The 144,179-nt window shown below is 34.1% G+C and overlaps 11 protein-coding genes, 1 non-coding gene and 2 pseudogenes across 15 annotated transcripts; 7 read left to right on the top strand and 7 right to left on the bottom strand.

The window, feature by feature from the left end:
- Positions 1-9,856: 9,856 nt before the first annotated feature.
- LOC107617767 (pleiotropic drug resistance protein 2) lies at positions 9,857-19,313 on the top strand. The gene is made up of 20 exons (XM_016319623.3): positions 9,857-10,509; positions 10,821-10,941; positions 12,361-12,449; positions 12,697-12,781; positions 13,173-13,463; positions 13,554-13,644; positions 13,736-14,636; positions 14,923-15,083; positions 15,236-15,339; positions 15,417-15,582; positions 15,662-15,727; positions 16,070-16,191; positions 16,323-16,655; positions 16,738-17,028; positions 17,119-17,202; positions 17,283-17,416; positions 17,505-17,732; positions 18,034-18,205; positions 18,299-18,553; positions 18,856-19,313. The coding sequence occupies exons 1-20, from the start codon at positions 10,133-10,135 to the stop codon at positions 19,123-19,125; spliced, it is 4,341 nt and encodes a 1,446-aa protein (XP_016175109.1). The 5' UTR covers positions 9,857-10,132; the 3' UTR covers positions 19,126-19,313.
- Positions 19,314-28,220: 8,907 nt separating this feature from the next.
- Positions 28,221-34,031, bottom strand: LOC107617791 (uncharacterized). 2 transcript variants are annotated; one of them, XM_021110424.2, is made up of 4 exons: positions 33,829-33,986; positions 31,295-33,745; positions 29,225-29,535; positions 28,221-28,949 (listed from the first exon to the last, which is right to left on the bottom strand). In XM_021110424.2, the coding sequence occupies exons 2-4, from the start codon at positions 33,634-33,636 to the stop codon at positions 28,582-28,584; spliced, it is 3,021 nt and encodes a 1,006-aa protein (XP_020966083.1). In that variant the 5' UTR covers positions 33,637-33,745; positions 33,829-33,986; the 3' UTR covers positions 28,221-28,581. The 2 variants fall into 2 exon arrangements, with proteins under 2 accessions (XP_020966083.1, XP_016175146.1); XM_016319660.3 differs by having other exon boundaries at positions 31,295-34,031.
- Positions 34,032-45,459: 11,428 nt separating this feature from the next.
- Positions 45,460-46,907, top strand: LOC107616617 (uncharacterized). The gene is made up of 4 exons (XM_016318570.3): positions 45,460-45,852; positions 46,245-46,355; positions 46,493-46,573; positions 46,693-46,907. The coding sequence occupies exons 1-4, from the start codon at positions 45,595-45,597 to the stop codon at positions 46,774-46,776; spliced, it is 534 nt and encodes a 177-aa protein (XP_016174056.1). The 5' UTR covers positions 45,460-45,594; the 3' UTR covers positions 46,777-46,907.
- Positions 46,908-49,039: 2,132 nt separating this feature from the next.
- On the bottom strand, positions 49,040-49,816 carry LOC107615958 (uncharacterized). Its single transcript, XM_016317968.1, has one exon. It carries the CDS (start codon positions 49,814-49,816, stop codon positions 49,040-49,042), a length of 777 nt encoding a protein of 258 aa, XP_016173454.1.
- Positions 49,817-63,804: 13,988 nt separating this feature from the next.
- Positions 63,805-68,437, bottom strand: LOC107617898 (Galactose oxidase/kelch repeat superfamily protein). 3 transcript variants are annotated; one of them, XM_016319775.3, is made up of 15 exons: positions 68,296-68,437; positions 68,116-68,213; positions 67,878-68,019; positions 67,761-67,789; positions 67,540-67,636; positions 67,402-67,457; positions 67,173-67,280; positions 66,949-67,005; positions 66,463-66,554; positions 66,112-66,196; positions 65,655-65,807; positions 65,014-65,114; positions 64,474-64,751; positions 64,269-64,350; positions 63,805-64,020 (listed from the first exon to the last, which is right to left on the bottom strand). In XM_016319775.3, exons 1-15 carry the CDS (start codon positions 68,355-68,357, stop codon positions 63,949-63,951), a joined length of 1,512 nt encoding a protein of 503 aa, XP_016175261.1. In that variant the 5' UTR covers positions 68,358-68,437; the 3' UTR covers positions 63,805-63,948. The 3 variants fall into 3 exon arrangements, with proteins under 3 accessions (XP_016175261.1, XP_088354563.1, XP_020966082.1); XM_088498437.1 differs by having other exon boundaries at positions 64,474-64,742; XM_021110423.2 differs by lacking the exon at positions 67,761-67,789.
- A 138-nt stretch (positions 68,438-68,575) lies between these two features.
- LOC107617897 (uncharacterized) lies at positions 68,576-73,770 on the top strand. Its single transcript, XM_016319773.3, has 7 exons — positions 68,576-68,838; positions 68,932-68,999; positions 69,130-69,250; positions 69,428-69,858; positions 70,429-70,520; positions 70,607-70,740; positions 71,754-73,770. Exons 2-7 carry the CDS (start codon positions 68,959-68,961, stop codon positions 73,455-73,457), a joined length of 2,523 nt encoding a protein of 840 aa, XP_016175259.1. The 5' UTR covers positions 68,576-68,838; positions 68,932-68,958; the 3' UTR covers positions 73,458-73,770.
- A 380-nt stretch (positions 73,771-74,150) lies between these two features.
- LOC148546624 (uncharacterized) lies at positions 74,151-74,765 on the top strand. The gene is made up of 2 exons (XM_088498451.1): positions 74,151-74,387; positions 74,466-74,765. Exons 1-2 carry the CDS (start codon positions 74,151-74,153, stop codon positions 74,763-74,765), a joined length of 537 nt encoding a protein of 178 aa, XP_088354577.1.
- A 372-nt stretch (positions 74,766-75,137) lies between these two features.
- LOC107615959 (uncharacterized) lies at positions 75,138-77,039 on the bottom strand. Its single transcript, XM_088499271.1, has 5 exons — positions 76,566-77,039; positions 76,151-76,469; positions 75,876-76,034; positions 75,368-75,795; positions 75,138-75,326 (listed from the first exon to the last, which is right to left on the bottom strand). Exons 1-5 carry the CDS (start codon positions 77,037-77,039, stop codon positions 75,138-75,140), a joined length of 1,569 nt encoding a protein of 522 aa, XP_088355397.1.
- A 711-nt stretch (positions 77,040-77,750) lies between these two features.
- On the bottom strand, positions 77,751-78,398 carry LOC148546623 (uncharacterized). The gene has a single exon (XM_088499270.1). The coding sequence runs from the start codon at positions 78,396-78,398 to the stop codon at positions 77,751-77,753; it is 648 nt and encodes a 215-aa protein (XP_088355396.1).
- A 10,524-nt stretch (positions 78,399-88,922) lies between these two features.
- Positions 88,923-89,652, top strand: LOC107617038 (uncharacterized). The gene has a single exon (XM_016318871.3). It carries the CDS (start codon positions 89,014-89,016, stop codon positions 89,473-89,475), a length of 462 nt encoding a protein of 153 aa, XP_016174357.1. The 5' UTR covers positions 88,923-89,013; the 3' UTR covers positions 89,476-89,652.
- A 9,401-nt stretch (positions 89,653-99,053) lies between these two features.
- LOC107615960 (uncharacterized) lies at positions 99,054-108,435 on the bottom strand (annotated as a pseudogene).
- Positions 108,436-109,812: 1,377 nt separating this feature from the next.
- LOC107618132 (heat stress transcription factor A-5) lies at positions 109,813-114,279 on the top strand. The gene is made up of 3 exons (XM_016320088.3): positions 109,813-110,286; positions 111,197-111,500; positions 112,746-114,279. The coding sequence occupies exons 2-3, from the start codon at positions 111,264-111,266 to the stop codon at positions 113,946-113,948; spliced, it is 1,440 nt and encodes a 479-aa protein (XP_016175574.1). The 5' UTR covers positions 109,813-110,286; positions 111,197-111,263; the 3' UTR covers positions 113,949-114,279.
- Positions 114,280-119,472: 5,193 nt separating this feature from the next.
- Positions 119,473-121,814, bottom strand: LOC148546622 (uncharacterized; annotated as a pseudogene).
- A 17,175-nt stretch (positions 121,815-138,989) lies between these two features.
- LOC148546621 (small nucleolar RNA R71) lies at positions 138,990-139,095 on the top strand. The gene has a single exon (XR_015901576.1). It is a non-coding gene; the product is annotated as a small nucleolar RNA R71 (small nucleolar RNA).
- Positions 139,096-144,179: the final 5,084 nt, after the last annotated feature.

Here is a 144,179-nt window from a genome sequence, read left to right as displayed (position 1 = left end):
ACAACATTAATCAATAGACATTCATGTATTTAAAACTCAAACTCTTGTCATTAAGACAAGTACTTTTGCATGATAGACACTCAGAGTATATAGTGAAGTATAGTCAGTCCATTTCTAAGGCTCTAACAGGAACAAACTGCTCTGATACCATAATGTAACACCCTAACTTTTAGCACATTATGATCGTACTAAAAGCTCAGGTGTTACTTACTCCTAAACCTTTAATTTCATACTATGCTTTTTTAATATTGAACCTTTGCGAATACGAACCGTAACTTTTAATTAAGAAATTGTACTTTAAACCATTTATTCGCAATATATATATAGACTTACTCAAATATTCTCAAAAACAAATCATACTCCTCTAAAAACCAAAAGAATAAACAACGAGGAGAAAGTAAATTCTAACAACTCAACTTGTGAACATAATCTTTTATGCTCCTATAACTCCGCATTAAACCTTTGCACCTATAGTTGAAAGAGGTGAAAATAGGGGGTAAGAATTGGGGAGTTCTTAGTAGGGTCGGGATTAGGTTCATTATCCAAATTTAAAACTCATATTTTTCTTATATAAAATTTTGCACATAACAACACTCCATACATTTCATCTTGATCCTACCAATCACGGCCTCTGACTCATCTCAAATCAACTCGGTCTCTGGCCTAAAATAAATCAACTAGGCCTCTGGTCCAAATTAAATCAACATCAAAACTCAATCACAAACAAAATCAATCACAAGCACAAACAATGCAAGACAAACACAATCAGAGAGCAATTATAGCAAATATAACAAATAACAATTAAATAGAAATCATCAGATAGGCAAACTAAAATACTTAAGCATACACAGACAAAGCAAACAAATGTAGTATGATGCATGCCTATCCTACTTGTCGTGAGTTCACGTGTCAGTTACTTTACCAGAACACGACACACATGGTATGTAACTAACCCGGATATCGTCCTCTTGAAAATTGGTGGGCGGTACACCACCACAAACCCCACCATTGCGAGCGGTACACCACCACGAATTAACCTTGCAAGATCTTCAATTGGAAAAACAACACACACATGGGCGGTAAATAACCACAATCCCCACAAACACATTCACAACCCGTAGGCGGTAAACAACCACGATCCCCACGTCCATCGCGACACTGAACAAGCAGTACACCACCACGATCTTCGCCAGGTCAAAACTCATTCAAAACCACAATCTTTTAAAATTTTGACACGGAGCAAGTGGGACTAAGCCACAACCCTTGCATACTGCCAAGGTCTTTCCAAATATCAAAATCTCTCTTTAAAAAACAATTCAAATCCATTTCTCTTTCATCAAACTCCTTTTCTTGATAAATCGAATTCAAACATAGTACTTTTCTCGATAAAACTCAAAACATAGTCATTTCTTTAATAATTCAAAATTAGCTAATATATTTTTTAAAGCTTTTGAAAATCCAGTTGGATTCCCAAAATAATCAAAATACTTTAGACGGCTGTTCATACATAACCGAATCAAAATCTCAAGCAAACAATAATAATTCAACATAAACTCATTCGAACTCAAATAATAATTAATCAAACTAACATTCACTTATCAATTCACATTTAATTATTATAAAATTACCAAATTCTACATTCGTGTAGAAATCACAACAACAGAAATTCCAGAGAAACTTTTTGATCGAACTGCTGAGGAAAAAAATGTCAGAAATCGTCTGTGCCTCTTAAAACTCTAATTAGCTAAACTCAAGGAAAGTTATATCACCGTCAATTTTTACTGAACAAAAGTGATGTCAACATGTAGAGAAAAAGAATATAAATACTTTTATCGAATTAGATTTTTAATTGAAATTACAGATCTCAAGAAATCGAAGTTTGAAGGTCACGGTTCCATGGAGGCATTCCTTTTCTCTTTCACGGCTTTCTCTCTTATTTTATTTATGGTTTGTGGTTCATGAGAAAAGATAAGATGTTAATGATGATGATTAATGAATAAAGAAGGTTAGGTGTCATTGGTTATATATATATATAAAAGCATGCAAGCCACCTTATTTTATTTCCTTTCTTTGTTCCCTTGAGGCTTCGGCCAAAAGGAAAGAAAAATAAATAATAATAATAATAATAATAATAATAATAATAATAATAATAAAATTATTATTATTATTATTATTATTATTATTATTATTATTATTATATATATATATATATATTGGAATATTTTATTGTAATAAAAATGATTTAAAAATTTTAATAAATTTTAAATTCAAAGTATTATAAAATTTAATTTAATTACTTTTAAGATAATATTTTTTTTTAAATAAAATAATAAATCATGAATAATTCATTATTTAATTTTCAAAAATTCAGGTTGTTATATTAAGTGTTTAATTGAGCTTTTTTGCATACAGAAATATTTATTTTATTGATTGAATTTTTATCACGTTTTATTCAAATATGAATGGAGTTCGGTTCATTGAAGTTAATGATTTATATTTACTTGATTGTTAAGTGTTCAGTTGAGTTCTTTTACATGTAGAAATATTTTTCTTACTGATTGAATGTTTATCACATTTTATTCAATAACTCCTTATGCCTTATTTTATTTTTTATATCCTTTTCAAGGATTAATAATATCCCAGATGAGGGTTTATGTTGGGTAGAATCCTTGATGGAGGATGGAGAGGGAGATGAAGCAGAATATATCAGGCTCAATGGTCAACAAACAAAATAAATAAGAGACCAAGTGATTCAAGCATCTGAAGTTATAAGACTCCCCAAGCTATCTGCTGTCCTTTCAAGCCCTTTTTGTAAATTCACATCTGGCGATATAGATAGTAAATAGGTTGTAGTTTCTTTGACTCCTTGTAATTAACACTAATTTGTTTAACTTGTTTAAAAAGGCAAACACTTCTTCTTTAATGTATATATGTGAATGTTAATGGAAAATCTAATGTTAATGTATATTTCTGTTGGAATTTTCTGGGTTGCTATTTTATTCTAGGTTTATAGTGAATGGATTCAGGGTATTTATCAAACATCAAGAGTCTTAAAAACACAAATAAACCGAAATTAATACACTACATGAACCGAAAAAAAAGTGTATATAGCACTATTGCAGAAAGCTAATTTGAAAAAAATATTTATATCAGTATTCAGTTTTAGAAACACCTAAACATCAAGAGCCCCTCTCTACTGTATACGATTAGTTGATTCTTAATCTCATCTCCCTTCCGAGTTGTGTTTCTTATTTTGGTGGAAAAACCGACAAGTTTGGAATAATCTTTGTAGAACTTTTCAACTTCTTCTAGTGTCTTGACCAACCTTTGAGACAAATTGTTCATCCACAATACACCTGGTTTGCAAAATGAACTGAACACATTATTAAAACAAAACTCATATAGTACTAAATGAACGAAACATTGTCCATTACATAAATTCAAATTCAAACAACTGTCTGTATAATGAACCGAACGCATTATTAAAGTGAAACAATTGTATAGTACTAAATGAACGGAACATTATCCATTATATAAATTCAAATTCGAACAACTGTCTGCATAATGAACCGAACATATTATTAAAGTGAAACCATTATATAGTACTAAATGAACAGAACATTATCCATTATATAAATTTAAATTCGAACATTGTATATATATAATCAAATTCGAAAGACCTGCATCTAGAATTCAAAGATTGCATTCCATTCAATTCAATTCAGTTCAATCCAAATCAGAACACCTGCGTCTACTAGAATTTAGCAATTGCATTAAATTTGATTCAACAATAAAAACCTTGTCTGCTTGATTCGATTCAGAAGAATAATCCAAATCGCTCTCATTCAACTGATTTGAAGTTGAATCATTCATTGTTTTGATAGCTTATTGAAATTTGAAAACGAAGAAGATAAATCTACAAATCGAAGAAGAAAATGAAGAAGAATAGGAAGAAGAACGACGAGCAACAAAGAAGAAAAAAAAGAAGAACGACGAGCAGCAGAACAAATTTGAAAATTGCAATCAGATCGTTAACGTTGAAGAAAGTGTACGTAATTCTATTACGTTAATAAGAAAGGAAGAGAGACGCACGTGTATTTCACATAATTTGAAAAAAGGAAGAGGCACGTTAACAAAAAAGTTTTTAAATGACTTAGTTAAATTTTTTACATAGATATGGAGTATTATTAATAATTTTTTCATACTTAAAAATTGTTATCTTTAAAATATTAATATACTTAGAGACAAATCAAGTAAGAATCATACATAAATATTAATCAATAATGCTCTGAACAATAAAAAATTTGCTGTTAGGTATAAGTAATTTTTTAAACTGATTAATTAATATGCATAGATATGACTCACATGAAAATTTTTTATTCCTTTTTTATTATATGAGTTGTCCTCTTAATAATTTTTTAGAAAAAATTTTAAATATATTGATATGCCGATATTTTAATAAATTTTAATTATTAATTTTAATTATATATATTATATATTTTTTATAATTAAGATTAACAATTAAAAATTATTGAAATATCATATTAATACACTAAGAGATTTTTCAATCTTTGAATCATCTAAATAACATTTTATATAAGAAAAATTATAGGTAATTAACAACATTTTTGAACAATGTATAAATAATGTGAATTAATAGGATTAAAAGAGTAAATTAATCTTAAATTTAATTAATAGCATTAAATTAAAATTTAGTGTATTTTTATTTAATTAATAATTATTTATATTATTTAAGATGATTATTATTTATCTAATAAACTAATACTCTCCTATTAAAATCTAATATATTTTTATTTAATTGATGATTATTCATATTGTTCAAAATAATTATTATTTACCTAACCCTCTCCTTTATATAATTTTTTTGAGAAAAATTGGTCTTGACTCTACAGTCTGATCTTCACGTACATCAGTACATATGACACCCCACATTGATATCGCTTTATGTTGGGTACTGACCGCCAAATTAATGCAAATAGGAAAAATTCACACACAAAATATATACAATTAAATATAAAACTGATACCAGAAAATATTTTTGTGCGGAACGTGAGAAAAGAAAATTGATTAAATATAGTATTCATTTCTCTCACCATTTTAAAAATAATTTCCAAAATTAAAAAATCATTAAAAGTAATATATAACTTAAATCTCGATAATATTCAAATTGTCTAGATAAAAAACTATATCTAAATGAAAAATACAAGTAATTAACGCTTATTCAATTATGAAAACAAAATTAAGAGTATTATTAAAAGAAATTAATTAATATAAAAAATTCTAAAAAATTAAATTTTTATTTTTATTTTTACGTACAGTAGCTACTAGCTACAGCGTAAAATATATGATAAGATCTTCTGTTGCAGATGTTGTGCCGAGGCCAGGTTTTTCGGAAGGTCGTGCTCTTTGAAAACGATGGAATTATTATTAGAAGGTAGTAGCTGCCTACGACTTTTTAGATAGACTAGATATAAATTTTGTAATTTATTTTATTAATTTTTATTTATTTATTTTTTTAATGGAAAAGACCAGAAATGATTACTTTCACAGTTTTGCTGACATAATAATACATTGTGGATATACTCAAAAGAGAAACATTAGATTATTAATATTTTTGTAACTATTTTATATTTCAAATAATAGTAGTTAATTTTCATTTTTTTAATTAAAAGTATTGACTCTTAATATTTTCCTATTCAAAATAACCGCAATAATTTATATAATATATAAAATAATAAATATCTAATTTATTTAATTTTAATTTAGTAAAAAATTCCTAATCTATCTTAACGATTACTCATAGAAGACTCCCTATTAATTAATCGGCAAAAGCCATTTTCATCAAGAGGTTCAGCACGGCATAACGCAAGAACCAATCAGAATCTGATGAGAGATTTAAACACATCTACATCCAAATAAATTTTCAACTGCATACAATTAATAGCACTAGGGCTACAGTAGTTAGGTGTTGCTATCATTTTAGCTTATCCTTGAGAGGCGACAGTTAAGGCTTTTGACTATATGTATATTTTCACTTTCATCCCCGTCGTCTTCTCAGATTGTACGTTCACACTTTAATTAATAAACTAAGATATTACTACCAAGCATCATCATTAATGGAATATTTTGGTATTTTTCGATCTAATAAAATAAAGGCTAATATTCTTTACAAATTAGAATTAAAATTTTATTTAAAAGTTTGTTATTCATCAATGAATTACTGTATCCATATAAAATAGGATTTGAATTTTTACTAATTTTTTTTAAACTTGTATTACTTATTTAAATAAATTAATAAATTAATTATTAAACTAATCCAACTCAGTTATTATTAGTGACCTACTAGGTAGGCTACTACTATTCCATAACTGTTTCCAACCGTGAACTAATCCTTTAGTGCCTTTAATTTTCCAACTAAACAAATTTAAGAGACAGTCATGACTCGAATTTAATTAATCTTCAGTAATTATTATGGGACAGAAAATAATATTTAATTTATCAAAAAATAAAATAAAAATTAATATTTAATTTAAAAATATAAAATAAATAATTTTTAATATTTAAAATTTAGTATAAAAATAAATTAAATAAAAATTAGATCTCAAATAATAAACACTACAAAATTAGCCTAAATCTTATTAGACATAGTTATTAAAATTGAATCAAATCGATTAGTTCGATCAAAAAATCGGTAAAATTAGATTTTCAATCGGTCCAATTTAATCCTAAAACCGCTTCAGTTTGAGAACTGACAGGAATCGATCAAACTTAGCAAAAATTGATCAAATTCGGTGAAAATCAATTCAATCAAATTGCTCGAATAAAAATTCTAAAATTAACAATACGTAGTTCAAACTCAAATCCTTCTTATTTCTGGACGCTCTCTTTGTCGTTAACATGTACTATTCCTTGCTATTTTATATGTCAATTATTAATTATATACTTACATATGTTTAAATTAATTATATTTTTTGTTACACATAATTATTAATATAAATATAAATATTATTAAACATACATAAACAAAATATATCAAATATTTTTATTATTTACAATATAATTATTTTTTTATAATTATATGATATTTATTAATATTATATTTTAATAAATATATATAGTATATAATAATAATAATAATATAATAAATATAAAATAATTAGTTAGTTATTAAAATTTAAAATAATTATTTTAATATAAAAATAAAATTAAAAATTTTTTATTATAAAAAATATTAAAATTTTATATAATTATTTAATAATAATTAAATTATATCTTATTAATTATAATTTATTAAAATTTAATTATTTTTAAAATATTAATAAAAATTATATTTTAAATTTTAATTTTAAATTTTTAACTATTTTATATATTTATTTACGTAAAATTAAGTCAACCAATTTAACGAATAAACTAATATATTAATAATATGATCGGTTGGATCACGAATTTAATTTTGACCATTAGATTATTATGACTCAGCTTAAAAAGAAATATCTTAAGTAGTAGTCAACTAGTCACTATTTAGCAATAAATGAGACTTCCATATGGTTCACAACATATTATTTTATTTGCATAATAATTAAAAAATTTAAAATAAAAAATTATAACATTATTTATCATAATATTTTCATTTAATAATAACTAAATTATAGGGTAAATATTTTATTGTTTATTGTGTCTAATATGGAATGGATAAAAAATAAAAATAATTAATAAACATTATAACGAATGTGAAAATAACATCTAATATATATTGATAAAAAGAAAAAAAAAATCTAAGTGCCAGTTATTGTGAACTTAATTACTATATATTGGTATTTAGATCTAGCTCTTAGCTATATATATATAGACAAGAATTTGAAAATGAATTTTTTGTAATGGATGTGATTATTATTTGAACTGTAGCATGCAACTGTGTATGCATCGATAGCACCACTGTCATTTCGTGATGCATGAAGTCACAAAGTCGTGCCAGAGACGAAGATAGATTATTAATAAGTTGATGGAAAGTTTTAATCATCCATTCTCCTGTATATTGAAATTATATGCTATCATAAGACATCAATTTGTCCACGCATGTTTTGCATTGGACTGCAATTGGAAGAAAAACATCTTATTTATTTATTTATTTTTGGTAGTTATCATCTTCTTGAAAGTTGAAACATAGTCGAGAATATCCCAACATTGACTTAAATACAACTGCCTATTAATATACTACATGCTTAATAAAATTCAATTATAATAATTATTAGATAAAATAAATTAAAGCAATACGACTCACAAGATCAATAATTATATCACATGATTCTAACGAATCTTTTCTCTAAAAGTTTCTGTATTATTGAAGCATGTACGTAATTAATTTCCAATTAAAAAAAAAAAAACAAACAAACAATGAGATCAACTCAATTATAGTTTTGACTTTTCAGACTCAGACCAATCGGCCAATTTGACCAAATTAAATCAGGTCGATGTAATTAAAGATGAAAATAATTGATAATAAATTAGTAAAAAATTGAAAAAATTGAACTAATTGGTCTGATTTTTAGTGATGAACTAATTTCAAATAAGAAAATATAAAAAATTATTGTTTAAAATATTTTTATATATAAATTTATTATTTTATTATATTTTAATTAATTTTAATTTAATTTTAGTTAAACTTTTAAACTATTAAATCTTTGACTTTACAATTTATAACCGGTTAAATTTTCATAACGGTTACTCCAATCGCTGTAAGACTATAAAATTTAGAGAAAATTTTACTTTTTTTTTCTAAAAGATGCTAAAATGATACTCTTCTCTTCTCTATTTGTAAAATATACATTCTCTTTCTTTATTACTTTTAAAAAACTTTCACTTTAATCTAGTTTAAATTTTTTGTATTAACTAATATTAACTTTATCTATTTTTCAAAAAAAAAATAAATTATTTTTATAAAAATATTCTTTAACAAAAATTTTATTATTTTTGTCATTAAATTTTACTTACTAAAATACCTTTCAATAATTTTTTAATTATTAAATTGTGATTTTACCAAAATTTTTATTAACAATTATTTTTATATTTTACTATTAATTTTTCGATATCAATATATGTTATTTTAACATTAAATAAAAAAATCTTAACACTCTTAATATATATTGATATCGAAAAATAATTTTATCAAAATTTTTTATTTAATGTTAAAATAATATATATTGATATAAAAAAATTAATAGTAAAATATAAAAATAATTCTTAACGAAAATTTTCGTAAAATTATAATTTAATAATTAAAAAATTATTAATCTTAGAAAAAATAATTTAATTATTAATTTTTAAAAAAAATATTTTATAAAAAATATAATTTAATTAATAAAAAATTTATTAAAAAGTATTTTAGTAAATAAAATTTAATGACAAAAAAATAAAACTTTTACCAAAAAGTATTTTTGTAAAAAAATAATTTATTTATTTTTTTAAATAGACATTAGTTAACACAAAAAAATTTAAAATAGATTAAAGAAGAAGTTTTTTAAAAGTTATAAGAGAGAAATATATATTTTATAAATAAAAGGAAAAAGAATGTCATTTTAGCATCTCTCAATAATAAAGGAAGAGAGTTAAATTTTCTCAAAAATTTATTATAAAAAAAGGAAGCGGTATCAATGTATGCATTTGTATGAAACAGTTTTCAGATTATTACTCATTTAATTTGCAAGCTGGATTATTAATTTACCAAAATAGACTCAATAATTTCTTAATATGCATGATAACTTTCCATCCGTGGCAAAGGCAAAGTTAGTTAAACAAGTCACAGAGATTAAGATTAATTTCTGTACAGACAGTCGTTGTTGTTTAATTTTAATTTGATTCATGAATTTTGCTTTGGACAAAGAAAGGTAGCTTCCCTGATAATTACTAAACAACACACTTGTACCCACCATTTTCCATTTATGTCCTTCTCATAACACCTTCTCTTAATCTAGTTAGTTTCACATGTTCACATTCTTCTTCTTCTTCTTCAACCACACACTCTCTATAACTACTTTAATTTAGACTCTAGAGCAAATTAGTAATAAACACTCATCTTCACATAACAAATTAAACCGTTGTTCTTGATTAGCACATGGAAATGGAGGAATCATTGGAATCAGGTGAGATTATGAGTAGTATAAGGAGGAGCATAGGGATAGGATCATCAAGCAGGAGGAGCTGGGCATCGGCGAGTGGGCGCGGGGGAAGCGAGGTGTGGAGCAAAGAAAGAGAAGGAGAAGATGATGAGGAAGAGCTCAAGTGGGCAGCCATAGAGAGGCTACCAACGTTTGAGAGGATGAGAAAGAGCATAGTCAAGCAAGTTCTTGAGAATGGAAGCTCTAACTATGAAGAAATTGATATATTCAAGCTTGGTATCAATGAAAAGAAGAGGTTCTTGGAAGCTATGCTCAGAACTGTTGAACAAGATAATGAGAAGTTCCTCTCCAGAATGAGGGACAGGATTGACAGGTCACAAAATATTTTCTATAATACTATATTACTAGCAAATATTATCATTTTTTATCTGTACTTAACCAGCAATAATTTACACATATATTTAATTTTGCACATATAAATTATGGGATTATTTTGTGAGCATGTCATATGATTTTAGATTTTATACGAAAAGTATTCTGGTTGCATTTTTTTTTCATATAGTTAATTATATTTGTATCTATACATTGTTTCTGTTCTGGAAATTCCATTCTTCAAATTGTCTAATTTACAAGACTTGTTGATTATTATTAAGCTTCACTTTGTGTTTGTGTTTTAATTATTAGGGTGGGTATAGAGATTGCTAAGGTTGAAGTTCGATTTGAGCATTTGTTTGTAGAAGGTGATGCATATAAAGGAACCAGAGCATTGCCAACACTATTCAACTCCACACTCAATGCTCTTGAGGTATTTCTAAAATTAAGTAGCACCTTACCTTCTTATACCATTCTGTAGGTTCAATATGAACCTTGCCACATTTAGAAACAACTATTACTGTGGTAGTTAATCTTTTATATATTATTACTACTCAAATAATAAATAGAGAATTAACTTTTGGCATATTGGTGAGGTCTTAAAAGAACACTTTAATTTTAATGTACTGTCATTGAAGCAGTTCTACATATGCATTTAATTATGTAATAATTCATTAATAAAAATAATTAAAATAATTATCTTTTATATTAATAATATAAATAATTATTTAAAAAAATAGATATAATTGAACGATTGTATAAATACATTACCAGTACATTGAAATTAAATTTTTGAAAAGAATACATCAAACTTAACTAATAATTATTGGTTGTTACTTGTTAGCTAGACTTCAATTCTTTGTCGGGTAGAGATTCTTATGTATGTTTCAAAAGGCTGCCATAGAAAATTAGAAAAACTTGAAATTGATTTTATTCCCACATGGGATGATGTTTTCTCCTTTTTCTTATTAATAATTTTACAATTGTGTTATTTGAATTTCTAAAACGTTAATGTTCTATTAGCACGAATAAGACGAAGAGTAGAAACTAAAAGTTTAAGTGTTAAATTAATAATCACATTAAATTTCAAGTGTAGTATGCTACGAAATATGAATATTAGAATGTTGAAAAAATATTTTTCATAATAAATTAATAATATTATTCTTGCATAACATATATTTCTACAATTCTCGATAAATAAAAAAGAGAAAGAAGAATGGAAATATCAAATAATCATCATAGCTGTTATTTATGTAGAATGTGGAGGTTTGAAAGTGATTTCCCAATCATGGAACCCTTCTATGTTCTTCTATCTTATTGCTCTTCACTTCTCACTCCCTTGGGACCATGGTAGATCTCATGCCATGTAGGACTTCGCTTGACCAATCAGAAATTTTATCTATGGTCAGGTTATTAATTAAAATAATTTTATTTATAAAACATAATTGTAAACAATCTTATATAATATTCTTCTAAAATTAATTTCTGAAAGTTTTGTTTTCTTTTTCCAAAAAATGAGACTCAATTTTAAAATTACTAAATCAATTTTTAACAAAGATGGCCATTTACATAAAGTTATCTTTATGTGAAAATAATAATTAAATGACAATTTAATCAAATATGTTAAACTATTTAATAATTTTTGTCGATCATCTATACATAAAGACAATTTCGTGTGAGTGGTCACTTTTGTGCTGGTGACATATTACTCATCATTTAGTTTTAGTTTGGTTAGTTTAGTTTACTCCAAGAAGTTGATTTGCAACATCTAAGATTCAAGTTATGTTAGATGTATACTCATTTTAAGAAGCATTGTGTAAGGCATTTCCTTTTTATTTTTTTGTGATAACAGACAGTTCTTAGATCAATTAAAATTTTCCCCTCAAATAAAAGTGTTGTGAAGATACTACAAGATGTTAGTGGAATCATCAAGCCAGCAAGGTATATATATATATGATGGAGTCATTTATTATTTCCTAATTCACAAAATTCTTCAAATTAAAGTTGTGCCCTTAAGATGTTTGAAGATAATCCCAACTCAATTGTGTTAGCTTACACAAAAATAGTCTTAACTTATAACAAAATATAATCTCCCCTACCCCAACAAATGCATCAATGGATTATTTCAGGTATACTGCTAACTTTTTTATTTTATTCTCCATTCTATGTTTACTCAAACACTCTCCAGAATGACCTTGCTTTTGGGGCCTCCAGGATCAGGAAAAACTACACTGCTGAAGGCACTTGCTGGGAAATTGGACAGGGATTTAAGGGTTGTTCATCCTCTTGCTCCATTTCAACAAACAAAGCCATTATTACTATGATCATTATTGAATTTAAATGATATTTTAGCATGACTTAGGATTTGATGCTTCACTTGTTAATGGATTTTTGTAACTGTTTCATAAATTTATCATGTCATACAATATATCATGTTAACCTGTCAAGTACTTATTCATGCTTTATTCATTCTCAACAGATTAATTATTATAATTATGTTAAGGAATATAGTGAAACACTGAATATGATTGGCCTCAAAATACTAATAATGGTGGATTGTGCCTTTCACCTGTGAATCATGGACGATAAATCCAGTAAAATAACTACATTGGAGTGTAATTCAATTCTTGGTTTTAATTGTGCACCATCAAAACTTATCAATAGGCATCAGGAAGAGTCACCTACAATGGTCATGAGTTATCAGAGTTTGTTCCTCAAAGAACATGTGCTTATATCAGTGAGCAAAATCTTCATCATGGAGAAATGACAGTGAGAGAGACATTAGACTTTTCGGGACGCTGCTTGGGAGTTGGAACGAGGTTTGAACTATTGGTGGAGTTGACAAGAAGAGAAAAGCAATCAGGAATCAAGCCGGATCCCGAGATAGATGCTTTCATGAAAGCTACAGCAGTTGAAGGTCAAGAAACAAGTCTCATTACAGATTATGTTCTTAAGGTTTGATGCCTCAATTCTTATTTTAATGACAACTCCTTAAGAGATTATATTGAGTTTCACTATGCCTAACATCCTAAAAAATGAACTCAGCTTCTTGGATTGGAAATATGTGCTGATACTTTGGTAGGAGATCAGATGAGAAGGGGAATATCCGGAGGAGAAAAAAGGCGGTTAACTACCGGTATGTGGGAATAACTAAAACAATGTAAGTATGCTTCAATTGTTTTCCATTCTAGAAATATCAAGCCATGGCTTTTATGCTGTCTATGCAGGTGAGATGTTGGTAGGACCTGCAAAAGTTTTCTTAATGGATGGGATCTCGACCGGTTTGGATAGCTCCACAACATTCCAAATAGTCAAATTCTTGAGGCAACTAGTTCATATCATGGATGTTACAATGATAATCTCGCTTCTGCAACCTGCACCAGAAGCTTATGATCTCTTTGATGACATAATCTTGCTTTCAGAAGGCCAGATTGTCTACCAAGGACCACGCGAAAATGTTCTTGATTTTTTCGAAAGCGTAGGCTTCAAATGCCCGGAAAGGAAAGGAGTTGCTGACTTTTTACAGGAGGTTACTTCCAGAAAGGATCAAGAGCAGTACTGGTTCAAAAGGGACACACCTTATCATTATATCAGTGTTTCTGAGTTTGTAGCTCACTTCTATAATTACAGAATTGGCCAAAAGCTTTGTGAAGATCTTCAGGTTCCTTTCGACCGCAGTAAATCTCATCCTGCTGCTTTGGTTCAAGAAAAATATGGGATACCAAAGTTAGAACTCTTCAAGGCTTGCTTTGCTAGAGAATGGCTACTGATAAAGCGCAGCTCTTTTATATACATATTCAAGACAACTCAGATCATGATCATGTCTTTGATTGCTATGACAGTGTTCTTTAGAACAACAATGAAACATGGCCAACTTCAGGATGGGGGAAAATTTTATGGTGCATTGTTCTTCAGTCTCATCAATATAATGTTCAATGGAATGGCTGAGCTTGCTTTGACTATTTTTAGGCTTCCTGTTTTCTTCAAGCAGAGAGATTTGTTGTTTTTTCCGGCTTGGGCTTTCGCACTTCCAGTATGGATATTTCGGATCCCTCTATCTTTCATTGAGTCAGGGTTATGGGTTTGCCTTACTTATTACACTATAGGGTTTGCTCCACCTGCAAGTAGGTATGACAGTTCACTAATTAGTTTATTTCAAAGAATATGTCATTAGTTGATAAATTTGTGCTGCTAATTATATATCTATAAATTGTTTCTTATAAATTGTTCCACATTCTCTAGTTGTACTATAGGTGCATGTGCATGCTTAAAAATAGTTTGTTGAAGAGCTAATATTGTCAAACACATAGGGCTTAAAGTAACTCATATGCTTCTCTAGTTAACTTTTATTTTTAATATTTTAACTGTATTTCTTTTGCCTTATTGAATAATGATCCCAGAATAATTGTTGCAGGTTTTTTCGTCAGTTCTTAGCATTCTTCTGTGTTCATCAGATGGCTTTATCACTTTTCCGATTCATTGCGGCTCTAGGAAGAACACAAATTGTGGCAAATACACTTGGTACCTTTACACTGCTACTTGTTTTTGTGCTTGGTGGATTCATTATAGCCAGAGGTGAGCCTCAGTTGTTTTCTTTTTCTTCTCTACTTCATAGTCAAATGAAATGAAATGAAATAATGCATGGCAGAAAACTTTCATCATTTCAAGAAATTGCACAAAAAAGGAAGTGGAATAATTCATGAAAATCAAGTAGTCTACTTTTGCAGATGATATTGAACCTTGGATGATATGGGGCTATTATGCTTCTCCAATGATGTATGGTCAAAATGCCATTGCCATCAATGAATTCCTTGACAAGAGATGGAGTGCTGTAAGATCTTGAAAATGTGGCCAAGTTTTCTTTATTTGATTTCATTGTATAACTGCATTCACTTATCTTCTTTGCAGCCTAATACGGACCCCAGAATTCCTGAGCCTACAGTTGGGAAGGCTCTTCTCAGGGCTAGAGGCATGTTTACAGAAGACTATTGGTACTGGATTTCTGTTGGTGCTCTCCTAGGCTTTTCGCTACTCTTCAACATTTGTTTCATCGCTGCTCTGACATTTCTGAATCGTAAGTTTCGAGACTACTTGTTTCTGTTGTGATATAATATAAGACTCTTCCTAACAAGATGTTGAAAGTTAAATTGCAGCATTTGGTGAGTCCAAATCAATTATTGTGGATGATGAAGACAAGACGGAGGGAACTACAAAACAGAGTAATGCTTCAACTGTTAAATAATTTGAGCCTACTAGATCTTACCATTTTCTTTCTTGCTGATATCCTGTAAAAATACTTTTCTTCTGGGAAAATGCACTCTCTTGTTGGAAAGAGTCAACTTAATGCTATATGTCACGGCAAGTTTTTAGAAAAGTACCTGCTTCATTCTTTCAAAACTAGTCAAGTTCCATTATAATGTGTACTTTGTCATTATTCTGAACTCAGATAACTTTCTAGTTGATGCAGAAAGATTTTCATCTTGTATTTGAAAATTACACCATCTGTTAGAAATAGAAATAGTATATTTCCTTTTGAATAACAAGCTAATGGCTAAATGCAGGCACTGAGTTAGCAGAAAGAAGCAACCCAGAGGATTCAAAAGCCAAGAGGGGAATGGTGTTACCCTTTCGGCCCCTATCGCTTGCATTCAATCACGTGAACTACTACATCAATATGCCATCTGTAAATTGCAGAACACTCTAGTCCTACATCAATTTCCTACCTATGACAAATACTTTGTAGTTTTACTATATTTGTAACTATGTTAATCCTCTGGAGTATTTATAATGTGGTAACATTTTTGTTGGTATCAGGAAGTTAAAAAACAAGGAGTTGAAGAGAATCGGTTACAATTACTAAGGAATGTTAGTGGAGCTTTCAGGCCTGGATTACTAACAGCATTAGTAGGTGTAACTGGTGCTGGAAAAACTACATTGATGGATGTTCTTGCAGGAAGAAAAACTGGTGGTTACATAGAAGGAAGCATCTACATATCTGGTTATCCAAAGAACCAAGAAACATTTGCAAGGGTTAGCGGTTATTGTGAACAAAATGATATCCATTCTCCAAATCTAACAGTCTATGAATCCGTCGTGTTTTCTGCTTGGCTGCGTCTTGGTAAAGAGATCAACAAAGAAACAAAGATGGTGTGTTTCTTCCTAAATCTTAAACCACCCTAAGTTGATGTAAATAGAACCATTATTCTAAAACAATTTCCATGTATTGCAGATGTTTGTTGAGGAAGTTATGAAGCTTGTTGAGTTAAATCTGGTGAGGAATTTTCTAGTAGGCCTTCCTGCCATTAATGGTTTATCAACTGAACAAAGAAAGAGACTCACCATTGCTGTGGAATTGGTTGCAAATCCTTCTATCATATTTATGGATGAGCCAACTTCTGGACTTGATGCTAGAGCTGCAGCAGTCGTTATGCGTACCGTCAGAAATACAGTGGATACTGGTAGAACTGTAGTCTGCACCATTCATCAACCAAGCATTGACATATTTGAAGCTTTTGATGAGGTATGAATTCCCAGTATTTCAAGATAAACATTATTTTTCTCTAGCAGTTATGAAGACACAGTGCTCTCTTAATTTTCATGTTTCCTTCAGCTTCTTTTGATGAAGAGAGGAGGACAAATCATATACGGTGGTCCCCTTGGTCTACATTCTCAAAAACTTATAGAATACTTTGAGGTGAGTATGATTTCTGAAGTTCTGTACTGCAAATGCCAAAATGTATTAGTAATCAATGTAAACTATGTAATGTTTTTCAGGCTATTCCAGGAGTACCGAAAATCAGAGACGGATATAACCCCGCGACATGGATGTTAGAGATCAGTTCCCCTGCAGTTGAGTCTCAGCTTGGTGTAGACTTTGCAGAATTGTACAATAAGTCAGAATTATATCAGTTAAGCATAGCTTGGAACTTCATTGCCAAACACTGCCAAATCCGAAATTATACATCATCTTACATTTTTTATATTAATTCTTTTCAGGAGGAATCAAGAGCTTATTGAAGAGCTAAGCACACCATTACCGGGAACAAAGGACCTTTATTTCCCTACTAGATACTCTCAGTCCTTCATAACTCAGTGCAAAGCTTGCTTTTGGAAACAGCAAATGTCATACTGGAGGAATCCAACTTATAATGTCATCCGGTTCTTCATGACAATAGCTGTAGGGATAATTTTTGGATTCATTTTTTGGAAAAAAGGAGATAAAACGTAAGTTTGCAAGATGTTTTAACTTCTACATTTTATACGAAAGAGAGTTGAACTTTACATAAAACCAAGAGTATCATGAATTCCTTGTTTGATGGCAATGAAACATCTCAAAGCTTTGTTCATGTTGGATGATACTTCCTGCTAAAATTTTGGATTGAATAGAAGTTAAGTGTAGTTGAAATATTTTTAGGAATCATCAAAATCTTGTCAAGCAAGACCTTCTTAATAATGCTTGCTTACATTTGCTCTTTTCCCCCTAAAACTAGTTTCATGTGAGCAAAATTACTTTTCTTTCTTGCAGTGAAACAGAGCAGGACCTTATAAATCTAGTGGGAGCTATGTATACTACAATTTTCTTTCTTGGATCCACCAACACAAATGCTGTCCAACCTGTTGTTGCAATAGAAAGAACTGTGTTCTACCGAGAAAGAGCGGCTGGAATGTACTCAGCTCTCCCTTATGCAATTGCTCAGGTGAACAAAATATGACCCTTTTCACAGATACAAAGCAAAAACAATTGATAATTTATTCCCAATTACTGAGAAGATTCATGAAATCTAATGCAGGTAGCAATAGAATGTATATATGTTGCAATCCAGACAATGATCTACACTCTTATCATTCACTCAATGATGGGGTTCCTGTGGCATGCTGACAAGTTCTTCTGGTTATACTATTTCATATTCATTTCTTTTGTCTACTTCACACTTTATGGAATGATGACTGTGGCTCTCACACCAAACCACCAAATCGCTGCGATTGTCATGTCCTTCTTCCTGATGTTCTGGAACATGTTCGCAGGTTTCCTTATCCGAAAATCGGTATGTATAGAAAACCAATGATCAAATCTGTTTGTAGCCATGAGTAAGAAAGCAAATTGCACATTATCCTTCTTGTTTAAGGAATATAGATCACACATTAAATGCACATATGGAAATCTTTTTTGGCTCTAAGTTAATAGGTAATCAAGAATCTTCATGAAGAAGCTAGTATTACATATATATTTTGTTATATTATTGTCTATCCATTCTTTCTATTAGATATTGAATCATGTAAGTAAAGTTTTAACCTGAAATATCATTGTCCACAAACTAAACCACTAGTTGCTTCTCAATTTTTGCAGCAAATTCCAATATGGTGGAGGTGGTTCTACTGGGCTAGCCCACCAGCTTGGACCATATATGGTCTACTAACCTCACAGATAGGTGACAAAGATTCTCCAGTTGCAGTTCCTGGATCTGGCACATTATCAGTGAGACACTACCTTGAGAAACAAATGGGTTATCACTACAACTTTCTTGGAGAAGTTGCTGTGGCTCATGTTGCTTTTGTTTTAATATTTCTCTTTGTATTTGCATATAGCATCAGGTACCTCAATTTCCAGACAAGATAAACGTTTCGTAGGATTAGAGATGAAAAGAATTTGTATACAGAAGCAACAGGAAATAAAGAAAGAAATGTGTCTATTATTTACAGGGTTCTGTACCAAGTATGTCAAGAAAAGATTAAGCAGCATTTTTGCTTTAATTTGTATTATATGCACTAACTGGAAATTATCAATTGTATCTAGTTTTAAATCTGATATTGCTCCACATCTTCAGTTTGATCTTTATTATCCTTCCAAATTAGATCCAACTAGATTCAGACCTGCAAAATATACAGAAAACTTATGCTATACCCTTTTTGTACAAAATTTTTTAGACAACTAAAATGATAATAGAGTAGTTTTGGGTTCTATAATTAGTTATAAAAGAATCTATATAACTCTTCAAACAAAAAAAATGTATCATAATAAATTTTACAATATAATACAATGATAATAATATCATGAATATTAATTCGGCTAATTCATATATATATATATATATTGAAGTATTTATTTAAGCAGAATCCTTCGTATAACAGAATTGTATCATAATAAATTCTATAGTATGATAAAATCTAATTATTCAATGTATTTACTATTTAGTATATATATTGAAGTATTTGTTTAAGTAGATCTTTTTGATAGAGTATAACAAAAAGTCGTTATTTTTTTTTTTTTCTATTTGGTTTTCATAAGTCCAAACATTTTCGCAATAGTTATTCTTAATATCATTGAATATTAAATGATTTCACAACTTTTAATTCCATCCTAAAAATTAAAAAATGCATAGGTTCTTTGATCTATACAAATTACGACTTGCAAAAAAGCGGATGATAATAGAGTAATATAGATGAAATTGTTATAAAATAACTAAATAAATAAATAAATAAGGAAGAAGTAACAAACATAAAGTAAAGAAATATGATTAGATAACAATATTAACCACAATTACTATCTCAATATAAAAGATATGATACTTATATATTTATATATATGTATTAATGTATGAAAGAAAGAAAGAGAGGAAGAATTTTGTATATAGATAATATAAAGAGAGAGAGAGAATTCTTATTGCTTGTGTGTGTAATCAACGGAGGCTTAACCTCCTATTTATACATGTACAAGAGTCCTCTTTTTCCTCTTTCATTAAATGTACTTTTCTTGGTAATAGGAAAGTTAAGTCATCCAAGTCATAGGTGGTCAATGGTCATCCACTTCACACTTATCACAATACTCCCCCTTGGATGACCATTTAGGATAATGTCTCGTTAAAACCTTACTAAAGAAAAACCCTGTGGGAAAAAACCTTAGTGAAGGAAAAAGAGTACAATATCCTTTGTGATGGGGACTGCCTCATTAAAAACCTTGTCAAGAAAAACCCAATGGAAAAAAATCTGACAAAGGGAAAAAGAATACAGTCTCCCCCTCTTGCCGACATCATTTTATATCTCGAAATCGGCGCATCCCAATCTGATGTACCAATCTTTCAAAAGAAGATTTTAGGAGTGACTTTGTGAATAAATCTGCCAGATTATCACTTGAGCGGATCTGTTGGACATCAATTGTCCCTTGATTTTGAAGATCATGAGTAAAGAAGAATTTGGGAGAAATACGCTTTGTTCTATCACCTTTGATATATCTGCCTTTAAGTTGAGCAATACATGCTGTATTATCTTCAAACAGGACAGTTGGAGCTATCTTCTGATCAATTAGTCCACATGATGACAGAATATATTGGATTACACTCCTCAACCAAAAACACTCACGACTAGCTTCATGTATCGCTAGTATTTCAACATGATTAGAGGATGTTGCTGCAATCGTCTGTTTCGTGGACCTCCATGATATAGCTGTTCCACCATATGTAAATAGGTATCCTGTTTGAGATCTCCCTTTATGTGGATCAGACAAGTATCCGGCATCTGCATAGCCAACTAGTTGTGACTTGGATCCATAGGGATAAAACAATCCCATATTAACCGTTCCATGAAGATATCAAAAAATTTGTTTGATTCCACTCCAATATCTTCTGGTTGGAGAGGAACTATATCTTGCTAGTAAATTCACCGGGAATGATATATCAGGTCGCGTATTATTAGCAAGATACATTAGCGCTCCAATGGCACTAAGATATGGTACTTCAGGACCAAGGATATCTTCATTCTCTTCTTTAGGACGGAATTGATCATTTTCCACATCCAAAGATCTTACGATCATTGGGGTACTTAATGGATGTGACTTATCCATATAAAATCTTTTCAAGATTTTCTCTGTGTATGTTGTTTGATGAATAAAGATCCCATTTTTTATATGCTCGATCTACAGGTCGAGACAAAATTTAGTTCTTCCAAGATCTTTCATCTCAAACTCTTCTTTTAGAGTTTTTATAATTGTTGGAATCTCTTCAGGAGTCCCAACGATATTTAAATCATCAACGTACACAGCAATTATAATGAATCCAGATGCGGATTTCTTTATGAAAACACATGGACAAATATCATCATTTTTTAATCCATTTTTGGCCAGATACTCAGTAAGACGATTATACCACATTCGTCCAGATTGCTTTAGACCGTATAAAGATCTTTGCAATTTAACTGAGTATAACTCCTGTGAATATTCATTGGACGGTTTAGATATCTTTAGTCCTTCAGGGACTTTCATATAGATATCCCGATCTAATGAGCCGTATAAATAGGCTGTTACCACATCCATTAAATGCATATGCAGTTTATGATATGCACTGACCAAATAACGCAATGTTATCGCATCCACTACAGGAGAATACGTTTCTTCATAATCTATACCGGGCCTTTGTGAAAAACCTTGTGCCACAAGTCGGGCTTTATAGCGCACAACTTCATTTTTTTCATTTTGTTTTCTCACAAATACCCACTGGTATCCAACAGGTTTTACATCTTCTGGTGTACGGACTACAGGTCCAAAGACTTCACGTTTTACAAGTGAGTCTAACTCAGCCTTCATGGCTTCTTTCCATTTTAGCCAATCATTCCTTTGTCGACATTCTTTGACTGATCTTGGCTCAAGATCCTTACTTTCATGCATGATATTTAATGCCACATTATATGCAAATATTTCATTGACAATTGTCTTATTTCGGTCCCATTTCTCTCCTGTAAAGACATAATTTATCGAGATCTCGTTATTTTCACAATTTTCAGGTACCTGAACGTCTTCTAGCGTTATATTAGAATTTTGGACAACTGCAGGTGTCTTTACAATGTCTTTTTCAACAGGAATATTTACCTCTTTTCTCTTTCGAGGATTTTTATCTTTGGAACCGACAGGCCTGCCACGCTTCTGGCGTGAATTTGCTTCAGTGGCTATTTGTCCTACTGGGACACCAATTCGAATTGGGGCATTTTCCACCCTGCCACGCTTCTGGCGTAAATTTGCTTCAGTGGCTACTTGTCCTACTGGGACATCAATTCGAATTGGGGCATTTTCCGCTCGTATATAAGATTTAGTTATCCTCTTTGTATCGAAAAATGCATCAGGCAATTCATTTGCTATTCTTTGCAAATGTATAATCTTTTGAACTTCTAATTCACATTACCCTGATCGAGGATCTAAATGCATCAACGATGATGCATTCCAATTAAGTTCCTTTTCAGGAAGCTTATTCTCTCCCCCTAATGTTGAAAATTTTGATTCATCAAAATGACAATCTGCAAACCGGGCTTTAAATACATCTCCCGTTTGTATCTCAAGATACCTCACTATAGAGGGAGAATCATATCCAACATATATCCCCAATTTTCTTTGGGGTCCCATTTTGGTGCGATTAGGTGGTGCAATGGGAACATATATCGTACACCCAAATATTCTTAAATGGGAGACATTTGGCTGCTGGCCAAAAGCTAATTGCATAGGAGAGAACCGATGGTAACTCGTTGGCCTCAAACGAATAAGTGCTACGACATGTAAAATAGCATGCCCCAAACCAAGGTTGGGAGATTTGTTCTCATAAGTAAGGGTCTAGCAATCAATTGGAGGCGTTTAATAAGTGATTCTGCTAACCCATTTTGTGTGTGAACATAAGCTACTGGATGTTCAACACTTATCCCATTAGCCATACAATAAGCATCAAATGCTTGGGAAGTAAATTCACCAGCATTATCAAGACGAATTGCTTTGATTGGATTTTCTGGAAATTGTGCTTTTAATCGAATAATTTGAGCCAGTAATCTCACATACGCCAGGTTGCGAGAAAATAATAAGCACATATGTGACCATCTCGAAGATGCGTCTATTATGACCATAAAATATCTAAAAGATCCACATGGTGGATGAATAGGTCCACATATATCACCTTGAATCCTTTCTAGGAATTCAGGGGACTCAAATCCAATCTTTACTGGTGATGGCCTTAAAATTAACTTCCCTTGAGAACATGCAGCACAACAAAATTCACTAGATTTAAGAATCTTCTGGTTCTTTAGTGAATGTCCATGAGAGTTTTCAATAATTCTCCTCATCATGGTTGTTCCCGGATGACCCAATCTATCATGCCAAGTTATGAATTCATTTGGGTTAGTAAACTTCTGGTTTATAATGGCATGTGATTCAATTGCACTAATCTTGGTATAATACAATCCAGATGAAAATGAGAGTAATTTTTCTAATATAACCTTTTTATTTAAATCATGAGTTGTGATACAAAAATACTCATGATTTCCCTCATTCATCGTTTCAATATGATATCCATTTCGGCGAATATCTTTGAAACTCAACAAGTTCCTCAAAGACTTAGTAGATAATAGTGTATTATTTATTATAAATTTTGTTCCTCCAGGAAACAAAATTATAGCTCTTCTGGAGCTTTCTATCACATTGCCAGGGCCAATAATAATATTAACATATTCCTCTTTTAGCACAAGATGGGTAAAATATATATTACTTTTAAGAATAGTGTGCGAACTTACACTATCCGCAAGGCAAATATTTTCAGGATATGTCCTTGCCATTTTTCTTAAAAAAACAAATGATAATAATAATAAAATGAGTAGCAGTACATGCACAGTAAAATTATTCACATGAAATACTTAACAAATACATACACATATCAAATTATTCCATCATTGATCAAATAGCCAATATTTCCTTCAAAATCCTCAAAGAAATTAAATACATCATAATGAGTGGTGGAATTTTCATAGTTTGAAACAAAATTTGTTTCCTTTTCTTTGTCATCCTTTTTCAAGGATGTTTGATAAAGATCAACTAGGTGCCTTGGGGTACGACAGGTACGTGACCAATGGCCCTTTCCACCACAACGGAAGCATTTATCCTCAATTGATATACTTTGCCCATTGTTTCTTTCTTTATCCCACTTTTGGTGAGATCTTTTCTTGTGAACATAATTTCTTTTCCTTCCATAATTTTTCTTGTCATCAAAATCTTGCCATTTACCTCTTCTGGGGTTATAATTTGCCGCATTTGCTTCAGAAAATGGGGCGGTGCCAGCTGAACGCGCTTCATGATTTCTCAAAAGTAACTCATTGTTGCATTCAGCAACAAAAAAAGTAAGAAATTAATTCAAAATACTTTTTAATTTCTTTTTCTCGATACTGCTGCTGCAGGAGCACATTCGAGACATGGAAGGTCGAGAAAATTTTCTCTAACATATCGGGCGTGAGGAAGTATCACCGTTTTTTTATGATTGTACATTTTTTCAAGGTCTTTCCACAGATCTACAGGATCTTTTAATGTAGGATATTCATTTTTCAATCATACTTCAAGATGACGACGAAAGAAAATTATGGCTTTGGCTATATCCTTCTGGGATGTGTTATTTTCAGCTTTAATGGTATCTCCAAGATCCATTGAATCAAGATGGATTTTAACATCTAGTACCCATGATAAATAATTGTTTTCAGATATATCAAAAGCATTATATTCAAGATGAAAGAGATTCGCATAATAAAAAATTGTTACCTGAAGTCTTCCTAAAATTTCGTTAGAGCTTCGTGCTGATAACATGTTATAAAATAACTAAATAAATAAATAAATAAGGAAGAAGTAACAAACATAAAGTAAAGAAATATGATTAGATAACAATATTAACCATAATTACTATCTCAATATAAAAGATATGATACTTATATATTTATATATATGTATTAATGTATGAAAGAAAAAAAGAGAGGAAGAATTTTGTATATAGATAATATAAAGAGAGAGAGAGAATTCTTATTGCTTGTGTGTATAATCAACGGAGGCTTAATCTCCTATTTATACATGTACAAGAGTCCTCTTTTTTCTCTTTCATTAAATGTACTTTTCTTGGTAATAGGAAAGTTAAGCCATCCAAATCATAGGTGGTCAATGATCATCCACTTCACACTTATCACAATAGAAATGTCATTCTTTAGTTATTAAAAAACATGGGTATCGACTATTGAAAAGATGGGATGTTAACATGTTGTGATTGTACATAATAGTGTTGGAATATGAACCATCTTATGAAAGTGTTATAAGAGTATTTGGCAAAGGATTCAAAGGTCTCATAATATTTGGACTATTATGGTCCTAGCAATAAAATATATGTTTTAATAATTATTAAATAATTTTTATTTAATTTTAATTATAAATTAATTTTTATATATTATTAATTATAAAATTTATCTTTTATTTTATAAATTATTATTTTATTATTTATTTATCATATTTATTAATAATTAAAAACAAAAATAACAACGAAATAGATGTTTCGTTAATCGTTACCTCCATAAATATTTTGGCAATGCAAATCAATAAATTTTTTATCTCTTGATCCATTATATCCTTAAAAGTTAGGGAAATTGTGTTTGTTGGTAATTTAATTGAAAGTACAACACAATCGATTGAATTTCGTACAATAATATGAATTTTTTTCAAAATTCAATGAAAGTATTATGCAATCGATAATCGTCCTATAGAATATGAGTGTTTTCTTATTCAATCGATTGGTAGTGTAACACAATCGATTGAATTTCGCACGGCAATATAAATTTTTTTAAAAGAGGAGTGTTAGGGGGTTAGCAACTTTTGTGATTTATAGTTATCAAGTAACCATCAATGATATTTTTAATAGTGTGAGATTTTATCCAATGCTGTGGGATTACTCATTTTTCTTTTGCTGATTACATGCTGGCCAGAATTTAATAAAGTTGCTGGCCTTCTAGACCTTTCCTTTTTAAAATTCAATCGATTGAAAGTCACAAAAAAAAAAAGAGTGATGATAGTTCTGATGAAATTGTTAACGAAAAAGATGAAGATTTCCCTCACCACAATTAATAGCATAAAAAATATAGGAATTAAACATGAAGAGCATGAAAGCTAATAGCATGAAAACAACTCTATTGATATTGTATAATATGAATGGACTGGAACGAGGAGAGACTCTAAGAATTTCGATCATATTGCCAAAAAAAAAAAAAAAGACTTCCAATCGATTGAATTTTGAAAAAATCTATATTGTCGTGCGAAATTCAATCGATTGTGTTGTACTTTCAATCGGGAAACTACGAACAAACATGATTTTCCTAATTTTTATGGATGTAACAGATTAAGGGATCAAAATCTCATTGATTTACATTGCCAAAATATTTATGGAAATCACGATCAATGAGAAATCTATTTTATTTTTATTTTTGTTTCTAATTGTTAATAAACTTGATAGATGAATAATAAAATAATAATTTATAAAATAGATGGTAGATTTTATAATTAAATAATATATAAAAGATTAATTTGTAATTAAAATTAAATAAAGACAATTTGGTAATTATTAAAAGAGTTAAAAAATATGTTATTACTGGCACCATTTAGTAGTCCAAACATTATAGGACCATCGAATCCTTTGTCAGATTATTTGATGTTACTAGCTTATAATTAAGGGTGGCAAACGGACCCGAAACCCGCCGGGTTGAAACTGCCATAATTAAAAAGTCTGTCTAACCCGTACCGCTTAATCCGCGAACTTTGACGGGGCGGGGTGGACTTTCCCGGCGAGCTCGTCTTTTTTTTTCTTTTTGTAATTGAAAATGTTTTATTTTATAATTTGGATTATGTTCTATATTTGATTGATTAGAGATTTGAAGATATTTAATTATATGTTTTAGACAATGTTTGTTTTATTTTTTACAATGTTGATCTTATTATTTTGTTTTAAAAATTTTGGTTGCTGATTATTTATTATATATTTAGAATTATAAACACTTTAATATTTGTGAATTTAAAAATATTTTTTTATATTTTTAGAAATTATAAATTTATTGAAATAGTTGTAAAATTATATATTGTTTAATATTTAAAAATTTATTAATAAAAAAAAAAGAAGAGAATTGACGGACTTAACCCACCAATCCACCGTTAGATAGGGCGGAAAAGAAATTCGAGATCACCTCACCAACTGAGACAGAATAGCTAGCCCGCCCACCATAGGTGGTCGATCTCTTCCAAAAGTTTGCGAATTCATTCACTAAGGCAAAGCTAAAGCAAGATAATACCTAAGAAGATCATCCAATCAATTCCCCCAGTAGGAAAGATAGATTATGGATTATGAGGATACTCATTGCCTCAGCCCTTCAAGGTGCACTGCCACGGTCAATGAAGATGGAAAGGTTGTTTTGTAACCCGGTTCGGTGTAGAGATAAAGGACAGTAGGGCTTTTGGCGGAGCGAGCCAGGCTAACCCCGTTTGCTGGTACTACATGGAAAATTGTCAAGACATGTAAAACGAGTTATATCTTAACATTTGTTTTCTTATATCAAGATATATCAAATTATTTGGCAATCAATGTGAAAATTTATATTCAAATAAGAAATAATAATAGCATGAAATTACTACAAAATATTTTGTTAAAATTAGTATATAATGTAAAACCATCTATCAATAGGTAGTAACAAATGTTACAAATATAATTTACATTCTTCATTTAATTTTTTTTTTTTTTTTTGGGTGTCTTTCTTCATTTAATATATTATAACGGAGACATGAGATGATAGGAAAAATATATAAAATAAGTATATTAGAGAAGAAAAGAAAGCTTTTTTTCTCCCTATTTTACTCAAAAATACTAGCCTAAACAGATTCCTAAAATTTATCCACTTCATATAGCAAATAAATGGATACATTTTATTGACCTTATAATGTACTATTTTCTTAACATCAAACATTCATTTAACAAATAGCTTGATTCAAAGTTAAGCCCATAACTTAATGATTAAATCTCCTGCATCTCATTTGAATATAGCATCCTATGTTCAACTCTCCTACATCAGCTTTCAGTCAGATACAGTCTAAATACTCAAACAAGAAACAGATATCTTAGGACTATTCATTGGAATTCCAGTTATACCCATATATGAACTATTAACATGCACAGCTAAAATACAAATATGCACTTAAAATTGAATTCATTCATAGCACCAGGGGGTCCCTGAAATTCCTGAAAGGTTCTTCAATCGTATGCTGTGACTATCGCCTCTCGTCAGGTTTAACAGGAGCATTGTCCAGGTCCTCTATCTCCTTCCTGCTCTTTACCATACTCCATTTCTTACTATTGAAATCTAGTTTGTCCAAATCCTCTGCAATTCCAACATAACCATAAAGAATCTTCTCCACTCTGTCTCCTTCACTTGTTTCTTTGATGTTGCAGCTTTTGATGCCTTCAGATTTTACTCTCTCAAATTCAGTCCTGCCATGATTATTGTCAGAAAGATATCTGTGAAGCCTCTCTGCATCTCCCAGACCACCAAAGGTACCGAGGAATTTCACCAAGATAACGCTTTGATCCGCAGGCTTCCCTAGGCATAATTTGATTCTTCCCCTTACAAAGCCTTTACCTGCAAATTTTGAAATTAAAAGAAAAGAAAAAGGGCAGTTTTCCCAAGACAACATACAATGATTAGATGCCAATTAGGAATACAAGTTTCAAGTGGAATAAATTTACATTTATCATGCTAAACCTGCATATTCAAATGGATGATTCTTGTAAATACACACTAAAACACAAATCAAGTTATATTGAGTTTTAAACCAGCGTGTGCAGTTTACTAACAGTTTTCTACATATTATGTTTTTACCATCCGAGATAAACATCATCAAAAAACAAACCCACCTCTTAGGAAAGATTCAATCGTTTCCATGCTCACAACCTTCCAGTTCTGTGGATTGTCATCATACATTGATATGTTATGGATGATGGTAATTGGAGGCCAGATAATCAAATCCTCCTTTTGAGCCATAGCTTCTGAATGAGGCAATATCTGGGGAACCCAAGTCACTGTATCTTGAGGAACAATAGTATCCCATCCCATCAGAACACAAATTGCTCTGTGAAGACCCAAATGCTTTGTTCTAAGCCCAACCTTATGGGACATAAAAGCATGGGTAACTAGGCGTTGAGTGTCCATGAACTCCTTCGAGGAGCTGTACCATGAGGCAAATAAAGAGTACAAATAAAGAAGTTAGAATTATATAATGGAAATTATACTTCATCTTAAAAAAAAATAAACTTTAGTCTAACTAGTATATTATGAACTGTTCAATGCTCCAAATAATAGACTACCAGGAAATTTAATAGCAACCCAATGTTCTAATTACAATGTAACTAACAAAATCACCTGATGCAATGACAGAAGAAAGCACTAAATTGAAAGACCCAAACATTACTGGCAAATCTTCAAGATAAATGACTGAAGCTAATCAGAAAAAATATAAATAATTCTTTGAATGTTATACTCTCCAACATCAGAAAGACCCAAACTTTACTTTATATGCATCAATGTACATGAAACAGCTTATGAGTAACCTTCTGGTTTACTTCCTAATCTATTTATCAATAACAGCCACATAGCCACTAACTTGTCGTCATTGACCTCTCAGGAGTTCCTAAGGTTATGCTTGGGAGTAAAAGATGATGGAATGGAATGGTTAATAATGGAATAGAAAAATACTTATATGAAAAAATAAATGGAATAGTGATGTGCGGAATATAATGGTTAGAAGAGAGCCACTCTGATGTTTGTAAGTCTTTAATGTAAATGAATGGAATAATGGAAAGGAGTATAAACTTTATCTTCCAATATTATCCCTTCCTAAAAGAGATAAAATGTGAGAAAGTAAAATATAACCTCTCTTATTGACCGTCCAACTCGGGTGAACTCAAAATTTAACTGTTACGATGGCTACGCCAAGCCATGCCCCTCACTGAACCTTGCCTTCAATACTAACAGGACACTCCCAAACACAGGTTTTGGAGAACCATTCTTACCACTCCCTGCCTCTCCCCTGATTTTAATGTTCTCTCTCAAACATACCCTAAGGAACTTGGCTATGTCAGCCATGAATACCCTCAAACAGGAGAAAAATTGATTAAATAACCCAGCTAATTTATTTAATTCATGTTATTCCTAATTTCAGTGGAAAGCAGCACATATTCAAATATTCACCCCTCCCACTAATAATCTTAAAACCCAAAATTACAGCCATACTTGTAACTGGAAAATCAGTTTGTACAACCAAGAACCCTCAGTAGTCTGGGCAATTTTGAGATAACAGTACTCTATTATCATCACTGTGTCAAGCCATGGCCAAGCAAGTAGCAATCCGTTTGGTGGTTGTCAACCTTAAATCAACAACTTCAAATTCATCTACCATCTCACAATCAAAAGCTATAAAATCTTTCCTGTCTCAAATTATACTAGCTGTCTAACCGTTCTTCCTGAATACAATTAGGCTCCAATTTTTTAAGTACCCAAAGGCTAAATCAACTAGCTAAAAATTTACACTTGTACGAACATAAGGTTAACTAAAGTTCTAACCCAACTTTGAAACCATGCAAAACAAGCAAAATTAAATGTAACTTTCACCACCATTCAAAAGAATAGACAACACTTATCCTAGCTTTGCGATTCATGTTCATCCGCAGACCACTTAACCATATGTTTGATCCTATTTGCACGGGCACAGTGATATCAACCCATCACGGCATCCACCTTAATAGAGCAATAACTGCTAATATCAACGTGTTATATTTCCAGAGCTGTAGAACGTAAAACATGATCCCAGGAATAATAACACATGTAGTTGACTCAATCTGTAAGTTAAATACTAGGGAACTCCTAATTCAATATGTGAACAGAAGTGCTCAATTTCATAAAAGAGCATCATAGAAAAGAAAACAGACCTTCTGCCACATACAATGCAGTACAAACTACCAGCTTTTCCTTGATCCCGGTACCTTCTATAGACAGATGAGTTCAGATTCAACCTCTTGGAGAACATTAAGAAAGCCTCATGAACCATTTGTTCAAACTCTTCAGAGCCCTCAGTTGGTTCAGATTCTGTGGCACAAACCCAATCTTCAGATGATTCATCATTAGTTGTATGCTTACTTTCATCGTAACCATGATACTTTTTCCAAACTTTAGGTTGCTTATGAATTGCATTTCTTTTAGAATGTTGCTGGGATTTATACCAGCTTGCAGTACTAGCCCTTGGATGATGCTTTATATTTTGACTGGAAGACTTCTGATACCGAATCGAATGTCTTTGTACATGTCCCATAGACTCTTGAGGTAATATCCAGTCATCAGATGGAAAATCATCATACTCCAACTCATTGTACTTACTCTTATACTTCACATACATGTTATGGTTGGATCCAATATCACCAGATGAATACGTCATATCCATATCTTCATCATCTACCCACTCTTCACTTTCATATAAATCTTGAAATTCTTCGGCTCCATCCCATTTACTTGATCTTATTCTTCTAAAATCATGCACATCAGCTTCATCATTAGCGTTGTATTTTCTTTTCAAAAATCTATCTGGATGGCCATGATTGCCAAAATCCTGTCTCATTTCTTGCACTCTGACAGCTTGTCTGTAGGTTCCAGAATTAGGCATAGACAAAGGAGGACTGTGAAACCTTTCTTGATGAAGTCCTGAACCTCCATCTCTTCGAGATTCAAATTCTGATCTCGGATTTGATAATCGATCAACCTCTGGCGCACCCAGATATGAAACTTTATGATCTTGTGGTATTCTCTTTCCAATTTCAGGATAACTAAACCCAGAATGTGAATAGGTCTCACCTTGTGACGGTGCATTTGATGTTCTTCTCATATCATGATAGTCAGAATACCTTGGCCTTTGTAATGGAGGGTGGTCATGTAAAACAACCCTCCTTTGATAGCCATAAGAATCTTCACTCTTTTCAGTTCTATCTAAATCTGGATGTGAGATATAAGGTCCGGATAACTCCCTATTATCATAATCCATTAATGGTTGCTCATAGTCTACTCGACCATGAGGAGCTACTCTTCTAGGTATATCATCATACTGATATACACGCTCATCCTGTGCTGAATTAACCTGTAATTTAGAATTAATAAAATCCGCATGCTCAGCCCTAGCAGGACTAAACTCACACTGTTGGTGGCACATCATACTCCTCTGCCCAATTTCAGGATCTCTACTAGTGTGTACTGATGGCCTTTGCCCATGTCCATTAAATCCTACAGGTTCTGCTAGTTTTCCACTGCTCCTTGGCACATCATAAGATGTACGCAAATAAACTCCATTACCACGTGAACGTAGAAAATCACTCCTTGACATTTCTATGGAGGAGTTTCCATAACCACGGATGTGAGAAGTGCCTGCAAAATCCTTTGTATAAGGGGGAGAAACTGCATAATATGAGACACCCCTTGCATGATACATAGTTTTCTCAGCCTCATTGTGGGATGCTGCAATGTGTGTCTTATCCATAGGTAGAGGGTCTCTTCGTTGTGGCCTTTCATGGTCAAACCTAGCCATAGGAACACTCCTAGACTGCGGGGGCAAGTGCCCGTCATTTTCTTCATACCGTGGAGCTACACCCATGTCAGTTTCTTCATACCTTGGAGCTAAACCCATATCCGCAATTGACCTATACGAACCTCCTGCCTCATTTTCACGCATCACAAACTTGTGATCCACCATACCATGCCCACCACCAAACCTGCTATCAATGAATTCTTTCTCTCTATCACCATAAACTCGCTTTGCATCCAGATTTTCATCATCAACACAGAAATCCATGGTCTGTGACTGCTCATATCTTGGTCTCAACCCCACAGGCGGTGGTGAACAGTTCCCATGCCCAGTCCCATCATCAAAATGTGCCCTTTTCCTGACTAGTTCAACAGGTGGGGACCTTGACCGGGGCTGGCCACTCCTTCGACAACCCGAATGCCAATCATAATCCTTTCCTTCAAAACCATCACTAACCCCTTTATTTCCAGAACCAACCCTTCTCACTCCATCAACCTTCAGTGGGCTCAAATTCCTCTGCGGGACAACCGGTGATCGGTCTGAGCCCTCAGGGCGGGTCCTCCGGTAAGGGTCGGGACCCGCTTCGAGATGGTTCTGAGCACTCAGCTTCGTAGATGGAGACAGCGAAGCATGCTCCTCCTCGCGTCTTCTGAGTGGTGGTTGTTGTTGCTGTTGCTGTGGTTGCTCTTGTTCTTGTTGTTGCATCGTTTAATTGAGTAAACAGAAACAAACCCTAAATACCCTTTTGGTCGAATTTTAGTAATCCCGAATAAGATCTCAGTAAAAACGGAGAAACCCTAACCCTAGAAAGATGCTGAAATTTGCAGAGAACAGATCAAGCAAGAATTTGAAAGAAGCAAAGTGATGAATGAGATTGATGTTGTTGTGTGGTCAAACCTTATGGAAGATAGCAGGAAGCAGCATCGATGGAGATAGAGAGAAGATTGATCGCCGATGGAACACGGAAGAAGCAGCGAAAAGAGTGCGTGTTTTTGTTTGTGTGATGAAGCAGTGAAGGAAGCTTCTCCAAATCGGTTTTGGTCATTGGTCTTCTCACAATTAAGCACAAAAGATGTAAATATTTTTCTTTTTACAATCCTGCTCAAAACAGCCAAGTAGCCAACTATTAATTGGACAATTGGGCTGCAAACAAATTCAAATAAGTATTTAAAATTAATTTTAAAAAACTCTTAAAATCAAAAGAAAAGGAACCTTCAAAATATAATAAAAAATATCTAAAATTAAATAAAAAAACATCTAAAATTATTATAAAAAATATATTTAAAACATAATTAAAAAAGAGTAATGCTAAGGAACCAAAAGGGTATTAGTCAAAAATCAGTCAAATATTTTTGGGTGAATCCAAAATCTCTACAAGTTAATATATATGGATGTTTCTTCTGCTAAGTATCAGAATGTTTCTTTTTCATACTAAATGGATGTTCTTTTATATATTTTTCGAATTTTTTTTGTATTGCAAATGTGAATGTCTCTATTTCTTTAAGAATTTCATATTTTTTTTTAAGTTTTATAGATATTTAATTATTTTTGCTAAAATATAACTGGATGTTTCTTTTGTTAAGTATTAAGATGTTTTTTTTTTTCATATTAAATGAATGTTTTTTTTATATTTCTGTAATTGTTCAAGGACTCCTTTTGACTAAGATCAAGTGTGTAACATACACCCATAGGCCCAATTAATGTGCTTCTTCCTTGGGCCTCTATCATACACCCTCCCCACCGAATACTTCACTCCAGTCTGTAGTAGTAGTAGCTGAAGCTGAAGAAGAAGCAATGGCGTATTCAACGAAGAAGGGTTTGCTACTGTACAACGTATATAGAACATTAACCTACGCTTTCTCGCCGCTGAATTCGGCTCCACTTGAGGTGACACATTTCCCGAGGCCTCGACCACCATTGCCGGTGGCTGGAGCGACTCGGTCGCCCTTCCCTACCACGGCGACCGGGACCTCTGGTGTGGTTTCACGCTGTGTCATTAGGAGAAGGAATGGCGGCGATTCCAGTGATCAGAGAGTGCGTTCGGAAGATGCCGAACGTGAACATGTTGATGACAATCACTACTATGTCTGGTTGTAAGATAAACTCTAATTTGAATTGCGTTATTTGCATGCTTTGTTAGTTGTTTATGCGTGCAAAACTTCGAGAGGCGGAGAGGGCCGGTGAGAGAGAGGGGGTGAAAGAGAGAGGTTTGTGTGTGTGATTGTTGGAGGTGGGTAGGTTAATGTGAGAGAGAAGATGAAGTTTTTATAGGTTTCAATTAGGTTTACTTAATCAATTTTAAATTTTTTAAATTTTGAATTTAAAAAATTTAAAATTAATTATTAATATAAATTAATGTGGTTTTGTTTAGTTTTTGACTGGTAACCTCTTGGTTCCATATACTTTTTCATTAAAAAAATATCTAAAACAAAAAAAAATCTAAAACATGAAAAAAATATCTAAAACGTATAAAAATAATACATTAGAGCACCTAAAAAAATCGTTTAGAATTATTTAAAAAAATTATCCAAAACTAAAACAAAATATCTAAAATTATTAAAAACAATCATTTCACTTCTTGACTCTCAAGAGGTGGAAGCCACAGCAATCTATAAAATGAGAAGAAAAAGAAGAATTTTGAAAAATTAATTGCTTAGTTGCGTATAGAATTAATTTTTTAGATTTTTTTTTATGAATTTTCATGAATAGAGAGTACAAGTGTAAAATTATTTTATATTTAAAAATAATTTAATTATAATTTAATTAAATATATTAAATTATTAATTTTATATAAAAATAACTGTATATAAATTTTTATTTTGTATTAAGAGTGTATTAAAATTAAATTCTTTTTAATAATTTAATTTTATTGTAAAATAAATAAATAAGAAAGAGGTAATAAATATAAAATAAAAGTATAATTATGTAACTTTAATAATAATATTCACTACAATTATTATCACAATATAATGGATATGATTAGTATATTTACTAATATTATAGTAAGATATATAAAGAGAGAGAATAAAATTAGTAATATGAAAGAGAGAGAGAAAAAAAATTGTTATTACTATTGTGTGTCTATACGAATGTAAAACTACATTCCACTATTTATAGAGGTAACATGCTTTGCTTTTTCAACATTTTTTTAATGTCATTCACCATTGAGAAACTGAGCCGCCCAGATACCATCCAACGCAGCTCTCATACTTATCACAACACTCCCCCTTTGGATGCCCATTTAAGATTATTGCTTCGTTAAAACCTTACTAAAGAAAACCCAATGGGAAAAAATTTTAGTGAAGGAAAAAGAGTACAATATCCTTTGTGATGGGGACTGCCTTATTAAAAACATTATCAAGAAAAATCCAATAAAAAAAATCTGACCAAGGGAAAAAGAGTACGGTCTCCCCCTCTTGTCGACATCATTTAATGTCTCAAAATCGGTGCATCCCAATCTCATATAGCAATCTTTCAAAGGAGGATTTTGGGAGTGACTTTGTAAATAAATCTGCCAGATTATCATTTGAGCAGATCTGTTGGACATCAATTGTCCCTTGATTTTGAAGATCATGAGTGAAGAAGAATTTGGGAGAAATATGCTTTGTTCTATCACCTTTGATGTATCCACCCTTAAATTGAGCAATGCATGATGTATTATCTTCAAACAGAACAGTTGGAGCTATCTTATGATCAATCAGTCCACATAATGACAGAATATATTGGATCAGACTCCTGAGCCAAAAACACTCGCGACTAGCTTCATGTATCGCTAGTATTTCAGCATGATTAGAAGATGTTGCTGCAATCGTCTGTTTCGTGGACCTCCATGATATAGCTATACCACCATATATGAACAGGTATTCTGTTTGAGATCTCCCTTTATGTGGATCAGACAAATATCATGCATCTGCATAGCCAACTAATTGTGACTTGGATCCATAGGGATAAAACAATCTCATATCAACCGTTCCCTGAAAATATCGAAAGATTTGCTTAATTCCACTCCAATGTCTTCTGGTTGGAGAGGAACTATACCTTGCTAGTAAATTCATCGCGAATGATATATCAGGTCGTGTATTATTAGCAAGATACATTAGTGCTCTAATGGCACTAAGATATGGTACTTCAGGACCAAGAATATCTTCATTTTCTTCCTTAGAACGGAATTGATCCTTTTCCACATCCAAAGATCTTACGATCATTGAGGGTACTTAATGGATGTGACTTATCTATATAAAATCTCTTCAAGATCTTCTCTGCGTATGTTGTTTGATGAATAAAGATCCCATTTTTTATATGCTCGATCTGTAATCGAGACAAAATTTAGTCTTTCCAAGATCTTTCATCTCAAACTCTTCTTTTAAAGTTTTTATAATTGTTGGAATCTCTTTAGGAGTCTCAATGATATTTAAATCATCAACGTACACAACAATTATAATGAATCCAGATGCAGATTTCTTTATGAAAACACATGGACAGATATCATCATTCTTGATTCTATTTTTGGCCAAATACTCAATAAAATGATTATACCACATTCGTCCAGATTTCTTTAGACCGTATAAAGATCTTTGCAATTTGACTGTGTATAACCCCTGTAAATATTCATTGGATGGTTTAGATATCTTTAGTTCTTCAGAGACTTTCATATAAATATCATGAGCTATATAAGTAGGCTGTTACCACATCCATTAAATGCATATGCAGTTTATGATATGCAAATAAACTGACCAAATAACGTAATGTTATCGCATCCACTACAAGTGAATATGTTTCTTCATAATCTACACCAGGCCTTTGTGAAAAACCTTGTGCCATAAGTCGGGCTTTGTAGCGCACACCTTCATTTTTTTCATTTCGTTTTCTCACAAATACCCGTCGGTATCCAACAGATTTTACATCTTCAGGTGTACGGACTACATGTTCAAAGACTTCACGTTTTGCAAGTGAGTCTAATTCAGCCTTCATGGCTTCTTTCCCATTTTGGTCAATCATTTCTTTGTTGATATTCTTCGACTGATCGTGGCTCGAGATTCTTACTTTCATGCATGATATTTAATGCCACATTATATGCAAATATTTCATCAACAATTATCTTATTTTGGTCCCATTTCTCTCCTGTAAAGACATAATTTATCGAGATCTCGTCATTTTCACAATTTTCAGGTATTTGAACGTCTTCTGGCATTAAAACTATATCAGAATTTTGGACAACTGCAGGTGTCTTTACTATGTCTTTTTTGACAGGAATAGTATTTACCTCTTTTTGCTTTCGATAATTTTTGTCTTTGGAAGCAACAGGCCTGCCATACTTCTGGTATGTATTTGCTTCGGTGGCAATTTGTCCAACTGGGACATCAATTCGAATTGGAGCATTTTTCGCTGGTATATAAGATTTGGTTATCCTCTTTGTATTAGAAAATGCATCAGGCAATTCATTTGCTATTCTTTGCAAATGTATAATCTTTTGAACTTGTAGTTCACATTGCCCTGATCGAGGATCTAAATGCATCAACGATAATGCATTCCAATTAAGTTCCTTTTCAGGAAGCTTATTCTCTCCCCCTGATGTTGGAAATTTCGATTCATCAAAATGACAATCCGCAAACTGGGCTTTAAATACATCTCCAGTTTGTATCTCAAGATACCTCCCTATAGAGGGAGAATCATATCCAACATATATTCCCAATTTTCTTTGGGGTCCCATTTTGGTGCAATTAGGTGGTGCAATGGGAACATATATCGCACATCTGAATATTCTTAAATGGAAAATATTTGGCTGCTGACCAAAAGCTAATTGCATAGGAGAGAACTGATGGTAACTCGTTGGCCTCAAACGAATAAGTGCTACGGCATGTAAAATAGCATGCCCCAAACCGAGGTTGGGAGATTTGTTCTCATAAGTAAGGGTCTAGCAATTAATTGGAGGCGTTTAATAAGTGATTCTGCCAACCCATTTTGTGTGTGAACATGAACTACTGGATGTTCAACATTTATTCCATTAGCCATACAATAAGCATTAAAGGCTTGGAAAGTAAATTCACCAGCATTATCAAGACAAATTGCTTTGATTGAATTTTCTGGAAATTGTGCTTTTAATTAAATAATTTGAGCCAGTAATCTCGCAAACACCAGGTTGTGAGAAGATAATAAGCACACATGTGACCATCTCGAAGATGCGTCTATCAGGACCATAAAATATCTAAAAGCTCCACATGGTGGATGAATAGGTCCACATATATCACTTTGAATCCTTTCTAGAAATTTAGGGGACTCAAATCCAATCTTTACTAGTGATGGCCTTAAAATTAACTTTCTTTGAGAACATGCAGCACAACAAAATTCACTAGATTTAAGAATCTTCTAGTTCTTTAGTGAATGTCCATGGGAGTTTTCAATAATTCTCCGCATCATGGTTGTTCCCGGATGACCCAATCGATCATGCCAAGTTATGAATTCATTTGGGCTAGTAAACTTCTGGTTTACAATGGCATGTGATTCAATTGCACTAATTTTGGTATAATATAACTCAGATGAAAGTGAGGGTAACTTTTCTAATATAACATTTTTATTTAAATTATGAGTTGTGATACATAAGTACTCATGATTTTCCTCATTCATAGTCTCAATATGATATCCATTTCGGCGAATATCTTTAAAACTCAACAAGTTTCTTAGAGACTTGATAGACAATAGTGCATTATTTATTATGAATTTCGTTCCTTCAAGAAACAAAATTATAGCTCTTTCAGAGCCTTCAATCACATTGCCTGAGCTAATGATAGTATTAACATATTCTTCTTTTGGCACAAGATGAATAAAATATATATTACTTTTGAGAATGGTGTGCGAACTTGCACTATCCACAAGGCAAACATCTTCACTATATGTCCTTGTCATTCTCTTCAAAGACAAATAATAATAAAATGAGTAGTATGCACAGTTAAATTGAATACTTGATCGGAATTATTTTTTTAAGAAACACTGTACATAAAAATAATGTCATATACTAAAATTTTATTTTAAAACTTGACACATTTAATGATTTCAAAATTCATAAACATTAATATTTCATTATTTATATACATCATATTTGAAACTTAAATATATAGAAAATAAAACTTAACAATAAATTCTTTACATTATTTATTTACATGGATACTTAATAATCCCACATATTAAACTATTTCATCATTGATCAAATGACCAATATTTCCTTCAGAATCCTCAAAGAAATCAGATACATCATAATAAGTGGTGGAATTTTCATCATCATTTGAAAAAAAAATTCATTTCCTTTCCTTTGTCGTCCTTTTTTAAAAATGCTTGATAAATATCGACTAGGTGCCTTGGTGTACGACAGGTACGCGATCAATGGCCCTTTCCACCACAACGGAAACACTTATCATATGTTGATTTATTTTACCCAATATTTCTTTCTTTATCCCACTTCTGGTGAGATCCTCTCTTTTGAGCATAATTCATTTTTCTTCCATAATAACCTTGTCATTTATCTCTTCTGGGGTAATGATTTGCCGCATTTACTTCAGGAAATGGGGCGGCGCCAGCTGGGCGCGTTTCGTGATTCTTTAAGAGCAACTCATTGTTGCGTTCAGCAACAAGAATGCAAGAAATTAACTCAGAATATTTTTTAAATCATTTTTCTCGATACTGCTCCTGCAGGAGCACATTCGAGGCATGGAAGGTCGAGAAAGTTTTCTCTAACATATCATTATCAGATATCTTTTTTCCACATAATTTCATTCGTGAGGTGATTCGAAACATTACCGAATTATATTCGTTTATGGATTTAAAATCCTGTAGACGCAAGTGCGTCCATTCATATCGGGTTTGAGGAAGTATCACCGTCTTTTGATGATTATACCTTTCTTCAAGGTCTTTTCAAAGATCTGCAGGATCTTTTAATGTGAGATATTCATTTTGCAATCCTTCGTCAAGATGACGACGAAGAAAAATCATGGCTTTGGCTTTATCCTTCTGGGATGCATTATTTTCAGTCTTAATGGTATCTCCAAGATCCATTGAATCAAGATGGATTTCAGCATCTAATATCCATGATAAATAATTGTTTCCAGATATATCAAGAGCATTGAACTCAAGATGAGAGAGTTTCGACATAATGAAAATTTGTTACCTGAGTCTTCCTAAAAATTTAATCAGAGTCTTGTGCTGATAATGTGTTGTAAAATAAATAAATAAATAAATAAATAAAAGGTAATAAATATAAAATAAAAGTATAATTATATAACTCTAATAGTAATATTCACCACAATTATTATCACAATATAATGGATATAATTAGTATATTTACTAATATTATAGTAAGATATATAAAAAGAGAGAGAATAAAATTAGTAATATGAAAGAGAGAGAAAAAAGATTGTTATTGCTTAATGTCATTTATTATTGAGAAACAGAGCCGCTCAGATATTAATGGGCATCCAACTCAACTCTCATATTTATCACAACAAATTTAATACATTATTAGTGTAAAATAATTTTACATATTTATCGAAACACATATTATTATATCAGTAAAATTAACTATGTAATCATCTAAAAAAATAAATATAATTATAAAATATTTTATATTGTTAGCATATTAAAATTAAATTTAAATTTTAAAAAGATGAAAAAAACTTATCATTAAATATTATTTATTAAGTAAAACATATTAATTTTAACTATATTTATTATATTTTATATCAATAATTTAAATTTATAATTTATAATTAATAATATTTTATTTTTATTTTATTTTAATTTTAATAGTAAATTAATTTTTGAAAAATATTATATTTTTTATCTGATGTGGAGCGCATTAGTATTTGTTGAAAGGAATTGAAAATAATATATTTTGGAACTCTACTTCTCCTTAGATGCTCAGCATTTTTTTTTATTTTTTATACTTTATTAAAATTTATCTATCTTATATCCTAAAAACATATATTAAGATTATAAATTAAGAAAATTTTTATTAAAAATATAAAAAATTTAAGTTTTTCATGTATTTATTTTATATTTATTAAATAAAAATTTAAAATTTTTTATTAATAATAAATTTATCATGTGTTTAAGACACATATTAGTTAAATTCTTTTATTTATAATTAGATTGAGACCTGCGTGATACACAGATTGGTAAATTAATGATAGTTTTAATAAATATTATATTGTTCAAAAAATAATTAATATATATAAATTAATATTAAATTTAATATATTTTTTATTTAAAATATTTTATAATATAAAATTTTTTTATATTGAAGTTGTACAAAGCTGCATCTTCATTTGTTGTTTTTATTTTTGTATTTATTTTAATTGACGGATTTAGTCTTTTTATGAAGTGTTTGTCCTCTTTTTTTTTTCAGTTGTTGTTTGACTTTTTTTTTCATATGTTCTTTAACTTCTATATATTTTTTATTGTCTTTTTTGTTCCATTTTTGTATGTATGTTCTTTATCTAAAGATGTGTTTTGAATTCGTTTATTTTTCATTTTCCTTAATCTCTTTATTAGTATGTCATCTAGATCTGATAATATTAGTGTTGGTGAAGTTAATTCCTATAATTAATGAAGAATATAAATAAGTAATATAAATGATGTTTTAAATAAATAAAATTTTTGTAGTATTACTTATTAGACTTATTGTAATAGGGGGTTGCGTTTCAGTATTTTTTGTTGGGACAAATATCTTGGTAACAGTTGAGAGCATTTTTTAAAGTTAAAATCATTTACTTTGATTTCTAATATAAGTGTGAGGTTGTATAAATTCTTCAATTGAAATGGTGCTTTAGTATCACTGGTGACTTGGAATGTAATTAGATTAAAGGCAGTTGTGCCCAATAATTTTTTTACTTTTTTTTTATCAAATAGCACAAAAGTTATTGTAGTACTTTGATTTGGAACTTTTAATTTAATTTTGAATATATAATATTATTGAGTTAGTAATTTATAATTTGATAAAAAATTTCATGATAAGTATAATTTGATGGAATTTGATAGAATTTTTTATAATTTAAATCTATAATCATTTTTATGTTGTAGCACAAAAACTTTATTTTTTTATGTTTTTTGTAGATTTTTTTTTTTACATTTACTTGTTTTTCTTCTCCTATTGCATACAGGTTTTCAATGGCATCTATAATAGTAAGAATAAAAGTTTTCAGAATATTTATTGTCATATATATATATATATATATATGTATTGAATAAGTTATTTTTAATAAGAATAATTTAAATAGCATAAAACAAAAATATCTGTAAATATTTTTTTTAAACCTACTCTATCAGATAATATCTCGAGTGATACAAATTCAAAATAGTATTAAAAAATGATCAAAATTAATTCTTTAATTTAAATAGCATATTAAAATAAGTATAATTAGAAGAATTTTAAAATATGATTATATATAAAGTATTACAAAAAACTTAAAAAAATTATAAATAGTAAAAGTAATAAGAATGTTTTTTCGTAAATTTGTTTTAAAAATATAATAAATATTTTTATTTTATACCTAATTATCTAATAGAATCATATCTAAGTAGATAAGCTCCTCTTCATTTGTTGGTATAAATATTTTTTATATATAAATTACGAATTGTGAAATAAATTAATAGTAGTAAAAGTTTTATGTGTGATATATAAGTAGGTCAAATAGGATGAAATTTTAATATTTTATAATTTAAAATTTATTATGATAATATTATTATTATTATAATATTTTTAATGTAGATATTTATTATATTTAATTAATGTTTTATATTTTTATTGAATAATAAATTAATTAATTATGCATGAGAGTTATGGTTTTGATATTTAATTTTTTAATATTTTATTAAAAGTTAATTGGTTAATTTTTAAGGTTTTGTCAAGTAATTAAAATTGATGATGTAGCATTTATTAGAAGAAGAAACATGGCTTAGATTTAATGTATAAAAAATTGATATTAACTTTTATATAATAAGAATAGAAAAGTATAAGTAGACCATGAAAATATTAAACAATGTGAACAATAAATATATTGGATGTTCAATTTATTAGGTGTGCGGATGGTTATCTTAATATTAAGATTTAGATAGGTAATTTGGGAGTGTAGTATTTTTTTACTTTATTGGACTAATTTTAAAACTCATTATTCACATTATTCACAAAAACTATTGTCTACCTAACAACGTCCAATAAAAATAGGTAGATAGATTATCTCACTTGTATATGAAGACATTATTGCTCTTCCCAATTTATAGAAATGAAACATTTTCCCTTTTCTATAAGAGTTCAATTTAGAGCTTTGACACACACAGTTAATTAATTAAACTAAGATTATAAATTATTAACCACAAATAAAATGTACCAACTTCCATAAATACATATATAGATATATCTTTTGCTTGAAGGAATGCATAAGTTGGTACCAGAACATGCAGATTGAGATTACTTCCTTCTTCAGTCTCCATTGCCCCATTCTCAGGCTTTGAACATAAGATTGCAAGTGCCTTTTGGAAAAAGCAAAAGATTGTAAAATATACACATACAATACAATCCTCATCATAATCCACCATCAAGTGTATGCTCATTGTGGCTGTAATATCAAAACTAAATCCAGATTCACTGCTAAAATTTTGGCTGGCAATGATTGGTGGCTCTATGTGTGTTTAGAGAATATCTTGCCATAGAAATATAAAACATCATCAAATATATGGCTTTTTATTTTATTTTTTAATATGATAGTGATAATGATAGCGGATACATGGAACAATAATGGTGATATCCCTTTATATGAGCGCATTTTACCCGTTGAAAATCAGTCTTCCTATTTTCATTTTTTATAATTTTAAATTATGCAAATATTTGGAAAAAGTCACTCAATGATTTTCTTTCTCTATTTTTTTTTATTTTTAAAATATATGACTATTTATATTTATTTAATTTTTTTCAAGCCCTAACAATTTTGTATTTGCAGACTTTTACATTACACAAAAAAAAAAGTTCACCGTAAATTTAATTTGACAAATCGCACTACCGTATCTTAGTCAATGACAAAATTGACCAATATTTTAGCAATTCACAGTCATGGTCCTTGTATCTAAAAAATTCAGCAGATATTTCTTGGAGTAGGAGATAGAAAACAGATTTTTTTTTCTTATATATACTTTTTATCCATTTAAAATGTGGAAATAGCGGAGACAATTTTTTTCATCTCAACTCTTTCTATTTTGTGTCTTAAAACAATTACTAAGTTAGGTTGATCTAGCGGTTAGCTTACTAGTTTGCTTAAACAAGTGTTGGAGATTTGAATCCTCCCTTGTGCATGTAGCAATCCATTGACTAGCGACAAACTCTTAAATAGAACTCAGTACCGCGACAGATTAGTCATTGTCCTACCGAGTTGGGGGATAACAGTGAGAAACCAAAAAAAAAAAGCTATATAGTAAGGAAATAATATTCTTCTTATGAATCTAATATGTTGTCTGTTACAGAAACAACAGATTCGAAGAAAGGCTAGTGCTGTCCTTTTGCTGCTTTTAGAAGTCAAGAGAAGGATATAGTTTGTTGAGAGGGACAGAAAGAAAATTGAAGCAAAAGCAAAACAAGCGTCTTCGTTTGATAGATAAACACATTGGAGTTGTTGGAGTGAGTTGATGTGGGAGCATATGTGGTGCCTTGTTTGCTGCAACAAAGAAGAAATGCAAAAGATGAAGAACCTTGGGAGCATTGGAAGCAGTGGAAGGCTATCCACAGAAGAGTGTGAGGATGAGCAGATTTCAAAGCTGCCCATTTCCACATTTCAATCCAAGGAAGAAGAGATTGAGAGGAAGAAGACTGAGGTGAGAGAGAAGGTTGAACTCCAGCTTGGCCGCGCCGAGGAAGAGACGAGGCGCTTGGCACACATTTGGGAAGTAAGTTCTTCAATATGGACTATGTAGAAGTTTTTAGTTTTTTTTTTTTTTGGTTTCCCACGGTATCCCCCAGCCCGACAGGCCAAGGACTAATCCGTCGCGGTACTGAGCTCCATTTAAGGGTTTGCCGCTGGCCAATGAGTTGCTGCATGCACAAGGCGGGATTTGAACCCCCGACACTTGCTTAAGCGGACTAATGAGCTAACCGCTATACCAACCCAACTTGGTTATGTAGAAGTTTTTAGTTGATAGAGTAAATATTGACCAAAATAAGTACAATAAAATATTTCTCTATGTAGTATTAGAATCTATATATTTTCATTATTTGTGTTTAATTTTAATCATACTTCACATATCTTCAATGTGTTTTCAAATTTCATGATTTGTACTAGGAGCTTGAAGTGCTAGATGATCCTTTGAGGAAAGAAGTTGCAATTGTGCGCAAGAAGATTGACTTGGCTATCAGAGATTTGAAGCCATTGGGACAAAACTACCAGAAGAAGGTAAAATTCTTGATCTTGAGGCTACAAAATAAATACTAGTCCACCCCTAGTATATAACATCCTACTCTACCAGTTTAAGGAAAATTTAATAATGAATTTGCAGAACTCAATAATGATTAACTTTGGTTTACTTATAGGAGAAAGAGTATAAAGAGGCCTTGGAAGCTTTCAATGAAAAGAACAAAGAGAAATCTCATCTTGTAACCACACTAGTTGAGGTATAGTTTTATATAGTTAAGATTGTGATTTTATAGAGACAATTAGTTCTGATGCTATGCTTTTAACTTTCTTGGTAACTGTTTAACGTCTTTTTATGTTATGCAAATTTCGTTTATAGCTGTTAACTGAGAGTGAAAGACAGAGGATGAAGAAACTGGAAGAGCTATGCAAGACCATAGATTCACTGTCAAGGAAACAATAATATTTGTATGCGGGTGCTATGTTTATTATATTAAGCCTGATTTGTTTAATTTCAGTGGCTTGTATTTAATTGTACTTACATTTTTATGTTATTCAAATTGTTGTGTTGCTGTGTTTATGATGAAAAGAAAAGAAGACAATGCAAGCAATGTACTAACTACTAATTGTTCACATTTTATCAATTGAAAGAGGCGCAGAGTAGCCAGAAATTGTGATGGCCATTCTAAATCTACCAACAAATTTCAGCATCAAAGGTTATGTCCATGTGCGCTAGGTATGATTGATACTTCGGTGGTATCTTTGTTGTGTTATAAGTTACTTTGGCGAGTAAATGGTTAAATTAGTCTCTCAAAAATCACGCGATCTCTAATTTGATCTCCAAAAGATTTTTTAATCTAATTTATTCTCGAAAGATTTCAGTTTAGTCACGTTAGTCATTCCGTCACTTTTTACGTTAACAGCGTTAAGGGAAGTTGACGTGGCACGTTAAGTTACATGTCAGTACACCCCTCTACATCTCAATTGGCAGCTAGCACAATATTTTTATGAAATTTGGTCAAATCTGTCCCTAAATGACAAACCATAATCCTAAAATGTTGCATATATATTCCCTTCCTATGGAGTGTAGTTGCAGCGATTGAGACGGCAATATTTGAGGTCACCGGCATGATGGTTGGTGAAGATGGAGGTCGCGGTGGTGCAATTAATCAACTTTGAGTTATTGAAAATGTTTAATCAACTAGAACGAAACCCTAACCCCAAAAATAAATTTCAATTTCAGTTAAAAAACATCACAAAAAACAGAATTTAACAATGACATAGTCCTAAAAAAAGTTCACTAACAAAAAAAATAAATTTAAAAGAAACTTCCTTTCCACAAAATTGAATTCCACGAAAAAAGTGCGAACCCCAAATCCAAATAACAAAACAAACACTGAACATAAACAATGATAAGAGAAATTGGTAACTAGTGCTCCTTTAATATTCAGAAAAACAGAACTCTTGATCAACTTTCATGAATCAACAAAGAGCAAAACCCCAACCCTATAATCGGTTTTCAGTTCCAACAAAAAAATACTAACAAGAAATAAATTTTATCAATGGCACAATCCTAACAACAAGGTTAGTAACCAGAACAAAATAAAGGGTAAAAAACGTAAACAAGCTAAAGGGAGAACAATTTGACACAAATAAGCCAAAGCAAAATCTGATTCATCAATCAACCAAAGTACATTTCTATGTAGTTCGAACCAATATGGTTCGAACTCACTTTCCAAGTAATTCGAACCAAATAGGTTCGAATTACACATATACCACATAGCCACATAATTCGAACCAATTTGGTTCAAACTCTAACTTCATAATTCGAACCAAATAGGTTCGAATTACACTGAAGAAATAGCCACCAAGTAATTCGAACTAACATGGTTCGAATTACTCAGAATTCGTTCCACACAGAAATTTAAGTTACGAACATAGTTTCCGCATCATGTCTTAATAAAACTCGTACAGTTATTTATTCCGGTGTGCATTAGACATACATTTCGTTTAAAACTGCGGAGACAGAACATATTCATTAACTAAAATTCCATTCAAAGTACATCGCACTAACGTTAACAAATTCTATCAGTCACCAACTACAAGTAAGAAAACCGATAATAGTGGAATCTAAACGCGAAATTGAAATAACAAAAGTACCAAAGCCACCAATACACCTAATCATGTCCCCGTGTGTGCTCTGCTCCTCCGAGCTGTGGGCAACTCCGACGTGTGTGGCCGGGCTGCCGACAAAGCCCACATCTCTTTGGCCGGTTCGGATCTGCCTCGTCCATATTGGTCCGTATCCGAGTGGACCTGGGATGACCCTCTCTCGCACGCTTCTTATTGGGGTCAGGGATGACAGTCGGCCCGTCATATGGTGGCCAGAAACCCTCCGGAATGGGAGGTGTGAAACCCATCTGATACACACTAAAGACCGAACTAAGACGATACACCTGGTGGACATAAGGCTCCCATGTAAGTCGTGAGTAGGCACAACATGCCAGTGCGTGGGGACACGAGAAATGAAGTGCCTGGAAGTATCCGCAGTCATATGTGTGAGATGCAAGCGAGACTTTGTAGCTACCCAGTGAGAAAGAACCAGTCGGAGTTGTCTCTGCGAAGGTGAACTCGGAGTTATCCCTGTCGTACACAGTAACCGTGAAGCACCTAGCCGTCTTCAAGTTGGCCTCTATACACTTCACCAAGTGCTGACTAAATTGTTGTCAGGTTCCCATCTGCGCCTGAGCCTCTCTCCCTTTGCGAACAAATAATTCGGCCAACCTTCCGTATGTTGCCTTCATTAGCGAGCACATAGGAAGGTTTCGGACACCCTTGAGGATCGAGTTCACACACTCAGATATATTCGTCGTCATGTGTCCGAATCTACATCCTTCATCACAATGTTGTGTCCACAACGAATACTCAATCCGGTTTGCCCAGTCACACATCGCCGGGTCTTCGGACCTAAGAATATCAAACCAGTAATGGAACCCGACCTCAGTCTTAGCGTACGCCGCATTCACAAGTAGCCTCCTTGCGTCTTTGCCCTTGAAGGTGAGGGCGAAATTTGCCGCAACATGTCGAATGCAGAATGCCCGGTATGCAGACAGAGGTAACCAGCCTCCGTTAGGAGCCTCAAGCGTGGCCTTGATGCCGTTATGTCTGTCCGAGATAACCAGCAGACCCGGCTGCTGTGTCACATGCTCACGCAGGTGGGAGAGAAAGAAGGACCACGACTCAGCATTCTCACCCTCGACTAATGCGAATGCAACAGGGAGTATGTTGGAGTTCCCGTCATGTGCAATCACGAAAAGCAACGTTCCCCCATACTTGCCATACAGATGGGTGCCGTCAATACTAACTAGGGGCTTGCAATGATGGAATGCCTCGATACATGGTGGAAACGTCCAGAATAGTCTGTGAAAATAAGCTCGAGACTCGTCCAACTGTCCACCGACACGAACAGGGCTCGTCCTTAGCACTGCAACAGTACCAGGCATCGTCAACTGGACTCCTAACACCCACCTTGGGAGCTCGTTGTACGACTCATCCCAGTCACCATAGATGAGGGCAACAGCCTTCTGCTTCGCCAACCAGACCCTCCTGTAAGTCGGCCTAAACCCAAAGTGTGCGGCGGTGGCATTTAGTAGCACCTTGATGCTGACGGATGCATCAGCCCTAACCATTGGCATAATGAATGCCGATATCACATGGTAATCCAAACTCCTGTGGTCGCTGGAAATGGAGGTGGAGAGACAAGTATGCGGTCCGTTGTAATGTTTGACCTCCCAAATCCTCTTGCGCTGTCGGAGACTAAGCCGAATCAACCATGTGCACCCATTGCCGAACTCAGAACACTTGCCCACATACCGGCGATAGTCAGACTCCACAACCTTGTACTTTATCCCTCGTCGGATGCTGTAAGTCTTGACACTTAACATGGCCTCTTCTTTATCCGAAAATTGCTGACCAACCTAAAACTCTATCAGACCTGCAGACCCTTCAGCATCTCTAGCGCCAAATCCAGCCGGCTGCCCAGGAACCCCCTCCTGCCTCATGGCATCCAAGTCCAAAGAGGAAAAATATGGAGGGTACTGCTGCGTGCCAGAGCTAGAACCGCCGCCCGTCCCAGCAGGCTCACTTGCTCCAACATCATCGCCACTGTCATCAGCAATCATATCCGGCTCGACATCATCGTCCTTTGGATCATCCAAGAATCCATCTCCAACCCCAGCCGGTGTAGCACACTGTAAAGAGGTCCGCAGATATTCCCCTTCTCCGACCTCGTCGCCTACACTGCCGTTGAGATCAACAGCGAACGAAGGAGAGGCGACAGGTTGGACGGGTGGCTCGTACGCAGGGACGGAGGAAGATGCAACGGCAGGTCTGGAGCTAGAACCGGCTACCGTGGCTAAAGTGGTGGTATTCCAGTTCGAACCCCCCGAGCTGGACACCGCGTCAACCAACTTTGCCAACAGTTCTGGTGTCCTCACCTCTGGAAACTGCCGGCGACAATGAAACATGACCTGCAAGTCCTCATCACTCCCGATCGTGAAACAATCGTACTTTACGGTTTCCTGGAGCACCGTGATTGGAAATCGATAAAAAAACTTCTTAACCCGTTTCACACCTTCCAGACCTAGTTTCAGCAGTACAGAGCTAACAAGGTCCTCATACGTCGTCGTAGGCCTGACGATAATACAGAGAGGATCCTTATCAGAACTTCACACCGGAACGGGTTTTTCTCTTAATGGATCCTTTGTGGTGAACCAACATTGTGAAACTCTCCTCACTAGCCATGTTACCCCCCTCTAATGATAGCAACTCACGTTCACACCATATATATAGAGCTCTGGTCCTCACTAATTCGAACCAAGCTGGTTCAAATTACTTGAGGAGTGTAATTCGAACCTATTTGGTTCGAATTATGAAGTTAGAGTTCGAACCAAATTGGTTCGAATTACTTGGAAAGTGAGTTCGAACCATATTGGTTCGAACTACATAGAAATGTGCTTTGGTTGATTGATGAATCAGATTTTGCTTTGGCTTATTTGTGTCAAATTGTTCTCCCTTTGGCTTGTTTACGTTTTTTACCCCAAAATAAAACCTTAAACAATGACAAAAATGGTCGTCAGTCATGTCTTCAATCACTGTGCTGAAGCCACTCCTCAATGGCGAACTCACAAACATGCTGCGTTGGATACTTCAATCGGTGACGATGATGATGGCTTGTTCGTCTTCTCCTCAGCGACGTCGAAAATGAAGTGAGAGGGAGAGTCTTGTGAGAGAAAATAGGAACATCACACCGGATGCTTCAATTGGCAATGATGATGAAGGCTTCTTTGTCTTCTCTCAGCAATATCGAAAAGGAAGTGAGAGGGAGAGTCTTGTGAGAGAAACAAGGACACCGTGCCGAATGTTTCAATCGACGACAAAGATGAAGACTTCTTCGTCTTCTCAGCGACGTGGAAAAGGGAGTGAAAGGGAGACTCTTGTAAGAGAAATAGGGTCTTGTGTGTTACTGTGAGTGAATGGAAGTGAGAGAGATCAAAACGACGTAGTTTCAATCACTATCCCTCACCTTTAAAAACGACACCGTTTTAATGCTGATATTTTTCTTAACGTGCCACGTCAGTTTTCGTTAACGCCTTCAACGTAGAAAGTAATGAAAGGACTAACGTGACTAAACTGAAATTTTTTGGGGATGAATTTGATTAAAAAAATTTTTGAGGACTAAATCGGAGATTGCGTGATTTTTAGGGACCAATTTGATCATTTACTCTTACTTTGGCCATTTTAAAATAAGTATCTCTTTCACTTTTTTGGTTCATTGAAAAATTGGCGTTTTTTTTTGAAAGGAAGAGCTCAATACAATAAGTGGAGCATATGAAGACAACAAACATAAACAACCAACAGTTAAAAAAAGCAAACTACGCAAAGAACACTAGTTGATATCCCCTGTCATCTTCGACATTGTCATCAACAACAGAAGGGATCCACACCTAACCACTCCTTATAGTTCATAAAGAACTGATAGATAATATCGTCAACCCCTTTTCCTTTATTATGAAAAATCCTTCTATTCCTTTCTAGCCAAATGTTCCAGATAATCACACAGAAACACACTCTTTTGCGCTCCTACTTACTAGTTGATAGCTCAATCCAACTTTGAAAATGTTCCTTTAGCGTCCTTGGGCATGACCATTGCCTTCAAACAAATGATAGCCATGCACACCAAACTTTCCAAGAAAAATCACAACCAAGAAACAAGTGGTGACCATATTCAACACCTTGGTTACATAACACACATACAACATCTTCCTGGTTGAACTAGACCCTTCATATTAACCCTTCCTGGTTTAACACACATACACACATACAACATATTCAGCCTCTCCTTCATATTAACCCTTCCAGTCAAAACAAACCAGACAAACAATTCAACTCTTGGTGGAACTAGACCTTTCCAAACCGTCCTAGTAAAGCTGTAATTTGTTATATCCTCCAGAATCATTTCCACCTGCACAAAAGAGTTAATAGAAAATACACATTGTTTATCAAATTTCTACACAACTCTATCCTCTCTGTCATAAGCAAGTTTGACCAGTCTTAAAGTTTCATGCAACTAGTTCACTAAGTCCAACTCCCATTGGAATAACTCTCGCCTCCATTGAAAGTTCCATCTCCACTCTAACCAGTCCTAGAACCCACAATCCCTTATAACGGATCCTTTTTGGTTTAAAACTGAGAAAAACCTCAGAAATTGATCTTTCAGAGAACCGCCATGTAGCCATACATCCTCCCAGAACCGAGTCCCTCTCCAATCACCAATCTCCATAAACAAACCATTGAACATCTTCTGTCTTACTTGTTGATCCTTGAACTGTATATGGCAAATATCCTTCCACACCCCCCGACAGGTAACACCTGGGATGACAGCATCACATTTGGGTTCAGATTGTTACAAGATCAAACTACCTTCTTCCACAAGGGACAATCCTCCTTCGAAAAACGCCACCACTACTTAAATAGAAGGGCTGTGTTACACACCATAGCATCCTCGACACCCAACCCACCAAACTTTTTAGGAGCCTGCACCACCTCCCACCTGACCATTGCCATACCATTCCTACCATCCTCCTTACTCCATAGAAATCTTCTCTGTAAGAAAATAAATTTTTCTACAATAGCCTTTGGCATTTTATATGAACTCAAATAATAGACAGGGAGGCTGTTCAATACAGATTTAATGAGCACCAACTTACCGGCTTTATTGAGAACCTTGGCTTTCCATATGCTCATCTTCTCCTCCACTTTTTCTATAATTGGCTTCCAAGTCTTCACTAATCTCGGGTTCGCTCCTAGAGGGATCCCAAAGTATTTCACTGGAAGAGAGGCTACCTTATAGCCCAGCACTCTACACATACGCTACACATACGTTGTACTCACTGATCATTACAGTTAATTGGAATCAAGCTAGATTTATCAAAATTAATACTCAGCCCGACATTAGCTTAAAACAACGAAGGATCATCCTGTAATTCTTAAGGGTCTCTTCCTCAGGGGGGCAGAACAGAATAGTATCATTCGTAAACTGAAGATGAGACAACTCGATATGATCTCTACCCACCAGTAACGGCGAGATACGTCCATTTCTAACTGCCTTCCCAAACATCCTATGTAGAACATCAACGACAAGTACAAACAAAAATGGAGACAGTGGATCACTCTGTCGCAAACCCCTCTCCATCTTAAATGGCTTCGATGGCGAGCCGTTTATCAGCACTGACATAGAACACGTACTTACACACTCTATAACCCAACTCCTCCATCTTCGTCCAAAGCCCATCTTTTGCAACACAAGGTCTACAAAACTCCACTTGACTCTATCATATGCTTTTTGGAAGTCTAGCTTTATTATCACTGCTTCTTTCTTCGCCATTTTAATCCATTGAACAGTTTTCGCATGCGATAAGAGCCCCGTCATAAATCTTTCGCCCCTTGACAAAAGCACTCTGTGTCTCACCTACTAGTCGTGGCATTATTGCTCGCATCCTCCTAACCAGCATTTTCGAAATGACTTTATACACACAACCTACCATGCTGGTCAACCTCGGGTCTTTGATTTCCTTAGCACTAGTATACTTAGGGGCCAACGTCACCCAAGTGAGATTAGCATCCGCCGATAGCTTGGAAGTCAAGAAGAAATCCAACACCGCTGCCGTAAATTCAGAGCCAATTTTAGCCCAACACCTCTTTATGAAGTTCATGTTGTACTCATCACTTCTTGGAGCCTTGGATGATTCACAATCCCACACTGCGTCTTTAACCTCCTCACGAGTCGATTGCACCTCCAAAGCCAAAGCATCCTCTTCACCAATCATTTCCACTATACCGTCCCTGAACCCCACCAAAGGATACTCTTCCTGATGATACAAATTCTTATAAAAGTCCCTAATCGCAATCTTAATTCTAGCTTGATTCCTTATCAACCTTCCATTAATAAGTAGCGCATCAATCCTATTGTTTCTCCTTCACGCAGAAACTAAGTTGTGGAAGTACCTCGTGTTCTTATCAATGTCCTTCGCATGTCTAGAGCGCGACATCTGCTTCTAATGTAGTTCCTTCCTTACATACCATTTTTCACAGCAAATCACAAGCGCCCTTCTTCTTGCCTCTACTGTTCCATCATAAACACCATCACCCACCATGTCATCAATCTTCTTAATCTCTTTCTCAAACTTCATGATTTTCTTGTCCATGTCACCAAAGTTATCTTAATGCCATCTTCCTAGAAGAACTGTCAAAGCCTTCAATTTATCTGTGAATTGTGCCTCACCTAGGCCTCTCCATTCCTCCTTGACCATCCTCAGAAAACCTTCATGTGTAAACCACGAGTCAAGACTTCTGAACGGCCTCGACCCATCTCTCTGCCTCTTATCTTCCACTATAATAGAACAATGGTCAGACAAACCTCTTGGACTACCTTGTAGCCGAGTCTCTAGAAACTTCTCAAGCCATTCCAGGCTAACTAGAACCCTATGAATACGACTGCAGGATCGACCCCTGAACCATGTAAACTTGCGGTCAGTAATCGGCAAGTCCACCACACTCATGTCATGTATCCAATACTTGAAGTCTTCGGCTAACAAGGATAAACTATCAGTGCCTCGTCTTTCTTCTACCTGTACAATCTCATTAAAGTCCCCCATGAAACAACAGGGGACCCGGCATAACTCAGCTATGTAACTCAACTCCTCCCATACAATAAGCTTCTCATCTCTAACATGCGCACCATAAACCAAAATAAAAGCACAATTAAAATTATACTTCAACAGTTGCCCTTCAACACACAACCATCTCTCTCCTTTGTAACTATTTCTTATTTTAAAAAATTCATCATACCATATTAACAACAACCCACCAGATGCACCATTAGATTCAACATAGTCCTACCCCGCACAACTATTTTTTCAAATTTTTGGTATATCAAATTTAGTCACTAATTGTCTTTTAGTCTCCACTAAACCTAACATGTTTAATCTAAATTTTCTCTTTAGGTCCTTTACCATCCTCAGCTTCCCGTCACCCCTCAACCCCCTGACATTTCAAGAACTAAAAATCATTTCAATAAATTATTGCACATTTTTTACGAGTTTTGGGTCTGCTCCGTCTTGCTTTTTCCTTCTGTTTTGCCAACCTTTTTTCTGAGCAATTTCTTGATTCTGTTGTTGAAGAATAGCCATAATGTCATCTTCTTCGTTATATAGCACTGCTCCTGACTCCCTTGCTAATTCCCAGGTTCTTTTGTTTTCTAAATACTGCTCCTCCAATGTTAAACCCTCATTGTCACTGGCTTCATCATCGTTGGCATGTGCTGCATCCTCCAAGTTGTCCTCATCTTCGTCATATCCATCTTCATCATTAAGCACCGGTAAATTTTTGTCAACAAATGCTTCCATACCCAGCCCAGACTTCCCAATTTCATCATTGTCTTTACCGTTGTGTTCATAGACATCAACATCATTGTGTCTGTTTTCTGCATCGTCTTCCGTGCCCATAACTCCTTGTAGCCCATCAGCCCCTCCATCATGAATTAATAATCTGCCTCCTCCCGCCTCCACTGCACGTGTCCCTCTTCGAGTCTCATTATTCCTGCCATCCTGTGCCAATACCGGCTCATCAAAAGGGGAGTGAGGTTCATCTTCTACCTGGCACACATACGTCGTCTTCATAACCGCACTACCCTAGGCAACTCGTCCTCCTCTTCTCCGGTTAGCTTCTAACCCGTTCGCCCAATCAATGACCCCCACTTTGTGATCTGGCCAATGCACAGCTTGTGAACCAGCCACCGTTAGTCGTTCTTCATCAGGGCAGGTTCGTGCTTCTCCAGCCTTCGAACCCGTACCCCCCAACTCCTGAAGATCTCTAGGCGTAGAGGCTTCTGTGGCTGGTAATGCGCTACCCTGCTGGAGCAACCTTCCCAACCCGCTGGCTTTAAGACCGACCTAGCACAGACCCAACATGTGCTCTCCAAGGCAGGCCCATGATGGACGTCCACTGCTCCAATGTGATTAGATGCTTTGGAGCTTGGGCCTTCAAGGCTCAATACGTTATTCCAGCTCTTATTTCTGTTGGAGGGCCTCCTTTTAGGTTCAATTACATTAATCCTTATTTTCCTTACCCAGCCCATTAGATTTACAACCATAATCCCAGGGAATAGTTAGCTCATAATCCACTTCATTACTCACCTCATATCACACAAAATTTGTCATGCCTTTGATGAGCGGATAATTTATACGCTTTTTGGCATTATTTTTAGTATGTTTTTAGTAGGATCTAGTTACTTTTAGGGATGTTTTCAATAGTTTTTATGTTAAATTCACATTTCTGGACTTTACTATGAGTTTGTGTATTTTTCTGTGATTTCAGGTATTTTCTGACTGAAATTGAGGGACTTGAGCAAAAATCAGATTCAGAGGTAGAAGAAGGACTGCTGATGCTGTTGGATTCTGACCTCCCTGCACTCAAAGTGGATTTTCTGGAGCAACAGAACTCAAAATGGCGCGCTTTCAATTGATTTGGAAAGTAGACATCCAGGGCTTTCCAGCAATATATAATAGTCCATACTTTGGCCGATTTTAGACGACGCAAAAGGGCGTTGAACGCCAGTTCTACGCTGTTGTCTGGAGTTAAACGCCAGAAACACGTCACGAATCAGAGTTGAACGCCAGAAATACGTTACAACCTGGCGTTCAACTCCAAAAAGAGCCTCTGCACGTGTAACATTCAAGCTCAGCCCAAGCACACACCAAGTGGGCCCCGGAAGTGGATTTATGCATCAATTACTTACTTCTATAAACCCTAGTAACTAGTTTAGTATAAATAGGACTTTTTACTATTGTATTAGAAATCTTTGGTCTCAGTTTTAATCTATTGTTCATCTTAGGAGACTATTGATCATGTTTAGGGGGCTGGCCATTCGGCCATGCCTGGACCTCTCACTTATGTATTTTTAACGGTAGAGTTTCTACACTCCATAGATTAAGGTGTGGAGCTCTACTGTTCCTCATGAATTAATGCAAGTACTACTGTTTCTCTATTCAATTCAACTTATTCCACTTCTAAGATATTCATTCGCACTTCAACATGAATGTGATGAATGTGACAATTATCATCATTCCCTATGAACGCGTGCTTGACAACCACTTCCGTTCTACCTTCGATTGAATGATTATCTCTTGGATCTCTTAATAAGAATCTTCGTGGTATAAGCTAGATTGATGGCGGCATTCATGAGAATCCGGAAAGTCTAAACCTTGTCTGTGGTATTTCGAGTAGGATTCTGGGATTGAATGACTGTGACGAACTTCAAACTCGCGAGTGCTGGGCATAATGACAGACGCAAAAGGAGGGTGAATCCTATTCCAGTATGATCGAGAACCTCAGATGATTAGCTGTGCTGTGACAGAGCATTTGGACCATTTTCACAAGAGGATAGGATGCAACCATTGACCACGGTGATGCCTCCAGACGATTAGCCATGCAGTGACAGCGCATCGGACCATTTTCCAGAGAGGATGAAAAGTAGCCATTGACAATGGTGATGTCCTTACATAAAGCCAGCCATAGAAAGGAATAGGACTGATTGGATGAAGACAGCAGGAAAGCAGAAGTTCAGAGGGACGAAAGCATCTCTATACGCTTATCTGAAATTCTCACCAATGATATACATAAGTATTTCTATCCTTTTTTTCTATTTGTTTATTAGTATTTTCGAAAACTCCATAATCAATTATTATCCGCCTGACTGAGATTTACAAGATGACCATAGCTTGCTTCATACCAACAATCTCCGTGGGATCGACCCTTACTCACGTAAGGTTTATTACTTGGACGACCCGGTGCACTTGCTGGTTAGTTGTATCGAAGTTGTGAATGAAAAATAATTTATTAAGACGTGCGTACAGACTTTTTGACGCCGTTGCCTGAGATCACAATTTCGTGCACCAGCCTTCAATATCACCATTATTAGATTGATAAGTTATCAATTTCAATTGATTGTGTCTTAAATTTTCATAACTCCACTCATTCAAAATTGTTTCTAAATTTACCCATCTAGCATCATCTTCAACCTCCTCTCGCAACACCTCGATAACCACTTCTGCTGCCTGATCTGCACTGCCTGTCAAATTTGTTGGCCTTGGCGACGTTATAGCTACATCATCACAGACCTTTGTAGATATGTTCCTCTGGGGTTCACAGCTTCCCTTGTCATCCCTCATCATTTTCACCTTGCCATTCCCTCCATATGTTTCACATCCCACCTCTTTTACCAATACATCAAAGCCACTAGTGCCTATTATGATATGGACCCATTCATTGATCACATCCATCACACTGGTATCAATTTGTACACGGCCGATACTAAAGAATATGCACGATTCTGTCACATTATCACACCCAACCACCTCACCCCATTGACTTCCTATTAACCTGAAAGTATCCACAAACCATGCATGTAATGGGACCCCAAATCATTCTAACCACACCCTCCGAGTTTCACTTCTTTCCGACTCGTCCCACCTCCATACACTATGGAACAACTGCAGTAGGCTATTCATTTTGAAGGTGTAAGCCTCTTTTGCATTCAAGATACTGTCAAAGGGCAACAGTGCTTTATATGCTCCCATTTCGCGCACCTGAATAACTTGAGAAAATTCTTCACAATTGATTCCTTCAGTGATCTGAAGTCAATAGCCTTCGTCATTCCCCCAACTAGACTTTTCTGCAACCAGTCCAAGTTTTCTTTCACCACTGTCACTTCCAACTTCTTCGTCCACCCATTGCCATGTGGATCTTGAACTGTTTTCTCATTTTTCAAATCTTTGTTGGAGGCGGCTATGATTTTTTGAGTCTCTCCTCTTTCTTCTGGCGTTTGACGAACCATACCAATTCGAGTGTCACCTTATGGAAGAATCCTATTCGTGTCTTTTACCTCGGACATTCTCATGTATTTAGCTTCCCCCACAAAGACAACCTTACCTCTCAATCTCATATGATTCATCTCAGCTATAGCCTTCAAGGCCCCCTTTCGTAGTGTATCGTATAAACGCAAAGATGTATATACCACAATTCTTTTGTTTTCTCGATAAGTATATGTCGTTTATGCGTCCAGTCCAACTAAACAGCTGAAACAATTCTCTCCTCGATATGTCTATTGGGAGATTATCCACGAAAATTGAGAAGGACTCGTTCTCCAAACGTCAATACTCTTCTCGGTTCCAAACTCTAGGATCCTTAGCATGACTTATCGTTCTACCCCTTCCTGTGTTTCCCACACACACACACACACACTCTCTCTCTCTCTCTCTCTCTCTCTCTCTCTTGAAAGAGACACTATTTTATTATGAGTAAATTATTATTTTTATCCATAAAAATTATACACACAACAAATTTTATGAAACAATGAAATTAAAATTATACCCATAAAAAATTAGCTTCCTACTATAAAATTATCCAAAACTTCAAAAATTACCAAAAAATTTTCAAATTACCTTTCTCTCTATCACTATTACCCTCATCTTCTCTCTCTCAATCTTCAACATCAATTTATTATCCCTTTTTCTGGCAACCACCACCCATCACCCTCATCTTTGTTTGCCTCCGTCAATTCCAACCACCCCTCACTACACCGCCAAATTCTCAGTCCCATAATTCTATCTTTTTACTATCACTAATACCTTTACCCTCTTCATCTTCTAACTGCAGTGGTACAATCCTACCATCACTAGCATCTAATCATTCAACAATAACAAATGCAATAACATTCAATTTTATGTTTTTAATTTTTTTTAAAGAGAAAATACCAAAATAAAGAAAGAGAGCATGCAAAGAAAGAAGAAGTAAAATTGTCTCTAATGGAGATATAGAAGACAAACACAGAGGTGGAGGAAAGAAGGTAAAGAAGAGGGATGTATGGTGGGAGAAGGAGTTGGAGAGAAGATCTCCCCTGCAACTGAATTCGTTGTGAAGGACCAACTGCCAGCCACCAATTCAGAGACATCGAAGGTCCAACCTCCGTGCCTCCCGCCAACCTTCTTGTCTTCTCCGTCGCAGTAGCTCCTCTTTACCCTCTCGAGGTCCACCGTGAGGAAGAGCTTCGCGGCCTCCATCTTAGACGAAATTAGCGCCATTCCCTACATCACCGCAGCTGTCATGCATCGTCGGCTGTTTTCCCTTGCGGTTCATCATGCCACTAGATCTGAATAATGTCTCCACCAAAGTCTTCTTCTCAAGGAGCTGCAAATTGTTGCTGATGTAGACAAAGAACGCAAAGATGTTACTAACTTGGTGGTGGTAGTGTTGGTGAAGGAGGTGGTGAAATCTATGAAAAGAATAAAGGGAGGGGTGCTAGTGTTTGGGGAGTACGGTTAGGAAAAGGGTAATTAGGGGTTTTAGGTGATTTGTTAGTATTTAGATAATTTTGTTTCTTTCTTGGTTATAACTTTAATTTCTTTTTTTCGTGGTAGATTTTCTCAAGCGTTTAAAATTTTTGTGGGTAGAAATGAATATTTTTTATTTTAATAAATAAAATAAATGTATTAATTACCGAATTAAATAATTTCAAAAGTTATTACTGAAATCCGTTACCTGGTCATATCTCATTTACACTGTGACCGAGATGAATTTACACGTATCTCGTTTATAGTGTATAAACGAGATATGACACGTAAATGTCATACATGTATATCCCGTTCACACTGTAAATGAGATACGTATAAATTCATCTCGTTCACAGTATAAACGAGATACATGTAAACAATTTTCCAGCAACTATAAAAGGATGTCTAACCCTTAGGATTCTCCACATTCATTTCATATCTTCTTTTGTTCCGTGTAGTACCACCTATCAAAGTCACGGAAGCACCCCCAACAGGTCCCCGTGGGCGCGTAACCCTAGATGGTACGCAACGTCCTACATGGTGATAGTAATCTCACCCCACGGGAGATGAAACGTGTGCGTCTCTGGACGCCATTGCTCCACAAATGCCGTAATCAGGGTATTGTCAAATGTGAAGTCCCTGAGAGGCACCATGTCTCCAAATTCGGCCTCCCTCAGATAAGGGACAATGGCGTCCGGTGGAAGAAGGGTGTGACCCACTCGTCGGGACAGTAGAAGGCGAGGTCTCTGAAGAAAAAAATATGTTCACAATTATCAATAAGTAATTTTAAAATTTTTATTGGTTCTTTTAGGTTTAACGTACCTTGTACAATGTCACTAATTTTTTGAATAAGTGTCTATATTTTTTTTTTCGGTTCCTACCATGTTTTTATTTTCTTATTAGATATTTTCAAAAAAACAATATTAAACCTAAATAGATACTTCTTTATAAATTATAGATTTTATAAATAACAACGTAATTACATATTTAGTTGCATATTTTTTAGAAAAATCTTATTCTGTAAGTTTTAATATATGTTATTCTAATTATTAAATTAAAATGGATAAAATAACTAAATCAGATGGCGTTCCAAACTAATAATTATGTACTAACAGCCTAAGACAAGTGAAATAAAAGAGAGTTCTAAAATTCTACCAGTTACCTATTGCATACTAACTATACAAGCTATATTCTACTTCTTCACTACTACCCTAACCATAGCTACATACACAAAGTTATATTCTACTTCTTCACTACTACCTTAACCATAGCTATATACTGATGCGTGAGCATCTTATACCCTTTTTCTAGTTGTTTTCATATTGTTTTTAGCTAGATTTTATTAAGTTTTATTATGTTTTAGTGTAAAATTTACCTTTGGATGTTACTTTGAGTTTTTCTTGTGTTTTTATGATTTTAGGTGAAATTTGAAGTAGTTAAGAGAAATCTGAAAGTAAGTGACGAAAAAGCTGCCAGCCCCCCTTGGGCGCTGAACGCCCAAACTGGCGTTCAACGCCAACAAGGGGGCAAGAAAGCAGAAGTGCAACTCCTCCTTGGGCGTTCAATGCCTAAACCTGGCGTTGAACGCCAAGCTGCTGTCTGTTTCATATACTATTGGGCCTCCAAAGTGGATTTAGCACCTCTTAGGTTTATCTTTTCTTATTTTTGTAATTTTTAATTTAAAATAATATCTTTTAGGTTTAGCATTTATTGTTATTTTTAGTATTTATAGGAGAAGATCCATTAGGTTTGAGAACATCAAATCTTCTTCCATACTTTTCAGAACTCTGTTTTTTTTGTAAAATTATGAGCAACTAAACCTCCTGGTTAAGGTTAGGAGCTTTGTTTATTTCTATAGATTAATATTATTACTTCTCTATTTTAATATATGTTTGATTCAATTCTAAGGTGTGTTTTCGTTCTTAATCTAATGAAATTGGGTGGAACGGAAGTATGACCCCTTTTTTTATATGGTTAAGGTCGCCTGAACAACAGCTTGAAAATACTCCTCCTAAACTGCGAATTACCTGGACTAATTAAGATACGTGACATATAATCAGGTTAGCTTTGGGTAATTGAGGTTTTTGTGGTGCTAAACTAGTTTCCTGAACTTCACCCTCTGATCTGAAACAATTGACCTTGTCTGTGGCATTTTAGTAAGATCAAAGAAGATTAAATTACTAAGAAATTAGAGTTTAATCACTTACAGTTTGTCATAGAATGAATCATTCATTGTTAAAATAGTTAGTAAGAAGTATTGATCCGGAAAGATAAATATCTCCGAGACCTTAACTGTGTAAACGAAATATGACCAGGTGACGGATTTCGGTAATAACTTTTGAAATTATTTAATTCGGTAATTAATACAATTCGGTAATTAATACATTTATTTTATTTATTAAAATAAAAAATCCATAAAAATGGTAGTTTATTCTTTTATTATAATCATATTTCACAAATGGCGCCTATGAATATATGCTAGATAACCAAAATTTGCAAATTTGCAAAATATATGAAAAAGTATATAGTAATTCAGGAAGATCTGGGAACAGAGTTCTGCATTTCTTATAAATTAGAACATATTCATAACAGTGCTCTGTTGATCCTTGTTTTCAAGGAGACAGTTACAAAATCATCAAGCATATGTTGATATACATAATGAGATACCATTAATTCAGTGGGACTATCTATTTGTCAATGCTCATCACAGGTAGCAGTTTGTACTCTGCCAATAGTTTTGGAACATCATCCATGTGCAACTGCAATAGGATCAAAGGGGGGAATCAATGAGAGGGAAAAAGGGGTATAGATAAATTGTGATATTACTAAGGGTAACTTGCACTTATTATTATTGGTGCACACTAGACAAATGGGAAAGAAAATATAATGAAGTGTCTTAGGTGCATAATTCTTGTTAGTTCAAAATGAGAAGCCATAATATCCATAAGAAAGAAAAGAACATTTGAGTTGATATACATAACATGAAACCTCAAAAAGCAGACCTCACCTGAGAAACATTTTTGACATGGTAAAATTGATGCATCACTTTTTCACCAATTTCCGGATCTGCATCAGATGCACTTCTTTCTCTGAAGTTACAGACACAACAAAAACAAATATTCATCAGTCAAGTTCAAAAGGCAGAACAAAGCCTTGTAAAAATTAAAAGGCAAGATAGAAAAAGAAAGAATTTTTAAAGATATAGTTCTTACAGATAGTGCCGGTAAATTAGACGTTGGTAATCGCGAAGAAGTGGTCCAAGCTCCTTGAGTTTAACTAAATTCGGATCAGACTTCTTCCAGTGCTCACGAAGTGCTTCGATTGCCTTGTCACTTGTAGAAATTCTTCCTCCAATAAATCTTGATGCTACTTCAAGAAGCTCTTTATCTTCCAATTCACTTACAATTGGAAGCCTAGAATTGGACACTGGAACTGATATTTGCAATCTTCTTTGCAATTCTGCGAAAGGAAATTTCTCCACCTGGCTTTCCTGGCATATCAGCAGTCAATTAATCTAAAGACATAACGATGAATCCGTAAAGATGACTGAAAAAAAAAAACATATAGTGTAAGTGTTCAAAATTTACAACAGAACTAAAAGGTGAAATTCAAGATTTTAAAGATTAACATCAAAGTCATAATAATCATGGGCTACACAGAAAAAGAAATATTGAAGGTGTAAACACTTTTCCCAAAATCTAGATCAGAGAAATGAAGGGTGCTTTCACAACTCGCAACACATTTACGAATACCTTGAACTGATTTTGAAAATCATCATTCAGTGATGCAGCATCCCTACTTTCAGGAATATTTCTAGGTGGAGATGCAGTTAATCTCTTCGCAATTGGGTCATCTGAAGAAGATGAAACAGAAGCAAAAGGAAATTAGGATGTGGTTTGACTTTAGAGCCTCTGACTGTTTAGTGTTCAGTTCTTTTAAAACTTGTATAATCTTGAAATATTTCTGCATCTAAGAAAATATTCCCAATCAAAAAAGAGCATTGACTAAAAGATCACTTTCAATTGGGTGTTTCAAAGCACAAAACAACAACAACAACAACAACAACAACAAAGCCTTGTCCCACTAAGCGGGGTCGGCTATATGAATCAAACGACGCCATTGTGCTCTGTCATGTATCATGTCTACAGAGAGACCGTTTATATGTAGATTTCAAAGCACAAAACAAACAAGAAAAAAAAATCCAATATTAGAGTATTTCTGTCTCAGAGGGAGAGAGAGAGAGAGAGATGAAATCTTGCATCAGTTGAAATCAGTGCCAAATAAAAAACAGTTAATCAGTTAACTTCATTTGCATACTTTATCAGTCAAAATATATGGATTCAAAAATGAGAATTCAACAATTAAACCAAATAATAAATTAGCTATTGAAAACCTTGAGGGACCAACCACCATGGATCACCATATGTTGATTTTCCATCAAAGCCACCTATTAGAAGATACCGCGAACCAATTACTGTCATAGAGTGGTATGCTCGTGCAGGAGGGGGTTCATTGCCAATGGGTAGCCGCTTCCATTGTGCCGAAACTATAAGCAACAGCATAGCAAAAAAAATTAACCTAACCCAACAACTAAGTCAATCTAAAATCAAAAATAGAAAACAAATTTCTTCAACCAGAACATAAATGTTAATCATGCAGCATCAGTAGTAATGTATACAAGTCTGCAACAGGCAACAGATCAACATGGAGATTCAGAAAGCTAACATCAAAAGGAAGGATGATGCCAGAGATTATTAACTAGTTGGATTTAAATAGAAGTATAGAACACATTAATAGAGGCACACAATATAATAAGTCTTAATGCCACATATAGATAGAAAACTTCTCACCTCTGTCTAAAATAATGCAATCATTATAATAGATGTCGTAGCGACTCAACCATCCACCAGTCCCATGCCCTCCAAACATCAATAACTGCAAAATCAATTCCAACAAAATAAATAAATGAGGTGAAACTATCACTCATATGGAACAAATAAAGAGTTAAATCCCCAATGGGAGAATGGGGGAATTGGAACTGCATCAGAAACAATATGATGATAGCAACATAATACTATCATTATTTAATCTTTGTAATTGCAGACAATGAATTTAAACTCTTTCTAATCAGAAAAGCTTCATTGGAAGTTAACAAGTATTGTGCTGTAATAGAACAAGAAGGATTGTGCTGATATGATTACATAGTGTCCTCCAGAGACAACAGTATGGCCACAACGAGGAGAAGGAGCTTGACCCGGAAGCTTTAATTGAGTCCACCCAGGAGCTTCATTTTCTTCCCTCCACAACATATACAAACTATAAGTAAATAACCGAACTGAATAAGAAGACACCTAGAACTAAATATTTCTTTTAGAATGAGAAACTGTATCATGATTAGAGAAGGAAGGTGCGACTTGAGGAACCATAGGATTTGCTTCAAAGTTCAAACAAAGTACCCCATCTGTTTCATAACTATGGCTCGACCAATTTGGTACATACATAAATCAAGGTATCTTGGTTAAGCAATAGTTGTTATGAATCAAAGGGAGTACAATCTATGGAAGAACCGATGAGAATTAAAATACATTACAACACCATTTAATCACTATTCATTTGAATAGAAACAGATAATCAGATATGATGACCTGCAGAGAACGACACGAGATAATGATGGTGAAAATACACACCTTCTTCAATAAGGCCCTTTAAGGCCCATAAATCACCCATGATCGGTCCACCTCCTCCTGTTAAAGTAAGGGTTGGGAACGTATTTCAGCTAATAACTTCATACACAAAACACTTACACAGGCTCCTATATTTTCTTCTTTAATTTGAATAACAGGGCTAAATTCCTTAAAATTCAACATCAAAGAAAATCAATATTTAATAGAGGAGAACTATGCCACTTAACCTCTGCCACCATAAACAAGCAGCCTTTTTTCAACCATGGTAGCACTGTGGCCACATCTAGGGTGTGGCAATGTTCCAGAAACTGAGAGCTCCATCCACTCAAGCGATACTACAACAGGAAAAGAGAATAAGAAAATGTTATTATGTTGCCACTTTCTTCCACAGTATAACAATATTTTCTTTTGGTGCATAAAATTTATATTTGGAAAGCCTGGGAAAAAGGAATATACTTGTATCCAAGACATAAACATCAGACAACCACTTTTTTCCATCCCATCCACCAAACCTGCATCACATTAAATCCATCTAATTACATGGCTTTTAAGGAGAAAAAAGAATGCGAAAAAATCAAATGCCATAGGCCTTACATAACAATTTTCCGGTTTCCAACAGCAGCAGCTGCAGCAAAATCTCGCGGTGAAGGCAAGTCACCAAAACTGGTTAGTTCAGACCATTGCCATATATCTGTAACATGGATCAGATCATTTGTTCCACAAGTGTCAATATGCCATGAAATGAAAGCATTAACCCAAAACACATCAACTCTCATAATAGAAACACAACTCAAAGACTATACAAGATGTCATACCAGTATCCAATACCCAAAAGTCCCCTAACCTGATGAATTCAGAGCTTATTAGAAACATTATACACACATGCAGTTAGAGCAGCTAAGCAAAGTGAGTGTGTCACTGAAATCACAAACCTTCTACCCCCAGAACGGCCACCAAAGATGAACATGTGACAATCAATGGCAACAGCAACATGGAAAGCCCGCGGGCTTGGACCCACAAGCCCATCATCTGACCCACTTCCTGTGCACTCTGGCGTAAACCATAGCTTGGCCTCTGAATAAAGCAAAAACAAGCTTTAATTTTATTGAAAGTAACAAAAATACCATCTGTTTAAAAAAAAATCAAAACAAAAAGAAAAAGGATGGGAACCAGTGTCATAGACAGCAATGTCGGAGAGGAACTTCTTATCGACAAGACCACCGAAGACTACAACCTTGGATTTGCCGATGTTAACAGCAGAGTGTCCACTAAAAGAAAAAGAAAAAAAAAATTCCTTGAACCTAATCCATCGAAAAATCAATAGAGAGAGATGTGTGTTGTGTTTGTTACCTGCGAGGTTGGGGAGGAGTTCCAGCGAAATCAGAAGAGGTGGCTCGAACCCAGTAATGCATGGTTCATTCAATCAAGAAAGGGTTTTAAGAATTGAAGTTGTTGAAGATGCAATCCAATTAGAACTTAGTAGTAAAGTGTATGAATGAATCTCTTGTACGATCTGATTGATCTAGAAGAAGTTGCGAGGGACACGTGGCACTATTACAGCTGTGCCAAGTCAGATCCTCATGTGTTGACAAATTTTACTATCTCACCATAGAGTTTCCCGCAAGAAAATAGATGACGATCGGGGCAAGAGCAAGATCCGGTAGTGTACCTCTCTCCCTTCCCTCCGTCGTGAGAGGTCGAAGGTGGAGTTGGTTAGAATGAGATTACCACTTCAAAATCAAATGCTGCCCCAAACAACCAACTCTTATTCATTATTAACCTAGGGTTAGAATGGCATAACCTAGGGTTCTTCATCCACTTTCCTTTTCTTTCTTTTTTTTTTTTTCTTCTCCTTCTTACATTCGCCTACACCATCTTTTCCTCCTTTCAAAGGTACATTCCTTTTCTCTTTTGCACAATTGGCTTCTCTTTCATTGGTATGTTGAATTCTTATTCATTATTCCTTTATTATTTTTTTATGAGCAGCTGAATTTCAAACTTGGAAGCTTGTTCATGGTTGTGCAAATCTCTTTGATGGATCCACTTAATCGGAGGTAATTCGATTTTCACCATTTTAAGGTGCTTCCAGTGTTTTACTATGCTGTTTTCAATGTTGCTGGTTTTGTTCTTCTGTATTGGATCTTCTTTTGAGCCATATTAATTAGAAATGTGTTCATAACTTAGGAGAACTTCCCTCATGGAGGATTCCACTATATTAACTATTGAATTTCTTCGGGGAAGGTTGCTTTTCGAACGGTCCATCTCAAGAAGAGCTAGACAGAGAGCTGAGGATCTGGAAAAAAAGGCATATTTTTGGTTCCTCAACCTTCTCTTTACAAATCTTTAAGAGCTGTTCCATGGTTCATCCTTTTAGGTTTTAGCTTTGTGATTTTTCATTTTTTCGGCGTCAGCCTCCTTGATTCTAATGTAGCCTTCTCTTGCAATTGCATTTTCTTTTTCTATCCAAAATAAAACCAATCAGGTCATTGAATTAGAGGAACAAGTTAAGATGGTGACTCTGCAAAGGAAGATAGCTGAGAAAGCAACGGCAGATGTTCTTGCCATTTTGGAGAATCATGGACTAAGTGATTTATCTAATGAATTTGAATCTGAATCAGGCCGTGATACTCCATGTGAATATGGTGTGAATAATGATTCTGGAAACAATGGTGAGAGGTTTTTGAGCTCAAAAGGGAGACAGAATGGACCAGAAGCGCTGTCTAGTTCTGATACGGATTCTTCACCACTATATGGTAGTTTCCCTTGGAAAGGACATCATGATTCTTCTCATTCTCGAAAAAAGTACAACAATCCCAAACATAGAAGGGAAACCAGTTGGTCATCTATCAGTTCTTCTTCAAAGAATCATCACCATGGAATGTCTTTTCACAAGATAAGACATAAAAAAACGAGGTAATTCAATTAGTGTTTTACTCTCATTAAATTTGCACTCTTTCCATTTAATTTATCAGGTCTACTAATAAGTATGACATTGTTCCTTTTTTTCTTTTTCCCTTTGTGCAAGATAACTAATGCTAAATTCACATTTTTATGTTGTTGAATTTGGTTTGATCTCTTTTGTCTAATCCAGGAGGTTGTGTGTAATTGAAGTTCAGTACATAGGGTGTATATTAACTTACAGTGTGAGAGTAATAAACTAAACAATGGTGATAGTAAAGTGGAATGGGGACTGATAATATGACTATGCACGTGATATTGATATTAATATTATTGATCAGAGCAAATTGTGATGAAAATATTTTTCTACTTTCATAACTTATTCTTTTTCTGCTGAATTGGAAGAAAGAAAAGGATAATTATAATAGAAAAGACAATCATCAAAGGCTGAAAGCTCTTAATTGCAATTCTATTTTAACTTTGACTACGCTGGCTATGATGTTGGGTAATTACTTTTATATTTCTCTTGGGACATTTATCTTTTCGGTTGCCCGTGAAGTTAATAATTAGTTTTATCTTTCTCAGATCAGCATCAATCCCTGGATACGTTTCTGTTGAGGTTGACTGCCAAGAAAATGAAGTTGTGCCCTATTTTGAAGGATTTCAAAATTGCTCAGGTGGGACTGATGTGCCAATAATATGTCATAAAATTAAGAGGATGATGATTCAGAGACGTGCTTAACTAACAAAATTCATGGAACAGATGGATATGAAAGAGATAAGGACATGGAGAAGGCACTTGAACACCGGAGCCTACCTATTGACGAGTATGAAGCAATGGCTAAAGCTCAAATTGATCTGGAAGAGAAATTTAGAGAGAATAACTGTGCCATATCAGTATGCTTCACCTTAACTTATCATAGTATTAATTTCTTTTCAAAATGTTTTTGTTTGGTTGTTGCCTATATGATACTGGTAGGGAAGTTGAGATATTATTTGAGGATACATTGATCCAATTTTAATGTTAAAGAAATTGCTGAAACTGAGCATGCTAGACTTCTCTTAGGATCTTATCTTTTTTTAGTAACCATTGACAATACTAGGTTTTGCATCTTCTTCTTTTTGGCATGACCAAGGTATTGGAGGCAGAGATTCCTTAAAATATGGAGTTAGTAGGGTGCAGAAGAAAGCAACCTGCCCCTATTCTATAATTGTGAAGCTCTAATTTGTTTAAATAAAAAAAATCATTTGTATTTTATACTGCTTTAAAGTTTAAGGGTACTATTATAAATGGAATTGGCAGATGGCACGTGGCAATAGGTAAAGATTTGATAAACTTTAACATATAGCATAACTTTGTTCCTTGCTTACTCAAATTTTTCTATCATGGAAGTGGGCAATCATGCATGGAGATTTGGAAGATGACTGTGATATAATTCGTGAGACCAATCATTTGTTGCTTAGGAGAATGTGAAAATATATTTATATGGTGCTAGGAAATTATTAGTTTGTGTAATTGACTTTTAAGTTGTTCACTTGCCTAAATTTCTTTTCTAAGGTTGTATTTTTATTAGGGTTTATGCACAGTGTTTGTTGGAGTTAATAAGGTAGTGAATGATAAAGTTAACAAAACCCTTAATTGAAGTTCAATTTTTATCAGATGAGTGTTATTGTTGCTCGTTAAATACTGTAAAATGTACTTTAATTAAGATTTTGAGGTAATAATTACATTCTCCTGATGGCTCAAGTTGTATGCTATATCTATAAATGATGTTTTTTTTTTTTTTTTTTTTTTTTAAATTAGCTTTGTATATTAAATGATCTTTTGTATTCAAAGTAGGCTTCCCGTTGCTCTTCTATTCTATTTATATTCATTCATCTAAAGTTTACATTTCGGGTCATAAATCCAGGGCTCATATAACTGGAGGAATCATTATGATATGTATGAGAAAAAAGATGAAAGCAAGGCTCAGCTTAACTCAAATGCTCAAGAGGATGACACTGAAGCTATAGATATTTGCTTATTTGAACGATCCTTAAGAGTCCCAAAATCATTTGATGGGACAAGAGGTTACAACCACCAAAGGAGCGAAACTTTTAGTTCTGATGATTTCCTTGGTCAAGAAAATTTGCATTCTCAACTAAAGGAAAAACAAAGTGAGAGTCCAGAAAATTACCATTCTCATTCTTCAAATCAGCACAATCAAGAACCATATAGTCATTATTACCCTGATTTCAAGCTAATAGATAAAGCAGAATCCTCACGTGTTCTCTTCTTTGAAGAATTAATAGCTGCTGGTGTGAAGGATATTATGCCAAGATCATTTGATGGAAAAGGATCTTATGACAATCAAAAGAGCAAAACTTTTAGTTCTGAATTATTTGGTCAAGAAAATTCAACTTCTCAACTGAAGGGGAGCCAAAATGAGAGTTCGGTAAACTGCCACTATCAGTCTTCAAATCGGCACAGTCAAGAACCATATAGTCATTATTACCGTGATTCAAAGCTAATAGATAAAGCAGAACCCTCACGCGTTCTCTTCTTAGAAGAATTATTAGGTGCTGGTGTGAAGGATATTATGCCAAAATCATTTGATGGAAAAGGTTCTTATGACAATCGAAAGAGCAAAACTTTTAGTTCTGATTTATTTGGTCAAGAAAATTCAACTTCTCAACTAAAGAGGAGCCAAAATGAGAGTTCGGTAAACTGCCACTATCAGTCTTCAGATTTGCACCTTCAAGAGCCATATGGTCTTCATTACCCTGATTCCAAGCAAATAGATAAAGCAGAACCCACAGACTTTTCCTTCTTTAAAGGAATATTAAGAGCCGAGGCCAAGGAAAAGATGCAAACATCAGTTGATGGAACAAAAGGTTACAGCAACCAAAGAAGCCGAACTTTTAGTGTTTCTGATTTCTTTGCTCATGAAAATTCACATTCCCAACTGAAGGAGAACCAAAATGAGAGTACAGAAGACTATCATGATTCCTCAAATATGCACAATCAAGAACCATATGGTTATCATTACCCTGATTACAAGCAAATAGATCACTTCCTAACTGATGTTCATGGTGGTTTGCACCAAAAAGAGACCTCAAGAAACAAAAAAGATGACCTCAATGCATTAGTTTGTCATGAACAACCTCATAAGTTCAGTGGTGTACTTGAATCACTCAAACAAGCTAAGACATTCCTACAAGAGCTCAATAATAGTCTGCCACTAGTTGAGACCGAATACTTCACCAAAGCATGTAAACCCTCGGCTTATGTTAGCAAAAGTGAGAAAAAATTAGACTTCCCAGCCGGAAGTTCCAGTTTCTTCTGGCAACCAACACATTTTCCTGATGAAACAATGACAGGTTCTAATGTTCAAGATTCGACTTCCAGACTTCATTCAAACTTCTTCCTTGATAGAAGAATATCTAGAACTACTGGTTATTTTAACAAAACTCGGAGCCTTACTGGAGTGGATCAATCTCTTGCCGACCCACAATTGTTAAATGGGTCAAGATTCAATTCTAGAAAGGACCCCTATGATGCTTTCTGTGATGGAGGCATACTATCTTCTACGAAACAAGTTTATCCTTGCTTTCCTATTTTTCCAATCTATTAAAGATGCAACAACACTGATGTCAATGCCATTTGGTGATGCTCTTTCAAGATCCGATACAAGAAGCAAATTGGGGTTGGGGTTGGGATTGGGATTCCTGGAGCATATGATTTCTCATTTTAATTGATGTGAGTTTAAGAGCAAACATGTATATATAATTTCCATTATTAGTTTTCTAGCAGCTTCACCAATGGTGTTAAAGTGATTGTTTTATTCTCATGTTCCTTGGCAATGATTCTATGTATTGTATCCAGTTGCGTGGGAAGAGATTGATTTATGACGGAAAACAAACTTATAATCTTATGGCGGGCTTAAATAAGGTTTTTTTGTTTTAGTTTAGTAAAATGAGTGAACTACCAATCCGGCCCCTGACCATTTCGCAGAATGACAAAGCAACCCCTGATAAATATTGTAATCCAGTTCGGTCCCTGTCCCATGCCTCCGTCACACAAGCCGGTCCTTGAGGGTGAATCTCCGGCTAGAATGAACGAAAAATGCTGAGCTGGCACGGTGAGCGTGTGTGAGCTGGTTGACGTGGACGATCGCTGCATACGTAGAGTACTAAAATGGTTAGGGGATTAGTTGTCTGAGTCCACGTCAACATAAAACATGGTCGTTTTGATGGGAGGAGCCTTCTTATTCGTTGTGGGTATTCGTCCCCCTCTTTGTGACTAATTTGTGGAACCCTAATTCGCCATGAGCATCATGAGAGATCTCACTTCAATGTCCATTCACGAAATTGGAAGAGACGTAGTCAACGACGAAAGCAGAAGTGCAACTACCGGTTCTTCTGGTAGTGTTGGACCGCGGAAGACGATGAAGAAGAAGAGGTTCAATGCTCCGCGGTGCTATTGTGGAACTCATGCAATTCTGTTCCTATCTTCGACGGAGCTTAACCCTAATCGGTTGTTTTATGGATGTCCCAATTTTAAGGTGATTTGAATTTTTAATTAAGTTCGTTTGATGTAGCCTCTGGTAACATGTTCTTACCATTATTTATCAATACTGCAGAGTTCAGGGTCACACTGCAAATACTTTGCATGGCTCGATGATTTCGTGGCGTTGTTGGATTTTGAAGGCTCGAAATCGCTTGGTTTTGATAGTGGCAAGCAACTCGAAGATCAGCACGTGGCTGCAGCTGAGATGCTTGGTGGAAAAGTGAGGGAGTTGGAGCATACAGTACATGCTTTAGAATTGCAAGTTAAGAGATGCAAACATGTGCATAGTGAGCATAGGTGTTTTAGGGGTGCAACAGTTGTTGCATTTTTCTGTGGAGTTATAGTTGCAAACATTGTTAGGACATTAAGTTAGAGGATGTCAATGACCATTGATGTTAAGACTGTTATGAAGTTATGATATTTGATTTGGAGATAATCAAACACAGATGTTGTTTAATGTTATTATTGTTATTGTGGACATATGAAGCTGAGAATAGACTTACGAAAAGTAAACATAATTCATATATTATAATAGGTTCATTCACTAAAGAAGCAACACAAAAAAAAAGGTTCTGAAAATGTAGCAACTAGTATTCAGGGGCAGCATATAACCCCTTACAAAATAAAGATAAGACATAAGATTTCAATTTTCCACCTGGGGTCTAAACTGGCCTAAACAAATCCAAATTAACACAAAAATAACACACAAAACATATGAAATGAGCTTGTCATATCCCTGCATCGATTATTTCTTTCTTGGTGGAATGAACCCAGGAGTTGGAATAAACTTGAAAAGCCTTGAAGCAGTCACAGAACTTGCTGCCTGCATTGTCTCCGTGGATATGCTGTTTGGTGTTGGTGGAAAAGAAGGCCTGATTCCCATTGGTGATTGAGCAAATTGGTTTTCCATTGGTGGAGCAGAAGGCCTGACACCCTAACCATGTCTATCATATGACATATCGAACCCCAAGTTACCTGAGGTGTGTTCTGGCTGGGGACATTGGTGACTACAATCTGCAACTTAGCAGCCCTTCTCTCTTTCTTGGTCATTGGTGTCCAGTTTGGGTCCTTAGCTTGATTTTTGCAGGTCTTGTAGTAATGCCCAGTTTCGCCACACTTACTGCATGTGACTTCAAAAGTCTTCTTTGCCTTGTTTGGGTGCATTTCTTTCTCAACTGGATCCACTTTTCTTTTCATTTTTGGGCGGTGTGCAGGTCTCTTTATTGGTGGAGGATCACATGGTACTGCAGTAGATGGAATCCAGTACTCCTCACTGTTCACAGAGTTGATGCAATGTTTGTACGTGGCCCTAATGGACTCCATTGTCAGCCATTTATGTACAAAATCCTCTGGCTTCAAGCCAATCTTGTACATGGCTACTACCGCATGCCTGCAAGGCATTCCTGAAGCAAAGTACAAGGTTTACTATGACAATAATCAGGTGTACAAGACGAAAAGGTAATGAGCTAGGACATAGATTTACCTGTGAGTTGCCATACGTTGCAGGTACATGTTCTCTGCTGCAGATTTACCCCCACCTTGTGGTTTCCCCTATGCACCTCAAACAGAACTTTGTTGCTATCTCCGGCCCAAATTGCTCTCCACTTATTGGCACTAGGCTTAATAATTTCGTCCAATTTTTCTGTTGCACAGGGGCCAATACACCAGAACAAGCCTCCAACTTTCTTTTATGTGTGGCCATTTTTCTCATCAGGTAGCAACGTAAGTCCTCACACATAGAAAGAATTGGTTTCCCACGGTATTCGACAATTTTCGCATTCCATACCTCGCACATGTTGTTTGTGATGTTGTCAACTTTAGGACCATGGCTGAAGTAAGCCTTAGTCCACACTGCAGGCTCAAACCTTTGAAGATACTCCCAAGCTCCAGTGTTAACTTTCTTCATTTTTTCCATTGCAGTGTTGAACTCCTGGAAAGTGGTGCATCGTGCACATTCCCATACCAGATTCTTTGTTTGCTGATCCTTGAAATGCTTTATAAAATTCTTCCAAATATGAAGCACATAGTTCCTGTGGTGTGCATTAGGCATAACTTCTTTTATAGCCAGCTCCAAACCCTTCAAGCATCATACACACAAATTAATAAACAAATGAGAACCAACCATCAACATAGTTCAACACTAAAATTAACATACTTAATATACACATGTTACCTTTTGCTGGTCCGAAATGAAATTCCAGCCAAACTGTGTCACTTCTCCCAAGTCCTCCTGTAAGAGTGTCAAGAACCATTTCCATGTGTCTCTGTATTCGTTAGCGACAACTGCAAATGCAATGATGAAGAAGTGGTTATTGGCATCTTGCCCAACCGCACTTAAGAGCTGGCCGCCATAGTACCCTTTCAGAAAGCATCCGTCTAAGCCGATTAGAGGTCTGCAACCCTCTTCAAACCCCTTCTTAGATGCATTCAGACTTACATACAACTTATCAAAAAGTGGAAAAGAAACTGGCTGGGGAATTGTCTCCACTAATGCTGTTGTGCCCGGATTACTCCTATGCAGTTCATTCAGATAATCACGCACTTTTCCATATTGGTCCCTTGCATTACCAATAACAACTTTCCTAGCAACTTTAAGGGCCCTAGCAATCATTCTTGGGTTCAGCTGGATGTTGTATTCTTCTATCATATGCTACGTTGCATGTCTTGGCTTCATGTCGGGTTGAATGAGAAGTTTTTTAATAAGCTTAGACGCCACCCATTGACGGTCAGCCATGTTACTACCATAGTCCCGAGCACAAGAATGCTCATCAATTAAGGTCTTCACCTAGAAGCATCTACTAGCAGAATTCCAAGAAATATAAATCAACCAAGGACATTTATCAGCTGCACATGCTGCCCTCACTCTATGCTTCTCGTTCTTAATGTATAACACGTCCTTCCCCTCATGCACGAAGTAGTCTTTTAGTGCCTTTTTGAAAATCTCAAGCGTTGGAAACAACTGTCCAACCTTGAATTCAACCTCACCATATTCAGAATCTTCATCAAATGGATCATACGCTGTCTTATCCTCGTCCTCTGAAGAGATTGGACTGTTGAAGGCCTCACTCTCATACTCATATGGCTTTTCATAATAACTATCCATCTCCACATTAGTAAGAACCGAGCCAGACTGATGAAACCCTTCCCCCAGGTTATTTTTGTCAGTACCCTCTGTCCCTCCTACAGGGGTTGGTTTCTGACCTCTTCTTGGGCCCCCAACATTGGGCCCAGGCCCAGAATTATGGCCTTCCATTGATCCATCATGCAGCACATCCCTAAGTATATGTCTTCTTCTCACACCTGAATACTTTTTAGATGTCTTTTTCTTAGCAGATGAAGAAGCCTTATTACCCCCAACCTACTTCTTAGCTGAGCCTCCTTTTCTCCCTTCACCATCTGTGGTCCTAAGTTCCTCATCACTACCCTTGTCATCTGTCTCATAACCACCAGCCTCTTCATCCATTTTTCTCTTACCTGACAATGATTTCTTTGGCACCCTCTTTTTTTTATTTGCTCTTACCCCTTCTTCACTGCTGCTGTCATCTGTCTCATACCCAGGAGGAGGAGGCTTATAAGGCTCATCCTCTGTTGTCTCATATCCATCATCGGAGGACGACGATGATGAACTCACCACAACAGTACCAAGGTCCACACCATCCTCCATTACTTCAGCCACATCCACTTCGTGTTCAAAATAAATATGCAATTCATCAGTGTCCCTGTTCATAAGCTTATTTTCCCTCATCTGGTTAATCTCCATATCCCCCTTCATAGCATGAAGACCAACCTCCATGTTGGGTGCTCTCATGTCTAGCCAAAACATCTCTTTATACCCTATATATCCCAACTCCTTAAACAATGTCACCAGGTCAAAAAAGTTGACATAATCCAGGTCCAACGGGAGAAACCTCTTCACTTTCCCATGCCTGTAGCACAGACCTCCCTCAGAATCATTCTGAAATCTCCCCCCATGGTGAAACACCGGAGTAATTAAATATTCAGACATCTGCAAAAAAATAAACATGCATAACAATCTCAGAATCATTTTTTCCTAAATTCACAACAGTCAAAACTAGTGGAATCTATTTCTAACTTTCTCTAATGTGTGCTTAAAATAGTACATAATCAACCCTGATTAATCACGTTGGACATTTCTTAATCAAGTTTCATGTTTTCTTTATTCAGGGCAACTGAGTTGTAAAGCTCAATGGTGGTGTGTCAGAGTGAGTTAATAGGACCACATAAAGCAGAAGAAACAATGAGGTCCACGGAGAAAGGGGCTTACTTAGACTGTCACAAGCACCGTCAGTCAACTCCTCCAATCGCCGTCAGTGCACCGTCAACCTACTCCGTTAACGACAACGACGTCAGCTTCGTCAATGCCCACCCCAGTAACAACGTCAACACGACTCTCTAACTCCCCAAGGTTAACAATGGTCACGAAGGTGAAAAACGTTCTCTCCTAGGGTTTACTGGTAATTCTGAAGCGTAAATGAAGGGTTTTTATGGAATGGCACACTATGAATTAAACATTTTTGGCACCTCCCATCATAACGACCACGTTTTATGTTGACGTGGACTCGGACAACTAACCCCCTAACCATTTTAGTACTCCACGTATGTAGCGATCGTCCACGTCAGCCAGCTCACACACGCTCACCGTGCCAGCTCAGCGTTTTCCGTTCATTCTAGCCAGAGATTCACCCTCAAGGACCGGCTTGTGTGACGGAGGCATGGGACAGGGACCGAACTGGATTACAATATTTATCAGGGATTGCTTTATCATTCTGCGAAATGATCAGGGGCTGGGTTGGTAGTTCACTCTAATAAAATTTAAAAGTGTTTTTTTTTTTTTTTTGGTTAATTTGCTCTATTAAATACTGACGTTACAACTTACAAGACTAAACACAAATTTAACATGTTTTGTTATATCCGCATTTTAATTTCATATCAATACTTAACGAAGCAAATTAATTACAATCACTACAATTAAAATCTTTTAAATTTTATAGAAAAAAGAATAGTATATTCTATTCTATAAAAACTAAAATCATATTCAAATGCTTTTTTTAGTCAATTCATCCATGTTCTCATTATTATATGAGTTGAATTATTTTTCGGCCATCAAGGTGTCATCTCCATTTCCTGTACTTATTAAAATTGGATAATGATATTATATTTTGAAAATGATGATGTGAAATACACTTTGGTGTACCATTTGGCCTTAGGTCAAACTTTATTTATTATTAATAAGAATAAAAAATATTATTGTCTTATCCGTTGCTTAAAGGACATATAACATGGCTTATATGATTGGGAAAATTTTAAGTATACCGGAACATCGATATTCCAATTGTTTTAACCGTTGATTTTAATTAATATATTATATATATTTTTTATAATTCAGATCAATAGTTAAAATAACTGAAACACCGGTATTTTTGATACACTTAAAACTCTTCTTATATGATTATGTGAACTTATATCAATGATTTACACATGGTCATCGATCACTTTGACAAAGACCCGGTTGAGGAGCATATGTCTCCAGTTAAAAAATATATCTATTCTCTTATATAAAAATTGAATTTCTATATTTAACGATGGAGTTGATGTAGCGTACTTTTGAGAGTGTTTTTTTTATTTATTTCTTTTAACAAGTATAATTACCCATGCCATGCATGTGATAAAATTGAAATTATAATTTTAAATTATTTTTTTAAATTAATTTGAATTATAATAATTTAATTAATAAAAAAAAACATGTTATGCATTGTTTTTTTTATTTAGTATTAATTGGATTAATTTTAAAATGGTTATTAATCAATTTTAATAATCTACTTTCTTCAGTAAATCAGACATATATATTGAATGTGATTATAAATAATATAGTAATAGTTAAATCCACCAACAAATATATTGGCTATTATCACACTATAAAACAAATTAAATATAAAGATTATTAGCACCTATAAATCTATAAAATCGCATTGTCTTTGATTCGTGCAAGGGTTTACTTATCAAATAAATTTAAAATATGAACAAAAAATATTTATAAAATGAACCTAGCATCACTTGAAAGAATCATGAAAAATAATCAACTTACCTTATTAGTGTATAATATTAATACATATAATATTAATACATTTTATTAGTGTGAGATATTGATGTGGTGAATATTATTATTATTTATTTACATATTTTATTTTATATCTAGTACATCTACCTTATTTATTTTACAACAATTTATACTAATTTTTTTTGCAGTGTATTTTTTATCGATTACATGTATAGTCTTTGCTGCCCATTTTTACTTCTTTTTAGTTGTTTTTTTTATCTTATTTTTAATTATTTATTTAACTTTTACTCCCAATGTGTTTTTTATATTTCACTTCGTCTTAAATTCAATTTCATGCTTATCTTTCAATTGTGTAAAATTAAATTGTTTCTTTCAAATATACTTAAATATATTATCTATTACAAATAATTATTATAATAAATAAACAAATATAAATTGAATATATAATTTAATTTTAATTTTAATTAAAAATTAAATGAATTATCAAAAAAATATCAACAAATTTTGTCTTTAATTTCTCTATAGTTTTATTTAATGGTAAAAATCTCTCTTTAGTCACTAACATCGTCGATACAAAAAAAGAAAAGTATAAGTTTCTATCAAGTAAAATAAAATACATATAAGATAAATAGCATATATGTAATTTTATTATTAATCATAGACTATAGACAAATTTCTAAAAACAAAATCTTATAAATCAAACAGTAATTTTTTAATATTTTTTTAAAGTTGTTCAAACTTATCAATATTTTATAATATAATTTCACAAGTTATAATATGAGATATTAGCCATTGTTATATATATGAAAAATATAACTCATTTAGTATTTAACCATTTATTTTCGATTAATATTGTTATAACAAGGATATATGCGATTTTATGAGAATGATATGGTTATCTAGAAATTTACTAAGTGGCTAGAGTAGTTTTACATCACGAACCAATAAATACTAGCAATTGGAATAATAAAAAAGACCAGCCAAATGGATATTTGCTCAATTACTTGCAATTTGGGATTAAATGAAAATCTGTGAAATTTTTACGGGTGGAGACCTGTCCACGTGAAATAGACTGGGATAGAGACATAGGTACCCTCTTCAAGGACCCGTTATATATATATATATATATCTCAAATTTAATAATCCTAATTTTTTGTCTCTAATTTAAACTCTTTTTTTTCTTCTATATTCATCCTTAGCCTTGATTTTGTATAAACTCTTTCTCTAACTCACTTTCTTTACCTCTTAAGTTCGTCATTCTGTCGCTTAGTCTCGCCCTAAAATATTATATTATGTTGAAAAATATTTTTATATTTTTTTTGAAATATTATTTTTTATAATGAATATATTATGAGTTGAGTTGAATTATATTGAATTCATTATTTTATGATTATTATATTATAATTTTTTTTTTATTTTTTTCAAAAATTTTCAAAGGATATCCATAGATAATCGTGGGTAGACATTCACTGAGGGGATAATTAAATAGGGGGACTTGCAATGAAGATGGAGAGAGGATAGGGGATATATTTTTTTTAAACGGGAGTGAAGGAGGAAAAAGGGGTCCGCTGTGCCCACACGAGTATCTATTACTATATCTAACTAACAATGGAAATTCAATTTGAGCCGATTTGAGATAGGACACATGAATTTTATCTGCATTGGGTTTTAAGACAACGAACCTAATTCGGATTTAGGATTTTAACAATAGGCCTAAGTTGATCTTACTCACTTGAGTTAATATTTTGGGTCATTACTGTAATAAATACTATACTATTAAATATGATTATATTTAGTATATATAAAAGTTAGGTATACTTACAAAAGATTTTATAATCAAACTAAAAAAATTCTAATTATCTTTTATTTTAATTTTAAATATTATTTACTATCTTAATAAAAAAAGTGAATAATAATAATTACTCACATAATTAAAATAGATCATCTTAATATATACATGACACTACATATATCAAGGATTATTATATGTGATAAATTATTTCTTTATTTTTCTAAAGATAATTTATATGTAAATCAACTAATCTTTATAACATACGATCTATTGCATAATTTTTTTGCTCTTAATATGGATAAATGATGAATTTAATATATAAAATATAATTTATATTATTTAACATATGAAATAAGTAACTTAAGCCATTATCTAAGACAATAAATATAATAGTACAAATACCTACATATTTATTAGTATTAAAAAATATACAAATTGTAAAACTCGGTCAAACCGTAATTAATTAAATAATAAATTAAATAGGAGCGAATATGGTTAGAAAATTTAGTAAATGGAATTTGATAATTTAAATATGATATTTGGACTCAGTGAATTTTTCTGAGTCGAAAAACATAGTTTTCTGAATAAAAACGCGCACTAGAAATTTGACCGGCAGTATCGGCTGTGATCTGTCCAGTACTGTGGCTGAGAAAATTAATTAGAAGTCAATAATTTTAAGAAATAAGAATTTATAATTTGGGAAGATAGAAATATTTAAAGTTCGATTTAAGACTCTAATCTTAAAGGTTTTGGTCCAAAATTGGGCCAACGGACCAAACCAAGTAAACCGGGTTCAAGTGGACCCAAGACCCAACATATATAAACATTAGTTATGAGTATTTCACCTTATTTACCCTAAAAAAAGGGATTTGGGGCGCTGAAATGGAGAAGGGAGGAAGAAGAGAGAAAATCCTAACTTCATCAAACTTCAAATCATCATAACTTTCTCTCCGGAACTCCGATTGACGAGCTGTTTATGGCCACGTATCGCTCTTCTCATTCTCTACAATTCTATCTAAATTTTGTGGTGAGTAATCCATTGTTCTCTGCCCAGTTTTTGTTTTTCTCTTTAAATTCGAATTTGGTTTGGGTTTTGAGGTAATCTTGTGATTTTGGTTGTTTAGAAGTGCTTTAGTATGAGCCATTGGTGAGTTCTATCAACCAATTTCGTGGGTTAAGGTAAGGAACCCTCTTACCCTTGTGATTTATCATTTTCATGAACCCTAGGTTGATTATAACTGTAAAAATTAATTATGTTAGAATATTGGGTGATTTTGGTGCACAATTGGAAGATTGATATTGCTTGAGAAGCTTTGGTGAGGCTTGGAACTAAGGGTTGATGGAGACTCTCAAGAAGAAGCTCAATTATTTTGGCTACAAGAGGTACGGTTTAAGTTTCATTTAAGTACCGTGTGGTGTGATGAGAATTCTTAGGCTAGATGCCCCTAGGATAAGTTTGGATTGTGTAAATAGTTGGTACTAATATGCATAGTTGATATGTAATATGAATTAATGATTGGGTTGAGAATTGTGTGAATTTGTATGTTTAGTGTGTTGAGAATTTGATGAATTGGATAATGAATATTGGTTTGTGGAATATGCATTTAAATTGTGAATTTAGGCCAGAGGCCGTGAATCTTGGGTCGGAGGCCGGAAAGAGGTAAGGGAGGTAAGTTGATGTGTGTATTGTGTGAATTTATAAGAGATTGGAAGGATTTTAGATATTGAATGTGTGAATAATTGGGTTGATTATTGAGTAATAAGGTTTGAGGAATTGAGGTGTGGAATTTAATAGTTTTGGGTAAAATTATGTAGATGAGGTAGGTTTAGTTTTGGTTGAGTGTAATTATGTGAATGTGGTTGGGTTGTAGTCATTTGGATGAGTGAAAATGAATTTGGCTTGTGAACATTGGAAAAATTGGTGATTTCTATTTTTGGGTAAAAATTGATTTTTGACCAACTTTGGCGGTCCGTGACTTGGTCCACAGAGTTTGGAATTCTTCAAAATTGGATTTTTATGAAAGTTTATTTAACGATCTTTCCAATGGTTCATAAATGGTTGAAAAAGGAAATTTGTAGAAGAAGTTATGTGTGTTGGAAGTTTGGGGTTTAAAAATGTAATTCTGCAGCTTTTTAACTTCGTAAAATTTTTGGTAAAACATACCCCGACGCGCACGCATGGCCGATGTGCACGCGTAGCTGCACTAATGCGAATGCCTCATAGAAAATTCAGAGAGTTGTGCAGGTACTATGCTGGTTTTGTACGAGGAGCACAAAACGCACCCACGCGTACGCGTGGCTGACGCGCACACGTCACTCTGCTTTTTTGAATCCCACGCGCGCGCATGAACGACGCTCACGCGTCACTTCCTTTTTCAGCCTTCCATGCGTGCGCATGGGTGACGCGCACGCGTGACCCCATTTTTAGCAAAAGTTAATTTTGAGTTTTTAAAGCCGAATTTCAGACTTTTAAGCCTCCATTCTCACCCTTTAAGTCCTAAATCATTATAGTATGCCTAGTAATGAAAAGAAGCTAGAACATATGGTAACTTGTGGATGAAGTAAAGTGAGAATCAATGATGAATGATGAGTAATGATGATTGTATGAGTTACTGAAGGTGATGATGGAAGTGCGGTGTATGCCGTGAGTCGAAGGGCTGTATTTAATAATGATTATTGGCTGGTTATGGGTTATGTTATGAGCCGGATGGCTATGATAAATATTGATTTATGGCTGGAAATGAAAATATGACTTTGAATGATTGTTTTATCTTGAGCTCTCTTTCTCGAAAGTGCGACCCCAGAGAAATGAAGGAAGGTGAGAATCCCCTTCCCTATTCTTCCTGGTATTGTAAAATTGTCCCCAGCAAGATGGTGGGAGGTTAGGATCCCCTCCTTGGTTCCTCCTGGGCATATGAGAACGTACCTCTTGGGTAGATGCAATGATTGTGGTTGCGCCCCACTTGCTCTAGACTGGTTAGTATAGAGGCTCCACGGGTGGACGCAAGGGTTGTGGTTCGTTCCATTTGTTCCGGGTCAGAGATTGTGATGCATGGATAGTAGCAAGGGTTGTGGTTCGTTCCACTTGCTCTGGGTCAGATATTGTGATGCCTGGATAGTAGCGGCAGTAGTGGTGATTCCACTCGCTCCAGGTTGAGCTTTTAAATACCTGCCTGGGTAGATGCAGTGGAGTGACTCCACTTGCTCCGGGTTTGGTTTGAGACTCCTGGGGTAGATGCAGTGGTTAGCCCCCACTTGCTCCCAATCGAGTATGATTTGAGATTTGTGAAATTATTTGAGTTTCGGATTTCCTTGGGTAGATGCAGTGGGTTGGCTCCACTTGCTCCAGGTTGAGATCCGAGATTCTGTTGACCCTATTTCGTAAGTGTGGCTGGACACTGTGAAAGTTTCGGATGAGCTCGCGTCCCGTGGATAAACACCAGTGTGGGTGTTATGTGATTATGATTATGATTGTGAATAACTCGAGTTGGGGATGCACGACAGAGGGACAGTCCAATAGTTAGCTACCAGGACTTGTCGGGTTGGCTTTATAACTGACATATGAGACTCATCAGCCATAGGGCATGCATACATCATTTGCATATGTTTGAATTGTTTGGGTTTGCCTATCTGTTTGGATTGCCATATCATATATGCTATGTTACCTGACTATATGCTATCTGTTCTACTTGTACCTTAATTGTGTATTACTTGTCTATATTGATTGTATTTGTACAACTGAGAGGTCCCTCATGCTGGTGTCGGTTGACATTGAGGGTTGTTCTTGTTGAAATGGAATAATGATATGATTAATTTAAAATGATGATTACTGAATGAGATAATTTGAGTTTTCTGGGTAGACGCAGTGAAGTAATTTCACTTGCTCCAGGTAGAGAATGAGATATTTTGAGCTCCCTGAGTAGACGCAGTGAAGTGATTTCACTTGCTCCAGGTGAGGATATGAAGTATTGATATAGAATTTCTGAGATAAAATAACCAGTGATGGTTTGGCTTATGATTTTGATTCTGATTTGATGGAGAGTTATAAGTTGGGAAGCATGAGGAAGAGGAATTAGATTTAGCATTCCTTTATGACAGTTGCCTATTCATGGATTAGCGAGAACATAGGATGAATATTTGGTGAAAGGAAGTTTAGGATGTTTAGTGAGCTTTTATTACAATGCATTGTATTTATTTGGCACTTTTACCGTACTGAAAATCTATGGGTCGGGAGTTCTCATTCCGTATATATCTCTTGTTTTTCAGATACAGGTCCAGGTGCTCAAAAGTGAACTGTGGTTCATCTGAGAGATGACGAAGATCTTTATATTCTCTACTTTATATTTTGCTTAGAATCTCTCCACCTTTATTTTGAAAAGTTTATATTATGTATTGAACTCTTTTGAATTTGCCTATAGAGACTCTTATGTTTCTTTTGGGAGAGATTAGGGGATTTTGTTGTCAGCTACTTTCATACTGTACCCTAGCCGACCTAAACTTCGCGGATCGCGACTAGTGGCTATTTACTTATGTTATATATATATATATCTATATACTGTTCTTCTTTTACTCTCCTTCATACCTTTATCTGTATATCATTTTTGACTTCACGCTTTATCTTTCAGTTGTCAATGCGTGAGTGATACGACTTCGCGATTTTATTTTTACTCTTTTCAGGCTTCTTGTTTAATACTCTTTTTAATTTTACTTATAGTTATGTATTAAAAATTCACCTTGGAAGTCGTACCACCTTATTATCATTGACTTATGACTCGAGTATAAGGATTTGAATATTAGGGTGTTACACAGATAATATAAACATGATTTTTTTGGTAGAAAAGTAATAATAATAAAGGTTATTAATTAAGTTAATTACATATTAAAAAATTATGAATAATTTTTTAAATAATAATAAAAAATAAGATCACTATTTTCACATACTACAAAGTTTATAAAAAAAATTTAGACAATAAATCAATTCTTAATAAATTGTACATTAACTCTGTTAAAAAAAATAAATTATATGTTAGATATTATTATTTGTATACTAATATATATATATATCGATTATTAAGTTATAATTAATTTCTAACTCAATTTTTTATAATTGAAATTTAAATGCTGAATATTTTATACCTAACTAATTTTGTTTTTGCTATTAATTAAAATTTTAAAAAATGTGAGTTATTAATCAATTTTAGATTCAAATTTAAATTTGTGTAAGAAAATATTTTGAATTTTTTTCATTAATAAGAATTAATTTTAAAATAAAAAATTATTTTATACATCATATTATAAAATATTGTAATCATTCATTTTTTAATGGCAATTATTGCCAAATAAAATGATATAAAAATAGAAAAAAATATATTTACCAATCTAGGAATAATAATTCATTTTTCAATAGAATAAATTATATATTGAATAACAAAAGTTATTATAGTTTCTTTTTATATAAACTAATACTCAACGACGGTATTTTGGTAATATTATTAAGAAATATTAATAAATCTAATAGCTTTTGTAATGACATAAGTTTATAAGTTTAGAAGTTTAAAAGTCATGTCATAAAATATAAAATTTTAACTAGTAACAACGTTGATCATATTGTTTGATATCATTTGAATGAATATGATACTAATAAATAAATCTGTCACAGTTAAATTTTAACAAAGGCAAATCTCCATAAATATGCTATCATTAATGAGAATTTTTCTAATTTCAAGACAAATACTATTTTCTTTCACTATATTTTCTAACTCAACAGGTCGAGAACTAATCTTTCACGAATTGAAGCTCCATTTATTAACAGTCTGCCGCTAGCCAATGAGTTGTTACGTAGGGATTCGAAACTCTAATACTTTAGACGAGTGAGATGACCACTCAACTAATCTAAATCAGTTAAAACAAATACTAATTATTTTTAATATTTTTAACATTAAAAATAATTAAACTTTAATTTTAATTATAATTTTGTAAAATATTTATATTAATAATTATTATATATATTTTTTGTTTAATCTCTTTTAATAAAAAATTTATATATTTTTATTAATTATCCCATACAGGCTAGTTTTTATACTAAAATAAGTCACAATAATCAGTCATAAAAATATATATATTATTTAATTTATTTGTAATATGTATATTATATTTTAATATATATTTTATATTAGTGGTTGATTTTGATATACACATAACATAATTATTTTAGTAATTGTAAAACATAACGATGCTTAACTACTTAAAATTTTAAAATGAGAGATGTTTAACTATTTATGTTTAAAATTCCATGAACAAATTTCTAAAATTTGGATATATTTTGTTTTATAGGACACAATATATGATTAAATATTTAAGTAAATATGGGTTTCACGATAACATATCATTCAAGTTAAATCGTCGAAAATATGCTAGTAATTAACTTCTAGAAGCAATTGGCTTGTCTCCTTAGGACAAGTAGTCAAGTTTTGATTATTAAAACTCTTTGGACTATTGAGATCTTAAAGTTTCTTGGAAGACACAACTCAGCAACGTGTTTTTTGAATGCTTAATGTAATTTGATTCTTCAACAAGTTCCTAACTTACACACCACGTTAAGAAAAAAAAAATCATATATTTATAGCTTATACTATGAACCAAAAGGACCATCATATCATTGTACATAACATTTTCTCTATCAACACATACACCCTTATTCTCCTATCATCAAATCCAAGAAGCTAGTTATTTGAGGGAAGAAACAGCATCATGAGAATGAACATAAACTTTGGAAGTGACCATGATCAGCACCTATTGCAAAGTGGTTTGTTGAAGAATAATTATGGTGACATGTGTGACAATTATTTTGGATTCCGAACTGAGGCAGGAAAATCAGCAGACCCAAGAATCATGAGGCTGCTAGAGTTTATTAGAGAACTTTACATTAGGAGGAGAGAAACTTTCAAGAAAATGGTTCCTGAGAGGCTCCATGAGGATCTTGTGGAGTTGTTTAAGAGAATCAGCACTTTGTTAACCGGTGCTAATCAATCAATGCACGGGGCAAGAACATTGCAGAGAAGTTTGAGTGCTGGATCATCACAGTTGAAGCTTGATAGGTTTAGGGTGCGCTCTGTTGATGTAACCGGTGCCGCCGGTGGTGGTGGTGCCGCCGGTGACGTTCAATCTGGTCAAGGTGGCCAGGGAGACAATAAGCCTGCTGGCTCCAAATGAAGAATGGAGTGCCGAATAACTATATAGTTTTTGTCTTATGCTGGAATGCATATGATTTTATTCAAGGAAATTCATTGTGATTCTTTGATTAATTTTTTATTATTTCTTATAGATTAAGATTTGTACCATTATTATGTACAATAATGAATATATATTATGGAGCGCTAAATTTTGATATGATATCATAAAATTATTTATTTTAAAAATTTAATTTTATAAAAAATATATAAATAATTATATGTTTTATGTAAATTTTAAATTTGTATAAATTTTTTTATATAAATTTTTTATTTATTTTATGTTATTTTTATAAAAAATAATAAAATTAAACTTCACATTTTTTGAATATAAAAATTTTAATATCACATCATAAAATTATTTTTTTTTAATTTAAGTTTATAAAAAATACAAAAATAATTATATTTCCATCCGATATTATTAAACTTGAAAATTAGCAAGTAAATTTAAAAGGCAAATGACTAAAATAAAATAATTAGGCTTTAAATTTACCGAAATACAACTTTTGCATATTACAGAACATAAACCGTTAAAGGGGTATAGCGATTTATGTACATTTGAAATTTATGAGAACCCTCTCACAGTTTAATTATATAATTTAGTGAAAAATTGTATTTACGTATGCAATATACAAAAGTTATATTTCGATAAATTTGAGACCCAAATAATTTATTTTAGTCATTTGCCCAAATTTAAAGTAAGACAACAATAAAATTTATCTGGAAAGTCAGAGAAAAATTTGAATCAAACTAAAGTTTGAGAATAGTTTTTGACGTTTCGGCAAGTACTAAAATCATGACATAGGAGTTGATTGTTCTTATTAAATCTTTAGATGGTCCAATAATAAAATATATTTTTTAAGTTTTTAATAATTATTAAATAGTTTTTATTTAATTTTATTATAATATAAATTTTTATATATTATTTAATTATAAAATTTATTTTTTATTTTATAAATTATTATTTTATTATTTATTTATCATATTTATTAATAAAAATAACAACGAAATAGATCTTCTATTTATATCGTGACCTCCATAAATATTTTGACAATGTGAATCAACGAGTTTTTTTTATTCTTGATCAGTTACATCCGTAAAAGCTAGCGAAATCGTGTTTATTAGTAATTCAATCGATTGGAAGTACAACACAATCGATTGAATTTTGCACGACAATATATGAGTTTTTTCAAAATTCAATCGATTGGAAAGATAATACAATTGATTGAATTTCGTACGGCAACATGAATTTTTCCAAAATTCAATCGATTGAAAGTGTTACACAATCGATTGAATTGCGTACTGCGCTATATATTACGCCATTATAAATTTTTCACCTTCTTTTTAATAAATTATTGTTTTATTATTCATTTATCTTATCTTTAAAATTCTATCTTCAATTTTTTTTTCAATTTTATTTTGATTTAGATATCCTAATCTTATTTTTTACAATACTAAGATTAATAATTGGTGAATCAATTTATTTTTTAATTACTCAATTCTACAGTTGTAATCATTTATCAATCTCTTTGATTATCAATTTTTTCATTATTTTTGTTTATCGTTTATCCATCGCTTTAATATCTAATTTTTGTAGTTCAAATTAGAATTCTGCAATTTGGATAATGAAGTTGATGGATATGACTTTTGAATAGTCTAAAATTATTGTTGGACAGATCTTACATCAAACTAGTTTCATAAAAAATGAAACATATATTTAAGCTCAATATTATTGTTTATTATTGGACATATAAAATAGTAATCTTAAGGAAATAATAATTGTTGATCTTGTACCTAAAAAATACAGTTGGGCTACACATCCAGGTATTTTTGTATCCAAGTCTAACCAAGCAGGTCTAATACTAGAAAAATTCACTCTCATTAATGAAACGCGTATTACACGTGCCGGAAACCACCCAAACGTTACCAATTTAATTCGCGCTAGAATATGAAAAAGATCCTTCTTATTCCAACTTAAAACTACTCAAGGAATTTTAAATCTCTCTCAAAATCTCTCAAAAAGTCATTCATATTCTCTGCGAAAACTACTGCAGAATTGGGTGGAGCATTTGAATTCATCAACAAAAAACACACAAAAACAAGAACAAAGATTCCGCAAGGTACTGAAAAAACTATTGTTATTATGTTAAATTAATTTCTTGCAAATCTCGTGTTTCTTTTAGTTCGATTTAAGGTTTAGTGGATTGAGTTCGTTCATTTAATAGATCGAGTTTTTCTGATTCTATTTTTTCTTGTTTTCTCCGTAACTAAGGCATCGAATGAAATAATTCGGTTCTGATAAATAATTTGGTTCATCTCTTAGTTTAATTGAGTTTATTTGCATGCAGAAATGAATTAAAATGTGCTTTTCTTGCTGATTGAATGTTTATCACTTTTTGTTCAAATATGAACTGAATTCGGCTCATTTGTGAATTAAGTTAGGTTCACTTGATACTATTATTAAGTATTCACCAAATTTGTTATTCCTTAAGAAATTCGGTTTATCTCTTAGTTTAATTGAGTTTATTTGCATGCAGAAATGAATTAAAATATATTTTTCTTGCTGATTGAATGTTTATAACTTTTTGTTTAACACCGAATTCGGTTCATTTGTGAATTGAGTTAGGTTCACTTGATACTACTGTTAAGTATTTACCAAATCTGTTATTCTTTAAGAAATTCGGTTCATCTCTTAGTTTAATTGAGTTCATTTACATGCAGAAAATGAATTTAAATGTGCTTTTCTTGCTGATAATTGAATGTTTACCACTTTTTGTTCAAATCTGAACTGAATTCGATTCATTTGTGAATTAAGTTAATAAGTTCACTTGATACTACTATTAAGCATTCACCAAATTTGAACCAAAATTCGATTCATTTGTGAATTGAGTGAGGTTCATCTATTAAATATTGACCAAATTTTTTGTTCCTTACAGCAAAAATAAAAAAGATGACCATGTCAAAAAAATGAGAAGCCGCATTATAATGTAAGCATATGCACATTAAATCAACTCTATTTTTGTATTATAAATATATCATAAAATAATGTTTCAAATCCTTGCAGAAAACTCACAATCTGATATGCTCAACAAAATCAATAGTTATTAGGGTGTTCAAAGAATTGAGTGTAGAAAAGAAAACTATTGTTGAACAAATAGGATTCGATGCACTGGGACATATCTCAGAATTGAACGTCTCTCACAAGCTCTTAAGGGAATTGATTCGTTGTTTGATATCTATTATGGATGCTTGGACACTCTCTATGGAAAAATCTGCATAACCCTTGCCAAGATAAGAGACACGCTGGGCACAAACTTCGGCGGTATTATACTTTCCATCATTTACATTTATATATTTCCTTTTTATCTTTTTGTTATTTCTTAAGTAATTTCGCTTCATTCTTTGGTTTATTTGAGGTTTATTTGAATACAAAAAATGAACTGAGTCTTTTTTTATTGATTTGTTTATATTAAAATATTATAGGGGATCATTTTCCTGAAAAATTTGCATATAGCAAACTGAATGAGCAACAGAAGGAGATTGTTGACAGCTTCAAAGTTGCTACTTTGGCATCTTTGACAAAATCTGTGATTGATAAGAGTATAAAAGTGGAGGAGAACTTGTTGAAATTCAAGAGGACTTTCATCATCTTCGTCTAGAAATGCTTCTTGCTGCCGACAACAGTAAGTACAGTCTCCCCTGTCCATAAGCCGCCTGCCCTTCATGTGGAGATAGTCCGACAATGGAATTGGGTATCTCATGTGCTGAACTTCCTCATCAAGAGGATCAAAACCCAGAGAGCAGGAAAGAAACTTTTGGTTGATGGCTGCATCTTTGTTTTAATGCTAATATATTTCCATGAAACGAAATTTCCTCAACCAGATGAAAATGACGCTCCCGGCCCACCATGGGTGGCATACTGGACACGGAGGAGGCTGGTCGAGCGGATTGATTTGGAAACAACTAATGAAATGGTAAATAAAAAAAAATTATTTCCCTTAAAATTTCGGTTCAGATGCTTCTAAAATACTGTGCTAACTAAATAAGTTTATATTTTAGGGACTTGTGAAAAGAGCAGAATTAAGGAGAAGAGAGATAGAAGAAAAGAAGGGAAAAAAGAAGGAAAAGAAGAAGAAATAAAAAAAAAGGAAAATTGTCATCTTGCATTCGTCTTCGGAAGAAGAAAATTTTTCTGAATTTGAGTATACTTCTCGCCATCGCTTATCGAATACTATCTATTTATTTAAAGTTTTATATTGTTATTTTAACAAAACTTTTTGTATGTGTTGTAGAGAAGAAGAAGAAATCGAAAAAACACCGCCAAAGAAAAGAAAACAACCACAAAGGGTGGCGAAAAAACAAACAAAAAAAAAGGAAGATTGTTTTGATGGATTTGGAAAGCAAAACTGAATCTGAAGAAGAGTAAGATTCGGAAATGATTATTTTGTTGTTACAAATATATATTCTATTTTTTATTGAGTCTTTTTTACTACTTGTTCAAATCTGAAATAATTTCGATTTATTTGTAAATTAATCAAGGTTCACCTAATGACGTGATAAGTATTGATATTTTCGGTTCATTTCTACATTTATTTGAGGTTCATTTGGTTTAGTTTCACTTGAATTTGCTGAAAATTGTTTATGTGTGCTTGTTAAGTTAGTTACAGCTCTGATATTTGTCACTAGTATACATTTGATGTGTTTTTGTTGATGATGGACTCTATTTGACTGCTTGTTCAAATTTCAAATAATTTCGGTTAATTTATTTTTTAATTAAGGTTCATCCTAATTTTGAATTAAAACTCTTTGTATCAATTGTCAGAACTGAAGAAACAGAGGTGACGAGTGCTGAAAAAAGAACACAAAAATAAAAAAGAACAAAGAGAAAAAATGACGGCGCTGAAAAAACAAATGTTGCTCCGAATGATTTATCGTAGACGTAAGATTGAGTTTCTTATATAAAGTTCTTTTTCTTTCTCTGCTAAATTTTCCTAAAACATCATGTAATTTCTTTGGTTTTACTGAAAAATATTTTTGTTTTTTGCTTAAACTGCCAACTGTAAATTTGGCCAGCGAAAGTGAACCTGTGTTACAAACGCATACGAGCTTGGCAAGATCTGTAAATGTACCGATCAATACCAAGTAATTCCTCTTAACTTTTATTTACTTTTTCTGCTTTTAATTAGAATATCTTAGTTAATGATTTTAATTTTATATTTTTTTTATTAGAAAAAATACCCCTGAATCTCCGGTAATAATTTTTAGAAGAAAAAAATGGCATCAAAAAAGGAAAAACAGAGTTCACAAACTCTAACTATGTAAGTTGAAATATTTTTGGTCTTTTAAATTTGGGTAATAATTTTTAGTTAATTATTGACATGAAATTTTTGTTTAATTATCAGTAGCCCAACACCTGATCCTCAAGAACAAATCCTTATTGTTCGAGAAGAAATTCAGTCTCAACCTCTAGATATGTGAGTTTTCTTAGTTTAATTGTATGTATTTTTATTGATGATTGAGTCTTTATGACTACTTGTTGAAATGTGAAGTAATTTCAGTTCATTACTTAGTTTAATTGAGGTTCATTTGAATCTAGAAATGAATTTGATGTATTTTTGTTGATGATTAAGTCTTTATGAATGCTTGTTCAAATCTGAAGTAATTTTGGTTCATTTCTTAGATTAAGTGAGGTTCATTTGAATCCAGAAATGAATTTGATGTGTTTTTTTTTATTGAGGCTTCATGATTGCTTGTTAGTCTGAACTAATTTTGGTTCATTTCTTCGATTAGTTGAGGTTCATTTGAAATCCAGAAAATGAATTTGATGTGTTTTCGTTGATGATTGAGTCTTCATTACTGCTTGTTCAAATCTGAACTAATTTTAGTTCATTTCTTAGATTAATTGACGTTTATTTGAGTCCAATTTACTATCCTATTCTAATCAATGTGCAGCTTTCACTTAGTGTAGATTTCCAATTTACTTTTCTATTCTAATCATTCAATATTAACTCATTTCTTGTTTACCTTCATCAGAGTTCCTATTGCAATTGCTCTTCTAAGTTCTATTGTGGAAGAGATAAAACAACAAAAGACCTTTACCTCTGTCCCTTCGGAAATTCAAACAGAAGAAGCTTTTATTAATGAGTAAGTTGTACTTAAAATTCTTTTTATTAGTTTTGATGGTATACAATAATAATTTTGGTTCATTATTGAACTCTTTTCTATTGAATACAGCTATCCTTTAGAACCCCAATGCCAGGTCTGCGAAGAAACTTTGGCAAGGCAATCAGAGCAAGAAGCTCCTCTTAATGTGTAAGTTCCACTTAAAGTTCTTTTTATTAGTTTTAATAGTATATAATAATAATAATTAAAAATATTATTGAATTATTTTTTGTTTAATCCAACTGCCCTCTGGAACCCCAACAGCAAGACTGTGAAGAAGCTCTGACAAGACAATCGGAGCAAGAAGCTCCTCTTAATGTGTAAGTTTTACTTAAAATTATATTTATTAGTTTTGATGGTATATAATAACAATTTCGGTTCATTATTGAACATTTTTCTATTTAATACAGCTGTCCTCCAAAACCTCAACAGCTGGCCTGCAAAGAAACTCTGACAAGGCAGTCCAAGCAAGAAGCTCAATTGAATGTGTAAGTTTTACTTAAAATTCTTTTTATTAGTTTTGATGGTATGTAATGATAATTTCGGTTCAATATTGAACACTTTTCTGTTTAATACAGCTGTCTTCCGGGACCCCAACAGCAGGCCTGCGAAGAAACTCTAGCAAGGCAGTCCGAGCAAGAAGCACCATTGAATGTGTAAGTTTTACTTAAAATCTTTTTTATTAGTTTTGATGGTATATCATAATGCTTTTTTATTATTACTTAAAACTTTTCTCTGTCATCTTGCAGTTCTTTCCGTCTTCGGCATTGGGAAAATGATGCACCTTCTTTCAGCCTTGGCATAAGTCCCCCGACCTCTCAACCAAGTACCCCGACCTCTCAACCAACAATAACACAACTTGAAATGTTGGTAGAGGAGATAATGGATGCTGGAGTGATAGATACATTGCAATATGCTGAGGAAACAAGTGCAAAACCGAGTTGAACACCCTTAAAGGGTACAAGACTCTGGTGAAAGAAAAAGAAATAACAGAAGAGTTGAGGAAAAAATATTATCAATGGATGAAACAAACTAAGTTTTACAAAGATACAACTAATGAGTATGAAACGATATTTATGTTGGACCACAAAGTGCATTTAGAGGGGGTTAGATTCTACTTCATATCTCTAAGACCTGGACAAGATGTAGAAAATACGGTAAATTCTTTGGCTATTACATTAATATTAATGATTTTTCTAAAAGGTTTTATTCCCATATATCTAACAAATTTTTGTCCTATAGGTGGTCTCTGCAATGTGTATGTTTCTCAATAACAAAAAATATCGCAGATTTGATGAAGAAATATACCGCGTGCCGACAGATATTGTGGTAAGCCAAATTTTTTATTCGTTAAATAATTTCGGTTCATTTGAATCCATAAATGAATTTCATTTGTTTTTGTTGATGATTGAGATTTTTTTACTGCTAGTTCAAATTTGATGAAATTTTGAGTTCATTTCTTAGTTTAATTGAGGTTCATTTGAATCAAGAAATGAATTCGATGTTTTCTTGTTGATGATTGAGTCTTTATTACTACTAGTTCAAATCTAAAGTAATTTCGGTTCATTCCTAAGTTTATTTGAGGTTCATTTGAATTTAGAAATGAATTCGATGTATTTTTGTTGATGATTGAGTCTTTATTACTACTTGTTCAAATTTGAAGTAATTTCGGTTTATTCCTTAGTTTGTTTGAGGTTCATTTGAATCTAGAAGTGAATTTGATATGTTCTTGTTCATGATTAAGGTTTTTTGACTGCATGTTCAAATATGAGGTCATTTCGATTCATTTGTGATTTAACTGAGGTTCATTTTGCAGAATTTAACGTTGGAGAAGTACGATATTGAATACATTGATCCAAACACGAAGAAGGCCTACTGCATCAGTGAATTTCAGGACTTCCTGCCTTTTCTGGACAAAAAAAAAAACTAGCATCGCATCTATTTGTAAGTTGTGATTTCTAAAACTTCTTTAACAATTTTGTCGTTTGCTATTATTTAGACTGAAATATTCTATCCTTTTTCCAAACTTCAGCTGTTTGCACCAGTTTGCAATGGAGGCCATTGATAGTTGTGGATTGATGTTAAAAAGAAGGCCTACCATGTGCTTGACCCCGTCAGGAAAAAGAAAAAAGAAATACCTCAATCAAAACTAGCTTTGAACTAATTCGTTATAAGTTATTTACATAATACATATTTTTGTTGTAAGTTATCTCTTATTTCTAGCTATTATCAATCACTCATTGTACTTGATTGAATGTTGTTTGTGGGCTTAGTTTCGTTCAATTATTACTGAATTGAAGTACACTTTTTGTATCTTTTTCAGAGCTTAATAGTATTTCAGATGAGGGTTTATGTTGGGGCAAAACTTTTGATGGACAACGAAGAGGGCGTTGAAGCACCGTATATTACAATCAACGGTCAACGAACATCGTAAAATCTTTCTTTGTTATAGTGCTATTATTAATATATTTTATTGTGCTATTATTAATATGTTGTGTCTCTTCTATTAATCATACTTTACTTTTTTATTTATTTCTTAGTTATGATTGCAAAATATATGTGATGAAATGGTTGAAAACAATTGATTCTGAAAATATCAAAAATGAAAAATATAAATGTAAAAATTAGAAACAGGTAAGTAATTCCTAAATTAATAAATTTCGGTTCATTTCTTATTTCATTAGGTTCAAATTAAGTAATTTCTTTCACTTGAATTGTAGGAAGAAATAGATGCCTTTAGGCAGAAATATGGTCCAACCATTCTCTTGGACAAGATAAATAAATTGAGAAACAAAGCCATTGAGGCATCTGAAGCAATAAGATACCCAAAGTCATCCGTTGCCCTCTCAAATTCTTTTTGTAAATTCTCATATGGGGATATAGAAAGTAAATAGGTTATAGCTTCAATCTTTGACTCGTGGTAAGGAATTATAATTAACACTAATTTATAAAAAAGCAAACACTTCTTCTTTGAATCGTTGTAAATGTTAAATGTATATAATTAAAAATCTTTTCTTTAATTCCTTTTTATTTATTTATTGGAACTGTCTGTGTTGTATTAAATAAATCTATATTTACAGTGAATGAATTCAATGTATTTATCAAACATCAAGAATGCCAAAAACACAAATGAACCGAAATTATTACACGAAATGAACCGAAAAAATGTATATATGACTATTCAATTTCAGTAACACCTAAACTGTTTGACATAACAAAATTGCAGAAGCTAATTTGAAAAATAAAAAGTGACTATTCAATAAAACATAACATAAATAAGAAATTAACCCTCGTTATATGACTAGAACCCAAATGAACCGAAATTTAGTCATACATGAATCGAAATTTATATTAATAAAAACTAAAACTTCTAAAATCCTCTCCGAAATAATTCATATCTTATGCATTATAAAGGTTGGGGCTTGACTGAATCATTGATCCACTATCTAAAAGGTTCAACTGCAAAAAAGAAAATAAATCATATATTAGCAAAATGCACAAATGAATTTTTTCCTAATAAAAAGCAAATCAATGTTACCTCGTTTAGAGCTGGTTTTTTCTTTTTGTTTGTTGCATTTGCAATTTTTTTCATATTTGATCCCAATATGTTCTTGAGACGTTCTCTTATTCTAACACATGGGGGCTTTGAAGGTCGTTAACATAACTCAACGTAGCATCTTTGTGAGATAACGAACTTTTACCTTTACTTTTTACTTGATATTCTTGCATCTCAGCCATGACATTATCAAAAGTCCGGTGCAGAATTTCAGCCAGCTCCTCAGATTCTGACGGAAATTCGCAAATATTGTGTGACCGAAACACCAAATCGTCGAATCTCTTGCTTCTCGGCTCCAATAGAGGCTCGTCTTGGCTGCTCTTGATATGTGTGTGCCTCCTCTTTATGTTCTTACTCCAGCGTTCTAATATATATTTTGGTGCCACTTTATCTACTCACTCAAAGTTTAAGACACTCAGAGAATGACGGCACAATATACCCCTTGACTCAAACAACAAGCACTGGCACTTTACTTCGCGTGATATTGTGTCATAAGTAATAACAAACTTGTTGAATGTTGAGTTAGAAACCTGCTCTACAATTTCATATGACGTAAAACCTAGAGCGGAATGCGTTGATCTTGTGATGTAATTCACCTTTCCTCTGAATTGTGCTTGAACTTCCTTGAACTTCTCATGAGTATACACGTGCTAAATTGAGCCTCTATTGGTGATTTTGTTGCACACGATATCACGATGTGAAAATCTGCAGCATCAAATTCTCTCTCTCTTTGCTATCTGCTTTCCAGGCAATTATCATATTGCTTCACAAATTGAATCAAGGAGCTATTGCGTGTGATAAACTTATTAAAAAAAGCATGCATGCTCTCACTTCTTTGCGTGCTTCTCATCCCGGTACAAAAGTGGTGATCAAGATAAACTGAAATCCATAAATGACGATCTTCAAATGAATCGAAAATCAAACACAAATGAACCGAAAGTTATACTCGTTTTCACCGAAAAAGTAAGAACATCAATTAATTCGAATGAAACCTTGGTTACCTGAAAGCCACTTATTGCTTCCAACACCATACTTTGTGAGAAAATTATTCCAATTTCTATCAAATGCCTCTTTTGTAAACGAATTCCAAACAACATGACTCATCTCTTGTTCGATTTCTTTGTGTCACTTGTAGCCGTTTAATTTGCTTGGGATCTTCTTCATAATATGCCAAATGCACCACCGATGAATTGTTGTTGGCATACAGGTCTCAATAGCCCTTGGCATTAATGCGCATTGATCGGTAAGAATCCCTTTTGGTGCCTTCTCTCCCATGCAACGAAGCAAACATTCGAATAACCATTTGAATGACTGGATGTCCTCATTTTTCATCAAAGAACATCCGAGAAGTGTCGACTGACCGTGGTGATTCACACCCACAAAAGAACCAAAAACCAGATTGTACCTGCAAAAATGGACACTCACAACAGTTATGAACCGAAATTTGTTAGCTCTATGAACCGAAAACTATATCACAGTGAAATGAATACATGTTTGTGTTGTAAGTGGTATCAAATGAAACAACATCTCTAAAATACTCGTATGCAGCCCTGCTTCTTGCATCGGCCCAAAATGCATTTTTAATGGAGTGATCAACTTCAAGGTTAAGCTCAAAAAAGAAATTTTGATTATTCTCTTTCATTCTTAATAAGTACTTGCCAAATTCTTTGGCATCATCTTGTTCGAAAACATTATGTACTTCTCTTGTAATGTAATTTCTCACATCTTTTCTATAAAACTTAGTTTTCGATGACTGTCTGCTGCTGCTACAAATGACTGATATATTTTACTTGGTCTGATTCTAGCTTCCTCGTTGTTTTCAATGGTACGACGCACAAACATGCTTAGCTCCCTGTGTTGTTTAAGCATCTCTGCTCGATCTGGATAGCAAGGGTGTGAATGATTCAAAATAATTTTCAAAATTATCTAAAGACCAACGTCCTTCAATATATGTACATAAATCCTGGTTGGACAATTTATTCCAGCTGAGTGGTTTGTCTTCAGAATTGGAGATATCATGGATTTTCACTTTCCCTCTCTACTGCATGTAATTAGTTGATTCTTAATCCCATTTTCCTTCCGAGTGGTGTTTCTTATTTTCATAGAAAAATCAGCAAGTTTGGAATAATCTTTGTAAAACTTTTCAGCTTCTTTCAGTGTCTTGAAAGTCATCTCAACCTTTGGGACAAATTGTTCATCCACAACACATCTGTAAAAAGAACCGAAATATTGTCAAAATAACACCATTGTGTAATAACCAATGAATCAAAACATGTGCATTCTGTAAATTCAGAAACTCCAGTATTCTATCCAAATTCTATTCATTATCACTTTATTCAATTGCATTCCATTGCATTCAAAATCGTTGAAGAATGAACCGAAAATATTATCAAAACAAAATCATTGTATAATACCAAATGAACTAAAAATTTGTCCACTATATAAATTTAAATTCAGAAATACCTGCATCTCGAATGAACCAAAAATATTATCAAAATGAAACCATTATATAATATGAAATGAATAAAAAATGGTGTTCATAAACAACTGGATTTAGCGATTGTATTCCATTCCATTGAATTCAAAATTGAATAATCCAAACCTCGTCCACTTGATTTGATTCAGAAGAATAATCTAAATTGCTCTCATTCAACTGATTTAAACTTGAATCATTTATTATTTTGATACGCTATTGAAATCTGAAAACAAAGAAAAATAACTGAAATCTAAAAACGAAGAACATAAATGCAATGCAGATTGAAATCTGAAAACGAAGAAGAAAATCAAAGAATCAAAGCAGAGAAGAACGACGACAAGCTTTACGTTGAGGAAGAGAAGCTCTGCGTTGAGGAAGAGAAGCTCTACGTTGAGGAAGAAGAACAAAGAGAAGCTTTACATTGAGAAAGAGAAGCTCTACGTTGAGGAAGAAGCTTTACATTAGAAGGTGGCGGGCGCGTGAAGCAAAAACAACTTGGTTGACTCGGTTAGGGAAATTACATGGATGCGGAGCATTATTAGTATTAAAATAAACAGTATTTGTATTATTAGTATTTTTTTTACCTTCCTCAACTCCAACCGTGATTAAGACTAAAAACTTGCCTACCTCATTAGAAACAAATGTAATCTAATCAGTTTCTCTCTGATAGTTTTATACATTGGCATAATCATAAGAGAATTAACTTTAGTAAGTTAATGGTACGATATTTAGTCATCACGGGAATCTTTTTACACAGAATTATCAATCAATTATGTATGACTTCTGATGAAAATAATATATTCAATATGAATGTTGTTTGTTAGGTAAAAAATAACAAGTTAACAAAGAAAATTCATTACAATGGGTATATTCATTTTTATAAACATTCTTCTATCCAATACTATAAAAAATACATTGCCCACCCTAAATTACTACCGGTCTAACTTCCATAAGTAATGGTAGAATATTTAAATTGAGTCATTTTTGGGCTATGGTATTCGTCAAACAAACAATCAATGAAACATTCATTCATGCTTTCTCATTTTGAGTACATTTATACATAAAAAAAATTATATATAAAGAAAAAAGAAAAAAAAGAAGAGATGAAATAGCAAGAGCGATAAAAATGATGATTCTTATAATTTTGTTTGGCCATTTATATATAGAAGACCAGAAGACTATGATTATCTAACAAAATTAATTTGTATTTATTGCATTCAATTTGAATAAGTAAGAAATTATATTTTAATTTGGTTCTTAATTCACATGATTTAAATTTGGTTCAATAGATATGATTTGATTTGATTTAATTATTAATTGAAAATATCTCAATTACCTATTTTATTCATAGATTTAATATTTTAATGACTAATAAATTAATTAAATCAATTAATTAGTACATATAATTAGTATAATTAATTTGGTTTAATAAATTAAAAGAAATAAATTAAAAAATGCTACCAGAATATTAAAAGAAATAAATTAGAAAATACTATCAAAATAAATTGATATAAATTATAATAAATTATGTGATATTTAAATATGTAATAAAATCAATTAGTTGATATAATTAATTTATTATAGTAAATTATATTTAATGAGTTAAAAATAAATCAAAAAATACTCTTAGAAGTATGTCACATCAACTCCATTATTAAGTGTAGGAATTCGATTTTTATATAATAGAATAGGTAAATAGATAGATAAACTAGATGACTATAACATTGAAAAAGGTAAAAATATTTTTATTTTGAAAGAATATAAAATTAAATTGTATCAAACAAAATATAATTTCTTGTAAAAACATATGACAAATCCTTTAAAATAACAACTAATATAAATTTTTCTAGAAGATAATTAAGATCACTATCCTTTTAAATAAAGAATAAAACTCTACATTCAAGCAAAATACTTAACCAAGTTGTAAATCCCGCAATTAGCGAATAATTAATCAATAAATTAATTTTTAATAAAAGAAATTAAAAATGTGAATTTTATAGTAATATGGGATAGAGCTAATTAAAAAAAGAATTTTAACACTAATTTCAAAGAATTTGGCTCAAAATTGAACCGAATAGGCCGAACCGATTGAACCGAACCCGTATTGGGCCCAAGCCCAATCTAACTCCACTTAATTGGATGGGCACAGCCCATTCTCTCTCCCCGTACATGCATGGAACGCTGAAACATTCCAGCAAAGGGAGGAAGAACACTTCTATTTCCAAAACCCTCACTCAACCTTTGATCTCACATAACTTCTCGCTCTGATCGCCGCACCGTTTGCGGTTACGCGTTCGCGGCTTCGAGTTCTACAAAGTCCAGTATATTGTAAGGTAAAGAAGTCACATTTTATTCCTCGATTTTCTCAGTTTCAGTTTCGAAAATTCATGTGCAAAGATGTTAAAAATTGTTAAATTTCGGTGTTTAGGATCAAATTAACTTGGTGGACTTACCGAGTCTTGTCCCAATTTCCTATTGGTAAGGTGAGAATCCTAGAACCTTAGCTAATTCATTGATTAAGTATTTTGGGTATTGAATTTTGGGTATAAATATGTTACATTTGTGTTAGGTGTGTATGTATGTATGATATGAAGTCTTTGGGGCCATTGGAAGCTTAGTTGGAAAATTGGTTGGTGCTAGAATTGAACTTCGGTGTGGAAGGCTTGCGAGCTTGTCTTGTGGGGTTATCTTGGGTAATACGTGGAAATCGGCCAAGGTATGGTTTAGGTTTCACGTATATAATATATAATGTTCTGTGAAGACTTAGGCTAGTTGACTTTAAGATAGGAATGAATGTATGAGCATGTAAACTGATTAGTACTTAATCATAAATAATGAGTTTTTGCTTGACTGTTGATGTTGGAATTGGGCTGTTAAATGATGACTTATTGGTGCTTGTAAAGTAGGAAAAGGAATGAACATGAGTTTGTGGTGGTATGTTGTGACTAAAGTCATGAGAATTAGGTATGAAACTAGGTACATATTGATGTATAATTGATTGAAGCAGGTTGTGAATGACTTTGGTAAAATAAATGGTACGTGGCTATGCCAATTATATGTAATGGAAGTGTGACTTGAGTTTGGGTTAATGAAAATTGAGGTTTGGAGCTTTTGTGTAAAATTGATTTTTGGCCGAACTTCGGTGAAGCATAACTTGGCTTCCGGACCCCAAAATGATTTCAAATTTGTTTTATATGAAAATTGGGTCTGTGAAGTTTATGCTGTTCAAAGAACAGAAGAAAAATGATTAGAAACGAAAAAGTTATGCGCGTCGAAAGTTTAGGGTCCCAAAATGAAATTCTGCAGTTTTTGATTAAGCAAAACTTTTGGAAAAACGTACTTCCACGCGTACGCGTGACGTAGGGTTTGCGTACGTGTCTAGCTGCTCGCGACGCGACCAACCCTTTCAGGTTGGGATTCACGCGTACGCGAGCAAATATTTTTCACGCCCACATGTATGCGTGGCCCCTGTTTTAGCAAATCTGGTTTTTGAATTTTAAACCTAATTTTAAACTGCTAAACCTCTATTTTCATTCCTTTGGTCCTAGATTTTATTAGTAAGCCTAGTGATAAGATGGAACTAGGAAAGAGTGGTAACTTGAGGGTGAAGCAAGGTTGAAAAATGATGAATTATGTATGAAAAATGCAGAGAACTGAAGTATATGTAATGCCATTATTGTAAAGGATGATTATGCATTGGTTATAGATGATTATGAATGAATTATAATGATAATGAAATTGAAATTGATTGTGATGTGCCTCCGGGTAAGACGCAGTGGTGTTAACCACTTGCTCTGGGTAAGAGGCAAGATTGCCGGGTAAGATGTAGTGGTGTATCCACTTGCTCCGGTTAAGAGTTCGAAACTCCGGGTACGATGCAAAGGTGGAATTATGTCGCCACTTGCTCTAGGTTGAGAGCTATATGCCACCTGGGTAAGAGGCAGGGTGAAGCTGTCCCCTGCTCCGGGTACGCGGGTAAGATGTAAGGGTTGCGGCGTTGTCCCACTTGCTCCGTGTTTGGTGTACTGTCCACGGTTAGCTACTAGGACATGTTGGGCTGGCTAAGTAACTGACAGTTGATATCAACAGCCATAGGACAGGCATGAATCATAAGCATATTGCTTGAATTACTTGTTCATACTCTAATTGGGAATGCCTATGTGACTTTCATATGCTTACTTGTATACGTGCTACTTGTATCCTAATTGTGTTTGTTATTGTCTGCTTGCTTGTCTGTGTAATTATACTGGTGATGGAGGTTTTGGAGGAAAGAGGATGATGGAGGGTTAGGTTAAAGTATTTGGTTAAGTTTATGAATCCTTAGAAAACCACCCTTATTTATGGTTTCCGTTTTAATTCTTAAGTTTTATAATATGAATGTCGGCGTTCTAGGATTGCCTCTGGCATTCCCAAGATCTTATATCTTATGTGCGTGGCACCTTTACCATGTTGAGAACATCCGGTTCTCATTCCATACTGTGTTGTCGTTTTTCAGATGCAGGTCGTGAGGCACCTCAATAGGCGTCTGGAGTTTCTGCGGCGAAGTGGTTTACTTTGGGGTTTTCTTTTGTTATTTTGATATTATTATGTATAAATTTATAGTCTCTCCTCTTGTGTATAAGAATGCTTTGTTTATGTACCTCTTAGAGGTTTTATGGAGAATTAGGGTTTATGTATGTGTATTTTGAAACTTGGGGCTATGTATATATATATGTAAATATTCTCCGGCCAGCCTTAACTTCGCAGGCTGAGTTTAATTATTTTTTTTCTTGAAATGAAAAAATTTCACATATAAATTTAATATTTATTCATTAACATGATAAATTTGTGCATAAACTTAATTAAAAAAATATACATTTTTAGATAAAAATGTAAAATCAAATAATAATATAAAGAGAAAATTCCACTCTCCTCTCCTGCGACATGCTAAAATGACACTCCCCTCCCATCTATTTTATAAATGTACATTTCCCTCCCTTCTAACTTTTAAAAAACCTTCTCTTTAATCCATTTTAAATTTTTTATGTTAACTAATATTAACTTTATCCATTTTTAAAAAAAATAAATTATTTTTTGAAAAAATATCCATTAGCAAAAATTTTATTTTTTATCATTAAATTTTGCTTACCAAAACACCCTTTAATAAATTATTTTTTTATTGATTAAATTGTATTTTTATTAAAATACTTTTAGAAAAATTAATAATTAAATTATTTTATTCTAAGATACCTATCCTTCAATAATTTTTTAATTATTAAATTATGATTTTACCAAAATTTTTGTTAACAATTATTTTTATATTTTACTATTAATTTTTTTATATCAATATATATTATTTTAACATTAAATAAAAAATCTTACTACTGTTAATATATATAACAATTACTATATATTGATATTAAAAAATAATCTTACTAAAATTTTTTATTTAATGTTAAAATAATATATATAAATATCAAAAAATTAATAATAAAATATAAAAAATTGTTAACGAAAAAATCTTATTACTGTTAATATATATAACAATTAATATATATTGATATTAAAAAATAAGGAAAAACTACCATTTGTACCCATAAATTTTGCGAACGCTGACAAAAGTACCCATTAAACAAGAAAACTAATGTTGTACCCATAAAAGATGGGTTCCGTGTGACAATAGTATCCAGACTGTGATTTTTTGTTGATTTTTTAATAAAATTCCCAAATTAGCCCTTGTATCTTCTTCCCCAAATTTCAAATTTCGCAACCCATTACCATGTTCAACAACAGTCCCCTTCTATCTCTCTTCACCATCATTATCATTAGAATCCAAAGTGAAATTCATGGAATTCTCCAACTGCTGCATCTCAGCAAAACTAATCGGCCTGTAACTGGCAGCAGCAGAAGAAGATTCTAAAGATCCTCCCTTCCTCGCAGAGATTACCGAATAAGCACCAACAGAAAGAACAACCATGAGAGCAAGTTGGCAGTTGAACTGAAGCGTGGCAAGGGCGCTGGCTCTGTGGTAGTCCATGTGGCCCTTGCACCTCAGAGTATAGTTTCCCCTGCTCAGCTGGTGCAGGGAGCACCCTTGCGCCACCTAGCCGGAGAACAAAGCCAAGCCAATCTGAATGACCCACGTGCCCTGAAGGATGAAGCCCATTCCACGACCCAATTTGGGGAAAGCGGAGCCCGGAGACTTCAATTCAAGAAAAGTGGAGAAAACATATACAGCGATGGGAACCAGCAAGAGACTGTAGTAACGGTTTTCGACCCCGCTTGGATCCTTCCTCTGAAAGTAGAGAACAAGAGGAACTCTTGGACGAAGGCGAAGGCGGCAAGGAGTTCTAATAATGATGAGGGGAGAGGGAGGGGGAAGGTGAAGAGAGAGAGGAGGGAGTAAGAGAGGAAGAGGAGGGCGATTGGTAGGAGCTGGAGTTGGAGGACGGAGCCAACGGCGTCGTTTGAGTTGTGTGCGTCAAAGAGGGAGACGAGGGAGTTGATGATGAAGAAGGCAGAGAAGATGGAGACGGAGATGGAGAAGAGAGAGGATTGAGATCGAGAATGGGAATCTTGTTTGCGGTTGGAGAAGGTGGCTTGGAGGGCTTCGTGGGAACTCACCGGAGGTGCAGAGGAAGAAAAAGGATTAGGGTTGTGAAATTTGGAATTTGGGGATGAAGATAGAAGGGTTAATTTGGGAATTTTATTAAAAAATTAACAAAAAATCACGGTCTGGATACTATTGTCACACGGAACCCATCTTTCATGGATACAACGTTAGTTTTCTTGTTTGATGGGTACTTTTGTCAGCGTTCGCAAAATTTATGGGTACAAATGGTAGTTTTTCCAAAAAATAATCTTACTAAAATTTTTTATTTAATGTTAAAATAATATATATAGATATCGAAAAATTAATAGTAAAATATAAAAAAATTGTTAACAAAAATTTTGGTAAAATTATAATTTAATAATTAAAAAATTATTGAAGGGTATTTTAAAAAAATAATATAATTATTAAATTTTTTAAAAAATACAATTTAACCAATAAAAGAATAATTTATTAAAGGATATTTTGGTAAGCAAAATTTAATGATAAAAAATAAAATTTTTGTTAATGGGTATTTTTTAAAAAATAATTTATTTTTTCTTAAAAAATGGATAAAGTTAACATTAGTTAATACAAAAAGTTTAAAATGGATTAAAGAGAAAATTTTTTAAAAATTAGAAGGAAGAAAAATGTACATTTATAAAACAAAAAGGAGGGAAGTGAAATTTTCTCTAATATAAAACATATTAGACGAACAAATTAAAGAAATAATTGATTTTTATATACTAATATATAATATAATTTTACATAGTTAAACACTTAATAAAATAAAGCTCATATTAAAGAATGCTAAAAAAATAATGAAGTTCATATTAATAATAATAATGCTGAAAAATGATGTTGTTTTGGTTTCTTAGTTTTTGTCTATAGCTATCGTATTTTTTTTTCTCTCATTGCTTTATTTTTTTAATTATCTAGTCATAAAAAAAATAAAAATAATTCAAAAAAACGAAAATAACGAGTTAAGTAACAATTATAAAAATCAAAATATATAGAAAAAATAGACTAATATATAATATAATTAATATGAATATATTTTATCATTAAATAAACAAAGTTAATATAAAACCAAATTACATCTAAAGAGAAAAAAAGATTAAAATAACAAAAGTAATAAAAAAATCATTTTTGTAATTTTATTCAGTCATCTTTATATATGAAAAACTAAAAAATAATAAATTTTTAACTAAATTAATTTATATTTATTATATTTAATTTAAATAAATAATAAATTATTTTATTTTATTTAGTCTATAAATTTATATATTATAAAAATTAAATCAATTAATTGATATACATTATTTTAAATTATATAATATTTAAATATTTAATTAAATTAATTTAAATTATATTTAATAAATTAAAAAATAAATAAAAAATATTCTAAAAAATATGTCACATTAATTTTATGTTAAGCTTACAAATAAAAATTATTTTTTATATAATAGAATAAAAAAATAATTTTTATTTTCCCAAAATTCCAAAATCTAGTTGGTGTGTATTTTCAATTTTGGCAGCTTCCTTTGGCAAAACAACTATCATCCGCACGCCAATTTTGTGCAGAAGTCAATCTCTCTCTCTCTCTCTCTCTCTCAAAAACACAGATCAGAAAAAGAAGTCCCACCCCACCCCTTCCTCTCCGGGTCTCTCTCGCTCACATAAAACCCTAATACCCTTCTCAGAGCAGCCACCACCCACCAGCTACCATCCCAAACTCATCACCAAAACAGTCAAGAAGGTCGCCGAACCTTTCTCCTCGCGAGTGCCGTGATCGCCTGTGGAAAGGTCTGCTCGGCCCTATTCTCATCGTTCGTCTCCTCCTCGCCGTTGCACGAAGGTCCGCGTCGAGCCCGTGGCGTTGCCGTTGCTGGGTCAGTCGGTCGTCGTCTCTTCGAGCTTTCTGTCTCTCTCTCTGAGCTCGCTTCCCTGTTCTCGCTCTCTCTCGCTCTCTTTGACCGAGTTCACTTCCTTTCTCCGTCGCCGCCGTCACTTCCTTCCTCCCTCGCCGCGGGTAAGCACTTCTGCTTCAATTTATTTTTGCTTGTTTTGAGTTGATTCTGTTATTCAATTTGTTAACAACTCTGATTGTGTGATTCTGAGTTGCTGGGTTTTATGATTCTGAGTTTGGATTTTTTGCTTAGTTTTTCTGTTTTTGGATTCTCGACTTTAGATGCTGAGTTTTCTTGAATACTATGGATAACCGTAAATTTGCCAAGCCCTTGAGGTTGATGCTGGAAAATTTTGAATCCAAGGATAATTTTGATGATGATGCTGTTGTTGATCAATAAAGTGAGATTTTTGAGTTGTGGAAGATGGTTAAGGATAGGCTTGCATTGCGATTATTGATTGATCTTTGTGACAAAGCTGTGGACCTTCCACCGTGTTTCCTGTCCCCACAGAACTTAAGATGATGATTTTGGAGTGTCTTCCTAGTGTTGTTGTGGCTAGGGTGGCTTGCTTGTGTACAGAACTGGGGTACCTGTCTGGGAATAATGACCTCTGGAAGAAGAAGTTTGAGGAGGAGTTTGGGGAAGCTGGGAGTAGAGTAAAGTTCTTTAAGGATTATTTTGCTTTACACTGGGAATCAAAGAAGAGATCGATGCAACTGGTTTTTTATGCATTATTCCCAGCAAGGAGAGATCTTAATCCCTTTGTAAATTTTTACTGATAAAATATGGACAAGTTATTAAATGAAATTACAAAATTTTGAATTTTATTAGTTTAGAAATCATTGAATTTGGATATTTGAAATTGTATATTAAATTTTTAATAATTTTATTGTATATTTAACTAAACCGATTCAACTACGGTTGGACCATTGAACCAATTAACCCGCCACTTGACCAGTTCAATGACCGGTTTGGTTCTCGCAACCTTGCTAAACTGTCCCGATTTGATTACGTTTGGAACCGGAATTGCAGGTCTTCTTTCTTTCCAATTATTCTCTAATTACTTCGAGAAGGAGAGGATTTTCTAGAAGGATCTGGAATGGAGGGAGGAGCGCCGCAATCCACCGGAGGAGGAGCAGGAGGTGGACCGGCGCCGTTCTTGTTGAAGACTTATGACATGGTTGACGATTCCGCCACCGATGACATCGTTTCTTGGAACAGCTCCACCAACAACAGCTTCGTTGTTTGGAACCCGCCGGAGTTTGCGCGTCTTCTTCTACCTACCTATTTCAAGCATAACAACTTTTCTAGCTTCATCCGCCAGCTTAATACCTATGTGAGTTGTTGTTCCTTCGATTCGCAAGTATAATATAGAATTGGTGCTTATACTTATTTTGTCATTGTGTTCTGTTTGCTGGCTATAATTCAATTTTATGTTACCTTTGATAGTGCGATGAAATTGAATGGAAATTTTGATTTGTATGATGACATCAATGATCATTATTGTGGTGAAATCAACGGAGAGTTTAGGTTTGAATCTGAAAATGAAGTTTATCTGCAACTTGAACTTACTCAAGATTTAATACATTGATGGTGTTGAAACAGTAGAATGAAATATGGTCGTTAGTTTAAATTACAGATGATGTTCGAAGATACGGTTGGTCAATGGTAGTGTTGCTTTCTTGTTGTTTGATCCTTGGGTATGGAGTGTGAATTTAATAGTTTTAGAGCTCAAAAGGAAAGATTTTGGTTAGGTTAGGGTTTGGATCGCGTCAAGGATTTGTGATCAGTCTTCAGCAAGTCTAATACATACACTAATAAAGTACACTAGTGTTTTCCCATTAGGGAGAGGAAAATAGGAAGAATGTTGCTTTTGGTTTCGCACAGATATGAAACCAAATGTGTTCAGATGTTAATCCTGGATTTTGATGTTGTATTATTGGCAAAGCATGCATGTTGCATGCATCTTATTTCTTTGAAGTTGTTAGAATCTTAGAATTTAGGGTTCTTGGTGTTGTAGGAGTATGGTGATGTCACCACCCTTTATGGCTAGACTTATATACTAAAAACCATCATAGTACAAATAGCAACCAGCTAGAAACAGCAGCTACTAAGAAAGATTACTACGGTGAAATACTGTCAATGTTTGGTTTTCTACTTTTCTTCAGGGGTACAAATAAGAACTAGCTTGGTTGTCTTCAACAAGTGAAGCAAGTGTGTTGAGTTTTAGGAATCAACAAAGCTCAATAAATAGTTATGGGTAAGTTATTTAATAATGACATGATGATAGGCATGTTTGATATTTGAATCTGAATTTTGATATGCTCCTCAAAGACTCATCTATTTGTTCCATTAGTAGGTATCCATTTTTTTTTCTAATAAGAGCTATTTGTTTGCTCTTCCTGCTTAGTGTTTCAAACAGATTGGAAGAGAAGATACAATTGAATTGATTTTTAAAAGCTCTGCTCATTGACCCATTTCCCCTCCCACATTGATTTCTGTTTTTAAGGGGGAAGCTGGACAAGTTTTTTATAGTTTAATTTTGTTTTGGTTTATTCATTCATGTGTGTTCATTGGTCAGGGATTTCACAAAATACATCCTGAACGGTGGGAGTTTGCTAATGATGATTTTATAAAAGACCAAAAGCATCTTCTTAAGAATATCCACCGCCGAAAACCTATTCACAGTCATAGTCATCCTCCCGGCTCTGTTGTGGATCCAGAAAGGGCAGCATTTGAGGAAGAAATCGAAAAACTTAACCGTGAGAAATCTTCCATTGAATCTAATATTTTCAGCTTCAAGCAACATCAATCAACAGCGAAGCTTCATCTAGAAGAGTTTCAGCAGCGATTAGATGGTATGGAGAAGAGGCAGAAACATTTGCTGAACATTTTCGAGAAGGCTCTTCAGAATCCTACTTTTGTTGAGCAGTTTTCCCGGAAAATTGAGTCCATGGATTTATCAGCATATAACAAGAAAAGACGATTGCCTCAAGTTGATGACATGCAACCTGTTGTAGAAAGTAGTTTTGTGGACAATCCCAACAATTTTAGAATGGAATTTGGGAATGTTTTCCATCAAGATTTCTCGAACAAACTCAGACTGGAATTGTCACCAGCTGTGTCAGATATGAACTTAGTGTCACGTAGCACACAAAGTTCAAATGAAGATGGGGAAAGTCCACAGAAGAAAATATCTGAAGGAGAACAAACAGGAATCCAGACAAGAACATCTGTTCCATTTGCACCAGAAACATTGGAGCTTGCTGATACTGGGGCATCTTTTACTTTCAAGATGGATTCATGTTTATCACAAAGAGCGACGAATGCTGAGAGCCCAAAACTGTGTACGTTGGAGCCAAGTAGTGAAGAAGGTGATAGTCACATATCCTGCCAACTTACTTTGGCATCGTGCCCGTTTAAGGTCAATAGAAATTCATACTCAGCAAAAGCATCCCAAATAGACTCTCAAGAAATTGGCAAGCTGGCAGAGCCTAGGTTTCATTCCAACAGTAAAGAATCCAATGGTGGAGTTTTCTCAAACCGAAACCAAGCTAATGATGCAACCAATTTGGCTTCTTCCCTGGAAACTCCAAGTAACAACCAAGTTACTCAGCCAAACAGGGTAAATGATGTGTTTTGGGAACAGTTCCTTACTGAAAGACCAGGCTGCTCAGACAATGAAGAGGCAATATCCAATTACAGAGGAAACCCATGCGATGAGCAAGATGAAGGAAGGTTGAATGCAAGGAATGTTAAGAACATGGATCAGCTTACACTTTAAGCATGCTGTAATTTAGCACTCGTTATAGTAATAGTATGTAACATTTGCATGATTATTCCATACCATATACATACATAGTTTGACACTTGACATCAATTTGTGTGATGTCGCAGGAGACTGAAATTGTTAGGTATACAATGTTTGGCCTTTATAAGGCTTACTGCCTCTGAAAAATATAGAATTTGTGATTGCTTTGGAGACTGGTGCATGCAATGTAATCTAGCTGCTTGGCGGTGTTGTATATTGAGTAGGAATTAGTGTAAACTAAATGGGGTGTTGTCCCTGACATTATTGTTTATGCATAGATAATAAAAGTAACTTTGTCGTAAAACACGACTTATAATACCCTTCTGCTTGTCTATGATTTGTTTCTATTTTTCTTTATTTAATTGTTACGGCTTGGTGAAGGAAATACGAAAAATATTTACGAACTTTGAAGAAAGAATTGCTTCTTGGTGGTGAATTTCGTCAAACTTCCGTTACATTACGAAATGGATTGGGGAGCTAACATAAATTGAAATTTCGAAACATTTTCTTAAATGATCAAGATTCAAGATGCAAAAAGAAAATAAATGCTCTCTACCCTAAACCGTGAGTTCCCTCTGTCCTTGGTAATTGGTATCAGTAATAAATAATATCTATTCGTATTAGTATATATTAAAATTAATTATTAATATAAAATATATATTATAAATAAATTAAATTATATATATATTTATATACAAATATATAATGATCGATTTTAGTGTGTAAAAAATATTTTTAATGAATGTCATTAATAATTCAAAGTTTAACTGTGACTCAATTTGACACTTGTTTGCAATTTTACCTATTTTTTAATGTGACAAAAAGTAAATGGTGGCATATCATAATATTTACTTTTATATATATACGTTGCTATATTTTCAAAATATAAATCAGCAACAAATATATATAGTTAGTCAAAGTCAACTAGGTATCTATATGGTCATCTATATAAGGTTTAGGATTATTAGGAGAAGTTGAATTAAAAAAAGAATGGAGATATTAGTATTGTAAAATAAATAAATAAAAAGAAGAAATAGATATAAAATAAAAAAGCATAAATAGATAATTTAGTATTAATATTCACCAATATAATTATCTCAATATAATAGAGATGATTTATATATATCTACTAATATATGTAGTAGCTTATTTTTGTAAAAGAGAGAAAGAGAGGAACAATATATGAAGAATGAGAGAAGTGATTTTATTATTACTGTTGTATGTAGCTTTTACATCAGGTCATGCCTATTTATATACGTACAAGAGTAGTGCCTTTTAATTTCATTAATTTCAATCTGTTTTGAGAAGATGAATTCTCATCTTGGAAAGAGTGAACCGCCCATTAAATGGGCATCCACATCATCATACTTATCTTAACACTCCTCCTTGGATGAGCATTTAGGAATATGCCTGGTTAAAACCTTACTAAAGGAAAACTCAATGGAAAAAAATTTGAGTGAAAGAAAAATAGTACAATATCCTTTGTGATGGGAACTGCCTTATTAAAAACCTTGTCAAGAAAAACCCAATGGAAAAAACCTGACCAAGAAGAAAAGAGTACAGTCTCCCCCTCTTGTCGACATCATTTAATATCTCAAAATCGGCGCATCCCAATCTGATGTACCAATTTTTCAAAGGAGGATTTTAGAAGTGACTTTGTAAATAAATCTGCCAGATTATTGCTTGAATGGATCTGTTGGACATCAATTTTTCATTGATTTTGAAGGTCATGAGTGAAGAAGAATTTGGAAGAAATATGCTTTGTTCTATCACCTTTGATGTATCTACCCTTAAGTTGAGCAATGCATGCTGTATTATCTTCAAACAGAACAGTTGGAGCTATCTTATGATCAATCAGTCCATACGATGACAAAATATATTAGATTAAACTCCTGAGCCAAAAACACTCGTGACTAGCTTCGTGTATCGCTAGTATTTCTACATGATTAGAGGATATTGTTGCAATCGTCTGTTTTGTGGACCTCCATGATATAGTTGTACCACCATATGTGAACAGGTATCCTGTTTGAGATCTCCCTTTGTGTGGATCAGACAAGTATCCTGCATCTGCATAGCCAAGTAATTGTGATTTGGATCCATATGGATTAAACAATCCCATGTCAACCGTTCTATAAAGATATCGAAAGATTTGTTTGATTCCATTCCAATATTTTTTTATTGGAGAGGAACTATACCTTGCTAGTAAGTTCACAGCAAATGATATATTGGATCGTGTGTTATTAACAATACATATTAGCGCTCCAATGGCAATAAGATATGGTACTTCAGGACCAAGGATATCTTCATTTTCTTCTTTAGGACGGAATTGATCCTTTTCCACATCAAAAGACCTTACGATCATTGGGGTACTTAATGGATGTGACTTATCCATATAAAATCTTTTCAAGATCTTTTCTATGTATGTTGTTTGATGAATAAAGATCCCATTTTTTGTATGCTCGACCTGCAAGTCAAGACAAAATTTAGTCTTTCCAATATCTTTCATCTCAAACTCTTTTTTTAGAGCTTGTATAATTGTTGGAATCTCTTCAAGGGTTCTAATGATATTTAAATCATCCACGTACACAGCAATTATAATGAATCCAGATTCAGATTTCTTTGTGAAAACATAGGCAGATATCATCATTCTTGAATTTGTTTTTAGCCAGGTACTCAGTAAGATTATTATACCACATTCGTCCAGATTACTTTAGACCATATAAAGATCTTTGTAATTTAACAGAGTATAACCCCTGCGAATATTCATTGGATGGTTTAGATATCTTTAATCCTTCAGGGATTTTCATATAGATATCACGATCTAATAATTCATATAAATAAGCTGTCACTACATCCATTAGATGCATATGTAGCCTATGGTCATAAACTGACCAAATAACGCAATGTTATTGCATCTACTATAGGGGAATATGTTTCTTCATAATATATGGGCCTTTGTGAAAAACCTTGCGCCACAAGTCAAGCTTTGTAGCGTATAAATTCATTCTTTTCATTTCGTTTTCTCACAAATATCCATCTGTATCCAACAGGTTTTACATCTTCTGGTGTACGGACTACAGGTCCAAAGACTTCACATTTTGCAAGTGAGTCTAACTCAGCCTTCATAGCTTCTTCACATTTTGGCCAAACATTCAGTTGTTGACATTCTTCGACTATTCTTTACTCAAGATCCTTACTTTCACGCATGATGTGTAATACCACATTATATGCAAATATTTCGTTGATAATGATTCTATTTCGATGCCATTTTACTCCTATAAAGACACAACTTATCGAGATTTTATCATTTTCACAATTTTCAGGTACCTGAACGTCTTTTGGCGTCAAAATTATATAAGAATTTTGGACAACTGCAGGTGTCTTTACTATGTCTTTATGTTTTTTAACGGGAATAGTATTTACCTCTTTTCTTTTTTGAGAATTTTTGTCTTTAGAACCGACAGGTCTACCACGCTTTTGGCGTGAATTTGTTTCAGTGACCATTTGTCCAACTGGGACATCAATTCGAATTGGAGAATTTTTAGCTGGTTTATAGGATTTAGTTATCCTTTTCGTATTAGAAAATGCATCATGCAACTCATTTGCTAGTCCTTACAAATGTATGATCTTTTGAACTTCTAATTCACATTGCCTTGATCGAGGATCTAAATGCATCAAGGATATGCATTCTAATTAATTTGTTTATTCTTTCCTCCTAATGTTGAAAATTTTAATTCATCAAAATGACAATCTGCAAATTGGACTTTAAATACATCTCCAATCTGTATCTCAAGATACCTCACTATAGAGGAAGAATTATACCAACATATATCCCCAATTTTCTTTAGGGTCCTATTTTGGTGTGATAAGGCAAGGAAATTGGAACATATATTTCACATTCGAATATTCTCAAATGAAAAATATTTGGCTGCTGGTCAAAAGTTAGCTGTAGATGAGAGAATTGGTGGTAACTTGTTTGCCTTAGGCGAATAAGTGCTGCAGCATGTAAAATAGCATGCTCCCAAGTCGATGTTGGGAGATTTGTTCTCATAAGTAAAGGTCTAGCAATCAGTTGAAGTCGTTTAATTAGTGACTCTGCTAGCCCATTTTGTGTATGAACATGAGCTATCAACACTTATATCATTGGCCATACAATAAGCATCGAAAGCTTGAGAGGTGAATTCACTAGCATTATCAAGGTGAATTGTTTTGATTGGATTTTCTGAAAACTGTCCTTTTAATATAATCATTTGAGCAAATAATCTCGCAAACGCCAAGTTACGAGAAGATAATAAGCACACATATGACCATTTCGAAGATGCGTCTATTAATACCATAAAGTATCTAAAGGATCCACATGGTGGATGAATTGGTCTACATATATCTCCTTGAATTCTTTCTAGAAATTTAGGGGACTCAAATCCAATTTTTACTGGTGATGGCCTTACAATTAATTTTTTCTGAGAACATGCAGCACAACAAAATGTACTAGATTGAAGAACTCTCTGGTTCTTAAGTAAATGTCCGTTGGAGTTTTCAATAATTCTCCGCATCATGGTTGTTGCACTACAAGAAAATTAGCCTTTTGCCACGCTTTTAAAACATGCCAAAAAGTACAAAAAACGCAGCGATAGCTTTTTGCCACGCTTTTTGAGCTATCGGCATGCTTTTGAAAGGGTCACATCTACAAGCGTGTCAGTTGCTCTATCGCCACACTTTTCTCGATCTATTGGCATGCTTTATTTTTTGCCACGCTTTCATTTATTCCGTCGCTTAAAAGCGTACCAAAAAAAAATGAAAATACAGCCACACTTTCAGAAACGTGCCAATTGGGTTGATTTTGGCTACGCTTTCAGAGGACATACAACCACACTTTCTAAAATGTACCTAGATGGGTAAACCTATTGTCACGCTTTTAAATCGTGGCTATATCCTTATGAAATTTTAAAAAAAAATTATGGTATGTGCTTTTACATGCATTCTAATGTGCTCCAAAAATAATAAACATGGACAAAAATCTGTAAATATCATTTAAAAAAATTAATCAATAAAAATTAGTATTACATTAATAGAATTCAAACCAAATTAGCAATATCAATATCTTATAGCCAAAGTAGCTATAAAATTCATTGGGATAAAAAAATCGATTAAGATAGTTAAGTACAATTGAAATCATAGGTTTTTATTGCTGATGGCGGCTCATGGCGGTGAGCCAAAAAATCCGCCATAAAGTTATAGCAGATGGCGGAAATGGCGGATTACCTAAAAAATACATATATATGTACAAAAAAACATGCAGAAAAATTATAAATATAATAAATTATAAAATCTATCTATATAAGCAACTCTCTAGTCATAAAACATCCAATTAATATAGCAAATATAGTAGCAAATTTAGCAAATAAACATAACATCAAGTGCAAATTATAACTCAAAAGTCATAAGCAAGCCATAAAATAAAAGACATAAAACATAAAAACTATGAACCATCTACATTCTAGGTCTTATCAAATTCATCCAAATTAATACGATTATTATCGTGTCCCTCTGCCTCCTCATCATCCTCTGATTCAGTATCATTAAATTGAATCTCATCTTCTGGTTCTTCTTCATTTTCAGAATCATGTTCAACTTCAAATTCTGATTCGTCTTCCTTTTCCACAATTACTTCCTTTCCTTTTCCTTTTTTTGAAGTCTTAGACCGACTTGGTCCACTACTTGCACCACCCCTTGCTGTTGCAGGTTCCTTTCTTTTTCTATTTTGTTGTTTCTCCTAGTATTTGTCGTAGGCTCATGTGCCCCCATTGCTTCAAACACAAGGTTTCAACTCAAAGTGTTATCATCTTGATGTACTAAATCAGCATCATCTTTCACATTATCATCATCTCGAAAGGTGGCAATTCCAATTTCTCCAACTAACCACTCATTACACTCATCAATGTCATTGAGTGCAATAGGGTCAACTTCATCTTTAAGGTTGTACCTCTCTATGAGTTGTTGGTTATACTTTATGAAGACCAAACTCTCCATCCTTTCATGATCAAGACTATTTCTTTTTTTAGTATGAATATGCTGAAATATACTCCAATTGCGCTCACATCTTGAAGCACTACAAGTCAAGCTCAAGATCTTGATAGCAAGGTCTCGCATGTTTGGAGCTTCATGCCCATATGTCCGCCACCAAAATGCTATAAAATTAAAATAAATTTGTCTAAGCTTCTAATCGAACTAAATTTATAAAGCTTTGTAAAATTTATAATAATCTTACTGGGTGAAATCTTTTTTCTTTGAGATTTTGCGAAATCTGATCCAAAAAGTCCATAGCCGGCCTTGTATAGTGCTTGCTCCTCTAATATCTTCTTCTGTGCACAGCTTGACTTGGCACCAATCTAGTATGCACTCAAACCACCCCTTTGTAACGTCTAAATCCAGCTCAATGCAAGGGTTGTCATAAAACAACTCGGGATTTAGAAAATGACCAACTGCATGCAACAGACGATGAAGTTGGCAATTTCATCTGTTGTCAATGATTTTAAAAACATCATTGTACTTGTTCTCATCATTAAGAAATATTTTCATGATGCATTCTTTTACCTTCTCCATTACTTCATAAATATATCCCATTGGTGGCTTCTTCTCCCCATCAACAAGTCTAAGCACCGAACAAGAGGGCCCATGATCTTAAGGGTGTACTTGACATGATTCCAAAAGGAGGGCATGATTTCAACATAGCTAACATGCTAGAGTGACTATAAGTGAAGCTAACCAAAGAAATTACCATTTTTATGGTTTTTTGAATTAATGGTAACTTCCCAATGTCCTCAAGCATCAAATCCAAACAGTGGGCAGCACAAGGGGTTCAAAACAAATTTGGTCTTTTCTCCATCAGCAACTTACCAACAAGAACATAATTGCTCCCATTATTAGTTACAACTTGAACAATGTTGTGCTCACCAATTTTCTCCACAACATCATCAAGAAACTCAAATAATTTCTCACCAGTCTTCACATAATCAGAAGCATTAATAGACTTCAAAAATATTGTCCCAGCTGGAGAGTTTACAAGAAAATTAATAATGCTCCTTTGCCTCTTATCCGTCCAAGCATCTGACATAATAGAGCAGCCACACTTTTTTTTATTGTTCTTTATGACCCTTCAACAATCCTTTGGTGTATTCCAACTCCTCATTAAGCAGCGAAATGCTTAGAGCATGATAACTAGGAGCAGGTAAATTGGGACTAAAGCTTCCAACATTCCACAATATATCTTGAAAACTCTTCAACTTTACTGGTTTCAATGGAATCCTAGCTTGGTAGAACCACCGTGCTATGTATCGATGAAATCTATGAACTACTTCCTTATTACATGCTTCCTTGATGTTCTGCTGCCTCAATTTCTCTCTTTTGTTTCTTGCAATGGCAGTTTCAGATCTTCTAACAAACAAGTCCATTGGACTTCTCATACTAGTTGCACCCCCCTCTAGCTACTGCCATTGGAGCTGGATTATGAGGTTCATCAATCCCTTGAGCATTTTCCTCCGACAATCCAAACCACAAACTCTCTAGGTCAAGTTTCCTAGCATTGACACTCTATTCTTCGATGCTTCCTGGTGTGGCACTTTGTCTTCCTCGATTCTTTTTCTGATTGTAATACTCCCATAATTCAGCAATAACATCCTTTGGGACCATTTTACATCCAGCAACATTTCCAGGCTTGATCATTAAATGCTCTTTTGCCCGTGTGATGCCTCCTTTAATAATTTTTCCACAAAAATTACATACAGTATCATTGGTATTTCCTTCTTCTATAGTACTAATATATTTTTAGCCTGGGTCAACTCTATTAGAACAAACAGCAGCTGCGGGACCAATAGGGGCAGTACAACCAACAGGACCAACAGAGGTAAGGGTAGGAGCATTAAAATTAAGGGCTTGTCTAGAAGTGGACATAGTGAACGGAATGGAAAAAAATTGGAAGAAGAGAGGTTTAACACTGATTGTTGATAAAGAAGGGGCAGCAGGGAAGAGAGAAAAGAAAAAAAAAGGATTAAAGAAGGTGAAACAAGATGTATGAACCAGAGAAGGAAGCGTGGTTAGCAGTGGTAGCAAGGAGTGGCTGTGGTGATGAGCAGCATTGATGATTGGTGCCACCAGTAGCGGTGGCGACGAGCAGCAGCGATGGGTGGCGGCGTGGCGCAGAGATCAGCCTCGCAAAGATGAGAGAACAGAGACAGAGAGTATTTTTTTTTTTAAGATGAGGCAGAGGAGGGAGTTTTTGAATAAGAGGCTGATTATTAGGGTTAGTGGTTAGTAGGATCAGTTAGGTTTCTTAAATTACCCAAAACACCCTCAGATTTTTCTGGAAAATCCAAAAATCCCTGCTATTTCCCCATTTGAATCGCGTTCCGCCATGGCGCCCCCCGTTAAAACCCCAACGCGGCGCCCCCTATATGGTGGCATGCAGGGTCAAAACCCACCACGCCATAACGTTATGGCGCCGCCATAACCGCTATTTGAAAACACTAGTTGAAATCAGTCTAGCCTTATTTGAAGAGGATCCAATATTACATTAGCTAAATCATCAAATCATAAACCCTATGACCAAGTTCATTGAATCAATCCTATCACTTATTAACAGAGTCATTAAGCACATCAGGTAATCACACTATGTTGCTCCCTGATATATCATTTGCCAACATTATAATTGTGGGGGATTTTGAATCTTTTTACCTTTTATCCTCTTTTGTATTTTTTTCCTGTATTTATACAACCAAAACAGAATAAGGATATGTGCAAGACTTTACAATGTGAACCTAGTGATATATAAAAATTAAAAAAACACACACTTGCCTACATAGTATTTCCAAATTGTTCTGTTCTAGCATCTGCACCATGAATGATCTTTGGATTTCCAAAATAACCTTCATGAATTATATGGTCTTGTAGATCGTTCATAATTCTAAATTCTCAAAGAGCACGTTGTGCAGCATCAAGTTCAATCTCATTCTGCCTCATCTGGTTTTCAGAGTATTGTGTAATCCCAAAAGAACCGCCACCAATAGGGAATTGTGTCCTCATAGCTCTACAATATAATGATTTTGCTGCTTCTCCTAATTCAGGAACAGGATCATCTTCCTCCAAAGCCTGAAAAATTGACGTAGGTTAAAAAATTCAAGCCTATATCCATATATATCCTATGATTGATTAATGCAAGATACATGAATAAAAGGAACCTTTAATTTTGGATCAATGCATTTACATATTTCAAAGTTAATTGCATAAAACATAGAAAATACATGAATATTGATCACACTGAACATTCCACAAAAGATTATATACTATTTAAAAAAATCATGGTACCTTGATAATCTCGCTTAAATTTCCAAAACCATGTAAGTTGTGCAAGGGGGCAGAATTACTAGCGGGCAGCTGCTCCAAGAGCACAAATTGTAATAATCTCATCAGAATCGTATTTCTTTATTTCTCAAGATGATCAAGGTTATCAATTATGTTACAAATCAATCAATTTTCTAACAATTTTTGCATGAATAAGCATGACATCAATATATAACAGAAACCTTTATAATAGAACTAATAATTTACACGATATCACTTTATTACAATGTGAAGAAAATATATATCAATCAGTTTTAGTGCTATTCAACAGCCATGCATATCACTTACAAGGAGATCAGCCTGTGTGATTCTAGGACCACCTTTTCGAGAAATTTTATCGCCACCAGATACATCTATTATGTAAATGATATAGTAAGCCAGTTTCCTGTTGAAATTGGCAGCCAGATTATCTGAAGAAGTTCCGTGAGCATCCAATTTTTTTTAATTGAGCTCAATTTCTAACGTGATGAAATTATATATGTGTAATATCATATATTACAAGCAATCTTGTAAAAAGAAAATATTTAGCCCTATTCAAAGTATAGCTAACAATTATTCATGGAAAAAATACCTCCTCTTGATTCACATAGAAGTATATCTGCTTTTGTATAAATTTGAAAGTTCTTCCAATGGTCCAAGATTAATACTGATGTCATCTTGAATCGTGACATGCGAGCAGCCCCTAGTTTCTACAGTACGTATCCTTTGCTCAGGAAGAGCTTTGTGTTTCACCAACAACTCACCATCTTCTTTAGTGAATATATCATTTGTCACCTGAAAACAAATGCAATTTTCAAAATGGTCAAAGTAAATGCATCATACAGTAAGACCAAGAACATGATAATATATTTTAGAAGAAAATTGCATAGCTTTATAAATTTAAAAACACTACAAGTTTTACTATCTCTTTTTTGTTGTTGTGTAGATCAATATCTTGTCCTAGTAATAATTTGAGGATAATTATTTAAAGTAAATGCAATTTCCAAAATGTTAAACAGCTAACTACAAATAAGAAAAACTTATTTTGGCCCTCCTACTAGATAGATAGTAAATGATTTTATTACAAATCAACAGCCAAAGCACAATAATTAGGATAAGCGGAGTAGCTTTTGGAAAACTACCTTATTTCTTTCAATATATCCAAGGACTTCACAGGAAAAATTCAACATGTTGTGACTAAAAAAATCCAATAGAACGGATCATAATAGAATGTATACTAAGAAATCATAATGACAAAATTTTTCTATGTTTCAGCATGCAAAATACACCTTAACAGCCACCCTTCTCAAAGTGAAAAACACAGCAGCTAATTACAGACACCAACGTTAGTGTACTTGGATTTGCTTTGCTTATTTCTTGCCTCACAGTTTGGCACCAAGGGCCCTCTCCAACTTGCTAATTATCTATTGGTTTGGAATCGCTTTTCCTGACTCGTACTCTTGGATCACTGACGGAGGAAAACTGTCGATAAAGATTTTCACAAAAATGTCGCATTGCAAGTATAGTTCTAAACCAACAAATTATCCTCGGTCAATGTTTAAATTATTTGTCACAAATACAAACCCAATAAAATTAACCGAAGTATTTAAACCTCGGGTTGTCTCTCAAGAAATTGCAGGGAAGTATGTTTATTATTGGTTATGAGATTGTACCTTTTTGGGTTTTGAGTTTAATAAGCAAGGAATGTAAATAACAAGAAAAATAACTAACAACTAAGAAAAGTCCTAGCAAGGGATGAGAATTGAAATTCCTATCCTCATTATCATTGTCAATTATGATGGTAATTGCAAATTGCTCTCACTTAGTTAACCTCTAACAATTGAAGGAAAGTCAAGTGAGCAAATCAACTTGAGTTCACAAGTCCTAATCGAAGACTAGAGTTAGTGAAGCTCAAGCTAACTAGCAACTTCCAATCACCAACCAACAAGACACTTTGACAATTCAAGAGTCTCCAAATTACTCAATCCAAGCTAAGAATACAAAAATCTAATTTAAAATTCAACCAAGTATTTTATCAAACACTTGGTAGACACAGAATAAAAGCATGGTAAAATTGTAACAATAATCAAATCTAACAACTACCAATTGAAAGAAATTAACAATGACAACTGAAGAAAACAATAACAACATGAACATATAAATTGCATTAACAAAGATCCAAAGTATCAAGAGTGCATAAACATAAGGATAACAAAGTGAAGGAAATAACAAGTAGAATTGAAGAACAAATGTGCTAGAACAATAAATTGCAAGGAGTTGTAAATAAAAACAGAAATTAAATCTAAATCTAAGAAGAAATTGGAGTAGAAATCCTAAAACCTAAATTATGAATGAATGAAAAGTGTCCCCCTTCCAGCTCCACTCTGCAGCCTCTAATCTGTATTTTCGGGCCTTAAACTGGGTCAAAAGCAGCCCAGAAATCGCCCCCAGCAAATTCTGTTTATTGCAGCACGTGACGCTCTGTCACGCGTACGCATCGCTGGACTTTTCACTGGCCACGCGTAGGCATCAGCCACGCGTGCGCGTCATTTGTATGCTGCACCAGTCACGCGTACGTGTCATCCACTCGTGTGCGTCGCTACCAGATTCTGAAATCCTTAATTTCTTGTGTTCTTTCCACTTTTGCATGCTTCTTTTCCATCCTCTAAGCTATTCCTGCCCTATAAACCCTGAAAACACTTAACAAATATATCACAGCATCGAATGGTAATGAGAGAGGATTAAAATTAGCAAATTTAAAGCCAAAGAAGCATGTTTTCAATCATAGCATAAAATTAGGAAGGATTTGTAAAACCATGCAATTTATATGAATAAGTGTAAGAATAGTTGATAAAATTCACTCAATTTAATACAAAATAAACCGTAAAATAGTGGTTTATCAATCACTTGAAGCTTCTTGTTGATAATTTGCGAGTGACAGAATCGTCATTAATAGTGTCAAAGTATACATTATCAGCATGAATGGGTGAACAACATATTTGGTGAAAGGGTGAAAGAGCAAAAGAATAGTGTGGTACCTGAGCAAGTTGTGCTTGAGTGAGTTTCTTGTCCATCCTTGCTTGCATGATAGCCTTCTTGAGTTTAGTCGGCACGCATTCATCTATACACGAAATTCGAAATTCATGACATAAGCAAATTGGCTGGAAGAGATACCAATAATATATGTGAATGTGTATCAAAGAAGGTTTCATCTTGAAGGGATCAAAACAGAGAAATGCATCCATCAAGTACAATGAAGTGATGTTACAGGGGGTAATAACACTGATCATAATTAACTATCTTCACGAACATTAAACTAGATGATGATGATGATGATGTGTGTGTGTCTAAAGCATTCCCAAAATCCAGCTTAACTTGGACATTGTTCAATTTCAGAACAAATAATCATAACCAAAAATCATAAAAACAATCAAAACAGAAACAAATCCTCAGAAAAAGAACCAGAACAAATAAGTAAAAAATCATAACAAAAAATTAAATAATTTAAAGCATAGCGAAATGAGATAAAAAAATCAAATAATTAGAAGTTTAGAAAAAAAACCCTAAACCAGGATTTGACTCTTTACCACCAACGCCGGCAATCCATCTAGTGGCGAGATTGACGTAGACGCCACCAAATGTTTCCTTCCAGATCTTACTGCCGATTCATGGATAAACACTAGAGACGCCGGCACCGACGACGATGATGACGACGGAGGAGGGAGAGTGAGAGTCCATGTAGAGAGAAAGAGACAGAGTAGCAGAATAACGGTTAGTGCTGACGGGTGACACTGACGGGTGGTGCTGACGGTTGGTATGATGAGTGAGGGACAGGTAGACGGTGGCGCGGGGCATATGCGACGAGTGAGGGATGGACGGAGGTGCTGCGACAGGTTGGAGGGAGGGGATGTGACGGGTTGAGAGAGGGAAACACTGGGGTTGTTGGGAGAGAGGGAGTTATGGCTGTGTTAAGGTTTGCAGAGATGAGAACAGTGAGTGACGGCAAATAGGATATATATAGCAAATGGGTATGCTTTTTAAAGGTGACAAAAACAAAAACAAAAACAAAAAATTCATGTTTCAAAAGCGTTCCAATTGATCCTTTTAAGCCACTATTTTGAAGCGTGGCAATTAAAAGCGTGGCGACAGAATTTAAAAAACGTGCCTGTTGCTCTCTACGGCCACACTTTTGAAGCGTAGTGGTGTGTGGCCGAAAGCGGGTCAGGAATTTCTCTCAAAAATAGAATTTCTCCGTTGCAAGTATAGTTCTAAACCCACAATCAACCAACACCAAAGTTTGAATTCAAAGAGATGTCACTATTAAAAACCAATTCAATTTCGGGAGTGTTTAGTTCCCGGGTCGTCTCCCAAGGACACTTGAGACCAATGAGTGTACAATTCCGGTTGTGATGCTCATAGAGTTTTCAATGAAGAGATAAACATATAAAGTAATAAAAGAACATGCAAAATTGTGATAAATGAACTAATAAAGGAATTAACGAACTAACTATGCAATATAGACAAGTAAGGTATAAAAGGGATTAATGTAAATGTGTATGAAAGATTTAAAGCAAAAAAGGTATCTTGACTTGGAATGAGCTAAGGGTCCTTTCCTTGTTGGAACCACAACTATGACAATTAGAATGAATTAATCTCACTTGATTAACCCTCACATCAGAGAGTAAGTTAAATGAGCATAAGTGTTCTTAACCCACAAATCCTAAATTGCTTGCTAATTGCCTTAGCAACAAATTAACGTTAGTGGGAACAATAACAATTAACAATCCAAGAATTTACACTAAATGTTGGACATTCCAACTCTAGAAACCCAATTGCTCACTTTCCCCAAGCCAAGAGATAGAAAACTAGCCCAAAATCATAATTGATATTTTGTCAAACACTTGGTGGGCAAAAACACTAAACATGGGAAGAATGAGAAAATGCTTGAAACTAAAAGCAACAAATGATCTCAATCAACAATAACAACTCAAGAAAGTATATAACAATCATCAATCATCAAATTCATCAACAAGAAATTGAAATTGCAAAAGAGAAGTAAAATTGAACTATAACTTGAAATATAAGAAAGAGTAAGAACAATGTAGCTATAAAGAGTAGTAACAAAGAGATACTTACAATATAATGGAAGCTAGCAAAATCCAAGATCAAAAATAGAAATGGCACTTGAATGTAAAAACCTAGTATAAACCCTAATAGAGATGATGAAAAACTTAAAGAAAAACTATACTAAAGCTTTCTACTACTACTCCTAAGCTACCCTAATGTTATGCTATGCTATGGTCTTCATTTTCCCTTCATTATGAGCTAAATGGCTTCAGAAATGGGCCTCCAATCCACCAAAATCGCGAGTCACGTGCAGTTTTAATGAAGGCATGTGCAGACACCTGTGCGTACGCACAGACGTGTGCGTGTGCGCACGCACACTCTGCCAAAATTTCTTCCTATGCGTACGCACAAGAGGTTGTGTGCACGCACACTAGGCAATGCTTGTATGGACGCGCGACGCGCACGATGCGGCTCATGCGTACGCGTGGCTCTGATCTGATGGTTGTGCGTAAGTATGCAGGTCTGTGCGTACGCACACATCGCTGTGCTCCTCTCCTTTGATTCTTCATGCTTCCTCCACTTTGCATGCTCCTCTTCCATTCTCTCCAAATCATTCCTACCTTATACATCTGAAATCACTCACAAACAATATCAAGGTGTCGAATAGAAGGCAAATGGGATAAAATTAATCAAATTAGGCTCAAAAGAGCATGTTTTCATAATCAAGCACAAATTAGGAGGAAAGTTCAAAAGATTGCTATTTAAGGGAATAAGTGCAAGTTTATATGATGAAATCCATTCAATTTCAACCAAAAATCATCATCAAATATGGATTCATCAATTTTTCCACACTTAAACACTAGCATGTCCTCTTGCTAAACACACTCAAAGGAGATAGATGAAAGAAAAAACGATTTATTCTATGTACTACCTATATGCATGCAACTATCCTAAATGTTACTACCAATATGTACTATGCCAGGAGTTATTAAAATAAACCATGAAATTTCAATCTATCACAAGAAAGCTTTAGGGCCAATTCAAAGAGTTTATGCACTAAAATTAATGTCCAAAGAGTTGAATTGAAATTTTTAAAACTAACCAACAAACAACTTGCAAGAAGATACAATATGAGATGCAAGAACATAGAATTGAGCGATCGAACCCCTCACCGAATGTGTATTCACTCAATTCGCTCAGTGTTTAGGGCTTAATCACTCAATTCTCCTTTAATCATGCTTTTCAAAGATTTGCAAGTCATCTAACAATCAACTAGTATTTGATGCATAAAAAATAAATATCATGAGGTCTTTGGAGGGTTGTAATTGGGCTAGGGTTTAGGTAGGATAAATATGGTTAAGTGGACTTAAAGAATTAGTTCTTTGATTAGCTTAAGTGTCCACCTAATCCTATATCGCCTATATACTCATAATAATGCAACCTATTGATAAACCACTATTTTATGGTTTATCTTGTGCTATTTGAGTGGTTTTTATCAAGTCTTTGCACACTTATTCATATAATTTGCATGATTTTACAATTTCTTCCTAATTTTGTTCTATGATTGAAAACTCGCTTCCTAAGCTTTTAAATTGTGTATTCTTAATTCTCCTTTATACCATTCGATGTCGTGATTTGTGCGTTAAGTGTTTTCAGGCTATATAGGGCAGGAATGGCTTAGAGGATGGAAAGGAAGCTTGCAAAAATGGAAGAAACACAAGAAACAAAGGAGATGACCAGCGAGCATCGACGCGCACGCATGGCTCACGCGTGCACGCAACTTGGAGATTTTCACAGCGATGCGTGCGCGTACCTGACGTGTACGCGTGACACGCGAAGATGACTGATAAACCCCTATTTTATGATTCATCTTGTGCTCAATTAAGTGTTTTTATCAATTCTCCACCCACTTATTCATATAAATTTCATGGTTTTATAATTCCTTCATTATTCTATGATATGTGAAAACATGTTTCTTATGCCTTAAAAATAATTATTTTAATTATCCTTTGTTACCATTTGATGCCATGATCTGTGTGTTAAGTATTTTCAGACTTCATAGAGCGGGAATGGCTTAGAGGACAGAAAGGAAATATGCAAAAATGGAAGGAACGCACAAAATGGAGTTTTTGAAGAAAATACAAGCGACGCACACCCATGGACGACGCGCACGCATGGACGACGCAGATGCGTGCCTAGCGCAAAATGCAAACGACGCGTACGCGTGGCAAGAAAAATCTCCAAACAACGCGCACGCGTGACCCACGCGGACGCGTGACCCACGTGCATGCGTGATGGACACCACGTGTAGAAAATTGCAGAAGTCGCCCCCAGCGATTTCTGGACCCTTTTTCGGCCCAAATCCAAGCCCAGAAACACAGAATAGAAGCCAGAGAATGGGGGAATCAATGAGGGAATGGACACAACATTCATAATTCACAATTTTAGGTTTTAGATGTAGTTCTTAGAGAGAGAGATTCTCTCCTCTCTCTTAGGTTTTTAGGACTAGGATTTCTCTTAGTTTATGGTTATTTCTGCATTCCAGGTTCAATGTTCTTTTAATTTATATTTCTCTTCTACTTTTATTTACTCTAATGCTTTTACTTGTTAATTACTTATGTTCCCAAATTGGCTTATGAACCTTCCCATGTTAGATTTGAATTTGTGTTTAAATGCAATTTGAGGTATTTCAGAATTATGATACTCTTAGCTTTAATTGATGAAAATGCATTTTTATTCGAGTAGATTTCATTCCCTTTTAGCTTTGGATAAGTAATTGGTGACACCTGAGTTGTCAAATTCAGCGGTTGATTGAAAATTGGGAATTGCTTATTGATTTGGATCCCTCTAAAGCTAGTCTTTCCATAGGAGTTGACTAGGACTTGAGGAATCAAGTTAATTAGTCCACTTGACTTTCCTTTATTTAGTAAGGGTTAACTAAGTGGGAGCAATACATAATTCTCATCACACCTGATAAGGATAACTAGGATGGAATTTCCGGTTCTCATACCTTGCCAAGAGTTTTTCTAATTATTAATTTATTTTTCTTGCCATTTAAATTACTTGTTCTCTATTTCAAAAACCCAAAAACACAGCTTATTCCATAATCAATAATAAATCACACCTCCCTGCAATTCTTTGAGAAGATGACCTGAGGTTTAAATACTTCGGTTATAAATTTTATTGGATTTTGTTACTTGTGACAACCAAACTTTGTACGAAAGGATTCTCTGTTGGTTTAGAAGCTATACTTACAACGCGATTATTTTCATAAAATTCTTTACTAGCAGAAGTTCGATCGTCAATGACCATCGACGCGTACGCGTGACTGACGCGTACGCGTGACATGCGCCACATGCAGAAAACGCAGAAGACGCTGGGGGCGATTTTGGACTGAGTTTGGACCCAGTTTTTGGCCCAGAAACACAGACTAGAGCTAGGGAACAAGCAGAGACTCAACACACATTCTCATTCGCATAGTTTTTAGTTTTTGGTTTTGAATCTTAAAGAGAGATACTACTTCCTCTAGGTTTTCTTCACATTCATAGTTTTAGGGTCTTATGCTTTTGATTTGGATATTGAGAAGAGTTACTACCTCCGTTGAAGTTTCCATTATTCTAGTTTGTTTCTTTATTTCTTTACTCTTTTAATCGCTCATTAACCCTGTTCAGATTTAAGTATGGATATTTTTTATTTTGGGATTTATTAATGCAAAGAATTATTTTTACCTTTAATTAAATTTCAGTTATTATTATATTTAATTTATCATGTCTTCTTTTTATTCCCTTTTATGGTTTATGAAAATGGCATTCATGTCAATGGAGTAGACTTCCAACTTGACTTGGGAGTTGATTAAAAGGGGATCCTTGAGTTGGAATACTCAAGTGTTAATTGCAATTTGGAAGTCGTTGGCTGGCTCTCTAGTCTCTAACTCTAATCCTTCCTTAGGAGAGGATTAGGACTTGGGAATCAGAGTTGGTTAGTTGCTTGACTTTCCTTTATTAGGTAAAGGATAACTAAGTAGAACAACAACCTCTTGCTATTACACTTGGAAAAATCCAACAAGGATAGAACTTCCAATTAATCTTTTTCCAGTCAAGGCTTTTTATTTTAATTACATAAAACCTCTTGTTAATTTTCAGTGCTTCAATTTATAATTATTTATTTTTCTGTTCTCCAATTCTAAAATTTCTCGGAAAAAATTCCTGACCAATAAAATAGCATTCTTTTGTCAACTCGTTGGGAGACGACCTGAGAATTCTACTCCCAATATTTTATTCTTAAATTGTAACAACTCTTTTTAAATTGATAAGCGGAATTTTCGTCGGTTAAGAACTGTACTTGCAACGCTGTTCTTATTATAAATTCTTAATCGGCAATTTTCCGCCCGTTCACCTATCTACCCATTTTTCTCCTATCTCACCCTACTCATGCACTTTCCTTTCGAAACATGAACATATGCATCCTTTATTTCAACTTTTTATTTCACATTCTATTGCACAAGTTTTTTTTTTAAATTATTTTTTATCTTTGTTAGCACAAGAGATACATATGACTTAAAACAATGAATGCATGAGCATTACCCAATTGTCAATTTTTTACAATGAGTTCCATGCCTCTATCACAATTGCTTCCCAACAATTCTCCCCACATTTAGAATATACACATTAATCCACCCAAGCTAATCAAAGAGTAATTCAGAGATATCAATGGTTTTTTGCTTAAGGGAGAATAATGTGCTAAAATTAGAACAAAAGGGGATTTACAGGCTCAACAGAGGTTCACAAAGATGAATGCAAGGGTTGGCCATATAGGTTGGTGAGTTCAACATTAAAGATAGCCTCAATCATGCTAAATGCATCCAAACAACAAATACAGAACATAAAGAATCATGCAAATCAATGATCACAATAAAAAAAGAGTATAATCACACAAGAACAAAAATTATGGTTGAAAAATGCAACCATCTATTAGAGCTCAAATCTCACAAGGTATGTTGTTCTAGCTCTTTTCTATGTTCTACAAACAGAATACTTCAAGCAAGTTGAAAAACACAAGATTTTTCTTCAATTCAATCAATGGTATGCCCTAAGAAAGATTTCATGGAAATTCCTTGGTGTTTCACCAAACTTATTCACTCTATCATGCAACATGCAAACATTAACTACCATATAATTATGAACAATAAAGAGATATATACAAACAAACCAACCAATATGTAATAGAGATAAAGCTACTAAAAATGAAGAAAAAGAACTAAAAGAGTATTGTAAAGTGTTTTGAGAAAAGAATTTTACCCTTACAAAGTCGCCGATCCTCCCCCACACTTAATTCGTGCACGGTCCTCCGTGCATGCTTACGATCTGGGAGAAAAATAACTTCAGGGGTCTACCTTCAGCCGGTGGTCTCGGAAATGGGTTGGTCACCTTCATCATGCTCCTCCCCAACTAGCTTGGATGAAGCCTCAGGAGTTGGGCCGAGGTCTCTTCCTTCTAGCTTTGCCGCTATCCACTCGAAACGCTTTTGCTCCAGATGCTCCATGTGGTGGATATCGTGCAAGATGTCTTGGAATAATTCCGGAAGAGGCCAGAAAAACGGTAAAGGAATTGATGAAGTCGGTAGATTTGATGGTGGTGATGTGGGTGCCTTCTTCTTGGAGGGTGTCTTCTTTGATGATCCATCCAATTCTCCCCTCGGAATGAACTTGTTACCTCTTGGACTCTCGAACATGACGTCTATCGGTTGCCTCTCAACCCCCGCTGCTATTGCTAAACGCATCACCATCGATGGAAATGGAATGTTGATCTTTTTCTTCTCAACCAGTTTCCAAATCGATTTGTGCATCAAAAGTACAATGGCTATGTTCTTTCCTTCCATAATAGCCCAAAGTAGCAAAGCAGTTCTAAATCTAACATGGGTAGCATGGGTGCTCGGGATGATGTAGTCCGCCACAATCTGATGCCATATACACGCCTCAGCATTTAAATCGGAGTAAGAGATACTAGTGGAAACATATTTTCTCCCTTTGCTAAACTCCCAAGATAAACCAGGACGGCCAACTCTCTTAAGAATAGGAGCCAAAGACATCCTCCCCTTGAACATGTCTGCTTTGATCTTTGAATAATCATCTTTCTCAGGCGGAATATGGGGGATCTTCAAAATAGCTTCTAGAGCTTTGTTGGAGTGTCCAACATCTCTCCCCGGAGGAATACTGACTCCTCTTCCCAAGCTTGGTAGTTCGCATAGAATTCCCGCACCATGGATTCATTAACTTCAATAGGGTCTTGCTCAAGAAATCTCCAATGAAGTGAGGCAATCCTTTCGTGAATAATCGCCTTGTACTTGCTTGGAACCTTCAGTGTCTTCTCCCAATGGATTGTTCTTTTCTCAATTGCTTCATATTGGAAGTCGACTCTTCGGTTAACCAAGGTACTTGGTTTCGCACCTTGGCGCTTCAACCAAATATTAGGAGGGTGAATTGTTGGTTGCACAACTGGTGGTGTAACCGGTGCTTTACCTTTCTTCTGCATCCTAAAAAGAAGAATCAAAAACAAAAGATTTCAAGATTATCCGGCAACAAATAAAACAAGATTATTGAGGAAGCACAAATAAACTGAAGAAGAATTTAAATTCTCAATTGGAAGCTTTCAAAATAGTGTGAATTAAGAGACAACAGTGTGTGTATTCTAAAAATGCGCGTGGTAAGAACACACACACCGGCTTGATAAACGGCAATCACACTGTAAAACAATCAAAGTTCAATGCTTCTCAATCAAGTGCTTAAGTTGCAAATCTAAAGCATGGACATGAAAGCAACTTCAAGCAAGCACTAAATGATTCATTTAAATTCTTTGAGTGGAATGGTCATTGAGGTTGTCGGCATGAAAGTTCATTAACAAAAGAGGTTGTACAACAACAATAACCATTCAATCAAAGTGACTTGTCAATTGTTCATTTTCAAGAAGTGGTAATCACATGTACAATGTTCTTGATTTAAAGCCAAAACATGTTTGATCAAGACATCATCAAAAGTTGAACATTTGTAAAGTGATCACTTAATCAAAATTCCGCGATGAACAATGAAAGTTTAATTCCACAAAGCACAATGCATTTGCACCAAAATCACCCATCAACAAAGTACACAAGTCATGAAAGGGTTGGGGGTTTGGAACTTCAAGCATACAAACAAGGAAATGCATTGGTAAATTCAACTTGATTGTCATCAAAAGTCATAATTGAAGTTGCACAATTCATACAATATGCCTAACAAGAGATAAATTGAATGCATATGATGGCCATGTCATATGAATCAAACAAAATGTTCATTGAGGCATTTTATCAAGTATGTGGTATGCAATGTGCAAGTTTATCACAATTAATGCTCAAATTCAATCATAATCAACCCAACAATCAAATATCAACACTTGCAATACAAAGAGAGACAAAGAAAGTAATAAACTTAATCTAAGCAACATGAAAAGAAAATAAACACAATTTCAAAAATCAACACAAAAAGAAAATAAGAACCTGAAAATTGAAGGTTGAGAAAACAAGAATTGGGGAAGAAACAATGGCACTCCTTATAGCCATTGCGAGCTTGTGACGGTTGGATTTCGCCGGAAAAGCACCAGAGGAGAAAAAAACTCACCGATGGTGAAGAGAGAAAAGAGAAAGAAAGGAAAGAATAAAAGAATGAAAGGGTGAGGAGAGAGAGAGACGGTGGCAGAGTCGCCTGAGAGGCTGGGCAGAGGTAAAGAGCAGCAGCAGTGAAGAGAAGAAGAAAAGAAGGGAGCTGCTGCTCAACAGGGGAGCGTGCCCTATTATTGCCCAAAACGAGTCGTGTGCGTACGCACAGAAGGCAGAAATCAGAGGGGTGCGAACGCACACAGCGTGCGATCACTGTAAATAGAGAGTGTGTATTGGAGTGTGCGGATGCACAGTTGTGAGCGCGCGCACAGGGGTGGCTAGAAAGAGGGGTGTGTGCGCACGCACAAGACGCGAAAAAGATAAGGGGATGCGAGCGCACAAAGCGTGCGATCGCTCCCACCAGAGGGGTTGCATTAAAGCGTGTGGACGCACAGGGGTGGCTAGAAAGAGGGGTGTTCACGTGCACAACTCATGCCAACGCTCCCACCAGAGGGGTTGTCAATTGGTGTGCGGATGCACACGTCTGTGCGGCCGCACAGATAGCGCAAAAAGGGAAATGCGTGCGTACGCACAGACTGTGCTGGCGTTGCGACCAGAGGGCACTGCAAGGGGTGTGCGGACGCACAAGCTCGTGCGCACGCACAGATGGTGAAAAACGTAGTTGTGTGCGCACGCACAGCAGGGTGCGTACGCACAGATGTCCTGTTTCATAAAAATTTTTCTTTTCAAAACTAAGGTACCAACCTTTAGTACATCAACATATCAACCCCAAATCATACAAACATTCACAAATTCATGATCCACAAGCAATTCAACTTATTTAACTAAAAAAAAACATCAAACCAAACCTAAGCTAATCATCATATCACAAGAAAGCAACTAATTCAAAAAGTTTTAAACAAAGGATAAAGTTGGAACAATGTTACTATGGTGGGGTATCTCCCACCAAGAACTTTGGTTTAAAGTCCTAAGTTGGACTTTGCATGGCTTCATTGATCAATTTGAGACCTCTCCAAGGAGAAAAATCTCCAACTCTTTGGCATTCTTGGGTTGAGTGTGATCCATTGAATTAGACTTCTTGGCAACATTCTCTTCTTCTTGTTCTTTTCCAACCTCAATCACTTGATCTTCAATTATATCGCACCCAAAGATAGAGTAGGCTTCGAGAATGGGTTTCTTGGATTCCTCCAAAGTGAACTTTACTACCTTGCCATCGGCCTCAAAAGAATAGACTCCTGAATGTGCATCCAGCCTGAACCGGGATGCCTTCAAAAACGGCCTTCCAAGTAGAATGGATGATGGCTTGTCTGAGTCAATGGGAGTGGTCTCCAAGATGTGAAAATCTACCGGGAAGAGTAAACCTTGGATGTTAACTAGGACATTTTCCGCAATCCCCACAACTGATACAATGCTTTTATCTGCCAATACAAATCTTTCCCCTGGCCTCTTTAGGGGTGACAAGTTCAATCTCTCATAAATGGGGAGTGGCATAATGCTTACGCACGCCCCCAAGTCGCACATACAATCCATGAACTTTATCCCACCAATCAAACAAGTAACCAAATATGGACCGGGATCATTGCATTTTTCAGGAATTAGAGAAGAGATAGAATTATCTACCGGCCTTTTGTTGAATTCGCCAATCTTGACCTTATGTGTGCAAACATCTTTGAGGAACTTGGCATACTTGGGCACTTGTTGAATGGCTTGAAAGAGAGGGACGGTGACTTCAACATTCTAAAAAATTTCCACCATGTTGGGGTCAAGTTCTTCTTGCTTCTTAGCCTTCTTAGCCAAAGTTGGAAATGGAATTGGCATAGGCTCTTCAAGCAGATTCTTCCTCTTTGGATCCTTGGCCTTGAGTGGTTCCTCCTCACCTTTTGCAACATTTTTCTCCTCATCCTTCATCACTTCCACATCATCTCCCACCTCTTCATTATGGGTTTCCTCACTCAAACTTGTAGGCACAACACCAATTTCATCCAACTTGATGCCACTCCTAAGGGTGATAGCATTGATGCTTCCCTTTGGATTTGGTTGGGGTTGAGAAGGTAAACCACTAGAAGTTGAGGCTTGTTGGGCATTTTGTGTAGTCATAGGAGAAAGAGTCAAACGGGAGAGAGCTTCGGCAATAGTAGCCATATATGTTTCTTGTTTCTTGTGAAACTCCCGTTGCTCTTGCATAAAGATTTGAAGTGTGGCATTCATGTAAAGTTGATTAGGAGGAGGGGCTTGATTGCCTTGAGGAGGGTTAGATCTACTATTTGGATGTTGATACCTCCCTTGAGGTTGAGATTGTGGTGGTTGTTGGTATGATTGTTGGTAGGGTTGTTAGTATTGTGGTTGACCTTGGGTGGCTTGATGATAGTAGGCTTGCACGTTTGGGTATGGTTGAGCTTGAAGGGCTTCGTTCCACCTTTGGTTAGAATTATCCCTCCATCCTTGGTTTTGATTTCCTCCATGTTGAGGAGTTCCTTGATTATAGTTGGACCTTTGTGGGTATGGATTGGCTACCGCTAATGTAGTGTCCTCTTGGAGTTGAGGGAACTCATCAGTGTAATGGTTATTACAAGCACAAATACCGCACGATATTGGTGGTCCTTCGATTCTTGGAGGTTGAGGTGGAGGAGATAGCAAAGCTTGGAGAATTTGTTATCCTTGGGTGATTTGTCTCAACAAAATTGTCATCTCACCAAGGGTCTTAGTCAAAATGGCATCTCCGGAAGGAGAAACTTCACTTAAAGCTTTTGGTTGTGGATTTCTTGCCCTTGAGTGTTGAGTGGAGTCCGCCAAGTCCGCTATGATTTCCCAAGCTTCCACGGCGGTCTTGTTTTTGGTGAGGGATCCTCCACTAGAGGCATCTAGAAGAAGCTTATCTTGGGGGTTCATCCCTTGACAAAAATAACTAATAAGCACCAACTCTCAATACAATGGTGGGGGCAAGCTTCCAACAACTTCTTGAATCTCTCCCAGTACTCATAAAGAGTCTCCCCATCTCTTTACATAATGCAAGAGATTTCCTTTCGCAGCTAATCTGTCTTCTGAGGTGGATAGAACTTTTCCAGAAATTTCTTACGCAGCAAGTCCCAATTGGAAATCACATCTCCCGGTTGAGTATAGAACCATTCTTTCGCTTTTCCCTCCAAAGAGAAAGGGAAAGCGAACACCAAAACTGCTACTTCATCCGCACCATGTCTTCTCGCAGTGGAGCATGCAACTTGAAAGTCCTTAAGATTCTTAAAAGGGTCTGCTCTGGGTAGTCCATTGTATTTGGGGAGCAAGTTTATCGTGCCGGTCTTGAGCTCAAAATTTGGATCCAAAGCCGGATACCGGATTTGTATCGGTTGCAAGTTAATATCAGGAGCTCCGGCTTCCCTTAAGGTGATTCTACGAGGTGGATCCGCCATGGTGTTGTCACCTGAGTCACTCAAAGAGATTTCAGCACTCCCCATAGATGAATATAAGTTTTCCTCATTAATTGAAGAATGATGGTCACGGATTGATGGTGATAGTGAATTGGTGTGCTCTTCAAGCAAGCCTGATTCACTATTCACAAATGCTAGCCGGTGCCGAGCTTGCCTAATATGAGTTAAAGTTCTTTCTATTTTCGGATCAAAAGGGGCCAAGCTCGGGTTTGGAAGCGACTGTGTCATTCAACTGAGGAAGCAATAAAAGCAGGCAATTATGAAAAGCAAAACAAGAGTAGACAAATAAACAAAAACCAACTTAACAATCAATAACTACTAAAACTAGCTAGATAGAAGCGCTATCTACAAATTAGTGCCAAGTAGCAAACAAAAACCAAGCAAATTTGAGACGGGTTGAGAGAGGGAGACACCGGGGTTGTTGGGAGAGAGGGAACTATGGCTGTGTTAGGGTTTACAGAAATGAAAAGAGTGAGTGACGGCTATATATATATATATATATAATAGGAAATGGGTATGCTTTTTAAAGGTGACGAAGACAAAAACAAAAAAGTCACATTTTAAAAGCGTGCCAATTGATCCTTTTAAGCTACTGTTTTGAAGCGTGGCAATAAAAAGCGTGGCGACAGAATTTAAAAAACGTGCATGTTGCTATCTACGGCCACGCTTTTGAAGCGTAGTGGTGTGTGGCCGAAAGCGGGTTAGGAATTTCTCTCAAAAATAGAATTTCTCCGTTGCAAGTATAGTTCCAAACTCACAATCAACCAACACCAAAGTTTGAATTCAAAGAGATGTCACTATTAAAAACCAATTCAATTCCGGGAGTGTTTAGTTCCCGAGTCGTCTCCCAAGGACACTTAAGACCAATGAGTGTACAATTCCGGTTGTGATGCTCATGGGGTTTTCAATGAAGAAATAAACATATAAAGCAATAAAAGAACATGCAAAATTGTGATAAATGAACTAATAGAGGAATTAACGAACTAACTATGCAATATAGACAAGTAAGGTATAAAAGGGATTAATGTAAATGTGTATGAAAGATTTAAAGCATAAAAGGTATCTTGGCTTGGAATGAGCTAAGGGTCCTTTCCTTGTTGGAACCACAACTATGACAATTAGAATGAATTAATCTCACTTGATTAACCCTCACATCAGAGAGTAAGTTAAATGAGCATAAGTGTTCTTAACCCACAAATCCTAAATTGCTTGCTAATTGCCTTAGCAACAAATTAACGTTAGTAGGAACAAGAACAATTAACAATCCAAGAATTGACACTAAATGTTGGACATTCCAACTCTAGAAACCCAATTGCTCACTTTTCCCAAGTCAAGAGATAGAAAACTAGCCCAAAATCATAATTGACATTTTGTCAAACACTTGGTAGGCAAAACACTAAACATGGGAAGAATGAGAAAATGTTTGAAACTAAAAGCAACAAATGATCTCAATCAACAATAACAACTCAAGAAAGCATATAACAATCATCAATCATCAAATTCATCAACAAGAAATTGAAATTGCAAAAGAGAAGTAAAATTGAACTATAACTTGAAATATAAGAAAGAGTAAGAACAATGTAGCTATAAAGAGTAGTAATAAAGAGATACTTACAATGGAAGCTAGCAAAATCCAAGATAAAAAATGAAAATGGCACTTGAATGTAAAAACCCTAGTATAAACCCTAATAGAGATGATGAAAAACTTAAAGAAAAACTATACTAAAACTCCCTACTATTACTCCTAAGCTACCCTAATGTTATGCTATGCTATGGTCTTCATTTTCCCTTCATTATGAGCTAAATGGCTTCAGAAATGGGCCTCTAATCCACCAAAATCGTGAGTCATGTGCAGTTTTAATGAAGGCACGTGCGTCTGTGCGTACGCACAGACGTGTGCGCATGCACACTCTGCCAAAATTTCTTCCTGTGTGTACGCACAAGAGGTTGTGCGCACACACACTAGGCAATGCTTGTATGGACACGCGACGTGCATGATGCGGCTCACACGCACGCGTGGCTCTGCTCTAATGGTTGTGCGTACGCACGCAGGTCTGTGCGTACGCACACATTGCTGTACTCTTCTCCTTTGATTCTTCATGCTTCCTCCACTTTGCATGCTCCTCTTCCATTCTCTTCAAGTCATTCCTACCTTATACATCTGAAATCACTCACAAACAACATCAAGGCATCGAATGGAAGGCAAATGGGATAAAATTAATCAAATTAGGCACAAAAGAGCATGTTTTCATAATCAAGCACAAATTAGGAGGAAAGTTCAAAAGCATGCTATTTAAGGGAATAAGTGCAAGTTTATATGATGAAATCCATTCAATTTCAACCAAAAATCATCATCAAATATGGATTCATCACGTAGCAAAAAAAAAAAACATGGTCAAATCTCTAATTAATCGCCACCCTTATAAAAGCGTAGCCATTGACCCCTTTCAGCACGCTTTTGAAGTGTGGCAAGAAAAAGTGTGGCCAAACTTTTAATCAATCACTACCGCATAAAACGTGGCCATTGACCCCTTTTGGCCATGCTTTTAAAGCGTGGCAAGAAAAAAATTTGCCGACATGCCTTTTTCTTGTAGTGTTTCAGGTTGACTCAATCGATCATGCCAAGTTACGAATTCATTTGGGCTAGTGAACTTCTGGTTTACAATAGCATGTAATTCATTTGTACTAGTTTTAGTATAATATAACTCAGAAGAAAGTGAGGATAACTTTTCTAATATAACTTTTTTTTTTAATCATGAGTGGTGATATATAAGTACTCATGATTTTTCTCATTCATTATTTCAATATGATATCCATTTCGGTGAATATTTTTAAAATTCAACAAGTTTCTTAGAGACTTAGTGGACAATAGTGCATTGTTTATATGAATTTTGTTCTTCCGGAAAACAAAATTATAGCTCTTACGAAACCTTTTATTACATTTCCTGAGCCAATAATGGTATTAACATATTCTTCTTTTGGTACAAGATGAGTAAAATCTATACTATTTTTGATAATGGTATGCGAACTTGCACTATCCGCAAGGCAAACATCTTCATTATATGTTCTTGTCATTTTCTTCAAAGACAAATAATAATGAGATCATAAAATGAGTGAAGTACATGCACAGTAAAATTGTATTCCTGATTGGAACTGTTTGTCTAAGTAGCACTGTATATAAAAATAGTATCATATACTAAAAATTATTATTATTATTATAAAACTTGACACATTTAGTGATTTTAAAATTTTTGAACATAAACATTAATATTTTATTAAACATTATTTATATATATCATATTTAAAATTTAAAGACATAAGAGATAAAACTTAACAAGAAGTTTCTTACATTATTTATTTACATAAGCACTTAATGAACACAAATATTAAACTTTTCCATCATTAACCAAATGACCAATTTTTCAAGGATCCTCAAAGATATCAGATACTTCATAATGAGTGGTGTAATTTTCAACAACATTCTTTGAAACAAAATTTATTTTCTTTCCTTTGTCATCCTTTTTCAAGGATGAAATGATGCTTAATAAAGATCAACTAGATGCCTTGGAGTACGACAGGTACGTGACTAATAGCCCATTTTTCACCACAACAGAAACATTTATCCTATGTTAATTTATTTTGCCTATTATTTCTTTCTTTATCTCACTTCTGGTGAGATCCTTTCTTGTGAAAATAATTTTTCATTCTTCCATAAATTTTTTTGTTACCAAAGTCTTACCCTTTGTCTCTTCTGGAGTTATGATTTGTAGCATTTGCTTCAGAAAATGAGATGGCGCCAGCTGAGCGTGCTTCATGATTTTTTAAAAGCAATTCATTGTTACGTTCAGCAACAAGAATGCAAGAAATTAGCTCAGAATATTTTTTAAATTCTTTTTCTCGATACTGCTCTTGCAGGAGCACATTCGAGGCATGGAAGGTCGAAAAAGTCTTCTCTAACATTTTATTATCAATTATCTTTTTTTCACATAATTTCATTCGTAAGATAATTCAAAACATTGCTGAATTGTACTCATTTATGGATTTAAAATCCTGTAGACACAAGTGTGTCCACTCATATCGGATTTGAAGAAGTATCACTATTTTTTTATGATTATACATTTCTTCAAGGTTCTCCCACGGATCTGTAGGATCTTTTAATATGAAATATTCATTTTTTTAATCCTTCGTCAATATGACGACGAAAAAAATCATAACTTTGGCTTTGTCCTTTTGACATGCTTTATTTTCAGTCTTAATAGTATCTCCAAGATCCATTGAATCAAGATGAATTTCGGCATCCAATATCCATGATAAGTAATTGTTTCCAGATATATCAAGAGTATTAAATTTAAGATAAAAAAACTTTAACATAATAAAAATATATTATCTGAATCTTACTAAATTTTAATCAGAAATTTGTGCTAATAACGTATTATAAAATAAATAAATAAATAAATCTAAAATAAAAAATATTAATATTAATATTTATTAATATTATTATCTAAATATAATAGCAATTATTCATCATATATATTCACTCATATATTGTTGTAGCATACATATATATATATATATATATATATATATATATATATATATATATATATATATATATAAATACTCTTTTTTCTGTCCTTGTATATCTATATCTTTAACCTATGATTATACTTCTATTACAAGAGTTACTTTT

The sequence above is a fragment of the Arachis ipaensis genome, chromosome B9, assembly GCF_059453495.1.
Source record: "Arachis ipaensis isolate K30076 ecotype BB chromosome B9, ASM5945349v1, whole genome shotgun sequence".
NCBI lineage: Eukaryota > Viridiplantae > Streptophyta > Magnoliopsida > Fabales > Fabaceae > Arachis > Arachis ipaensis.
This window is presented reverse-complemented; position numbering and strand designations above follow the sequence as displayed.

Coding starts and splice junctions, on each gene's coding strand:
- LOC107617767 (XM_016319623.3), top strand. CDS start 10,133: ATGGAAATGGAGGAATCATTGGAATCAGGTGAGATTATGAGTAGTATA. Junction 12,782..13,172: donor AATTGGACAGGGATTTAAGG/GTTGTTCATCCT, acceptor ACTTATCAATAG/GCATCAGGAAGAGTCACCTA. Junction 15,084..15,235: donor TGGATTCATTATAGCCAGAG/GTGAGCCTCAGT, acceptor CTACTTTTGCAG/ATGATATTGAACCTTGGATG.
- LOC107617791 (XM_016319660.3), bottom strand. CDS start 33,636: ATGCAACAACAAGAACAAGAGCAACCACAGCAACAGCAACAACAACCA. Junction 29,536..31,294: donor TGCATTGTATGTGGCAGAAG/GTCTGTTTTCTT, acceptor CTCATGGTACAG/CTCCTCGAAGGAGTTCATGG. Junction 28,950..29,224: donor GATTGAATCTTTCCTAAGAG/GTGGGTTTGTTT, acceptor CAAAATTTGCAG/GTAAAGGCTTTGTAAGGGGA.
- LOC107616617 (XM_016318570.3), top strand. CDS start 45,595: ATGTGGGAGCATATGTGGTGCCTTGTTTGCTGCAACAAAGAAGAAATG. Junction 45,853..46,244: donor GCTTGGCACACATTTGGGAA/GTAAGTTCTTCA, acceptor GATTTGTACTAG/GAGCTTGAAGTGCTAGATGA. Junction 46,574..46,692: donor TTGTAACCACACTAGTTGAG/GTATAGTTTTAT, acceptor TTTCGTTTATAG/CTGTTAACTGAGAGTGAAAG.
- LOC107615958 (XM_016317968.1), bottom strand. CDS start 49,816: ATGCCTGGTACTGTTGCAGTGCTAAGGACGAGCCCTGTTCGTGTCGGT.
- LOC107617898 (XM_016319775.3), bottom strand. CDS start 68,357: ATGCATTACTGGGTTCGAGCCACCTCTTCTGATTTCGCTGGAACTCCT. Junction 67,458..67,539: donor GGAAACCGGAAAATTGTTAT/GTAAGGCCTATG, acceptor AATGTGATGCAG/GTTTGGTGGATGGGATGGAA. Junction 66,555..66,948: donor AAAGGGCCTTATTGAAGAAG/GTGTGTATTTTC, acceptor TGTGGAGGGAAG/AAAATGAAGCTCCTGGGTGG.
- LOC107617897 (XM_016319773.3), top strand. CDS start 68,959: ATGGTTGTGCAAATCTCTTTGATGGATCCACTTAATCGGAG. Junction 69,859..70,428: donor ATAAGACATAAAAAAACGAG/GTAATTCAATTA, acceptor TATCTTTCTCAG/ATCAGCATCAATCCCTGGAT. Junction 70,741..71,753: donor AGAATAACTGTGCCATATCA/GTATGCTTCACC, acceptor TCATAAATCCAG/GGCTCATATAACTGGAGGAA.
- LOC148546624 (XM_088498451.1), top strand. CDS start 74,151: ATGAGCATCATGAGAGATCTCACTTCAATGTCCATTCACGAAATTGGA. Junction 74,388..74,465: donor ATGGATGTCCCAATTTTAAG/GTGATTTGAATT, acceptor TCAATACTGCAG/AGTTCAGGGTCACACTGCAA.
- LOC107615959 (XM_088499271.1), bottom strand. CDS start 77,039: ATGATAGAAGAATACAACATCCAGCTGAACCCAAGAATGATTGCTAGG. Junction 76,035..76,150: donor TGCGAAAATTGTCGAATACC/GTGGGAAACCAA, acceptor CCTGTGCAACAG/AAAAATTGGACGAAATTATT. Junction 75,327..75,367: donor CCAGCCAGAACACACCTCAG/GTAACTTGGGGT, acceptor AGACATGGTTAG/GGTGTCAGGCCTTCTGCTCC.
- LOC148546623 (XM_088499270.1), bottom strand. CDS start 78,398: ATGTCTGAATATTTAATTACTCCGGTGTTTCACCATGGGGGGAGATTT.
- LOC107617038 (XM_016318871.3), top strand. CDS start 89,014: ATGAGAATGAACATAAACTTTGGAAGTGACCATGATCAGCACCTATTG.
- LOC107618132 (XM_016320088.3), top strand. CDS start 111,264: ATGGAGGGAGGAGCGCCGCAATCCACCGGAGGAGGAGCAGGAGGTGGA. Junction 111,501..112,745: donor TCCGCCAGCTTAATACCTAT/GTGAGTTGTTGT, acceptor TTCATTGGTCAG/GGATTTCACAAAATACATCC.